The 144,179-nt window shown below is 42.3% G+C and overlaps 1 protein-coding gene across 7 annotated transcripts; it reads right to left on the reverse strand.

The window, feature by feature from the left end:
• Positions 1-18,547: 18,547 nt before the first annotated feature.
• On the reverse strand, positions 18,548-113,642 carry usp7 (ubiquitin specific peptidase 7 (herpes virus-associated)). 7 transcript variants are annotated; one of them, XM_055651737.1, is made up of 33 exons: positions 113,019-113,642; positions 89,225-89,562; positions 80,412-80,516; positions 68,116-68,314; positions 66,532-66,670; positions 63,257-63,345; positions 62,855-62,963; positions 61,666-61,796; positions 60,075-60,129; positions 54,167-54,247; positions 53,990-54,080; positions 53,828-53,910; positions 53,085-53,194; positions 51,515-51,671; positions 49,878-50,022; positions 49,152-49,282; positions 48,223-48,357; positions 47,680-47,781; positions 45,380-45,485; positions 41,047-41,139; positions 40,902-40,969; positions 40,308-40,408; positions 34,608-34,761; positions 28,646-28,713; positions 28,076-28,184; positions 26,507-26,584; positions 25,399-25,499; positions 24,705-24,804; positions 24,488-24,607; positions 24,258-24,329; positions 23,833-23,923; positions 23,592-23,627; positions 18,548-19,258 (listed from the first exon to the last, which is right to left on the reverse strand). In XM_055651737.1, the coding sequence occupies exons 2-33, from the start codon at positions 89,529-89,531 to the stop codon at positions 19,152-19,154; spliced, it is 3,573 nt and encodes a 1,190-aa protein (XP_055507712.1). In that variant the 5' UTR covers positions 89,532-89,562; positions 113,019-113,642; the 3' UTR covers positions 18,548-19,151. The 7 variants fall into 7 exon arrangements, with proteins under 7 accessions (XP_055507712.1, XP_055507714.1, XP_055507713.1 ...); XM_055651739.1 differs by lacking the exon at positions 113,019-113,642 and adding an exon at positions 91,103-92,078 and having other exon boundaries at positions 28,076-28,178; XM_055651738.1 differs by lacking the exon at positions 113,019-113,642 and adding an exon at positions 91,103-92,077 and having other exon boundaries at positions 23,592-23,624.
• Between the last annotated feature and the right edge of the window lie 30,537 nt (positions 113,643-144,179).

The raw sequence follows: 144,179 nt of genomic DNA on the forward strand, positions 1-144,179 counted from the left end.
GCAGTCAGGATCAAGCCCAGGTCTCCGCCGCTGATCTGTCACACGTTTGTCTCCATTTCACCTCTAGCCTGTCACTTAGTCCACCCATCTCCTTTAGACCCCATTTGTCACCCCTTTATCTCCTTTTCACCTCCAGTCTTTGTCCAACCACCAGCCAATCAACCCCCTCGACCCTCACCTATCACTTAAGACAGGCATTAAGTGCTGGAGCACCTCAGTGGGTCAGGCAGCATCTCTGGAGAAAAAGGATTGATGTTTCGGGTCTGGATCCTTCTTCAGTCTGAAGAACTGAAGAAGGTCTGAAGAAGGGTCTTGACCCGAAACATCACCCATCCTTTTTCTCCAGAGAAACCCCATGACCCGCTGAGTTACTCCAGCACTTTGTGTCTATCTTCAATATAAACCAGCATCGGGAGTTCCTTGTTTCTACATGAAATGATGTTCTACCAGCATCTACAGTTCTATACTCTTCCACCAATCACTTGCTTGGCTTTGTCCCGCCCCCAACACACTTTTCCAGCTTTCTCTCCTTCTCTTATCAGTCTGATGAAGGTTCCTGAGCCAAAGTGTCACCTTAGATGCTGCCTGACCCACTGAGTTCCTCCCACATTATTTTTTGCAAATGATGTCCCGACTCTTGCATTCAATTCCTTGGGCAACGGAGCCAAGTGTGCCATGTGCCTTCAGTACCAATACACGTGTTGCTACTTTCAGGGAACCATGTTCTTGTAACCATAGGTCTCTCTGTCAACAACACTGCCCAAGGCTCTGCTATTGACTGCGTTGTCTATCTTCTGTCCTGGTTTAGCTTCACAAAATATCTGTCTTCACACTTGTCAGCGTTGAATGCTAACTGCTGTTCCTCTGCTCACTTACGCCGTTGATCAAGATGCTGCTGTAATCATGGCCTCACTTCTTCCGAAGATGGGTCTCCACCCGAAAAGTCACCCATTCCTCCTCTACAGAGATGCTGCCTGACCCGCTGAGTTACACCAGCATGTTGTGTCTATCTTCTGTGTCAACCAGTGTCTGCAGTTCCCTCCTACATCCAGTACCTCTTCACAGCTCCACTGTACCTCCGACTGTGACAGTGACTGTCTCCGGAGACTGAAGTTGAGTAATATACATGATCGTTATTCATCATAAGCATGTTCTGTCATCTCTATTTCTCCCATAGTGACACAACAATACATCAAAGATTTATACAGTCAAACAATAACAATAACTACAGTTTCAAAGCTATTATTACCTATTTAACATTTACATTTTTAGCATTGATGGACAACTATGCAGAATGACTACTTACATAGGAGCACAACTCAAATGACAAAACACTTTTGTATATTCAAATACCGGTGGCTGGGCTGAGGGTTTTATGCCCAGACATCCAAAAGGATCTGAGGAAGGGTCCCGACGTGAAACGTCAACCATCCATGTTCTCCTTTGGTAGGTGTGGAAAAGTTGGGGTTTGTATCAAGGACTTGCACAAGCTCACTCCAGTTCAGTGGCCAAAAGTTAACAGGAAATTTACGAATGCAACTTTGACAAAGTGGGACATGCCCCAAAGGGAGAAAGCAAACTTGGAGAAAAATTCCCAAAAAGAAGCAGAGGAAAACTTCAAAGGTAGAGCAGCATGGTGGCGCAATGGTAGAGCTGCTGCCTTACAGCGCTGGAGACCCGGGTTCGATCCTGACTACGGGTGCTGTCTGTGGGGAGCTTGTGCGCTCGCTTCCCGTGACCGCGTGGGTTTTCTCCGGGTGCTCCAGATTCCTCCCACACTCAAAAGATGTGCAGGTTTGTAGGTTAATTGGTTTCTGTTAATTGCCCCTAGTGCGTACCATTCCAAAGGGGGACAACACAGGACTGGTGTAAGCGGGCGATTTTCAGGCGGCACGGACTCCGTGGGCCGAGGAGCCTATTTCTACCTTGTATCACTAAACAGAGATATTTAAATATATAGAAGTTACACAGGATGCACTGGAATTTTGAAATGAGTTCCCATGACGTTGTGCATGACTAATGTTGAGAGAAATGATGGAATAATTACAAAGCAGAATATAATGGCAGAGTTCAGCATCACTTTTAAATCCCGCGATTAGATTAGAACCTTAAAATCACTTCCTGCTGACTCGCAGGGAAACAAATGTTGCATTTTGATTGAAACCTGCAAAGTTGGGGGTTGTGCTCTCTGGAACGTGAACAGAGCAATTATAACCAAAAGAGCTGCATAAAATACAGGGTACCAGTTCACATGTAATTGGTGCTGTCCCTGACATGATTCAGTACAATGGCCACACTCCACAATAAACTGCACACCATTCTTTGATGTACATATACATATACATTATACTTTAGACTTTGATGGTCTGGGCATCATTGCAGTGCCATACTGACACATTCATCTGTGATTGACTGCAAACGGCCAACAAACTGAATAAAACCACATCTGAAGAAGGGTCTCGACTCGAAACGTCACCCATTCCTTCTCTCCGGAGATGCTGCCTCTCCCGCTGAGTTACTCCAGATTTTTCTGTCTATCTTCGGTTTAAACCAGCATCTGCAATTCCTTCAGACACACCACATCAAATGTTTTAGTTTTAGTTTTAATTTGAGTTTAGTTTATTGTCACGTGTACCGAGGAACAGTGAAAAGCTTTTGTTGCGTGCCAACCAGTCAGCGGAAAGACAATACATGATTACAATCGAGCCATTCACTCACAGTAAATTGTCTGTTGTGTGCAGGGGAGCGGGGGAGTTGATGAGAATGCGATGAGAATGAACATTGAGTTCATGTGGGCTGAGTGTAAATGGATGTTGAATGGTTGGTAGAGAAACTGACTGGATGAATGGGTGGAGCTGTTACTGGAAGCCGGGAATCTCAACATTCTTTAGACTTTGAACATTAGACTTTAGAGATACAGCACGGAAACTGGCCCTTCGGCCCACCGAGTCTGCACTGACCACCAACTCGATGTTGCGGCAGATCAGCTTCAACTCCCAATCGAGCAGAAACCCTTTATACTGAACTGGATTTAGAACCAGATTTATGGCCTGATCTTCATGTAGATACATTCGAGACACTATCTCGTCATGTAATCTCATCTTCCATTCCAGCACCTTTGCCTTCTAGAAGCAAGCATATCTTGGTTATTGGTCTTATTAAACTGTTTTTAGTTTAAAGTTGTACCGTGTGCACCAAACCCTTAACATCAGGCATGATACCCAGTATATAGTCCAAAACACAAAAGTCCAAAGTTTTGATAGCATGAAACTTCTTCCTCCGTGTCCAATCAACTCATGAATGTGTTGTAACAGTAAAGTTGAAGTGTGAAAATCCTTCGAGAGAATAACAGGATTTTTAGCAATAACATACATCGTTAGGTTTTGTTTAATTTCCGGATCATTAGCAGAGATTTCAAATTCCAGCTCAAGCTTTGGCCATTCTCTATCTGGCTTACAGAGAGACTCCAGTTCATTGGTCCATCTCTTATTGCTTAAGAAGTGGTCTATTGTCAGTTCTCTAGAAGCTTCATCTGCAGGATTTTCTTTTGTGTTAACATATTTCAATTGTGAAACATTAGTACAGCTCCCAATGGTCTTTGCATTGGCAGATTGTCTCTGTCCAAATCCAACTCTCTGGTTTCTTTGGCTCTATCATCTGATGGAATGCTTTCCAATACAACACGATTGTTGCTGATCCACTTGGAAAGTGTGAATCCTCCCTTATTGCAGAGAGAAGTCAGATGTATACCAGTACCGTATATCAGCACTACCCTACACAATAGGGACCATTTTCCTTTTTACAGAAGTTAATTAACCTGCAAACTTGTACATCATTGGAATGTGGGAGGAAACCGGAGCAGCCGGAGAAAACCCACGCGGTCACTGGGGGAACGTACAAACGTACACAGTGTCCGTAGTAGGGATCAAACCTTGGTCTCAAGGCAGCAACTCTACCGCTGCTTCTCTCCTCCATTCAACCCCAACTGGCCCACCAAGCCAATGCTGATGTCCGTCCCTGCCCGGTGATTGGTGCCACACAGGGCAGTTCCCTTGCAACATCCCCACCCTCGCGGGAAGTCGCCAGGCTTTGTTTCCTTTTAGCCCGTCTTTAGACGTTAGACAAACAGTGCAGAATCATGCCCTTCAGCGCGGCGACTCTGTGCTGACCAGCCATCATCCCGTACACTAGTACTATCCTACACCCTGGGACAAGTTGCAACCTTACCAAAGTCAATTAGCCTACAAACCTGGATATTTTTGGAGTGTGGGAGGAAACCGGAGCACCCGGAGAAAACCCACGTGGTCACTGGGAATACGTACAAACTCCATACAGACAGCACACGCAGTCAGGATTGAACCCTGGTCTCGGGCGCTGTAGGGGAGCAGAGCTACTGTTGTGCCACTGTGCTGCCGACATTCCTTCAATCTGCTAACTTTAGTTCTCCAGAGACGAGGCAGTGCGCCTGCAACAGTGAGTAACCACAAACAAAGCTGCAGCACATTCTCCGTGGCTTGTCTTGGAACTGAGGCTGTTTACCAGTTAATCAAATCTAAAATGCAGATCAACACTGTCATTACCCGATACCCAGTGTCGCCAAACATCAGCTGTGTCATCTGTCAATAACCCTCTCCATGAAAGTTGTGAATTCAAGTTATTTTGAATTGAAAGATGATGTGTGAGGCAAGTTTTTTTACAGTGGGGGTGGTGGGTTCCTGGAATGAGTTGCCAGGGGTGATGGTGGAGGACGTAGATATGATAGTGGCGTTTAGAGGCTTTTTAGATTGACACATGGATATGCAGGGAATGGAGCAGTATGGATCATGAGGAGCAAGGTGTCACAGCGGTAGAGTTGCTGCCATACCCAAATATACCGTACATTTGTACCAAGCCAATTAACCTACAAACCTGCACGTCTTTGGAGTGAAGGAGAAAACCGGAGATCCTGGAGAAAACCCACGCAGGTCATGGGAGAACATACAAACTCTGTACAGACAGCACCCGTAGTCAGGGATCGAACACGGGCCTCTGGCGCTGTAAGGCAGAAACTGCGCCACCATGCCACATTCTATGGTAATGGTTTGGAATAATGTGTAAAGCCAGCAAATTCCTACACTCTTTGTCTATTCTTTTAATTTAATGTGCAGGAAGGTGTCGCGGCTCATTGGATGGAACTCTTTGTCTAGACCAGAACGTTTGTGAATTTAAAATCCTCTCCAAAGTCCCATCTAAAGCTATGTGGGGAAGGAATTCAACCTAAGGCCAGGCTACCACGGGATACTACCTATCAAGAGGAAGTAGTTGAGGTATGTACAATAACAACAATTAAAAGATTAATTGGATGGCTACATAGATAGGAAAGGTCTTGACCAAACATGGGTAAATGGGACTAGTTGAGATAGGGCATCTTGGTTGGCATGGATGAGTAGGGCCATAAGACCTGCTTCCATGCTGTATGACCTTCTGGCACTGAAGGGGTTTGCCCTGTAGAACGGATTCTCAAATGCTTGATGGTTTTATTGTTCACTGAGGCAACATGAGCGTCATAGGTGGGGTGGTGGAGGGAGGAGAGGAACGTTGCCGCCAGGACACCGGGCCTTTAAGGCCAAGGTAAGACTGCACTTTGTGGTATGTTGAAACATTGTTGGCGCCAGAAACGCGGCGACTCTATATGTTCTGTCTCCGTGAAGTCTACTATTACATTGCAATCAATGTACTTTTGTACTTACAGTGTCTATGATTGTGCTTATCTATAGTATGATTACACTGGACTGTAAACAAAACAAAGATTTTCACTGCGCCTAGGTACATGGGTACATGTGGCAATAATGTATCATCATCATCGTATGTAGGATGTTGGACCTTTATCTTGGTGTAAGGATTCAGTTATTTACAACAGCCGAAACACAACAGATGTACAACAGATTGATGATACGACAATGTTACTAAAGGCATGCACTGATTGTATTGTTTATCCTGTATATATTTTTTATGTATGACGATTTTTGATGTTATGAAAGGTTTATTTTTGATGTCAAATAAAACAAACACGTATCCCTTGTGTCCTGCATCTCAGTAGTGCTGTGTTCTGGATGTGACATTGAATTGCAAGACTTCAGTTCTTTCAGCTGAATGTCCAATAACTTTTGGTACAACTCAAGGAAGGGAGTATTGTCCAACATATCTCTCCCCCCCCCCACTATATTAAATTAAAACAGATTATCGTGACATGATTACATTGTTATTTGTGAAAACGTGCTGTGCCCTCAGTCTGAAGAAGGGTCTCAACCCTGAAACGTCACATTCTTTTTTTCCAGAGATGTTGACTGACTCGCTGAGTTACTCCAGCATTTTGTGTCTATCTTACTATGCACAAGTTGGCTGCTGTGTATCTTGCATTGTAACAGTGAACACACATTATGCAATACTTCTGGAGAAAATGGATAGGTGACGTTTCAGGTCAGGATGAAGAAGGACCCTGACCTGAAACGTCACCTATCCATTTTCCCCAGAGATGTTGTCTGATCCATTGAGTTACTCCAGCATTTTGTGTCTGTCTTTTGGAAACCAGCATCTGCAGTTTATTTTTGTTATAACATGCTTTATTGGATAGAAAGTGCACAGGATCCTCAAAGGGTGAAAACTACAGGAGGTGAGTAGGTAGACTGGAGGAGGAAAGGAAGCGCCGGCCAGCTGACGATCAGAACCACCTCAAGCCCATGCAACTCTCTGTGCCACCAAGGCTTCCTGTTATTTTCCTCTTGGCCATTTGGGTCATGCATATTGTGGAGACAAAACACAGGAGAAAATGTAGTTAGTATTATTAATGCCAACATGAATGACACAGGCAACTGGCTCAAATAACATATAGGCCCTAGAGTTTGTCAAACTGACAGATTACCAGAAATCAGAAACTACACATGTTTCAGATTATGCCAATTTTCACATTGAATGAATGCATGAATGTGGAATGCAAAAATCCATCACGGGTTTATTTCTGCTTGTAAATCAGAAAAGTAATGTACGGATGTCAGGTAGAGAGGTGTTTTATTACAACAAGGTGCAAAAGAAAACACTACTTATTAATACCTATTTATTAACCCAGTGATGCTTATTACATTTCTTCACCGATTGTCATACTCTGCACTGCATCAGAAGCTATTAATTCCAGGGCTTTCATGGGATTTAGAACAAAGGCTTGCTATATATAAAGTTTTAAAAAAACAGTAGGAGTAGGAAGAATGTCACGTTAAGAAAGGGTTTTCTAATCTTAGACTGAAATAACAGTTTTATTTTGAGCTGACTTTATATTGGGATAGAGAGGCCAAGTTTCCTCATAACATGTGCAGGAAGGAACACCTAAGATAGAGATAAAGTGCTGGAGTATTTCTCAGTCTCAGATGCATATAGTCCAGGCAGCATCTTTGGAGAACATGGACAGGCGACATTTCGGATCAAAACCCTTTGTCAGAAGGACAGTGTCTGAGGAAGGGTTCGGACCTGAAACATCATCTGCTCCTTTTCTCCAGAGATGGTGCCTGACCCATTGAGTTTGTGTTTTTCTCCTAACATAATGCCTTCCCAAGCCATGACTCATGTTATTTCAAGGTTTAAGGCAGCAGGGTGATGTTAGAACCTGCCCATTACTCATCTAGGTCACCTACAGATAGAAACACATCCTTGTTGGTCTTGTCTAAGATCAAGTGTCTCAGGATCCTCCCTGTACAGTCATCCCTCGTTATAATGGATCATAGGGACGGGAATGGTGTCCGTTATTGCCGATTGTTCACTATAACTGAGTTAGAGAATATCATTGTATAAGCAGGCTGGGATTGTTTTTTCAATGCTGTGGCTTTCGAGAGACTTTGGGTGCTTGTGTAATATATTTGTACTGTTTCAGAAGACGTTTAATGAGATGCAAAATAAACCAAGCTCTTAATTAGCAAAGTCACTCATTTGAGATTTGATATTATGATGGGATGCGGGGGAGACTATGCATAATTTTGCTTAAAACATTTGCGGTCTCTCGAGTCCTTTTGGAGAGATCATTATCTAGAGGTTGCAAACAGCACTACATGAATGCAAGTTTTTCATTTTGAATGCAAAGATTTTTCTGCATGTAGATGATTTGCTTCTCTGCATGTGTTTGCCCAATTACAAACACTTAAAACAATGCACGGACTGAAACATTGAGGTGCTGTTGTGTAAGGGAGATCACTCCAGTCTTTACGCTTCACTAATTGACGGTTTGACTAAACTGCATTTGCTAATTCCTCTCTGTAAATTCGTGTAACCATGGTTACGTTCTCCTTTTGCACGATAAATGATGCAATAATCTAACGACATTCTGGACATTCTTAAAAATATGCAAAGATTACAATAAATCAAATAAATAATCACACTTTCAATGAAGATAGCCTCTAATTGTGAGAAGGCAGTGGAGCTGGCACGCATTTCAGGAGAGACAAAAGCTACATTCAGAAAGTCGAGACATTCACAACAGTCAGAACCAGAGGCTGTGGGAAAATCTAAAAGAGCAATGGTGTGGCATGCTGTAACTGAATTGAATAAAACCAGTTCAGTGAACACGAAATAGGAAGGAACTGCAGATGCTGGTTTACACCGAAGATGGACACAGAAGGCTGGAGTAACTCAGCGGGACAGGCAGCGTCTCTGGAGAGAAGGAATGGGTGACGTTTTGGGTCGAGACCCTTCCTCAGACAGAGTCAGGGGAGAGGGAGACTAGAGACATGGAAAGGTAAGGTGTGAAAAAAAACAGATCAAAGCAGCCGATGGTCAAGGAAGTGTAGAATGGTTCAGTGTTGACTGAGGGGAAAGTGACAAGGATAGATATAATCAGTAAAATTAATCAGGAGGACAGTGAAACTAGTCAGAGAACTAGGGTGGGGGAGGGACAGAGAGAGAAGGGAAAGCAAGGGTTATTTGAAATTAGAGTATTCAATATTCACACAGTTGGGTTGTAAGCTGCCCAAGTGAAATATACACCCATGACCACAACATGAAGAAGGAACTATATTCTGTAACATTCTTAACCTTGGGTTGTCACCAAAGGTGTTACAGCCAACTCAGGATGCCAGTCACTGTTCCAATTTAGAGAGCACAGCAGACAATTTAGAGAGCACAGCAAAACCCCAGAGAAAGCAATGTGATCATATTTCCCCTGATCGGGTAATGCTGGTTGACCTGTAATGTCACCCATTCCTTCTCTCTAGAGCTGTTGCCTGAGTTACTCCAGTAATTTGAGTCTGTCTTCAATGCTGGTTGAAAGTTCGCTTTGGTCAGGACTCAAATAGCGATTCTAATCTTTGAAATGGCAGTACTCAAGCACTTACTCCCACCTGAAAGAGTCTCAGTTTAAGTAATTGAGGCAAAAGTCTCAATTGAAAGCAAAATATACGCATTTGCGAGGTCATTTTCAGAATTTTTAATCCCCAAAAAACACTTACAATAAATGGACCACTTTGCAGAACATGCCACTGCTGCAATGGAGAAATTGAGATCATCAATTTCCACACAGCTAGCAAATGTTGAGAAATGCATTAAATACCAGAAATACTCCCCAAAGTGCTGGAGTATCTCAGCAGGTCAGGCAGCATCCCCGGAGAACATGAATAGGTGATGTTTTGGGTCAGGGCCCTTCTTCAGACTGGGGATGGTCGACCCTCATGCTGTATCTACCAGATGGCAGACACGTCCCGCAAAAATACACAACGCCCTCAATACAGAATCCTTCCGCCCAGATACAGTCTTATACCCGAGTTAAATGAAATAGAGGCTCCGAGCAAACAGCATACACACAGGAATAAGCAATACAATAACAAGAGTGCAAAACAGCAGAATGGTGCAAAGTCTGTGGAATAGAACTTAAATCAACAATTGGTTTGGAAGGAAGGGCAGATGTTTGGTTTATTTTGCATCTATTTAGCACCTTACATGTCACAAGAATAGACATATCTTGTGTCTATACCGAAGATAGATACAAAAGTACTGGAGTAACCCAGTGGGTCAGGCAGCATTTCTGGAGAGAAGGAATAGGTGACATTTTGGATTGGAACCCTTCTTCAGATATGGTTCAGACCGGCTGTCTGAAGAAGGGTTCTGACCCTATTCCTTCTCTCCAGAGATGCTGCCTGGCCCACTGAGTTATTCCCGCACTTTGTGTCTAACCTTAACGAACAGCTCCTTGACTCAGAGGCAAGAGCTCTACTCACAATCAGTGGCTGACACTTGAACTAATTGTAACTGATTTATGCTGGTGTTCACATCAGTATGCTTTCAGTACTCTTTTATTGCTCATTGCTAACTGCTCTGACGTGCCACGTTCTTGATCCATCATGGTCACAGCCATTAAGATATTCCCATTGTATAGTTTAGCAGGGAGTTGCAGTGACAATGAAGGAATAACATAATTCCAAGATGATATGATAGAACTTTATTTATCCCAGCAGGGAAATTGGTCTGCCAACAATTATAAAACACAAGAAGATACATGAAGCATGAAATTAAAGCGACAAGTGGAATGTCCAAGATTTGGGACCTGCAAAGATTGGGGGGGGGGGGGGGGGGGGGGGGGTTGACCAGTGTGTCATGGAGGGGATGAGCTGCATTGTCCAAGATGCTCTGTAGTTTGAGGAGCATCCTCCCCTCCAAGACTTCTGCCTGAAGAAGGGTTCTGACCAGAAATGTCACCTATTCCCTTTCTCGAGATGCTGCCTGACCCGCTGTGTCCAGCATTTTGTGTCTGTCCCTCTTATAGAAACTTACAAAATTCTTAAGGGGTTGGACAGGCTAGATGCAGGAAGATTATTCCCGATGTTGGGGAAGTCCAGAACTGGGGGTCACAGTTTAAGGATAAGAGGGAAGTCTTTTAGGACCGAGATGAGAAAATCATTTGTTACACAGAGAGTGGTGAATCTGTGGAATTCTCTGCCACAGAAGGTAGTTGAGGCCAGTTCATTGGCTATATTTAAGAGGGAGTTAGATGTGGCCCTTGTGGCTAAAGGGATCAGGGGGTATGGAGAGAAGGCAGGGATGGGGTACTGAGTTGGATAATCAGCCATGATCACATCGAATGGCGGTGCAGGCTTGAAGGGCCGAATGGCTTACTCCTGCACCTAATTTCTATGTTTCTAAGTTTCTATTTCTGTTGTTGAACATGAATGTTAATTGAGAAAGTTGCTGAAGAGGTCTGGGTTTAGCAGACATCTCTTGCAGTCTTCAATAAGCAGGACCAGACAATCCAAAATTTTTCCTCATGTAACATTCAGCAGGTGGTCTCCAAGTGAACAGACTTGTATCCAAGGCGCAGGGAAAAGCACTTGCTCACATTTCAAGGTGAAAAAATACATGGATGAATGAATGACAATTGCACCATCAAGTGGCCAAAAGCTGCATTTATATGAGCAACTTCCAAATTCATTGCTCCCTTTGAAAGTATCATGCTTGCTGATTTAGGAGGACACTTAAAAGTCAACTATACTGGGGAGGGAACACATATTGGACTGAAATAAAGTCTATTCCATTTACCTCACAGAAAACTGTAGCCTGTCCCCACACCCTGTCTCAAGGAAGTGAATGGAGCAGAGAGTTCAGCATGGTCTCTGCTACGTTGGAAAAAAACACAAACACAAAGGGAGACAGCTGTGGAGCACACTCTCATTTATTGGCAGCGACCATCCTGTGCTTCCTCTTGCCCATTACTAGTGTTCTCCATTCCACTCCCGCACTGACGTATCTGAATCCTTGCACTGTTCCAACAAGGCCCTATTTAAACCACTGGAACTTCCATCTGGGCACGATACAATATAACTTTATTTATCCCAAGAGGGAAATTGATCTGCCAACAATCATAAAACACAAACTACATGAAACATGAAATTAAAGTGACGAGTGGAAAGGCTTGTTGGATGTGAAAAGATCTGGGGGGGGGGGGGGGGGGGGGGGGGGGGGGGGGGGGGGGGGGGGGGGGGTATCAGTCGGATGACAAAAGGGGGAGAAGTTGTAACATTTGATAGCCACAAGGAAGAAGGATCTCCTGTGGGGTTCTGTCCTGCATCTTGGTGGAACCAGTCTGTAGTTGAAGGTACTCCTCAGGTTGACCAGTGTCATGGAGGGGGTGAGCCGTATTGTCCAGGATGCTCCGCAGTTTGAGGAGCATCCTCCCCTCCATGAACCTCCCATCAATCCAACTCTGCCCCCAGGACAGAGCCAGCCTTCCTCATGAGTTTGTTGATCCTATTGGTATCCGCAGCCTTCGCCCTGCTGCCCCAGCAAATGGCAGCAAAGATGGCACAGGCTACCACCGATTGGTAGAACATCTGCAGCATCTTACTGCAGACATTGAAGGAGCGGAGCCTTCTTAAAAAGTACAGCCGGCTCTGTCCCGTCTTGTACAGGGCCTCGGCGAGGTGGTACACTCCAAGGTATTTGTACTACCTGTTAAACTGCACATCCACACCATTGACGGAGGCAGGGGACAGGAGTATCCCTCTCCTCCTATAGTCCACCACTAACTCCTTAGTCTTGTTGGTGTTGAGCTGCAGGTGATTCAGCCCACACCACTCAACAAAGTCGTCGACTACCCCTCTGTATTCAGCTTCCCTTCCCTCACTAATGCAGCCCACAATTGCAGTCATCTGAAAACTTCTGCAGGTGGCAGGAGGCAGTTATATCTGAACTCCGAGGTGTAGATAGTAAACAGGAAGGGAGAGAGGATCGGCCCCTGTGGGTCCCGTATTGCTCACCACCATGTCCGAGACACGGTTCTGTAGCCTGACATATTGTGGTCGTCCAGTCAAGTAGTTGGTGGTTCAGAACATCAATGGAGCATCCACCCCGCGTCTTGGTCGGTTTGCTCCCTTACAGTGCAGGCGGATCATGTTAAAAAGCACTGGAGAAGTAAAAAAAACGTGACTCTTACAAAGCTTCCCAGCATATCCATGTAAGCATAGGACCGATGGAGCATGCGCATGATGGCGTTCTCAACCCCCATCTTTGTATGGTAAACAAACTGTAGGTGGTCCAGTTAGGCACATCACCTCCCTTCCATTGACTCCATTTACACCTCGTACTGCTTCACCAAGGCCACCAGCATAATCAAGGAAGAGTTGCACCCCAGTCATTCCCTCTCCCATCAGGCAAGAGGTACAAAAGTGTGAAAACGCACAACTCCAGGTTCAGGGAGTTTTTTCCCCAGTTATTGTTAGGCAGCAACTAGAGGAATCCTGACTATCTACCACATTGCAGACTTGGACTCTACTTGACTTTATTTTGCACAAAACGTTAAATCAGTTTTATTCATCACATACAAGTGCATTGAAAGTCCACACCACACCCACTCCGGGAAAGACCGCTCCAATCCATGGTGTTAGGCCGCGAGGGAGGCGACATGGAAAAAGTTGCCTCTCCGTAGAGGCGACTGAAAGCAGTCCCCCCCCCCCACCACCCCCCTCACACAAGACAATAAAACAAACATTTAGACGCACAAAAAAAAAGTAGAAATAATGGACACGCTGCTGGGAGGGCAGCTGTCTTGCAGCACCCCCACCGACATTATTGCCATTATCATGTATCTGCACACTGTAGATGGCTCGATTGTAATCATGTCTTGTCTTCCTGCCGATTGGTTAACGCTCAAAGGTTTTTCAAAGTAACTCAGTACTTGTGCCGTTAAACTAAACTCATTACTGCCTTCTCAACCCCTTTGCCAATACTGGGAAACGGTCTACAACCTGAAATGGTGACTCTATTTATCTTTCCACAGAAACTGCATGGCCCAGCGTTTCCAGCATTGCGGTTATATGAAGACAATGGCTTTTGTGCTTTCTTTTCATGTATTATACATTTTAAATGTTTATTGCATGGTGTCCCCGGAATCTCACCACCTCTCAGACTCCCATCTGCTATCTGCACTTGCTCTTAGTCAAAACACACAATATCTGCTCAAAAAGGCAACTCTCCACATCCTAACCTCCATCAACTTCACTTCTTCCCTTCATTCAACCCAATGACCCCTGTAAATCTTCCGCTTCTTCTTGCGTATGGCGTGCACAGCCTAAAGTTGTAGGACAACTTGTTCTATTTGATTGTGCACACCGGGTTGATTGCATTCGTCGAAACAGGGCGGGCCACGTGAAGGTAGCAATCTTCCACCCCACCCATGTAAATCTTATGAGCCACTTTGAAAAACTTCCCCCGCATTTCCAGCCTTCCATTTCCCAACACTTCATGAATGTGCTGTTACTTCATCTTGCGCCTGAGGCAGCAGAGGTTATGTAATGCCCTCCAGGCGCTGTAGCCAGTTCAAGGTTACTGGAGAAACTCAGCGGGTCGAGGACTATGGAGCGTGAGGTCTTTCGGGCCGAAACCCTGTATCGGGGGGGGGGGGGGGGGGGGGGGGGAGGAGTAGCGAGAAGGCTGGGGGATGGGAGGAGACAGCAGGAGCAAGGGAGACCAGTTCAATGTGCTGTTGTCGAGGACCGTGAGGTCTACCCCTGTATCGCAGCAGTCGAAAATGACGTGCTGCGCTGTTTGCTGGTCTGCTCCACACACAGGCTGCATGTTGGCGTAAAACCTGCCGATCCCCTGTACGGAGCCAGTTCAGGGCGACCCACTCTTTGCGGGGTAGGTCAGAGCGGGGTGGGGCTGTGGTGTTCGGTGCAACAGTGAATTGCGGAGGTCACAAAGTCCGTTCCCAGCTGGTACTCCATGCTCCTAGTGTTGAAACTGGAGCCACAGAGGGTTGCTGCGTGACAGGAAAAGGGGCGACGAGATGACAGGCGATGAGGTCCCAGTTGCTGAGAATCCAGGGCGAGGTGGTGTATAAAGGATGGTTGGCATCCGATGGGGCCTTGCACACCAGCATACGAGTGAAGAACAGATCTCTCATTCAAGATACTTGTACCCTCATTTTCAAAGGGTCAGCAAAGTACGTGGTAAGTGATTCTGACTAGATTTCTCAATGTCAGGCTGGTTTTGCGCTTCACTTCATCTCAACTGCTACAGACGATTCAATGACAGGGATAGGATCACTCACCCTTTTGTTACAAGAGATTTTATTCAGTCTTTACCTAACCTGTGTTGCACTGCATATTTGACGTGCTTTCTCCCGCGCATTGGGAAAACCAAGGCATGATATTTGACCATCACACAAACTGTTCATGACCCATGGACTTCATGCTCAGATTGCACAAGACTGAGTGATAGATATATATTTATTTTACTTCTTCTCCAGAACAGAGATTAATGAGGAAAGTGCAAACATTGAGCAATTCAAGTTCAACCCAAGTTCAATCCTGATGTCTGCACATTCTCATGTGACCATTTAGGCCATTTATCTGTGCCCTCTCTTCCTTCCCACCTAAACCCGTGTCCATCGAAAGCACTGACAATTTTGCTGCCCATCCCCTCAATTCATCCAGTTGAATTTTAACCAAGTTGCTCTCAATGTTTAGTTTAAAATATATGTTCAACACCTTCATTTTTGGTAACACCCCTATGTGTAGCACTTTGCTGGATTTCTGCCAAAAATCCAAATGGATGACACACCTTTGTTGCTTCAAAATACTCATGACTGGTCAAAACACAATTTGCCTTTAACCGAAATATTTCATTGAGGCACATTTTTCTCAAGTGCTTTTTCCTAATGGCTTCTAAAACCTTCTGTACATGCTATTCAACTGCCTTACTTTACCTGGTACTTCATGTCCCTTCCACCTCATTTGATTCTGTCATTTTTAAATATGCTGTCAATTGACACTCTGCCAGCTCAAGGCAGGGCAGAAGAACCAAACAATAATCAAAATAGAGCAACTTCCCTCAAAAAAAGAGAATAATCCAATGTATGTCACCATACACAAATGATGTGGGGGGAGAATTTTATTCATTTAGCTTAACGGTGGTAGGAGCTATTTTATGCCTGACCAATAACCAACCTGAAGATTTCAATAGCTCCAAGGCCAAGAAGGCCATTGCCCTTTTAATGAGTGAAACCAATGAATATGCACAAGTGCATTGAACAATATATTTCATTTTTCACATGCTTCTTCTGTTCATTTCTGTTCTTGCTTTCGATATTACCATTCCAGGAAAATATACGACTTGGGGAAACCATAAAATGGAAGATTTTTCTTGCTAATATGAATGTTGCCAGTATGATTGATCACTGGGAAGAACTAATTAACCATGCCATATAAATGTCAAAACCTTTGAAAAATTGCAGTTGATAAGTACACACCAGCCAAGCATAGCAAACCTTTATCTAATGCCATTAACTAAATTTACCATTGTCCTCATGGGTAGACAAAACAAAATTGCAAAAAATCTGATAATCAAAAAGCTACGAAGGAGAAAAATTCAAGAATTTTAAATGATGCACAGCGTTTAAAGTCAGATAATAACTACAGCAGCTGAAGGAAATGCACCCGACTGACCATAACACCACAGTAGTCGTTGAACTTACCAAACATGATTTTAGTATCTTTACCTCTTCCCCACGAAAGGTCTATTTTAATTGAAATCACATGCCTTGCATGCAGATGGTAGAAATCTGACACATCTTCCACCCCATGTGAAAAGCCATTTCACTGCATTAGTATTGTTAAAGGTGAAGAACCATAATTTTTCCAAGCCAAGAATGTCATCCACATATTTTACTTTAAAAAAAAAACTAAGCTTGGTATTCTGTATTTAAAAAAAAGATCAGGATGGCATATCACATCTTGAGAAAATAACCGTAGACACAAGAGCTGGAGTAACTCAGCAGGGCTGACATCTTTGGAGAGAAGGAATAGGTGACATGTCTCTAGAAATGCTGTCAGGCCTGCTGAGTTATTCCAGCTTTTTGTGTCTCTCTTCAGTTTAAACCAGCATCTATAGTTTCTTCCTACACATCTTGAGAAAACTACCCGCAGTTAAGCACTGCACAAATAGTTACAGGAGTCTTTACCTTCTTCAAATATTGTTGATCTCCAAAACTATTTTTGAGGTTTGTTAAACCATACTGTTCTCCGTTGTAATTTGTTGCAATTGTAACATTTGGATACAGAACAATGAGAAATAATAAATGATTCATTGGAAAAAGTAGACATTGCCATTCACCTGAACTGGCAACCAAAATTCGACTGCAAAAAGATGCAACAATTTATTTCTGCAACAAATTAAAAAATGAACGCTTGAAGAAAATAACGGAGATAAATAGAACAAAGTCCACCAGTTAAGGGTCAGCAATCATTAAAGTTTAGCAGGTAATCACAGGAAACACTTGAAAATAGAAATACAGTTTAAACAGTCTGAAGAAGGGTTTCGGCCCGAAACGTTGCCTATTTCCTTCGCTCCATAGATGCTGCTGCACCCGCTGAGTTTCTCCAGCTTTTTTGTGTAACCTACAGTTTAAATATGTCTGAAGAAGGGTCTCGACCCGAAACGTCGCCAATTCCTTCTCGCCATAGATGCTGCCTCACCCGCTGAGTTTCTCCAGCATTTTTTGTCTATCTTCGATTTTTCCAGCATCTGCAGTTCTTTCTTAAATATTAAATATATAAACATTATTTAATACCCAAGGAATAACCCAAGTATTCTAAGAAAGAAAATACTGCTCGAGTCCATTTGATCTAAATCTATTTTTATAATATTCAGCATTACATAAAAATCTGCAAATCTCTCAGAACATATTTTTGCAGGTTAAATGCATAACCAAAAAAAACCAAAACAAAATAATCTTAGTTTGATGCAAAAAGCAAATGCAACACATTTTTTTATAGAAAGTTTTATTCAACATACAACATTTTCCAGCAAAAAAGCAATATACAGGAAAAGATTTCATACACTGCTACATGAATTAAAAAGATAGGAGGGAAGAGAAATTAAATTGTGAATTGCAGATTCTATTTTACTGCACTCAACTAGACACGCTGCTGCAATTAGCTTAAAAATGAACCCAATCTGAAATAAAACTACACGCAATGAATATCAACATCAGTGACTTTACCTGCAGACTCCATGGGAATTTTATCCTTAGAGTGTTAAATTGTACGTTCATCATTAAATATACAATTTTTTTTTGTATTTTTAAAATTTTTTACAAAGTCAACAGCTTACTACTTACGTTATTGAGCATGCCCTCTGTGCTAAAGGCTGTTTCTGTCATGTTATAATTTTTCACATCTCACCATGACAAAATAGAACACATTCAGATTTTTCAACTTTGCCCTTTCCAGCCACCATTGTTTTAAAACCGTTTCCCACAGGCAGCACAGTAAACCCACCTTCTCCACTCAAGTCACCATTAGGAAGCACCAATGGCCATAGCATCAAAGTAAAACAAGCATAGCCAGATCTACAAACTCGCACCAGGCAGGATACAATGAGTACTGATTTATTATTATTATTATTGCCAAGGTGTTCTACAAAGAGTATGGTATGAGAACAAAAAAAAACCCAGGTCATGTTTAAAAATAAAATCAAAGACCACATTCAGCCTGGAGAAAAATAATTTCTCCTTAATATTAAGTGCCAACAACGTGCTAGATGTAGTACAGACACCATTTATTAATGCTGTGAAACGAGGCGGTGTACAAATTCACAAAAAATCTGAATTCATCCAAACTACCTAAATAAAGAAAACTATCCATATGACTGTAAACATGAACATGCTGACTGCTTCAAGTGTTTGTGAAGTTTCACAATATCTAGAATTAGCAGCCAGGCAGAGATGTGAATCCTATGCCATCTGCTGTGGGTTATTCTAAAGGCATGAAACCATTTAGCAAATGACTAGCTGTTTTCTTACTACTCAGCTCCTTTACTATGCTGCCATATTCCTGCCTTTTCATCTTTAAACCAAGAACTCGCATCCAACTGCATTGCTCTTTGTAAAGGGCAAATCCACTTCCTCTCTCCATCTGGAAAATAGGCCGTCAATTGGTACAGGGAAGCCAAACCGAACAGCCTAAACAAAATAAAATTAGCATCAGCAGCAAATCCTGTCGCTGAAAACTTTTGACAAGGTGCATGTGTACCAAAGTTCGATTTTTTTTTACTGTTGTTGGATAGGTGCACACACTGTCTTTTTGATTCGTCAACTTTTTTTTTCTTTTCAAGACACACAATTCTGACTAGGTCAGGTATTGGTGTCAGTTGTGGATCTTGATCGCCTTTTCCAGGTATGCATAGCGACTTCTCTTTGGAGCTTTATTGAAGTGATCAAGTCCCAACCATGGCCTTGGTTGAGACATATTACCTGGAACAAGAAAATAAATTGATAGTCCTTTCACATTAATGTATATGCAAATCAAAGTTAAGCAGTCAACATATATCAGGAATAAATTGCAGCCTTTTTAGTAGCTATTGCCATCACTTACTATAATTAGGACTGCTAAAAAATGTTAAATATAATTTCATGCACAAAACAAGAAAGCTGGAGAGCATCACACACTTGTTAACACACTGTAAGGATGTTTAAGCCATTCTTAATCTGTAATAGGTATAACTTTTCATACTTTAAACTAACGTATTTATATTTTCTTTAATGCAGGTTCCATTATTATGGACAAAAGCGCGTATAAAGAGAACTGCTCAGTTGCATTCCTTCTGTTCACACATAACTCACACAAGCTCTTAAAACGTCCAACTTAACACACAAACGTAACTGTCTCTTTCCACAATTCTGTCTGACTTATTTCAGATTTGCAGCATATGTAATGTTTTTGATTTTCATTCTGGAATCAAGGAAACTTGATCAGAAACATTGGATAGCAAAGGCATCTTTCTGAAATCGAAAAGAACCATCAACCCAATATCAGACCAGTCTGAGGAAGGGTCTCGACCCAAAATGTCACCCATTCCTTCTCGACAGAGATGCTGCCTGCGCCGCTGAGTTACTCCAGCTTTTTGTGTCTATCTCCAATATAAGACATTATGTCGTCTGGCAAAATGCACAGAAACAATTAATACTTTAATAAAACCTGTGTTGTAAAATGTATTCTCAGGATTTTGGTATCACCTCAGGACCTTGACATCACCAGCAAGGGCCAGGATTGGTTACTCAAGGCTGCGATGAGAAACCTTCCTGAACCACTGAAGGATTCCTATTGTGCTATTAGAGAACTGAGCACGACAAGCAATTTTGGCAAATTAAAACTACGAGTTAAGACAATTTATGACTATGACTGCACAGCGAGGTGTGAGGAGCCCCGTGTGTAACCCTGCATAGCTTAACATGAAAAGCAATTAGTGAGTAATTAGTAGCTCAGCTAACACTACTATGTTAAGCATATCTGGTTTTAAAATGAAAGGCACCATAGTGAAAATAAAACTAATAATAGACAAAATGTCACATTTGATGAGACACACTGGGTACACTTGACAAGCCTATTTGTAGAAATCTGGTATTCTTTCACACTGAATTTTTTTGGATTGGATAAATATTAAAAATGCAAATTTTTTTAGACATGAAAAGCTGATATTTCTCCCCAATTCAGAAAACCAAAGGTAGCTAAGCTAATTAGCACTCCAAAGTTTCTCTACGCATGTGGAGTTTCCCCATATTACACCAACTGGCACCTGAGCGGTTTAGACTCAGTGTATGGGCAAATAAGATGCTATACACTAGTTCAATGAATAGCTTGGTTTGAAGACTCTAAAATGAAAGAGAAAAAGCACTGTAAAACAACTGTTTGATCAAAGCACATTATGAAATGTCCTCTTTCCCTTGAACATGAATAAATGTCATGCATACTTGTTTGAAACCATTGATCAGTCTTGAGGCCCTTGACAGATCGATGCGTTTTGCAATGGTGATAGGGCTCCAAAAGCAATGCTGTGGGTTGATTAGAACACTGCACTAGAATGTGCCATTTTATACATTGGGCTAATGATTCACCATTTTATTTGAGTAATTAGTGATTGTCTCAATGACTGCACAAAATCTACTTGTGTACAACAGGCCTCCATTTTTCCGTATTAATAGGGAACACATTCTAGCGTTTTAAAATTTGAATAATCCTTTCCAGTCAGAACATATATCTCCCTGAAGCAACATAAATTTCACATCTCCTGGCACGTCGACCTGCACTGTCCTCCATCCAAACGTACATCTCAAGCAACCTTTCCTTTCAAACACTCCACTGGTCAAAGATCGCTCCTAGGACATTGCAGTTAAAATTGGGAGCCATTAAATACATTTGGATCAGAGCTAGATTTTAGAAAGAACATCATCGAGGAAGTTAGAGCCTCGAGGGAATTTGTACATAACTGCTCCTGAAGCAACTGGCCTGATCTTGAATTGTTATCCAGTTTTAGATTGGTATGTATTTGTTGTGGTTTTGAAAATGTTTATCCCCAACTGAGCCTCCCATGGTGCTGAAAAATAAACGATCTTCACCACACGGCAGCTTCAAGAGAAATGCTGGGAGTAGCATCAACCACAAACATGGCCCTTTCCCTCATGTCTACACTTCCTTACAATACAAGAGAACATTTATGCCCTTTCAGTTTACGCCATTCAGAGAAATCCTATTCCACCACTAAACTTTTTCACTATGATCTAATATCTCCACCATCTCATCAACATCCCATCATATTCCACCCCACTGTGATATTTCACCCCGGGGATAAATTTAAAGTGACCAATTAATATAAAAACCCACGCATTCTGAGATTTAGGTGGAAACAGGATCATCTGAAGAAAACCCATGTAGTCACAGGCAGAATGTGAACATACTGCACAGACAGCACTAGAGGTCCAGATGACCGTGGCAACTCAAACTGTGAGGCAGCAGCTCTTTTAGCTGGGCCACTGTGTCGTGTACAAAAACCTCTAGCAATTAGGGAATTGTGAAGCACCTTTCTTAATTTGATCTGCCTCATTTTACATCTGCTTCACAGAACAGGCCCTTTTGGCCCACAATGTCTGCATTGAACACGATGCCAACCTAAATTAATCTCTTCTGCCTGCACATGATGCATATCCATATGCCTATCTAAAAGCCTCAACATTCCACGATGATATGCAAGCAACAAACTTAACCAACAGGCCCAAACTCAAGTGTAGGTGGATATCAAATGAGGTGCGTCAACGCCTTCACCAAATCATGCTCTCTACAGTGCAGCATCGCATCAGGCTACCAAAGTGAAGGTTAGATTTTCATTATTTACTTTGTTCAATAACCAATTCATGTCCTCCTGCGTGGGCCTTTACAAAAGCCTTCCTGAAATCCAAGTACATCTCCCAGGTACCTGGTCTTCTTTTCTCATCACACCCTCAAAGTACAAATGATTAATCAAACACAATTCTCCCTTGGTGTAGATTCTTTTGAGGGGTTCCATTATTAGATCCTTTTTGCAAGTGCAAAGTACAGAGCTGTACTTAGCCTTTCAGCCCTCCTCCAGACTGCAGCCTTGGTTGATGTAATAATCAAGGGAAACCAGTTAAAATGACACTTGGAACTAATCCCAGTGTAAAATATAAAATGGTACATTTAACTGCTTGTAGTGCAACTTTCTACAATGCTTTTAAACCAGTTAGCCTATTTACACTTGGGTTGTAATTTTCTCAAATTATTCAAAGTAATGGATTTCAGAAAATATGGAAATATTGTATACAACCCACTGTGTGTACTCTTCCCATGTTTAAGCACAAAAATGTTTAAAAATATAAAGTATTACTTTTCCCTTCCTTGCTTGCCATCTGAGAACTCATGTAGTTGCGTGATGATCCTTTTGAATTGCCAGATCCAAAGTAGTAATGGATGCACTGGAGAGTCCCCCCCCCCCCGGACATTTCCTTGAAATTAATGTTCAACTTCACAAAGATGTTGCCTGGAATGGAATGTTTTACTAATGAGGACAAGAATGGCTGGGCTTGTTTTCCCTGCAGCAGAGATGGCCGAGTAGGTCTGAGGGAAGAGATCTGTTGGATGTTTACAAAATAGATAGGTGGATAGTGAAAAACGTTACTATGTAACAGCGAGGCATTAAACCAGAGAGCGGTGGTTTAAGGCAAGGAGCAAGAGAGTTTGTGGGGTTCTGATGAAATATGTTTCACCCAGAGGGTGGTTGCATTCGGAAATGAGATGGAGACAGGTAATTTCACATTTATAAGGGTACCTGGACACAGACTTGAATTGCCACGGCATAAAAGGCTGAGGCATAAAAGAGGGGTGCCTGAGGTGCTGGCTTTGTTTCCGTGCTGCAAGACTCAAGTACAAAGATCCTTCTTGTCCACTTTACCTTGGTTCCTTAAATGCAGGAATCTCAATTAACCAAATATCTTCCATAATCAACCCTTGCCTAGCCAGCTCATCCTCAAACCCAAACCGCTCAAAAACCTCTGAGCATTTAGTCACAAAAATATTCTTCAAATTAATTTGGATTTTATTATGCCATATAAATGGCCTCCAGTGAGAAAAATCCAAACCCTCACATCCCAGTTTGGGATTTCATCCAAAAACAGAACAGCACCTCGCAATTTTGTTGTTACTTTCAATGTTCAGATTCTTATGCAAATAGTTGGGTCACATGTACTTATATAAAAATAAAACTTTTCATCTATCTTCAGTTTCACAATAGCTTACCCGTTAACTGAAGAGAATCTGGAACAGGCCAGTCTTCTGTAAAAAAAGTCATGTATATAAAACTCCCACAAAAGATAACCCTGACTTCTGTCTAGAAATATTTCAAACATATGCAGAGAAATCAATTATTACCAAGGTTATTTTCATAAAAATTCTCGAATCAATTTAGTTGCATTTTTAGGCATTTCAACCAACTCGATTCATGACAAACAAATATGTTATATGTTGTACAGCTACTCACTGGGCTGTGGTTCAAAATCCTTCAGGTTGATTTCATATTCATCCTCATTAATGTACTGGTGCCGGCCCATCATCACAATTGCAAACTTGAACTTAAAAAGAGATTTGGGTTTTAATACAAAGTCATGATATACAAGATTATAAATTGCCAACAATTTATACAGGCGCCTCGTGTCTTACGCAGGGGTTAAGTTCCTAAAAAGTCGTGCTTTAGTCAAAAGTTTGTAAATTAAACATATGTATTTAAACTAGTGTAAATTTTGGTGTGAAAGATTAAAAAAGCTTGTAAAGTAGGTTTGGGTATTAATTAAACAAGTGCTTTATTTCAAGAACGCATAAATCTAACCTGCTTAAAATGCGAGGCGCCGTATGTGCCTTTTCATCTTGATCTAAGAAATAGTCTGCCACAAACTTGAAGGCACTTACCTTTTCAAATTCCTTCTCTTGGACTTCCAGCATTGCTTGAATTCGTTTCATAATCTCCACGAATGGTTCGCTCTAAAACGTGCAACATGCGACATCTTAACCTCATACCAGAAATATTGTTCAAAATAAAAGTTTCTCAAACATTTACATAATATTTCACATGAAAATCTTTTGTACATAGTGATATTGCACAGATACAAGCCAAATATTTTCTACATTAGGCAGCCTACCTGGCATATTCGCAACAAAAATGGAATTCCAAAAGTGCCAAAAACCTCTTTATGAAAGTGTGCCACTGGGATCAGTAATTCATTTTCTTTGTCAAGATCAACCTGATCTAGTGGAACCTCCTGTAAAATGTTCAAATCAATATACCAATTGGAAATGTGTTTTTTTAATAAATACGTATATTATAGTATGACAATTTAACTTAATTAGATGATGTACCTCTATTCTGAAAGTTCGACTTGTTGCTGGAGATAAACATTCTAACAGCTCATCTTCTTGATGGACTCCAATTATTTTGTAGCTTACAATTTCCAATAGCCTTAAGTAAAAGCATAAATGTGTATAAATGATCTTTACTTAAATTTAATGCAGAGTATTTCAGGATTCTGCATTGACTGCTCAGAAGCCCTGCATGATCCATTCACTTGGACCAACCAGGAATTCAAAATAGCTTGCTCCGCATTATTTGTTTGGTGTGTCTTTTGTTTTACAGAAACATCAGGCCATGCATGATTGCCACTCTTAGAATCAATGACGATTGTCCAGCAATATAAAGCACTTGAAAATTTACACAATGATAAACAAACCAATTTGTACATCTTCTAGTGAATCCAAGCATTACTTTCAATTGATAAACCTGTTAACTAAAAGCAATGTACAGCCACTTAGTGCTCTTCAAACTGTATGGATATTGCCCGGTGTGCCAGAAGGTCATAGGTTATACTACTAAAACGTGTGGGAAGGTTATACCATTATTTTAAAAAGTTAAGAGCTAGAAGATTTTTGGTTGGTAACACGTCAAACTACAGATTTGGTGATTATGGATTCAGAAAAATGTCTTCTAAGATAACATATTAGTGAACCATACCACTCACGTGCATTACTAAGGAATCGATCACTGTACAATTCTTACCTTAGTTTATTTGATCCTTTATCTGACAATTCTACATCTTTCTTACATTCTTCCAATAAGTCACGAACACAACCATGCTTATCAGGATATAGTGTTATCTCCTGTAACAAAGTCAAAATAATGATAAATTAAGGGATTGAATCTTCTATGTACAATTGGTCATCAAAGCATGCATGATTCACCCTGCTGCCAGCATTATTCCATTGTCTGCACTTTTGCTGCTCTCTGGACTTGACTGTACTGATAGGTTATTGCTCGTCACACCCAACCACACGTGACAGTTCCCAGTTTTTTCCCCAGTGCTTTCATATCATTTACATAGTTGTAAACGGATTAAGAATTAACAAGTTAAAAATATTAAAACTTTGATTGAGAACAGATTAAATGATAGAAACAATATTAATAATCAATTATTCTTCCCCAATTTGCACTTCTGCACTAGCATTCAGAACCATAAATACTCCATAGTTATACCTCCAATGATCACAGATCATTTGACCATGGCAAATGCTTGACAAAATGTGTCTATTTTACAATTGATAGATCAAGTATGCGTTTATCAAAGGAAAGTCCCATTGTAAACAACGCAGCCCCAACTGTAACCACATTGGATTTTTCGGCGATAAGGTTCCTTGAAAGTGGCAACATAGATAGATAGGCTCGGCACATTGGCCTTCATCAGAGTATTGTACCAAAGGGCCTGTTTCCATATTGTATGACTGACTCTATGACACAGCGATAAGGCAGGAAAGTGAGGTTTATTCAGAAGTTCAATCTTATAGAGAAGATGGGCTGCATGATCATCTCCTGCTCCCATTCCATGTGATGCAAAATGTTGTCAAATTCTATGATGTTATCAATGGACAATTGTGTTGATTTTCCTTTCTTAAAAAAATCTTAGTTCATATAAGGAGCTTTTGACTACCATATGTAGCAGCTTCCTAAATGTGTACTAACTGGGAGAATAGTGTTTATGCTCAAAATCAAAGATTAGTTCACATCCTGAGCAACATTATTTTTAGAATATTTCACCTCAAATTGTACTAAGGTTAGAACATAGAACTATGTCTAGTAAATCTTAAGCGTAGCCCTGAAGGCGTATATTCACCTCTTCCCTATAACTGCTGTTCAGCCATATGCACTTGAAACTTCGTCTGTTTTCAAAGTCTGTGATCTTCATTTTCAGCTAAAAGATCAAGAAACACGATTTTATTGCAGTACCAATACAATATGAAACATGAAACTATGTGATCAAAGTTTTCACTGTAGCTAAAACTCAAATGGAGTCAAATTTGTTTTTGTAAAAGGTACCCATCAGCACCAGAAAATACAGATTACCAAATTGATGAGATTTGAACTATTACATATTGCAGCCACTTAAAACTTAAAAGCAGCAATGGTATTCACTTTAAGAAAACTATGACTGACTTTAAACCTCTTTCTTTTTCAGTTTTTAAAACCCCGTTTTCCATTCTTCTCTACATCAAAACCAACTCTAGAATCCATCCCATTAAAGACTCTTTTTGGCAGGAAGACAAAGAAAACTGGAAGGCATAATTCAAAGAGAAGATCTGGAGTATATGTGCATTGTTTTTGGAAAACTTCAGTGCAGGTTGACAAAGTGGTTCTTGGGGCTTATGGCTCGGATGCCCTCATAAATAAAAACTTAAAGGACAAATGACAGGTACTTATAAAACCCTTGTCAGCCGTGAACTAGGGTAATAGTTCCAGTTCTGGCAAGGCTAATAATACATGGAGAAATAATATGCAAAGGTTATAAAAAGGGCACCGAAGAGATTAAATTGATTCTGGGAATAACTGGTTTTAGTCATTTGGCTTGAATAACATGTTGGGTTATTCTCCTTAGAACGCACCTTGTGAAGAGAATTGAGAGACATTGTAAATCATGAGGTGTGAACAGCAGGAACTAATTCCATTGGCAGATTCAAGAACAATGGAGCAAACAAGAGCAATTAACGCAAGAACCACAAGGTCACCAAAGTTTTAAGAAATTAAAACAATGGTAGAAGGGGCTTGTTGCAGTGCTGAGTAATAGAGGAGACAGGTTCAATTATAGTGTCAAAAGTAAACTGAACAAGTATCTGAAAGAAGAATGAATGTGCGGTGGAAAGCAAGAGAGGGGTAGACACAAAATGCTGGAATAACTCAGCGGGATAGGCAGCATCTCTGGACAGAAGGAATGGGTGATGTTTCGGCTTGAGTTGAGAATTGCGAATCTCCAGATAGTGGAAGGGGCTGGATTACTTTTGTAAAGGATCTCAATGGACTTGACAGGTCAAATAGCATTGGTGCTATACCCGCCTGTCAAAACAGTTTATCAGGTTACAACTTCTACCTGGCTTTCAAAATATAACATTGAGTTCTTAGCATTTCCAAGTCACAAATCAAAATCCAAAATAACTTTTTACAAAAACAAATTGTAGAATAGTTTCAAATTATTTAAATTTTAGCGATTAAATAGTTCTAAACTGGCGGCACCAATTAAAAGTATGACAATGCTACTAATCATTACAACTTGGCAATACTGAACCAGAACAATGACAGGTTACCATGAGGAGCAATTAGAGCCGATTTGAAAATTCTAAACACATATTTAACATGGGTTTACCCAAGTCTTTTAAATATGTTACATAGCTCACATACAAAAAAAGCTTACTTGCTGATAATATAGTTTCTTTGGTTGCCTTGGCTTGAAGAACTGCAGCAGATCTCTAAGTGTGCCTTCATAATTATGTCGAAGAGGATTACCAGGCCCATCCCTGTAACTTTAACAATCAAATTCATTAATCTCTGGAAATCCGATCAAGAGCCCCACACCAATGAATTCGTTATTTCAAAATATATATAGCAGAACAATTAAAAAAATAAACTGACTTGCTGTGAATTGCATTGATTAAAAAGGCAAAGGACAAATCAACCATTACTTTTGGTCTGCATATTCAATTCACTACTGATTTCACTGTCACCACCCACCACTGTCTCTCATCTTCAGTGAGAGATTACTTCACAATTAGTAAACTTGCCCTTAATTAAATAGGTATGCTCTATAAGCAATTCACAATGACGTTTGTCAAGACTGCATTGGAAACCATGTTCCTGGGCATCTTACCACACTTACAGAAGTAACTGAAATTACTTGAAGGATTCACTGTTATTTCTAGAAATTAGGAGGAAATATGCACTTGTGCATGAGAGGAATTTCAATAATGGGATTACGTAGTCTTACCCTTGAGACTTGAAGAACTGAAGCAACATTGGGTCAGTGTTTAGTCGCTGAGCAACTGTCTTGGCAACCTACCAAAAATAAATCAAATTTAAAACCCGGTATAAATAGCAATTTGCTAATAAAGGATCCTTACGACAGCATTTATAATGCGATGAAAACACATATGGAATTACGCACTAAACAGAATAAATTTACAGTGCCCTCCATAATGTTTGGGACAAAGACCTATCATTTATTTATTTGCCTCTGCACTCCATAATTTGAGATTTGTAATAGAAAAAAGTCACATGTGGTTAAAGTGCATATTGTCAGATTTTAATAAAGGCCATTTTTATACATTTTGGTTTCACCGTGTAGAAATTACAGAAGTGTTTCTACATAGTCCCCCCCATTTCATGCACCATAATGTTTGGGACACTGCAATGTCATGTAAATGAGAGTAGTCAAGTTTAGTATTTTGTTGCATATCCTTTGCATGCAATGATTGTTTGAAGTCTGCGATTCATGGACACCACCAGTTGCTGGGTGTCTTCTCTGGTGATGCTCTGCCAGGCCTGTATTGCAGCCATCTTTCGCTTATGCTCGTTTTGAGGGCTAGTCCCCTTCAGTTTTCTCTTCAGCATATAAAAGGCATGCTCAGTTGGGTTCAGATCAGGTGATTGACTTAGCCACTCAAGATTTGACAATTTTTTAGCTTTGAGAAACTCCTTTGTTGCTATAGCAGTATGTTTGGGATCATTGTCTTGCTGCAGAATGAACCGCCGGGCAATGAGTTTTGAGGCATTTGTTTGAACTTGTGGAGATAGGATGTGTCTATACACTTCAGAATTCATTATGCTGCTAGCCATCAGCAGTTGTATCAAAATGAAGATAAGTGAGCCAGTACCTTCAGCAGCTATACATGCCCAGGCCATAACACCCCACCATCGTGTTTCATAGATGAGATGGTATGCTTTGGATCTTGGGCAGTTTAAGTTCCATTTATTCTCATGCACCCTTGGTACAGTGAGATTTGAATTACCATATAGCCATACAAATTATAAGAACACAATACACAATAGGATTTAACATGAACATCACCCACAGCAGAATCAACATTTCCCACTGTGAGTGAAGGCAATAAAGTTCAGTCAGCTTCCTCTTTGTTTGCCCGTGGTCAGGGCATTTGAGCTTTCCGCCGTGGGCCCGATGTTCAGAAGGATGATCGGAACTCCGACGTCGGAACGGAAGAACACTCTGTGTCTTGGAGTTTCCGAATCGGCCACTTCTTGCCAGAGACCGCGGCTCCCGAAGTCCACAGGCCGAACTGGGCAGAGCTTCAACGCTGGCGACCCCCGGCAAAGGATCTTAGGATTCTGCGGTGTTAGTCAGCGCTGCCCGCAGCTGGAAGCTCTGCAAACCACAGTTCCACGATGTTAAAGCAGCAGGCCCAACACTCCAGAGCTCCAACACAGCAATCGGCACAGTAAGGCATCGGTCTGCTCCACGATGTTAATTCAGTGCTGCGCGGCTGCTGAAGTTCTGGCCGGCCTCCGGTAGGGAAAGCCACGCAAATCCAGATGGTAGGCCACGAGGGTGGGGGGTCGAGGATGTGACTCGGAGAAAGGGCACATCCTCGACCAGGAAGTGACTGGGAAACGGTTTCCCCTCTTCCCACCCCCCACATAAAAGACTAAAGGGTCTGTCCCACTTTCCTGAGTTACTCATGAATTCTCCCGAGATTTCCCCTTGATTCAAACTCGGAGAATGTCTGTAGCGAGTCCGTAGATATATCGTACCGTAGATATATCGTTATGCCAGCTGTAGGTACTCGGGGCATCAGGTAATTGGGACGTTTTTTCCAGCATGATAAAAAAAGTCCATGAGTAAAAAGATAGTGGGAGTAGGAGTTCATAGATCACAAAAATCTTGATGTTTTAAGGTCCTTTCAACTCGGCAATAGTACTCGGGGAAAGTGGGACAGGCCCTTAAGAAAACATACACATTAAGTACTTCTTGGCAAACTGTAACCTGGTCCTCCTATTTTTGTGGCTAACCAGTGTTTTTCATCTTGCAATGTAGCCGTGTATTGCACAATGCAGTGCATTTCTGTTCATGAAGTCTTCTGTGGACAGGGGTCATTGACAAATCCACACCCGACTCCTGAAGAGTGTTTCTGATCTGGTGTTTGGGTTTTTTTCCTTATTATAGAGATAATTCTTCTGTCATTAGCTGTGGAGGTCTTCCTTGGCCTGCCAGTCCCTTTGCGATGAGTAAGCTAACCAGTGCTCTCTTTCTTCTTAATGATGTTCCAAACAGATGATTTTGGTAAGCCTAAGGTTTGGCTGATGTCTCGGTCTCATAATGGCTCATTTGACTTTCATTGGCACAACTTTGGTCCTCATGTTGATAAACAGCAATAAAAGTTTCCAAAGGTGATGGAAAGACTAGGTGCTGTGAACTGCCTTATATCTGCATTCAGGAGGCAATTAAAACACACCTGAGCAATTACAAATGCCTGTGAAGTCATGTGTCCCAAACATTATGGTGCCCTGAAATGGGGGGGGGGGGGGGGAACTATATATAAACACAGCTGTAATTTCTACATGGCGAAACCAAAATGTATAAAAATGGCCTTAAATAAAATCTTTAACCACATGTGATTTTTTTTTCATATTACAAATCTCAAATTGTGGAATACAGAGGCAAATAAATAAATGATGGGTCTTTGTCCCAAACATTATAGAGGGCACTGTATGTTCTGAGATCTATTTGCAGTAAAACTTCTATTACCATCATAAACATTTATTTAGGAATCTTGACTTGAGATACACATCTTAATAGGAGAACTAACAATGTTTTAAAAAGAGAAATGTAATCGATTCTCTCTAATTATTATTTCACTGCTGCAATTAAGACTTGAAAACAATTCACACGATATTTAGACAATTTGGAGTAAGAACTTCACTTAGGAGCATCCAGTACAAAGCCTGTATTTTTAATTCACCCAATGATATCATGCATTCAGTTTCTTTAGCTTCATTACTGAAAATGCTAAATTAAAAATGGCAAGTCCTATTTTGATCCATAATGTGATACCCATTGTGACAGTCACCAAGCCTCATTCCTCAGTCATCAGCTTCACCCATCTCCCAGTTCAGTGAGACCGAATGAGAGTTTACAACCCAGATAAACCTGCTGCACTTCTTTTAATAATTTATTCAATTTTTATTCCTTAGAACTTAAAATGACGGGAAAGCCAATTTTAATTACCTATTCCACTCACCTCAAGGTGGTAGTGATGCTCAGCCGGTGAAGGCACACCCACAATATTTTGCATAGTGAGATTCAGGATTTATACTGAGCAAAAGGGTGAATCAGCAATACATTTCCAGATCAGAATGGAGTGTGACTTGGAAGGGAATCTGCAGAGTGGTAATGTGCCCTAAACCCCATTTGTCTTGGCAAATGAAGCCACAATTTTGGGAAGTGCAATCCAAATAGCTCAAATACTGTAGAGCATTTTGTAGATCGTACACCTTGTAGCCACTTCATGGGTGACAGAGGCAATACTCATTTGGTGTGTTAAATGCGAACCACCTCTCCGAATAGCATCAAGCCTCTTCAGTGTTGTTTGTCACTCCATTCAGGCAACAGAGAGTAGAGTATCCCTCTCCCCAAACTTACATCTGGTAAATGACGAAGGCTTTCAGATGACAGATGAGTCACTTCCACAGGCCTCTAACTTGCTCTTGTAGCCAGTTTTATTTGATTAGCTCACTTTATTTTCTGTTAAATGTGATCCCAGGACATTGATGGCAGGCAATTTTAATGCTCCTGAACAGCAAGGCTGGGAAGTTAGAATTTTTTTGTTGGAGATAGTCATACCTGCCACCTTTATGCTTATCAACCTGAGAATTTGAACATTTTGCAATCGGCCGCCAATATCCCCACTTCTGACCTTCTTGTGGACGGAAACCCCATGTCAAGTAGAAGATGGGTGTGCCTGGAATACTCCCCCATCTTTCGTAATGTACAGGAGCTCATCAGGTTATGAGCGCCTGACTGTACAGAATTTACATTCAAGTGTTTTGGAAATTAATGGTATGTTAGCTTTCATAGCAAAAGGATTTGAGTATAGGAGCAGGGAGGTTCTACTGCAGTTGTACAGGGTCTTGGTGAGACCACACCTGGAGTATTGCGTACAGTTTTGGTCTCCAAATCTGAGGAGGGTCGTTATTGCCATAGAGGGAGTGCAGAGAAGGTTCACCAGACTGATTCCTGGGATGTCAGGACTGTCTTATGAAGAAAGACTGGAGAGACTTGGTTTATACTCTCTAGAATTTAGGAGATTGAGAGGGGATCTTATAGAAACTTACAAAATTCTTAAGGGGTTGGACGGGCTAGATGCAGGAAGATTGTTCCCGATGTTGGGGAAGTCCAGGACAAGGGGTCACAGTTTAAGGATAAGGGGGAAATCCTTTAAAACCGAGATGAGAAAAACATTTTTCACACAGAGAGTGGTGAATCTCTGGAACTCTCTACCACAGAGGGTAGTTGAGGCCAGTTCATTGGCTATATTTAAGAGGGAGTTAGATGTGGCCCTTGTGGCTAAGGGGATCAGGGGGTATGGAGAGAAGGCAGGTATGGGATACTGAGTTGGATGATCAGCCATGATCATATTGAATGGCGGTACAGGCTCGAAGGGCCGAATGGCCTACTTCTGCACCTAATTTCTATGTTTCTATAAAGCAGGTTCGCTGGCTGCCCCTGGGCACCTTCTGTTGCTGCATTTCCACTTCCACACATAATTCTTCCATGAAATCTCATGGGATATTTTGTCCATGTTAAAAGGAAATACACAAATGCAAGCTTTCAAGTAAAAGCATTATTATGAACTCAAAGGTCAGTTTTTTGACCCTGATAATAGACTTGATGAGATGTAAAGGCAACTACCAAGCCAAGAGATAACTGAAACTCCACAAAGTATATCATGTACAAACTGCATACACTACACGCATCGCTTGTTCACTACGCCATCCCTTGAGCCTCACATCCGACATGTCATTAAAACCTCCTTCTTTCATCTCCGCAACATTGCCAAACTCAGACCCGCTCTCACACCTCCTGCTGCTGAAAGACTCATCCATGCCTTCATCTCCTCCCGACTGGACTATTGCAACTCACTTCTCCTTGGCATCAGCTCCACCTACATCAACCGACTCCAACTGGTCCAGAACGCAGCCGCCCGACTCATCACCCACACCAAATCCTGGCATCACATCACTCCAGTCCTCAAACAACTTCACTGGCTTCCCATCTCCCACCGGATCACCTACAAAATCCTGATCCTCACCTACAAAGCCCTCCACCATCTGGCCCCCTCATATCTCACTGACCTCCTCTCTCCACTACCAACCCTCACGGCCCCTCAGATCCACATCAGCCGGTCTCCTCTCCATCCACAAGTCCAACCTCTGCAGTTTTGGGGACAGAGCCTTCTCCAGGGCAGCTCCCAGGCTCTGGAACTCCCTCCCCCAACTGATCCGCAATTCCGTGTCCCTCACCATCTTCCAGTCCCGCCTCAAGACCCATCTCTTCACCTCTACCTATCCTTAGCCCCACGTCCCCCTCCCTTTTCATCTGTGCACTAATTGCCTCATATTGCCTTTTGAATTGTATTCTGTCTTTACTTTGTGTACTAGTCATGTCTCTACTATTTATTTCATTCCCCTTACATGTTTTCCCTCTACCTGCTAAATTTTTGTAAGGTGTCCTTGAGACTCTTGAAAGGCGCCCATAAATAAAATGTATTATTATCATTATTATTGCAAAATCTCCAATTCTTACCTGTAGATTGCTTATTAATTGGATGGTGTACTTGCTATGTTGGGTCGACATAGCCAAATTGATATTATTTGAGCCTACATTTACGACACCTATTGTTAACATCTCAAGTGAACAAATGTTAAAATTTTCATACCTGAATGTAGTTCATTCTATTAGATAGAGTGACCACAAAGCCCGGGTCATTAGGAATAGTCTTATCACAAAAGATGACATCAACCCGGTGGTAGAGATCCCGAAAATAATCTTTTGCTGTTGGTAACTCACTGGAGTCATTTTCTGGGTCATCCCTGAAAACCAGTCAAAATATTGCAATGACTTTAGATGGCCAAACAATTCTTCCAAACATGTACAAATTGTTCTGGTATAACACGATGGCTGCATTCCTAAGAAACATCGTGTTGTAGAAACTTTGCATTAGAAAAACAAGTTTCAATGGGGAAAAGGGGACTAGATACCAGAGAATTAAGATCACAATAACAAATGTTTCCTCAACATTTTCAAAAATGAAGGTCTTTTCACTTGCATAAAGTTTATCTTTGTTACTGCAAGATACAAATACTTAAGACATGTTACATTGCTTCATAAGGTATCAATGGACAAGTGTAAATATAAGCAAATGCTCGTCAACTTCAATAGCCACATGCAGTGAAATGGAGTCTTCTTAAAAGACAATGGTGCTTGATTACTGTGCGGAGGTTATCGAAAAACATTTCTTCCCCCTCCAGCAAAACCTTTTTGGCTCAAGACATCTTTTATTCTGCTCGTCAATTTTCAAAGTAGCTTTTGAATAGTTCATTGAACCTAATTAAAATTGTGTTATAAACAACTGGTGGCCTAGGTAATACAAATAATGTGCCAGAGTTCTTCCATCACGTTACATGCAATTTGTAGTTTGAATGGACCCGTTATAGCAGAACTACTTGTACTCTACACCTTCCCAAATCCAGGATTGTGGCTTGCCATGCAGTTAAAGTTTACTCCATGATATATTAGGTTAACAAGTAGTGGATGTTCAATTAGGCTTCACAGCTTTAATGCTCTGTTTGAGGAATGGGGGGGGGGGGGGGGGGGGGGATGATGATGATTTACAATGTGCATGCTCGCCCCATATCCTACCCAATGGTGTATTCTGAGACAGTAATGAGGTTAATTTCCGGGATGGCGGGACTGTCATATGTTGATAGAATGGAGCGGCTGGGCTTGTATAATCTGGAATTTAGAAGGATGAGAGGTGATCTCATTGAAACATAAGATTAAGGGATTTGACACGTTAGAGGCAGGAAAAATGTTCCCGATGTTGGGGGAGTCCAGAACCAGATGCCACTGTTTAAGAATAGGGGTCAAGTCATTTAGAACGGAGATGAGGAAACACTTTTTCACACAGAAGGTTGTGAATCTGTTGAATTATCTGTCTCAGAAGGCAGTGGAGGCCAATTCTCTGGATGCTTTCAAGAGAGTTAGATCTTAATGACAGCGGAGTCAGGGGATATGGGGAGAAGGCAGGAACGGGGTAATGATTGTGGATGCTCGGCCATGAACACATTGAATGGCGGTGCTGGCTCGAAGGGCCGAATGGCCTATTCCTGCACCTAGGAATAAACAGGTAGGTTGGGAATCAGGGAGTAGAGCAGACAGGAGCTGAAAGACTAAAAAAGCCATAAGATAATTTAGAAGTGAAATTAATGATGAAAATTATACTACAAGAGAAGAGAGCTATCCCACAAAGGGAGATAGGTTTCTTCCCTAAAGAAACTTCCCTATACAAATAACCTCTGGGTTCAGTTAAGGGTAGGAGTGACAACAGGACAATTCTGTTCACTGTTTATTTATTCCCACTGGAAAATGTTGGGGGACACACACACACACACACGACTCGTGCAGGGCAGTTCACTGGAGATGCACCACTGCCTGATGGCAAACAATCAATCACCACAATAAACATCTGGAACTCCAACAGATAACAAAACAAGCTTAAAAGATGAAATGCAAATATAGAAAAAAAGCACACCGAGCCAAGATTTTCAATAAACATTGTGAACGCTGATGGAATCACATGGAAATAACTATATACTTTAAAAATGAGGGACATAATAATAGATAAAAGGCTTAATTTCTGGAAGAAATTATCTAAAGAACCTCTAAACCCAATCCAATGTCCTCTAGCATCCATGTTCCCAGCTCATAATTAGTTAAAGTGCAATATCTTACAACCATGCAATATTTTAATGGAAGGATCCAATATTACACGTCTCATTGTTGTTTTAAGCCATTTCAAATTAAAACAATGAAGTTTCTGAACATGAAGCTTCTGCCATACCGTTAGGCTTACAGAAAACAGTGATGGAATGTGTGCAACATCCAAATATACATCAATAACACAATTGTTGAACACTTGATTTGTTATATTTTTTGGCTTTCCAACATTGAATAGTACCTCTTGCCAATCATAAGCATAAACATGCAAAGGCTAGGCAATTTCATTACCCAATGTGGAAGCAAGCTGTGGTCTGGAGCTTGTCATAAATGAGCAGTAACTCACACTGGTGTTTTGTGCGTCTGCAGGACAGATTACATTTTGTGCTGGGGTAGCAAATTTTGATACCTACAAAATACTGCAAAAATAAGGTGGAATGTGCTTTGAGCCACCAAATTGGAAATAAATCCAATAATTACAAGTATCCAGTGTCACTGATTACAGTTGTGTTTTCATTTTCTTGAGAGCTAAAGAGAAAATGAAACTGTAGGTAGCATCACTGCAGACTTTAACTTAGAACATTTACAGTGCCCTCCAAAATGTTTGGGACCAAGACCCATCATTTATTTATTTGCCTCTGTACTCCACAATTTGAAATTTGTAATAGAAAAAAAAAAATCAAATGTGGTTAAAGTGCACATTGTCAGATTTTAATGAAGGCCATTTTCTTGCATTTTGGTTTCACCATGTAGAAATTACAAGTGTGTACACATAATCTCCTCATTTCAGGACACCATAATGTTTGAGACACATGGCTTCACAGGTCTTTGTAATTACTCATGTGTATTTAATTGCCTCCTTCATGCAAGTATAAGATACCTCAGCACCTAGTCTTTCCTCCAGTCTTTCCATCACCTTTGCAAACTTTTATTGCTGTTTATCAACATGACGACCAAAAGTTGTGCTAATGAAAGTCAAAAAAGCCATTATGAGACTGAGAAACAAGAATAAAACTGTTCGAGACATCAGCCAAACCTTAGGCTTACCAAAATCAACTATTTGGAACATCATTGGAGAGCACTGGTGAGCTTACTAATCGCAAAGGGACTGGCAGGCCAAGGAAGACCTTCACAGCTGTTGACAGAGGAATTCTCTCTATAATAAAGACAAATCCCCAAACACCTGTCCGACAGATCAGAAACACTCTTCAGGGGTTGATTTGTCAATGACCACTGTCCGCAGAAGATTTCATGAACAGAAATACAGATGTTACACTGCAAGATGCAAACCACTGGTTAGCTGCAAAAATAGGATGGCCAGGTTACAGTTTGCAAGTACTTAAAAGTGCAACCACAGTTCTGGAAAAAAGTCTTGTGGACAGATGAGACGAAGATTAACTTACATCAGAGTGATGGCAAGAGCAAAGTATGGAGGAGAGAAGGAACTGCCCAAGATCTGTGAAACACAGAGGTGGGGGTGTTATGGCCTGGGCATGTATTGCTGCTGAAGGTACTGGCTCACTTATCTTCATTGATGATACAACTGCTGACGTTAGTAGTATAATGAATTCTGAAGTGTATAGACACATCCTATCTGCTCAAGTTCAAACAAATGCCCCAAAACTCTGTTTGGCCGTTCATTCTACAGCAAGACAATGATCCCAAACATACTGCTAAAGCAACAAAGGAGTTTTTCAAAGCTTAAAAAATAGTCAATTCTTGAGTGACCAAGTCAATCACCTGATCTGAAACCAATTGAGCATGACTTGTATATGCTGAAGAGAAAACTGAAGGGGAATAGCCCCCAAAACAAGCATAAGCTAAAGATGGCTGCAATACAGGCCTGGCAGAGCATCACCAGAGAAGGCACCCAGCAACTGGTGAAGTCCATGAATCGCAGACAGCAAGCAGTCATTGCATGCAATGGATATGCAACAGAATTCTGAACATGACTACTTTCATTTACATGACACTGCTGTGTCCCAAACATTTTGGTGCCCTGAAATGGGAGGCCTATGTATGAACACTGCTGTAATTTCTATATGGTGAAATTAAAATGCATAAAAATGGACTTTATTAAAATCTGACAATGTGCACTTTTAACCACATATGATTTTTTTTCCTATTACAAATCTCAAATTGTGGAGTACAGAGGCAAATAAATAACAGGTCTTTGTCCCAAACATTATGGAGGGCACTAAGTTTTGATGAAATGCAGCATTCCATTGCAGTGCGATACAAAAATACTTGCCTGAGCTCAAATCACAGATCCCAAAGGACTATGGCTGCAAGTGAAAGAAGCCCAGAGCTTTAGAACTCTGGAGGCAAACTATAAGGTGGTTATTAATGCATTAGGGTGGTACACCAGTGAGTGACAGCTCCAGATAAATTGATCCTGACCCTAGGTTGCACATTCTCCCAAGACATGTGCTTTTCCCCCAGGGTGATCAGATTTCTTTCCACGGGACAAAGATATGCATGTTGGCTGCTGTAAAATGTTCTTGGGAGGGCAGATGAACCTATGCACAGGGAGTTGAAAAGATCACACAATGAGATAAACTGGGTTTGTGTAGATAGTCAAAGGGCCTGTTTGTGTGCAGTACGACTAGGTCTTAAACCTTAGAAATCAAGCACATGGCTTGAAGAATGAGAAATCACTGCCAGAACTACCTTAAAAACAAAATATCAGCCTTCTTCTTGGCTCAAATCTACATTACCTGCCAAAAATGGGACAACCATGGTTGCACTTCTATTAGCTTCAAGAGTTATGGATTAAGGAGGGGGAGACAAAAAGCTCAGGATTCCCATTCTCTATATAATTCACTAGCTCCTTCTGGAAAACACTTCAATATGGATTTTGACAGAAAATCGCACATAGACAAGATGCTTCCCAATGGTTAACTTGTATGAATAGTTGGCATTTGAATGTTATGCTGTAATAACAGCTTGTTGCCAGCTGTTGCATCTACCCCATGAAATGACACGTTCTACACAGTAAAAGAAATGTAAAGTGCACAATCAATGTTTTTACAAAGCAAAACTGCTTTGATATCCAACAACTGGGTGAAATGTGTTAATATAACTGAATGGTAGAGCAGACTTGAGAAGTAGTTTGGCTTGCGCCAGCTGGAACATGTTTTTTTTTAATGCAAGGAAACTTTTTTGCATTAAAATTTTAAGAATTTAAGGATTAAGGATTTTAGGATTTAAAAAAAAATTAGTTTCATGCAGGTAATTAAGAATGGTTTAATGTCGGATATATTATGGGCAATTTGGATAGTAGGATTTCAACTCTCATCCAGAGATAAGCTTAGAGTTCCATCATATTACTAGTTTTCTAAGGATAAAGAGCCATTGAAGTATGATCGTCTTAATGTGACATTTGGTCCAAGTTTTTACACCGCAAGACCAACTTTAAAATTGGTCGTGAAATTTGTTCTGCGAATTTCTATAGTATTGTAAATAATAGTTTCACAGAGTTGGTGCCTTTCCTCTATGTTTTTAATTATAACCATGGCTCTCCCAATAAATATTTTATTTAGGATTTCACCACCTGTTCCCCCACATAAATTTAAGGGCGTATCAGACTAAAACTTAATCTGACGAGTTAAACCATAATTTGTTCTGAAACATTACTTACTTCTGAAATACTATAATATCGCCATCCATGAGTTCATCAAGTGCTTTATCAAGAGACACTTCATAGTCTTGAATTCTTTCAGTTAAATTGGGTTTAACTTCCTAAAGTAAAGACAGTTTTACAATTCAATGACAATAATTTAAAAAAATACTGTAACGATTTATAATGACAATCATTTATCTGCTGTTACATTGTAAAAGTCACATTTTTCAACAAACAGCTAGACACAAGGATAAAAATATGTAACCCAATTTTTCAAAAGATCTATACTTTAAATTAATTTCATTGCCTCGATGGAAACACTAAAACTCATTTTTTTTTGTTCTGAAATGGAAAAATGTAAATTTTGTTTTATTAAACAATTGTAAATTTATATAGCTTGGATCTGTACATTTTCATTCTCCCCTCATTCAATGGGTGGAAATGACAGGTTGTGAAAACGAAATAAAATGGCAGGATCATTGCGGTTTGAAACATTTTTCTTTTTCCCCATTTACAAATCCTGAATTGAACAATATTTGAAGTCGCATTCTTATGGCAAGGTTATACTTTAATCACAGCATATTGAACAAATAGACATTGTGTTTATCATACCTCATAGAGGATAAGGTTAGTTCCTTGCAGAAACCCTGCTCTCTCACACATGATCGGCAATAAATCACCTGCACAAAATAATGTAACTGTTATCATTTGAAGCACAGTTCAAAGTTAATATCTGCAACAATAATTCTTAACTTACGGATTTTACACGATATAGGGGTGTAGATATGTCCACAGTAATTCAAACTCCGAGCTTTGGGATCATACATCTTCAAAAACAACATCACATCATCTGAAGAAATAGAAACGGCTGTTATCTACAGTATCGTTAGCATGAAAACATGATACACAATGAGATGAAAAGTTATAGCCAAGTGACCCCCCCCCCCCCCTCCCCCGCTCCTATCTCAACTGGCTACTTGGACCCAAAAATCTGGAGTAACTCAGCGGGTCAGACGACACCTCTGGAGAAAAGGAATAGGTGGCACTTTGGGTCAAGAACACTCTTCAGTCTGAGGAAGGGTCTCGACCCGAAATGTCACCTACAGTGATTTGAGATTTGTAATAGAAAAAAAATCATATGGTTAAAGCCAGAGCTGCCCAGATTTGTCTGAGCATTTCAGTATTCTATTACCTGAAAATCAGTATTTTGCTGAGAAAATCAGTATTTAAGCGGTACCATTTTGCTGAAAACATTTTATCTTTTATGTGCAGTCATACCCATGTAAGAGTACAAGAATGCAGAACTTTGCTACCAATTGACATGTCTTCTACGCACCGTACTTGGCAGTGCATTCAGTGCCGGCTTTTTGCATACTGCTGTTTGAACAGCTGTTTCCTGCTTTTAGCACCAGATGATGTAGAAGCCATTTGGGAAGCCTTTCTCTCCCTCCCGCTCTTCCTTCCTCCCTCCCCCTTATTCCCTCATTCCCTCTCTCTCCCTCCCTTCTCCATCCTCCCTCTCTCCACCCCTTGAGCCCACCCACCGTTCTGTAAAATCAAGGCCAATCGTAAAGTAACTGTAATCCCACTGTTAACCTTAGGCCCCAGTCCCACTTTCACGACCTCTGCCGAGTTGGCCCTTGACTCATACACGCAGCATGGTCGCCGCAAGGTCGTAGGAGGTCGAAGGTAGGTCGTAGCAGGTCGCGGTGCTAGTCGTAGGTAATCGTGGCATCAAGTAGGCTGCGGCACTTTTTCTAGCCAGATAAAAAATGTCCACGAGTAAAAAAAAAGGTCGGTATGGAAAAAATCGATACTTTTTACTCGTAGGTGTGTCGTGATGCTAGGCGTAGGTAGGTGGTCGGAGGCAGTCGAAGGTAATAGCTCCGGGGTGAAAAATAGGTCAGTAGACAAAAAGGGCTATTTAAACAGCAGAACGTCACCTCAGGCATTCCAAGGCATATTCATTCATAGCTGGAGAGTTTTTTGGAGAGGAGACTTGAGTTTTAGAAATCGCACCAAAAAGGCAGAAGCGCAGGGGGAGGGCACAACCCTCAAAAAAGCCGGCCATACAGGTGTTGCCCACCCAAGAGGAGGAGTGGCAGGAGGTGATGCCACAGGAGGTGATAGTGCAGGAGGAGGTAGAGCTGCATGAGAGACCCCTGGAGGAGGAGACCTGGGTGGTAGTATATGTCCCCACCACCACCCCATCCTTCACTGCCTCATTTGAAGGCAGCAAAGTGGACCTTTCTCCTGTGTCTGACAGCATCAGAGGCAGATGCCCCATTGGTGGTGGGGGAGGGCTGGAGGAATGTTATGCCCTACACCTTCACCAGGCAGCAGAAGGGGGGGACTTTGAGGAATGGTTCCAGCAGAATGCCATCTGTACGAAAAGGGAAATGAGGGGTACAGGGACAAGAATGGCATGCTTGCCATCCCCTGCCCCACGTGTGCTTAAAGTTACATCTCTTCCAGTCATCTGGTGTACTGGGACAGTCCATCACATCATCTCCATTCACCCATTGAGACCTCTTCTTGCACTTCCACTTTCACCCTTGCTCTTCCCCTTCTGCCTTTCTTAAAAGGCTGCTAAAGCAAAAGGGCTACTGCAAACAGCAGTAAAACGTACATGGCCGAAGCCAGTCTTCAACATAGTTGAAGGAGGTCGAGGAGGTCTTCTTCATAGTCGTGGGAGGTCTTCAAAATAGTCGCAGGAGGTCGTAGACATACTTGTGGAAGGTTGTAGAAGGTCGTACACATAGCCGTGGAAGATCGTAGGAGGCCATAGGTTACCGCGACCTTGATTTTTTTTGGGTATTTTACGGTCGTGAAAGTGGGACAGGCCCTTTATACCACGATCCAGAATTCTACCACAGCCTGAAAAATAATCAAAGGCTCAACTTCCACTGAGAAATAGATTTCCAAAGACTCATTGTTATACGAGGATTTTCCTGAAGTCTGTGACCCATGGCGCAGTGGCCATAGTGCTATGTTTAAAGCCCATAGCGCTCCAGCCGGTAGCCCGATATTTAGAAGCCACAACGGTTTGTTTAAATTCCCACTCGTTAAACTGACAGCGTTCTATTTAAACCTGGAGCGGGACAGGCAGCGACTCTGGAGAGAGGGAATGGGTAACGTTTCTGGTTGAGACCCTTCTTCAGACTGAAGTGAACTCCGTATTTAAAATTCGTATTTAACACAAAATCATACATCAGCATTCTAATCACATTTCCCTACAAAATACGGAAAATCCGTACTACTTGGCAGCTCCGCCCCCCCCACCCATTTCAGGGCACCATAATGTTAGGGACACAACATTGTCATGTCGATGAAAGTAGTAGTCATGTTTAGTATTTGTTGCATATCCTTTGCATGCTTGAAATCTGCAATTCATGGACATCACCAGTTGCTGGGTATCTTCTCTGGTGATTCTCTACCAGGCCTGTATTGCAGCCATATTTCATTTATGCTTGTTTTGAGGGCTAGTCCCCTTCAGTTTTCCCTTCAGCAAATAAAAGGAATGCTCAATTGGGTTCAGATTGGGTGATTGACTTGGCCACTCAAGAATTTACCATTTTTTAAGCTTTGAAAAACTCCTTTGTTGCTTTAGCAGTATGTTTGGGATCATTGTCTTGCTGTAGAATGAACCGCCGGCCAACAAGTTTTGAGGCATTTGTATGAACGAGCAGATAGGATGTGTCTATACACTTCAGTATTCATTATGCTGCTACCATCAGCAGTTGTATCACCAATGAAGATAAGTGAGCCAGTACCTTCAGCAGCCATACATGCCCAGCCCATAACACCCCCACCACCGTGTTTCACAGATGAGGTGGCATGCTTTGGATCTTGGGCTGTTCCTTCTCTCCTCCATACTTGCTCTTGCCATCACTCTGATATAAGTCAATCTTCTTCTCATCTGTCCACAAGACCTTTTTCCAGAACTGTGGTTGCTCTTTTAAGTACTTTTTGGCAAACTGTAACCTGGCCATCCTATTTTTGTTGCTAAGCAATGGTTTGCATCTTGCAGTGTAGCCTCTGTATTTCTGTTCATGAAGTCTTCTGCGAACAGAGGTCATTGACAAATCCACACCTGAAGAGTGTTACTGATCTGTCGGACAGGTGTTTGGGGATTTTTCTTTATTATAGAGAGAATTCTTCTCATCAGCTGTGGAGGTCTTCCTTGGCCTGCCAGTCGGTTTGCGATTAGTAAGCTCACCAGTGCTCTCTTTCTTCTTATTGATATCCAAACAGTTTAAAAGTTTTATTCTTGTTTCTCAGTCGCACAATGGCTTATTTGACTTTCATTGACACAACTTTGGTCCTCATGTTGAGAAATAGCAATAAAAGTTTCCAAAGGTGATGGAAAGACTGGAGGAAAGACTAGGTGCTAAGAGCTCTCTTATTCCTGCATTAAGTAGGCAATTAAACACACCTGAGAAATTACAAACATCTGTGAAGCCATGTGTCCCAAACATTATGGTGCCCCAAAATGTGTGTGTGTGGGCGGGGGGGCTATGTATAAACACAGCTGTAATTTCTACATGATGAAACCAAAATGTACAAAAATACTCTTTAATAAAATCTGACAATGTACACTTTAACCACATGTATTTTTTTTCTATTACAAATCTCAAATTGTGGAGTAGGGGCAAATAAATAAATGATGGGTCTTTGTCCCAAACATTATGTAGGGTACTGTATTCCTTTTCTCCAGAGATACTGTCCGACCCGCCAAGTTACCAGCTTTTGGGTCTATTTTTGATTTAAACCACGATTTGCAGTTCCTCCCTACTCATATGGCTATACGTTCATACTTCATAAGTGATCACAAATTAATATTAATAACAGGAAATAAATGGCAGACAGATAAACATTTGAAGTCGAAGGTTACAGGCACAGAAAGGGACCAGAGGCCAGCATGGATCATGTTGATTGTGATTGTTTATTGTTTAAGGGGCCCGGTAGCCTACAACTTGTGTCATTTCCTCCCATTTCCTAAGAGTTCATCTTGAATCAAGCATGACAGAACTAAAATGTAAACGCAATCCATAATCACAATAGATAAGGGCATAGTAATGTGAACTTACGATCTTTATCAAATTTGGGCAACGTTGCTCCGCTGGCAGCTAATTCTGGATCTACAGTCTCTAGAAATATTGTCCATGGGTTGTCATTATCACTCAATTCAATCATCTGAGGGGAAAAAAATGCTTGTTACTGCATATTTAATTCACGTTTCATTGACATATTAATATAAACATTTTTTCCCCATACTGGAAATGGTTTAAAATCAAATATATCTGCATGTCATATATAATGTGATAGTACCTGCCGCAATGACCTCCTCCAGCATCTCGTTCAATATACCCATCGCTCTGTGTAAAAATGTTACCATCCAGGTTCCTATTAAATCTTTCCTGCTTCACCTTAAACACTCTTGATTCCTACTCTGGATTCACAAAAGACTCTGCATTTAACCTAGCTATTCATCTCATGATCTTATACACCTCTCTAAGATCACCCCTCATTGTCCTGCACTCCAAGGAATAAAGTCTAGTCTGCTCAACCTCTCCATATAGCACAGGGCCCCAAGTCCTGGCAACATCCTCATAAATCTTCTACCCTTTCCAGTTTAACAGTATCTTTCTTATAACAAGATGACCAAAACTGAACATAATACGCCAAAAGTGGCTTCACCAATGTCTTGTACAACTGCAGCATGACCTCCCACCAATGTCTTGTACAACTGCAGCATGGCACCTCCCAACTTCTATACTCAATACTCTGACTGAAGGTCAACCTTCTTCATCACCCTATCTACCTGTGACATGGTTTGACTACCCAAAATGCAACACCTCACATAAATAAGTTAACAAAGGGGATTATTTGTAGGTTAGTTTCCTAAAATGGGATAATTCAATGTTCATGCTGTTAAGGGCCTGTCCCACTGACGCGACTTTACTGCGAGTGCCTTCGACCTTCAAGCTCGAGGGCACTCGCCTGGAAAACCTCGAGCTGGATCAACCGTATGCAATGAAACCGCGAGCCTGATCGACCGACCGCACACTCACATCACAAAGGTGGGGGCCAGGGAAAGCGGGGGAGCACGGTCTGAAATTCACACACTGTGATGAACAAGAAGGTAAAAGACGGCTGCACAGTGTACGGTAAGTCCTTTAGAGAGTGCGGGGGGGGGGGGGGGGAAGGGGGGGGAAAAAAAGGAGTGGAGACACTTTTAAGAAGCCAGATTTATAATAAAGTTATCGGGCATTTTACATTACCAGTCGGTTTTCCTTGGTCCTGAAAACTCCAATGAGCCAATTAAAATGCCTGGTCAGCAAAGGAGATTGCCTACAGCTGCCCTCAACGGCCTGTAACTACATAGTGACCCCACTCCACTGCACTACGAGTTCAAAAGAACCATGCAGCCCAATTTTTACTTGTGGAAAATTTTTCAACATGCTGAAAAAATTTCCTCGACCAAACTGAGGCCGCGAGTATGCGGGAACTTCCCTCGAGCATGAAGGAGAGTTCCAGTGACCTCATAGGACCTCCATGTCGACCATGCTGCAAGTTTGAGTCAAGGGCAATCTCTTCTAAACTCGCAGAATAGGTCACCGCAGTGGGACTGCCCCTTTAGGTTTCAAGCTACCCAAGCGGAATATGAGGTGGTGTTCCTCCAGGCCAGAAAGGTGAGTATGGCGGCCACATCAGGAACACCATAAGCAGTAGATGATATTGGAGGATGCATAGGGACAGTTTTTACATTTTCTACAGTTGCACAGGAAAATACCCAGAGATGGGTTAGTTTAGGTGGGAAGAGAAGAGTTGCAGAGGGAGTGGTCAATGCAGAATGTGGAATGGGGTGAAGTTGGGACGATGAGACTGGTGGTTAAATCACACTGAAGGTGGTGCAAACATTGGAGAAGAAAGGGTTGCATAAGGAGGCTGCTGGGTGAAAGGCAAGGACCAGATGTGGTCTTTCCTTGTTCTGACCAGGGGAACCGAGAGCAGAACTACAGAATATAGGTGCGGGTAAGGTTACCATCTATGAGTGGGGGAGGAGCGTGGGGGGGGAGAACCACATTTACTGAAGAAAGAGGTCATCTCAGATGTCCTAGAATGGAAAGTCTCAATTTTGAGGCAATTGCAGCGCAGGCACATAAATTGGGAGTAGAGGATAGCGTCTGTGCCAGAGGCAGAGTTGGAGGAAGTATAGTCCAGGTAACGTGGAAGTCAGTAGTTTTGGAGCAGGTCAGTCGATAGTCTGTCACTTGCGATGGAGACACAGAAAGGAGAGACAATATCGAAATGAATTTGATGAAATCAACGAGGTCTGCCTGGGTGCATGGATATACCATAATGGCTGTTGAAAACATACACTTACGGTTTTGTTGCTATCTGCTTCATAGTCCAACATTGCTGGTCTCTTCGTTCCATTACTCCGGGCCTGCATTGGCCATAACCTTATCTGTTCCTGCGGATATCCCTAAATCATAAAAAGTTAGTCACTGGATGAAAGTCTTGATCAATAGTTTACAAAGCATAAGCGTTTTGATAAGAATTAGACAATTAAACAAAGTAATCAATATTCATAAAAATAAAAGGTACACAAAAATGCTGGAGAAACTCAGCGGGTGCAGCAGCATCTATGGAGCGAAGGAAATAGGCGACGTTTCGGGCCAAAACCCTTCTTCAGACTGATGGGGGGTGGGGGGGGGGGGGGGGGGGGGGGGGGGGGGAGAGAAGGAAGGAAAAAGGGGAGGAGGAGCCCGAGGGCGGGGGATGGGAGGAGACAGCTCGAGGGTTAAGGAAGGGGAGGAGACAGCAAGGGCTAGCAAAACTGGGAAAATTCAACGTTCATTATTTCATAAAAATAATTCTGATTTAAATTAGTAGTATCAAACACATTTCTTATTAAAATATTCACCATTGTTTGTGACAAATTCTGAACGAATTCTGCAAGTGTGGAGTTTTTGAGGACTTTGAACACTGTGTATTTCACTTTTTCTTCATCGTACATATCATTACCCTGATGGCCACAGAACTGGTCTTCTGTTACTATCTGAAATCAAACACAGGAATTTGTTATTTTGGATATAGACACATTTACATTTTCTCAGCTACGTCCTTTCTTTAAATTTGAAACATGTTTTTAATGAAATGAAATTGGATGCAGGATTGTTTAAAAGATGCTGGGCAGGAAACAAAAATTAAGCCCCGTTTCATGTCATGTTTGTCTGTTATGCACAGATAAGGAGGACAGATTACAAGCAGGCATCAGAGCAGGCACAAGCCAAGAACAAGCAAAAGCAAATAAGCCTGCTAATTTTTAGCTCATGGAAATCTGGATAAAATAAATCTGGAAAAGTTAATTTAGAAATAGTGGTTTCAAAGCTCATCTGGTAAATTACTGAAAGGCTGAGCATCCCAACCTTCAGTCGCAAGAAATCTTAATAAAAAGCATGAAACTGTGGCATAGGTGGTTTTAAACACAACTGGTGAGTACAATGGTCACTGGAGACAGTGGACAGTTTCACACCTCTAGTTTTCTCACAACTAGAGGGGTTGAGCAGCCTTCACAGGAAACTTGTCCGAGCAGGCACGGAATGAACAATTACTTTAAAAATAAAACCACATTATTTGTCTGAAAAATGTATCTAATGCCAAAATGTTGAAATAATTTTTTGAAGCACAACAAAAACAGCAACAAATAATCTAGCTGACATTTAATCCACTTTGCATCCATTCAACTTTTAGGTTTAATGGTTAGTTACTTTACGTTCGGAGACAAATTCCTTGCACTTTAAATAGAGTGTTTGTTAGGATCTGTGAGTGGATCGATGACTGCAATAGTACCTGCACTTGCATGTAGAGGTGTGCCTCTTGCCTTTCCTTTCTCTTCTGAGCCTCCACTCTCTTCTCCTCTTGAAGACGCTCGACCAGTTGCTGCGGAATGTTGTGGTCTGTGACTGCTAGCAAAACCTCACCTTTGAACACAATTTTGAACATCTGTGTTCACATACATTATCCAAAACCTACCAAAGACTAAATTGGGCTAACTATTTAAAATACAAATGATTAAAAACCATTGTCCTTTGAAAGTGCTTTACAGCCAGCAGCTACCTTCAAATGTATTTGTTAATTTTGCTAATTTTTGCAAGCAAGTGAATTGAAGTAATTTCAGTGGCAACTTAATATCAAATTGCATGTAAATATCAACATTGGAAGTGATTTGTTACTAATGCAAATAGTAACATGAATTAGTTATACCTGCGTTGAGTCTCTAAATAAATAAACCAATGATGGTCATTTTATTTGTCAATTGGGCAGTTATTCCATATGATCATTAGCAGTCCATAGAGTTTGTGGACTGCTAATAAGTGGACTGTCCGAAACTCTACAATACCACTGTAGATTGTGCAATTATTTTTTAAAATCAGGTCAATTCACTGCACATAGTCAAGAACTTTATGTATGCATCTGGGAATAGATGGCTAAAATCCTGTGGCAAACGTGTACCATTAAAGATATACTAAATAGGCAGGTCCACAAACACATTCTAGAGCAGTTGATTTTGCTTACTTAGTTTTGATTCCCTGATGTACACCAACATGTAGGCATTGGTGCAGTGTCGGACAGATAAATCATCGTCATGACCCCCGTAGTTGTGATCAATTGCTTCTTCTTTTGTACACCTTGATACAACATCGTCATCGAATTTACACCACTTGAAAGACAATTAAATACTGCATTTTAGCACTCGACCTGTTATAGCCTTCATGAAAAGCTTAACAAAGCTAATTATTCCTTATAGTTAAACTGAAATGCTCTAATGTAACTGTTGAAATCCAGAAATAAAAACAAAATGAAAATATTCTGCTGGTCAGTTAGCATTTGTGGAGAGAAACAGATCCATTTCAAATTTATGACATTTCCCTGGAGAAGAATGCAAGCCTAAAGTGAAAACAACGTAAAGAGAAAGATTGTGTTTTGGAACTCAAACACTGTACAGGGAAGCAATGTACTCCAGATTCTGGAAGCTTCAAATAAATAGCCGGAAATCTCAACAGACCTGGCAGGAACTACAGTGAACACAGTTAATGTTTTAGGTGGATGACGCATCATCAGAGCTAGCGCGATCTGAAGAAAAACGGGAAAGACTTGTTAATCTTTTACTACTCTTCTCTCTCTCCCTCCCTGCCTGAAACGAGTGCAAGGCTTCCTTGTCAACACACGATCATCCAATTTCCAATAACTTAAATGATACGCAGCCGCAAGCATCATCCCTCGGCTTTTCAGCATTTCAAATGGTCCTTTCTCTTCAGAATGCTCCGACTCATTCCATTAATGTCCACTCCCCTTCTCAGAGAAACTTATGTTGCAATTGGAGATGTAGTGCTCTCTCTTTTGCCTCTTTCCTTACCACCATGAAAATGAAGCCGGGATTCATTTGTACTTTGACTGCATTCAAGGCTCATGTGCTCATGTCCTTCTGCAGTCACTGCTTTCTCTAGTCTACCTGCCCCTCCACCTATTTTTGTATGTTCAGTGCAAGAGAGTGAATCTAAGATTAAATTTTAGAGCACAGAGACAAAGAAATAAATAATGGGTCTTTGTCCCAAACATTATGGAGGGCACTGTATATAAGTATATAATTAAGGCATAGATAGGGCGGTCAGTCAGAACCTTTTTCCCCAGGGTGGGAAAATCAAACACTGGAGGGCACAGCTATAAGGTGAGAGGGGGAATGTTTTATGGAGATGTGCAGGGCGAGTTTAAAAAAAAAAAACATAAAGTGGCAGGGGGCTGGAACGTATTGCCGCGGTGGTGGTGGAGGCACACGGAAGTGCAGCGAAAGGATTGATTTAACTTGGCATGTTTAGCATGAACATTGAGGGCCAAAGGGAGCGTTCATGCGCTACACTGTTCTGTTTACTGAGATGCTTTGTTTTTAACTTTAAAATTCATCCCCAAGGAAACAAACTTAATTTTAAGCTGCTGTAGCAAATCTATTACACCGATCAATCATTGTCCCACCCAGCAATGTAGGAAAAAAAGTGTCCACAGTAATTGAGAAACTAAAGTAGTTTCAGATTAGTTATCAAACTGCAGTCAATCGTGATAAATAAAATTGGTTCTTTAAAATACCAATGAAAACTTGTTAATGATTACATTGGTGTTTGGATCATGCAAGCTGCTGCACTTGTTTATATACTCACTTTACCATCTCCCTTAGGGTTGAGGTAGACTACATAATGTCCACCATGATTATCTCCACTGTGCACCAGCACTGCATGTAATATGTAATTAGCACAATCCTTGGAGTCACGTTTCTGAAGGAATTCATCCAGGGGCAAGTGCTCAGGAAATTCAAATCTACAAAATGAAAAAATCGTTGATGAATGAAAACTGCTCATTTTTAGAGCTCAGCAAAGTCTGGTTCAATCCTGACCTGTGATATCTGTGTGGAGTTTGTACGTGCTTCTTTTGGGAGCTCTGGTTTACTCCTATTCCCAAATATGTCACCAAATTATCTTGCCAGTTCTTCAGTTTAATTGGGTCTATACAATAGCACTATGGGAATCTTCACCAGGACAGCTAAAGGACTGTTCTAAAGGCATTGTACCAGCACAGTCTCAACATAAATTAGACATGGGCAATGGACACTGGCCTCTCCAGATCCCTAAAATGGATTTTTAACTTTACCTCCAGATCAAATACGGCCCATTTGTTGTCACTTAAAAATAACCCACTGCTTTGTAGTCTAAAATTGAACTGTGAATAAATAAATGGGTCTTCATTGGACTTTGTTGCTATTCAGAAATAGACACTGCTTTTCACAGCCCTGCGATGCAAGCAGACTTAATTTTTATTATTTCGGCAACAACTTGCAATAACTCAGCATTTGATGAATTTTACCATTGTTGATCAATTTAACTAATGTACAATTCCCCAGGATCATTGTTATTCTACTTTATTCATTTCTGTGCAGATTCTTTTGTGACCTCAGACTGACGTGCCTGACTTTTCTTATGTGAAAAGATGGAAGCAACAGGGGTTATTGTCCCACACCTATCACACAGCATTTGTGGTTCTACAAGGCCCTGATATGCAATCTTCATGACGACAAGTTTGGACATTGGAGAGAAAATCCACCTATTTTGTCATTGGGTTACAGTAGAGATCCTCCAAAGGAGTTAATTTGCAAACTAAACTTGGAAACTGTAGGCAGCAATATGAACATGCATTTAAGAAGCCAAAAACTAATTGTGAGTTTGAAACAATTTTCTATGCAAGTATCAAAATCAATTCACACAGAGAGGTGAATCTCTGGAACTCTCTGCCACAGAGGGTAGTTGAGGCCAGTTCATTGGCTATATTTAAGAGGGAGTTAGATGTAGCCCTTGTGGCTAAGGGGATCAGGGGGTATGGAGAGAAGGCAGGTATGGGATACTGAGATGGATGATCAGCCATGATCATATTGAAGGGCCGAAGGGCCGAATGGCCTACTCCTGCACCTAATTTCTATGTTTCTACGTTAATACATAATTTTTCATCATAAATAATACGGCACTACCCAGCAACAAAATATTAAGAACAGATCAAAATTTAAAAAAGCACGCCACTGTACCTCAGTACACGTGACCATAAACTAAACCATCGTGTTGCCAGAAAGATGTACAAAATGTCAATTAAGAACTAGAATTCATGTTTGAACCCTTGTTAAAAGACTACCTGTTCAATTTAAATTTCCAATGCTAAGATAAGCTTGCCAAAAAGTTAGCTTACCTGTCATTTATCTTGATATTTTGATCAGTCTGTGGGTCATACATGAAACGCATAAGCTGAAGATGCAACACTGGTGGAAAGGTAAGAAACTTCACACCTTTTTCTGCATCCTGTGGAGAGTAGATTGATATTAACATATACACATACACACACACACACACAAGATCAAAATGTCCTTCGCCACAGGACCAGAGTGAGGTCTCAGGTGCACAACAGGAAGGCTTTACTGGACATAGGTTGGACCCAAGTGACAATTTCACCAGATGTAGCCGAGAACTGACGTTTTAACAATTTTACAAACCGGAAAAATAACCTATTGCAAGTTTTGGATGATCATGCAAAGTAGGTGCAGTTATTTAAACTAACTACTGGAAAAGATTTACAACAGCAAAACTGCAGTCAGAGGTTACTGGAAACAGGGACCAAACACATTTATGAATTTGCCTTGATTAGTACAGATAAGGTCATAGTCGCACCATGTTTAAAATTCGGTTCTTGTTTTATTTCGAATGAAAATTGGAAAAGCAAACTTCTGCAATTGAATGTCACAATTTTAATGCAAGATCAGACTGAAAACTGGAAATACCTGTCAAAATGTATGCGCTGAATAGTTTTAAAGTTTTTAACGCAACTGAAAGCGTCTAAAATAATTTGTGTGAGCAAACCATATAAAAAAAGATAAGCCATTGCTATGTTCAATTAAATGACTCATGTTTCCTTAGTGTACAGGGCTAGAAACATACCTGTAAACCATGTTCGCCAGCATCATATTTGTTATCCCCATCCAGCAGTTCCACTGCCACATAATCTTTGAAAGATTCAAATACTGTGAAACAAAAGCAAGGGGCTATTAATTTGTTGTACTAAAATAAACGTTTAAATATACAAATCAAAGCTGTACTCACTGTTTTTCTTTCCCTTTATACTGAGTTGAATATCATAGTAATCTTCTATTCTCTCAGATCGATACTCCACGTGCTTGCATTGAATATATGACTTGAAAAATTGAAATAAAGATGCTCAGAAATGTGAAAATAAATAACAAATCATCTGCTCTACTAGAGTAATTTAACACTACTTACCACCATTTTCCCTCTGAATAATTTTGGAATAGTTCCCTCTACGCAGGTACTTTTCATTTTATTCTCCACATTATCAAGTAGCTGAAAAACAATTGAAGATTCTATCAGATTTTTTTATTTTTTTTGCAGTCAGAAGTTCTTTCACAAACTAAAAATGCATTACCCAGGACAAATTTCGCAGATCTCCACTGCCTGTATGTCGGGCCACCAGCCATGTCCCTTTGATTCTTTAGTTATAATGATTAATAATTTGTGGAAGTATCCAATGATTTATGGTGTCATTTCACAGGATATACGATGCAAGTTGAATCAAGAGCTAAAATTGGCACGTCGTAAAGGTAATGCTACGATTGTTATGGGAGATTTCAATATGCAGGCAGACTGGGAAAATCAAGTCGGTACAGGACCCCAAGAAAGGGAGTTTGTGGAGTGCCTCGATGATGGAGTCTTAGAGCAGCTTGTACTGGAGCCTACCAGTGAGAAGGCAATTCTGGATTTAATGTTGTGTAATGAACCAGATTTGATAAGGGAACTTGAGGTTAAGGAGCTATTAGGAGGTAGTGACCATAATATAAGTTCTGATCTACAATTTGAGAGGGAGAAGGGTAAATCATAGGTGTTACATTGCAGTTGAACAAGGGGGACTATGGAGCCATGAGGGAGGACCTGGCCAAAGTTGACTGGAAAGATACTCTAGCATGGATAATAGTGGAACAACAATGGCAGGTATTTCTGGGAACAACACAGAAGGTGTAGGATCAGTTCCTTCCAAGGAGGAAGAAAAATTCCAAGGGGAGTAAGGGGTGACCGTGGCTGACAAGGGAAGTCAGGGACAGTTTTAAAATAAAAGTACAACATAGCAAAGATGAGCAGGAAGCCAGAGGATTTGGTGACATTTAAAGAGCAACAGAAAACAACTAAAAAAGCAATACGGAGAGAAAATATGAGGTACGAAGGTAAGCTAGCCAAAAATATAAAGGGGGATAGTAAAAGCTTTTTTAGGTATGTGAAGAGGAAAAAATAGTTAAGACCAAAGTTGGACCTTTGAAGACTAAAAAGGGTGAATTTATTAGAGGGAACAAGAAAATGGCAGGTGAGTTGAACAGGTACTTTCGATCTGTCTTCACTAAGGAGGACACAAACAATCTTCCTGACGTACTAGTGGCCAGAGGATCTGGGATGATGGAGGAACTGAAGGAAATCCGCATTAGGCAGGAAATGGTGTTGGGTAGACTGATGGGACTGAAGGCTGATAAATCCCCAGGGCCTGATGGTCTGCATCCCAGAGTACTTAAGGAAGGGGCTCTAGAAATTGTGGATGCATTGGCAATAAATTTCCAATGTTCTATAGATTTAGGATCAATTCCTGTGGATTGGAGGGTAGCTAATGTTATCTCACTTTTTAAGAGAGAAAACAGGGAATTATAGACCAGTTTGTCTGACACCGGTGATGGGGAAGATGCTGGAGTCAATCATAAAAGATGAAATAGCAGCACATTTGGATAGCAGTAACAGGATCGGTCCAAGTCAGCATCGATTTACGAAGGGGAAAACATGCTTGGCTAATCTTCAAGAATTTTTTTGAGGATGCAACTAGGCAAATGTACACGGGAGAGTCAGTGGATGGAGTGTAACTGGACTTTCAGAAAGCATTTGATAAGGTCCCACATATGAGATTAGTGGGCAAAATTAGGGCACATGGTACTGGGGGTAGAGTGCTGACATGGATAGAAAATTGGTTGGCAGACAGGAAACAAAGAGTAGGGATTAACGGATCCCTTTCAGAATGGCAGGCAGTGACTAGTGGGGTACCGCAAGATTTGGTGCTGGGACAGCAGCTATTTACAATATATATTGATGATTTAGATGAAGGGATTACAAGTAACATTAGCAAATTTGCAGATGACACAAAGCTGGGTAGCAGTGTGAACTGTGAGAAGGATGCTATGAGAATGCAGGGTGGCTTGGACAGGTTGGGTGAGCGGGCAGACGCATGGCAGATGAAGTTTAATGTGGATAAATGTGGATAATGTGAATAATGTGAATTTAAGCGGTTGGACAGGCTAGATACAGGAATATATTTCCCAATGTTGGGAAAGTCCAGAACAAGGGATCACAGTTTAAGGATAAGGGGAAAATCTTTTAGGACCGAGATGAGAAAAACATTTTTCACACAGAGAGTGGTGAATCTCTGAAATTCTCTGCCACAGAAGGTAGTTGAGGCCAGGTTACACAAAAAAGCTGGAGAAACTCAGCGGGTGCAGCAGCATCTATGGAGCGAAGGAAATAGGCAACGTTTCGGGCCGAAACCCTTCTTCAGACAGGGTAGCTAATGTTATCTCACTTTTTAAGATTAAGGTTTTTAAGGTTTTAAGATTAAGGTAGTTGAGGCCAGTTCATTGGTTATATTTAAGAGGGAGTTAGATGTGGCCCTTGTGGCTAAAGAGATCAGGGGGTATGGAGAGAAGGCAGGTACAGGAAATTGAGTTGAATGATCAGCCATGATCATATTGAATGGTTGTGCAGCCTCGAAGGGCCGAATGGCCTACTCCTGCACCTATTTTCTATGTTTCTAAATGCGAGATGGAGAGGGCGGTGGAGGCCGGTTCTCTGGATGCTTTCAAGGGAGAGCTATACTGGGCTCTTAAGGATAACGGAGTCAGGGGGTATGGGGAGATGGCAGGAACGGGGTACTGATTGGGGATGATCAGCCATGATCACACTGAATGGCGGTGTGGGCTCAAAGGGCCGAATGACCTACTCCTGCATCTATTGTCTATTGAAGTTATCCACTTTGGTAGCAAAAACAGGAAGGAAGATTATCTATATGCAGTCAAGTTGGGAAAAGGGGAAGTACAATGGGATCTGGGGGTCCTTGTTCATCAGTCAATTAAAGCAAGCATGCAGGTACAGCAGGCAGTGTAGAAAGCAAATGGCATGTTGGCCTTCATAACGAGTCGAGTATAGGAGCAAAGAGATCCTTCTGCAGTTGTACATGCCCCTAGTGAGACAACACCTGGAGTATTGTGTGCAGTTTTGGTCTCCAAATTTGAGGAAGGACATTCTTGTTATTGAGGGAGTGCAGCGTAGGTTCACAAGGTTAATTCCCGGGATGGCGGGACTGTCATATGCTGAGAGAATGGTTCGGCTGGGCTTGTATTCTCTGGAATTTAGATGGTTGAGAGGGGATCTTATTTAAACATATAAGATTAAGGGTTTGCACACGCTAGAGGCAGGAAACACGTTCCGATGTTGGGGGAGTCCAGAACCAGGGGCCACAGTTTAAGAATAAGGGGTAAGCCACTTAGAACGGAGATGAGGAAACACTTTTTCCACAGAGAGTTGTTAGTCTGTGGAATTCTCTGCCTCAGAGGGCGGAGGAGGCCGGTTCGCTGGATACTTTCATGAGAGAGCTAGATAGGGCTCTTGAAGATAGCAGAGGCAGGAGATATGGGGAGAAGGCAGGAAAAGGGTACTGATTGGGGATGATCAGCCATGATCACATTGAACGGCAGTGCTGGCTTGAAGGGCCAAATCATGGACCTATTGTCTATTGAGTGACTGTTTATAACAGCAATGAAAGAGTTCAACTTGGAATGATTAAGGATATTTTGCTTATTGTTCGTCATAATGCATTTCGTTGTCTCTGTACTGTACACTGTCAATGACAATTAAAATTGAATCTGGGATACAGAACTTTACTGCCTATTTCATATATCCAAGTCAGCAGGGTTTTGAAAACAAAAGCTGCTCAAGCTATAATTAATGTTACAGTATCCTGCATTTTCCAACAGCAGTTACTAGAAAGCAACCCAGACATGTGCTGATCATGGACAGCTTGTGTATAAAATTTGTTGTTTCATTATTCAAGTTTTTATTATTTGCCGAGATCCTGCTGCTCCCTAGTAGAATATTTCATACCCGCTTCCAATAGAGAGATATATAAACCTTACAGAGGTAATAGTCTGCACCAACACTCAATATAAGATAGGAGTAATTCATGTTGTAGTTGCTGCTATCACATATCCAAGATGTAATTTGAACATCCTAAATGTTAACCTTGATTGCCAGTTTCTTTATACATACTTGCAGAATTATTACAAAGTTACAAGCTCCAAGTTAGGAGTTTTAAAACTTTTAAAGCCCAAAACTTTTTTTGTAATGGATAAAAGTTATAAAACTAATAGGCGTGAAAACAGCAAAAATTGCAATATAAAAAGCATCAACAGACCAGGAAATACAAAAGATTTAACTTGGCACGCAGATACAGAATTAGCAAGTCTAATGTAATGATAGCCTATAATCACCAAGTATTCCACCAACATTTTTTTAAAAAGGGAACTTTTGATAACAACATCACAGGGCACACCTGAAGTTCTGTGAAACTTTTTAGCCTTCATATTTAAGGAAAGACGCATTTGCAATGGAAGCAATGCAGTTCGGTTTCACAGGTTTAATTCCTAAGACAACGGGCTGACATGTGACAATTGAGCAGGTTGGGTCCGTACCCCGGAGTTATCGTTAAAAACATAAAAGATTCTTAGAAGGATTCATATTCGGGATACCAAAATGTTTTTATAATAGTTACTTAGAAATAGAAGCCAGTTTCGGAATAATGGGCCTGTCCCACTTAGGCGATTTTTCAGCACACTGCCGGCGACTGTCAAGTTGCTGGCAGTCGCCTGAAAAACCGGAAATTGGAACGGCGACTATCAGAGTGGAACACACACACACACAAACACATCGCATCCTTCACCAGCCCGTGTGAAATTTTTAGACAGCTCTCCCCCCTCTTGCCCAGTCTCAAAAATTCACAGTGCAAAGCCAAGGTGATACAGACACACACCGCGATGAACAGGAAGACTGGCACTGTATAAAGACAGCTAAAGCACAGTGTACGGCAAGTCCTTTAAAAGAGGGAGGGAGAAGGAGTGGGGACAACATTTAAGAAGCCAGAGATACACGGCTGTGTAGCTCGGCGGGCATTTAACATTACCGGTCGGTTATCCTTACTTACCTTTTTTTCCCCAATGAGCCAATGAAATTCACCGTTCAGCACCGGCTCCAAGCTACGAGGACCTCCGACCTCCTGGCAACCCATTAGGACCTCCTGTCGACCCACCTACGGCTCGAGAATTCTCGTTACACTCCATGGCGGCTTTATTCCAGTCGCCGCTAATTTTTCAACATGTTGAAAAATTCACAGCGACCATAATGAGTACGTAACTAGTTCCCAGAATTCCGGGAACTACTCACGACCACGAAGGCGACTCCCCGGCAACCACCCACGAACATGCGGCGACCGTATCGTCTCCTGCAGTCGCCTAAGTGGACAGGTCCATAAGCGGTCACTTGTTTAAGATGGAGGAGCAGACATTTCGTCAGAGGGCGGTGACTCTTAAAATCATTATCTCAGCTGTGGAGTCAGTGAATATATTCATGGTGGAGACAGACATTTGAACTACCAGGGAATCAAGGGCATGGAGAGAATGCAGGAAAGCAGTATTGAGGTCAACATTGGACTAGCAGTAGATGGACACAAAATTCTGGAGTAACTCAGCAGGACATGTAGCACCTCTGGAGAGTAGGAATGGATGATGTTTCAGGTCGAGACCCTTCTTCAGACAGTTATTCCAGCATTTTGCGTCTATCTTTGGTGTAAACCAGCATCTGCTGCTCCTTCCTACACATTGGACCAGCAGGGGAGGTGCAAGTATTTATTGCTGCATATATCTTTCTTCCATTCCACAATTGAGGCCAAGTTTAAAATTAAACATACAAAAATACCTTGCATTTAAATTTTAAGACTCAATTCTTGGAAAGTTGTTATTGAACAATAGAATTAAATGATTAATACATCTGCATGCACCAAATGCAAATAATGAATTTATACAGTGAAATAACTTACCACCCTGCAGAGTTCCTGGACGTCATGTTGCATAAAACTGTCTAGTGTTTCCCAGCTAGGAGAAAATTCATTTATTTAGAACATCACCACATTTGAGCAGTAATAATACAATTTTCTAAGGAGAACTATAATTTCATTAATGTGCACAAATTTTCCAAAAGGCCTATTCAAGCTGGGAAACCTCAGTACGATGTTTTAGAACATAGCATAAAATGGGCAATATTTTTGAGAATAGGAGCACCTTCCACTTGCAAATAGTCACATCACAATAGTCACCATATTATTCACTCTTAATCATCTTGGAAAAGTCACAAAACACGCTAAGCTGCATTTTAAACTACTTGTTATTGTATTACAATTACATAACCAATACACCACCTAGAACCTATCAGAATGTTCTCTGTGTGGTGTGGCTGCGCCTAACGGCAGCTGCTCAACTGCAGTCCGTTGTCTTTTTTTAATTTTTGTCTCGTTAAATGTATGTTTTGACTCTAGTTTTTATTATTTTCTTAGCTGTGTAAATGTGGGGGGGGGACGGACAGTTTATTCTCTTCCCTGTATGGGGACCAGACTTTTTCCCTGTCGGGTCTCCGGTGTCGTTGGGCCTAACATCGTGGAGCCGGATCCAACCTGAGGGCTCCAGTCGCGGAGCCTGTGGACTGTGGTGGCGCGCGGCTGCGACCCGACTTCGGAGCTTCGGAGGCTCCGGCCGCAGGCCTGGTGGATGGTAACATCGGGAGCTCACAGGTCCCCGGTGGGAGACCGCTTTTCGAAGCTCACGCAACGGCAACCTCTCCCGCCGGAATCGCGGGGTTAAATGACTTGGAGCGGGGCCTGACATCGCCCGGCGCGGCTTAACGGCCGCGGGACTTACCATCGCACGCCGGGGGTTTAACATCGGGAGCCCCAGTCGCCTCGACGCTGCAGTTGGACTGCTGGACCGCGGGAGAAGAACAAAGGGAAGAGATAAGACTTTTGCCTTCTATCACAGTGATGTGTTGGAGATTCACTTTGATGGATGTTTATGTAAATTGTGTTAAGTGTGGGTCTTTTTTTTTGTAATGTTAAGACTGTAGGAAATGCAATTTAGTTCAAACCTAGCTGTTTGAATGACAATAAAGGGTATTCTATTCGATTCTATCAGAAAATGTTATGATGCTATTTGTTCGAGGACTGGGAGTACACTCAGAATATCATAACAGTTGAAGAGTAAAATGACATGCAGCACAGAATAAACAATAATGCAATGAGAACCTTTAAGAAAATGGAAGTCGGCACAGTGGCGCAGCGGTAGAGTTGCTGCCTTACAGGTGCTGTTCGTACAGAGTTTGTACTTTCTTCCCGTGACCGCGAGGGTTTTCTCCAAGATCCTCGGTTTCCTCCCACACTCCAAAAGACGTACAGCTTTGTTGGTTAATTGGCTTTGTATCAATGTAAAATTCTCCCTAGTGTGTGTAGGATAGTGTTAATGTGCGGGATGGCTGGTCGGTGCGGACTCGGTAGCCCGAAGGGCCCGTTTCCACGCTGTATCTCTAAACTAAGCTAATTATGAAAACATTTTTCCCTCATGGAAGTACAAGTTTTCACTTACCCAAAAGACTTTGTCAGTTTCTTGGTTCCAACAGGTTTATCACTGTGTTGCAACTCATAGAACACCCTTTGCAATGCTAAAGGAACACTCTTGGATGAATCATCCCCATCTGTTGGCATCATATAGACAGCCTATGATAACAAAACAAATTAAATATTATGGGAACTGGTATGACAGAAAACATTCATCACGGCAGAAAGCATCTTTAAGTTCAGTGTGTGACAGGTAATGACAAAAATAATCTCAGTGAATTCCAAATAATGGAAAGTGTTGCATGTCCAACCTGCAAACGGCCACACTGTTGCATAATTTGCACTGATGTGTCCTATTTACCCAAAGGGCAAGCACCCAAGCAGTGAAGATCAGCCTGTGCATGACACCAAACCATGAATGCAATCATGCAGTCCTCAGAAGTGACCCTGAGCTTCAAGTTGGCTGCCACTTTATTCATAACGTGAACCTAACTACCATGTTAATGTATTTGGCTTCACCGAACTATTTGCCGTCCCTCACAGATGTTGCCTGACCTGTTGAGTCTTTTCAGTATTTTTAATATTTATTTCTCTTTTCTAATAGCTGCAATTTTATTTTGATTTTCTATGTAATCTGTGCATCATAGGGAATAACCGAAGTAGTTATTATATGCCCACTGGACAAACGGAAGGACTTGCAAGAGACAAAAGGACAAGGCAAAAAGCCTTGGGCCTCTGACTGGGCATCCGTGTGACAGATGCCCACCTAAAGTGATCCTCCTTAGCATCTCGAGACATCATCTTAGTCAAGCAACAACCTATCCTTTATAAATATTCCCTTAGTTTCCTTATTTCATCAGTGAGAAGAGTTGTCTAATTTTACAGTTGCTCAACATCATGCTAAGCTTGGAACTCGTTGAGATGCAAGTGAGGCCCCGGCTGAAGACCCACCAAAATGATGCAACAAAATAACACACCGCAGCACTTGTGTTACAACCATGACAACAACAAATAATTGCTTCATTTTTTTTAGAAAAGCAACTGATGCCCAAATGCTAATTCAAACATTTTGCTAAAATATATTTTATATACTAAGTTTTTACTGCGATATCCTCTTCACAACGTAACTAAATTCGAGAAAAATTACAACCGCTGTGAGTCATGGAATCCTTCAAATAATTTATCTCAAAGCGTCACTACAGTGATGATCACATTACCTTTCTCAAGTGATTCGTAAAGAACAATGTCTGCAATAAGCTATTCATGTAACAAGTTGCTCCTTGGTTCTTCAGTCCTACATAACCTGTATGCTTCTTAGAATCCCACCTGGAAGGACATATGTAAAAAAACATTCATAATTTGTCACCTCCCAATGATATATGCAAGCAAAAACATGCAGAAAAACAGCAGGTTCAAAATGTCATGACTGTTCCCCGCAGGAGGCTCAAAGACATCGTTATGCAAGTTTTCCCATTTTACCTGCCAGATTTCATAATACATGAAAAGTGATTTAATGCTACTTTTTGCACGATGTGCTTAATCATTAATGATTTATGCAAATCTCTCTCCATTAATCAATTTCTAAAATACCCAAAATGTAATCCAAATACAATACTTACGCAACACCATGTGGTGCGTCAGCCTGAACAAAGACTTCAAAAGTAACCTTGTCATCTTCTATGAAACCTTTTTCGGCATCAGTTGCTTCCTAAAGAGATTTTAAATAGATTCTAATTAAGCATTCAATCGTAAATTTCATTCCGATGCTTTTTCAACAAAAAAGTGAAACTCGTGTTCCAAACAAAGGGACTAGAATTCGGGAATATACTAGGCACTGACAACAAAACCATGCAAATGACCCAATATTAATTTGGAAATCTCTGTTCTCTATTCCCCATTTTAACAAGTTTTGGGGAAGGTCTTGTTTAAAATCAATGGGTATGTTTTTTAACATTCAATGATTCAATAGACAATAGGTGCAAGAGTAGGCCATTCGGCCCTTCGAGCCAGCACTGCCATTCAATGGAATCATGGCTGATCATCAACAATCAGTACCCCGTTCCTGCCTTGTCCCCATAACCCCTGACTCCGCTATCTTTAAGAGCCCTCACCAGCTCTGTCTAGCTCTCTTGAAAGTTTCCCGAGAACCGGCCTCCACCGCCCCGAGGCAGAAAATTCCACAGACTCACAACTTTGCATGAAAAAAGTGTTCCCTCATCTCCATTCTAAATGGCTTACCCCTTATTCTTAAACTGTGGCCCCTGGTTCTGGACTCCCCCAACATTGGGCACATGTTTCCTGCCTCTAGCATGTCCAAACCCTTAATAATCTTATGTTTCAATAAGATCTCCTCTCATCCTTCTAAATTCCAGAGTATACAAGCTCAGCCGCTCCATTCTCTCAGCATATGACAGTAACACCATTCCAGGAATTAACCATGTGAACACCATCAATAGCAGGAATGTCCTTCCTCAAATTTGGACACTAAAACTGCACACAATACTCCAGGTGTGGTCTTACTAGGGCCCTGTACAACTGCAGAAGGACATCTTTGCTCCTATTCTCAACCCCTCTTGTTATGAAGGCCAACATGCCATTCGCTTTCTTCACTGCCTGCTGTACCTGCATGCTTACTTTCATTGACTGATGAACAAGGACCCCCAAGGACCCTCCCGTTGTACTTCCCCTTTTTCCAACTTGACACCATTTAAATAATCTGCCTTCCTGTTTTTGCTACCAAAGTGGATAACCTCACATTTATCCACATTAAACTGCATCTGCCATGCATCTGCCCACTCACCCAACCTGTCCAAGTCACACTGCATTCTCATAGCATCCTATGAGAACTCACAACTCACCCAAACTATAATAGTGTTTTCAGGAAAATATCAAAAATATTTCAGCAACACCAAACCTCAGGGGACAACCAAAAATAATGTAGACACATGTTTACCACAAGAATTAGGCTCAATTGAAGACCAAAAATAACAGTACAACAGTACTGTTTATTTATAATAGTGCGATTTAAAAAGGAAAGTGAAACAGGAAGTTTCCAAAATCAGTTCATTTTTAAGTTACACTTGTATGTGGAGTTATGCCTCCAGGACTCTGTATACAAGAGTGAGCAAAATAATGCAAGTAAATAATTGTTTCCTAAAATATAACAATTCAAAAAATGAAAAAATTGAAACATACCTGGGGTCAGAAAATAAGACACCAAACTAACAGAAAAGTTAGCCATAAAATTCTTTCTGCATTACAAGCTTCATTATAAGCAAATTAGAACTTGAAATTGTACAAATTGCAAAGTAATCAGAAACAGAAAAAAAATAATATTCAGAGAGAAAAATCAAAGCTTCCCAAACAATGCCTATAGTACAGCAAATATTCATGAAGATTGAGAAACTGCGATGAAGGCAAAGAAACAGAATCAGACAATGAAAATTAAGTGATATATAGCAGTAAAATCTAAATTCTTAATTATTTTACACTTTAATAGCAAAGTATTGCTTTTAATTGGATTTCAAGCAGTGATGATTATCTAAAAATCAATGAGGAAGGCTGGTACATTTTACCTGTTTAGGACAGTGCTATTTTGTGGATTTGCGGGTTTATGCCAAGAAACAACCGTGAAGATTTCAGTAGCCACCATTCTACTGAAGGAACCACGGCAACTCTACCGTGGATTTGCATGTGCACGCCACAAGTTTTAAAACTGGTGTCAATAACTTTCAGCTTATTAACACATGCTATCGCTTCCTTCTCCAGCAAAATTTGCAGAGATCAGTGAATCGGCAAGAACTTCATACCTTTGCAATGGAAATACATCAAAGATATTATGCTAAGCTGATTGCTGAGCTTTTGAGGTTTTTAATGGCTAAGCCTCAACTACCACTCAATTACAACTCTGGTACCAAGTTTGGATCATGATTCCATCAAATTTTGAAATTTCATACCTGTTTAAATTGAAAAAATCAGTTTATGATATTTCAATTTCTACCTTAATCTCGAGTGCATGTTCCAATCTTTATTTCGGCTCTGTAAAACGTTTAAAAAGTTGGTTAAAAACTGCACTTGTAACTTCTTGATTTACTCTGAGAATTCTTCAGTTTGACTGGCCGCTGAACCTGCTTCATGGCATCACTATCGCTGAACACTCGAAATCCTCAAAAGCTGGCGCTTGACAGCGACAAACATTGTGACGGGTAAATCCACACCAGTCTGCTAGTCGGCAGCTTTCGAGGTCAGCAGCAAGCGGGGTTGCTTCGCCACTGACCACAAAATCAGGCCAATGTTGAATTATCCTTTCTTGTATATTGTCAAGGGATATCAAATTTGATGCTGAGCTGTAACCTCATTTGGCAAGCCTCCTGTGCAATCAGGGACTGTCCATGTTTCGATCATGTTGTATTGACAAAAATAGATGTTTTGGCTATTCGACCACAGTCACCACAGGCACTGAATCCAACTATGTAATCCTGTTGACAAGTCCTTTTTTAGCTGCTTGGCAAAAGAATAGCAGGTAATGAACCAGGGTTCCAGATGGCTCAGTTGGAAAGGATCAAAGACCTCACTCCAGTAAGACCATGACAGGTACCTGGAAACATGGGCAAACCCTGGATTAGATAGGAAGTTTGCCAAATGAGTTTCAGATTAGCAGCAAATTTAAGATTATGACAACATTCAAGAATTCAGTATTGTGGGTTGATGGAAACATGCCTTGTACCACTGCAGCAGTTTTACACTAAATGTTTAGTCAGATCCCTGTATTACCTCTCACTTTCCTGTAACAACTTTGAAATAGAGAAGTGAAGACTAATTTCAAATATGCAGTTTGATTTGGATTACACTTCAATAACGTTGGCTGTAGAAGAATTAAATTTGCAGCACTTACACTCCAAGTCATAAAATTAGAGAAACCCCAGTCATTTTCTTTGTGAAAAAAAAGATGACTAATCCTCCGACTGAAGGACTTCTCTTCATCTTTGTAGTTAATTATCTTCAAAACAGCTTGTGCATGACAGGACCATGATCTATTGAAGGGAACATAAATGCATTTTAACTGAACACAACGCACCTCGCTGAAGGATAGAAATATCAAACATCATGCCATTATCCAGTTGCATAGCAAAATGCGAAAACAATTTTTTTAATTAAGTAGAGGCAAAATAAGATGAAGAGGCCAAATGAATTTCACTAATTCCAGAACTGGTGCACAGCATCACCTGTTTATACCATCTACAAGAACTACTGCAGCCACATGCCAGTACTCCTTAGAGAGCACCTCCCATACCCACGACCACTGCCAACTTGAATGACAAAGGCATGGGAACACCACCATCAGGAAGTTGCCCACTAAGTCACCTCAAGAACACCTTTAATTGGAAATACATCGCCATATCCTAGAAGTCTCACCCAAACAGCATGATGGGTTTACCAACATATCAACGACTGCAGCAGTTTAAGATAGAAATTCACCACCACCTCATGAACGGCAATTAGCGATGGGCAATTAAACACAAGTTTAACCTTTGACGCCCACATTGAATACAGGAAGAAAAAAGCAATTGTTCAAATCATATAAAATGGGACAAATTTACTAGTCTGCAGCTAGGATCATGACTTTCAGATAAAAGAAGTTTGTCCTTTGAGCAGGAATTTCTAAATTTTCACAAAAGGGGCTTAATTTCTCTGTAATATCCGAGCATGCCGCCATTTACAAGTCACTTAATGGGACAGAAATTACGTAGGGTTTAGAGCTACTTAGAATTGGTCATTTGCTGCACCCATCCAAAAATTATCCAAACACAAGATACAGATAACCTTGAGGCAGTGTGAAAACGTGGCATTACTTAATGATTCTCCTTCAGTAGCACCTGTGATGCTTTCAACGTCGATTTAGAAGATATACCAATTCACATTAAATCACTTAAAGAAATGAAGATTTTGATGCATTGTATTCAAGTGCTGCCTGTGCTGAGTGTGCACCTTTTTCCTTTGGCCACGTGGGTTTCCTATGGTTGCTCTGGCCTCTTCCAAAATCACCAAAATGTGCAGATTTGAAGGTTAATTATCCTCTAAATTGGCCCTGGTGTATAGGGGATGCAAAAGTGGGATAAACAGAACTAGCGTGAATGGATGATTGATAGTCAGTGTGGGCTGAAGGACCCATTTCCATGCTGTATCTCTAAGCTAAACAATTTAAATTCAGATAACCCATATAGTTTCGTAGAGGACAACAGAATGTGTTTTTTCCGGCCACATATCACAATATCTTCAACAGCTAATGCTGTTCTCAAATTGAGACAATTCTTAATTTGTTGAAAGGCTAATGCATTTATTTTCTTAATTTGTTCAAAGGAATACATGTCTTCATGGCTATAGAGCTCTGTGCTTAGTTTGTACCGTTTACTATTTCTTCAGATGGGTTGATTTTTAAATAAGCCAAGCACAAAGAGAACATTAAAATGTTACTTACGTAGAATCAGACTCAGCGTTGCATTGCAGGAAAAATCCGACACTCTTTTGATGAGGGCGATCAGGATGGAAGCGAGGCATTACCATAATTTTCCATGGCAGATTTCGCACAAAACAAGGAGGACTCAACACGGATTCACTGAGCCTACTAAACCGCTCGCCAGTGAAACGAAATGTAGCCTCTGAGCGCCAACTGGTATCTGTCAAAAATGAAGAGGAACTGTTTTAAAATTGTTGCATTGTTAACTGATAACTAATTCTTTGGTTTCCAAGGCGTTAGCACAAATCCAAGTTGATTAGTTGAAAAAAACAAATTAAAATGTTTCTTGTTTCCACGATAAGCATATGGTTCATAATAATTTTCATCAATAAGGCAATTCTTCACGAAAGCACATTCATGTTTGCCCTTTTCAAGTAAAACCAAACACTAATATGAGAAAGTTGTGTTGATTACAGCATACAGATCAGTTTACCTAAACAATTTTTGCTCTTGGGGAATAAAAGCAAGATAGATTTCTTCATATTTGAAGCAGTAGCATTATGAAGAACTACTTAATGTAAGCAAAGCTTGCTTAAGAACCAAACATTCACAAATACAGCCACAATACAGGTTGTATATAACAACAATGCGCAATTAATCATAAAATAATGACAAGTGACTAACTTTATTATCACTTTAAAAAGAACCACCAGCTTGGAACAGCAGGAGGCAGCTTACATCATTTTTTCACATTCCACTTATTGCAAGTACAACTATCTTCTTTCTTTGAAATATTCCCGGAGAGCACCTTTCCTTGTTCAAATATAATACGGGGAGGTGGTGTTGGAAAGAGGAATCATATCCCACTGTTTGTAAAGCTTATATCAATGATTTTTTTAATTACAAATCTCAAACTGTGGAGTACAGAGGCAAATAAATAAATGATGGGTCTTTGTCCCAAACATTATGGAGTGCACTATATATAGGACAAAACAGAAAAGACAAGGCCACAGTTATTATGACACAACAACAAAACAAATCATAGTACTTTTGTCCCCACAATGGTAGTATGTCACATACACAAAAATAAATCTATACAGATACATTCCTTTGATGGAATGTGTGCTGACATGAATGCAAAATTTATTTTTAAATATGAATTGGCACCAGAGTAACATAGGAAGGCAGAGATTAGCATCACTAAGTCTCAAATGAAGAACAGGCAGGGAGAGCTTAAAGAATATGGTGAAACAAATGGGCTGAACAGAATATATTTCATCATAAGGGGTAGTGCAGGTAAAGCAGATGAACTTAGAGCTTTGATAAGTGGCTGGATTCACGATGCTGTGGCTATTATGGAGACTTGGTCAAGATTGACAGTTCATGATTCCACAGTTTCAATATTTCAGATGTGAAAGGTGGGAGTTGTTATTCTTATCAGGGAAAATGTAACAGGAGCAATTGGGGGGGGGGGGGGGGGGGTAATAAATTAGGGACAATGCACATTACAACATTATTAGACAGGGGCAAGAGGGAGTGAATTGGAAGCAGTTATTGGGCAAGTCCATACCCAAACATGCAGAAGTCATTTTAAAGCCAGCTGATCAGAGTTCAGGCCCAGCATGTTCTATCAAGGAGAAAGGTAGCACCATTGGATGACCAAAGTTGTTATTAATTTGGTTAAACAGAAAAAAAACATATGTAATATTTAGGAAGATATTAGACTGGGTCTTTAATAAATATAATGCAAGCAAAAAACTCAAGCAAGTAATGAAAGGCCAGGAAATGTCACTGGCGAGTTGGATTAAAGAAAATCCCAAGGCTTTTATATAAAAACAAGAGGATAATCAAGGGGAGGGTTGAACCGCTCAAGGATAAAGAAAGGAATTTATGTTTGAAGTCAGAAGATGTAGTTGAGATACTAAATGCATACTTTGCACCTGTAATTCATGGAGTAGAAGGACATGGACAGTGAAATTAATGTGGGGGAATTTCATTATGTTAGTATTCAAGTTTGTAATCAAGAAGGTGGAGATGTTGAGGCTCATGAATACGATTGGAGCGGATAAATCCCCAAGATCTGATGAATCTATCCCAAGTTATTGATAGAAGAGGCACCTTGACAAAAATCATTTTATCTTTTTTGCCACAGTCAAGGTGTGGGGAGTAGTCAACGTTCTTTTATTTAGCAAGGGAAGTAGAGATAATCCAGGGAACAATAGGCCCGTGAGCATCACATCACTGGTTGGGAAGCTATTGAAGACGACTCTCGGGAATAGGATGTGCTCACATTGAGAAGAGAATGGGCCACTTAGTGACAGTCAGCTTGGCTTTGTCCATAGGTGGTCATGTCTTATGAACTTGATTGAGTTTGAGGAGGTGAAGAAGGTAATTGATGAGACTAGGGAAGTGGGTGTTGTCTACATAGATTTGACAAAGGCATTTGACAAAGTCCATCATGGTAGACTGACCCAGAAGATTAAAATGGAAGTGATCTACTGCAACTTGGTCATTTGGATTCAGAACTGGCTTAATCATAGAAGACAGAGGGTTGTGATGGAAGCGCGTTATTCTAGCTGAATGTCTGTGAACAGAAGAGTTCCAAAGGGACCAACCGATACTGAAACGTCAGTTGTTTGTGCAAACTACTTAGACACAAATATTGGTTAGTAAGTTTGCAGACCTCACAAAAATTGGTGAATATGGATAGCGTGGAAGGCTGTCAAATAATACGGCGGGATACAGATTAGGTACAGAAATAAGCAGAGAAATGGCAACTGGACATTAATCTGAGCAAGTATGATATGTTCCACTTTGGGAGGTCGAGTTCAAGGGTAAAGTATATAGTTAATGGTAAACCCAGCAATGCTAAATTCTTCCTCCAAGGACATTGCTAGTAATTCTCACAAAATGTTAAGAAAGCAACAAACTAATGAATGCAAGAGAAAAAAAAAACCCAAGAAAAGACTGATGGAGAAATTGAAACTTTAAATGGCGAGCCAATAAACCTCCAGGGCCTGATAATTTTCAATTGCAGTGTATCAGAGGTAGCTGAGGATATATAAATAAATTGGTTATCATTTTCCAGAATTGTACACTATGAAATAGCTTCTGCAGATTGACAGGTGGGGAATGGAACGCCATAATTCAAAAACAGGAAACAGACATGTTATGGGCCTGTCCCACTTAGGCGATATTTCAGTGGACTACCGCCGACTGTCAAGTTGCCAGCAGTCGCCTGAAAAACCGGGAAACTGGAACGGCGACTGTCAGAGTGGAACACACACACACACACACACACACACCAACACATACATCGCTTCCTTCACCAGCTCGTGTGAAATTTTTAGACAGCGTTCCCCCCACTTGCGCAGTCTCAAAAATTCACACGGTGCAAAGCCAAGGTGATACAAACACACACCGCAATGAACAGGAAGGTCTGCGCTGTAAAATGACGGCTAAAGCACAGTGTATGGTAAGTTCTTTAAAAGGGGGGGGGGGGGGGGGGGGGGGGGAGAAGACGGAGAGAGTGGGGTCAAACTTTTAAGAAGCCAGAGAGACACAGCTGTGAAGCTCGGCGGACATTAACATTACCGGTCGGTTATCCTTGGTTCTGAAAACTGCTGCTTACCTTTTTCCCCCCCCAATGAGCCAATGAAATTCACCAGTCAGCACCGGCTACAACCTACAAGAACCTGAAACCTCCTGGCGACCCACCTACGGCTCCAGAATTCTCGGTACTCTCCATGGCGGCTTCATTCTAGTCGCCGTTAATTTTTCAACGTTGAAAAATTCACTGCGACCAGAATGAAGCGGCGACTAGTTCCCAGAATGCGGGAACTCCTCACAACCATGAAGGCGACTCCCCGGCAATCACCCACAAACATGTGGCGACCGCATAGTCTCCTGCAGTCGCCTAAAAAGGAGATAACAAGATACAGAAAATATTACCAGGATTAGACAAAGTTAGCATTGATTACTGCCAAGCAAATAGCATTTGACAAAACTATTGCAGGTTTTTGAAGACGTTAGTTAATAGAATAGGTAAGGAAGTCACAATGCATGCATTGTATACAGATTTTCAGAAATCCTATGTATCCTACGAGTTATTATGCAAAATTAAAGTATATGGAATCGAGATAATGGATTGGATTTAAAGTTGGATGTTTGGCAGAAATTTGAAGATTAATTTTGTTGTCAAGTTGGTAAGCAGAACTATTGGGATAGTGTCCAGTCCCTGGGCCATACGTATATAGAAAATGATTCAATGAGAGAAATATATTCATGTTTTCCAACAGCATTAAAGTCAGTGCGATTAGGTACGATGAGGAGGATGCAGACTTCAAGGTGACTGACAGATTGAGCAAGGGGCAAATTCACGGCAGAAACAACATATGACATCAGCCACTTCAGTTGGAAAAAGATACATATTACTTTAATGGTATGTGTAGAAAAAAGCTTTTATGCATTTTGAAAGAGCAATCTTCAGAAGCAATGTGCAGGTGCAGTCTGAAAGGTCTCAACAAAAACATTCTTGCTCTCAGTACTTGGTCATCTGTCTGTCTCCCTTCACAAATGCTGTCTGGCCCGCTGAGTACCACCAGCACTTGTTTTATTCAGGTGCTGCAAGCAGTTAAGTGGCAAATGGTATTTTGGCATTTAAGACAATGCTAGTACAGAGAGCAAGAATGTTTTGCTATTATTAAACAAGAAATTGATTAGTGCACTCCTGGAGCATTATACATAGTTTTGGACTCTTGACACAAAGAGGAATATACATTATATGCTATACATACTCCTTGAGTTAGTGGATTGTTGTATGCCTGGGGGAGGGGGATAAAACCAGTTACACAGTGTTAGTTTTCATTTGAGTTTAGTGCAATGAGAAGGTTTCAGTTTATTTGGCCTGAGATATAGTGAAAAGCTTTGTTTTGCATGCTCCAAATCAGACAATACTCTATATGAATACAATCAAGCCAAATACATGTACAATAGGTAGAGAAAAGGGGACACAGAGTGCAGAATAGTTCTCAGCATTGCAGCACATCAGCAAGTCCAAGCACAGGCTTGGCGATCATTTTGCTGAACACCTCCACTCAGTCTGCCTTAACCTACCTGATCTCCTGGTTGCTCGGCACTATAACTGCCCCTCCCATTCCCAAACTGACCTTTCTGTTCTGGACCTTCTCTATTGTCAGTGAGGCTCAGCACAAATTGGAGGAACAGCACCTCATATTTTGCTTGGGTAGCTTACACCCCAGCGGTATGAACATTGACCTATCTAACTCCAAATAGCCCTTGTTTTCCCGCTCCCTTGACATCAGTCTGAAGAAGGGGCCCGACCTGAAATGTCACCCATTCCTTCTCTCCAGAGATGCTACCTGTCCCGCTGAGTTACTCCAGCATTTTGTTTCTACCTTTGATTTAAACCAGCATCTGTAGTTCTTTCCTACACATTGCAGCACATAAGTTCCATAAACAATTTTCATAATCAAAATTTAAAACTCTGCACAGAAGGAAGGGCCATAGATCAGTTTGTGTAGGAAAGAACTGCAGATGCTGGTTTAAATCTAAGGTAGATACAAAATGCTGGATCAACTCAGCAGTCAGTCCTAGTTATTCAGTTTGAAGAAGGGTCTCGACCCAAAACATCACCCGTTCCTTCTCTTCAGAGATGCTGCCTGTCCAGAGTTGCTCCAGCATTTTGTGTCCACCATAGATCAGAATATCGGACACAAGCACGATGGAAGGCCGCAGAGCCCAAGTTGCAGAACAGTTTTACGGAGATGGATACATTTCAACCTAAAAGCAATAAAAGTTATGGAGAGGGGGCAAGAAAATTATATTGAAACAGATTATCATCTTTGTATGCAATGAATGGTGGAAAAGGCATCAATTTCCTAATCTGGCTCCTTTTTCTGTTTCTTGAGAGGTATTCACAACAACCACCTTTTGTAGCACCAGTGTTTTGTGTACTCATTGCCTATGTTAGAGCTATAAATGTACAAACACCAAATTACAGCGCACAGTAATAAAGGTCTTACAGCTTCCACTAACGTTAAAGTCTGCATTTCTTAGCTACCACAGCACATTTGCACAACTAAACCAATGTTTACGGATCAACAACTATATCCATTCACTGAAGTAGTTCACATGGAAATTCTAATCCTTGATTAAGTATTAAAAAATAAAAACCATACATAAATTCCTCCCAGTTCAAAGCTTGTCACAACCTATATCAAAGAGAAGGTTGCTCACTTTAATAGCATCATAATTTCTCCAAAGAGCCTTCCACAGACACACTCTTAAGTACTAATCTTCACCAATCCAGTTAACTGGAATATTGAAAATTGCATGCATCACTTGCAGGTAGTTGTAACAACAGATGAGTTAAAACAAATTGTTCAATAGAAGACGGTGGGTGGATGATGTCTGCGTGGAAGGTCCTCCTTCAGAGAAATGGGAGTTGTTCCTACAATGTTGCCCATGTTTTAAAAAAGAACCACTTTCAATGGATGATGAATACACAGAGTGCACTTCGCTCTCTTGCCTAAACAGGAAATATGTTTGATAACATAAAATGCCATAGAAGTTCATACATTCAACATTGAAATTTCTAAAATGTTATTTACAAACCAGGTTATTTGGATTTCTAAAATGAGCTAATTTGGGGAGGAGGGTATGGGGGAATGGTTCAGAGATTCATGAGATTATACCAGGAGAACTTGCTTGCATTTGGCCCATCTCCCTCTGCACCTATCCTATCAACGTACCTGCCCAAATGTAACCCCCTCCCCCACACTTACCAGCCAATTATCTGCATCTCTCTTGCCTAAATACCTTTGAAAGGTGATTCCTCCCCAAGACCACGACTTGGGTCAGAAAGACAAAATTAATATTTTCCTTGCCCCACGGCAAGATCATTTTAATTTTAATTTAGAATGAGTTTTCAACCAAAGTCAACATGTGCAAAGATTTAAAAAATAAAGCATCAGATCATCATGATAATTTTAATTGTCTTCCTCTAAAGTCCATAGTTAATGGTGATTGCGCTACCTCGGTTTGGAACAAATGTTACTTGGTTTTCTTCATAAAAATCACTCTTTCCGGCTTTAACATCAAACATTGCAACTAAAATGGCTCTCCCAGATTTACATTCAGCAGCGTGACTCCTGATTTGTACCAGCAAGAAAAAACTTGTAATATTGAGCTAGATTTTCCAATTTTTTGACTATAAATTAAGTCACTTTTAAACAGCTCCAACATACAAATAATGTTTCCAAATGGTTGGGATGGTTCAAGCAATGTGGAGCCACCGGGTACTATGTCTGCCTTAGATCCATCCATAAGGGAAGGGTGAGCAATCACAAACAAGAGAATTGTAGAACGGTTCCAATCATTATCAGAATATACACAGAAATAACATGAGGCAAAGCAGGTACAAGAACATTTTGATTCTTGTTCCTCACAATTAATATCACCATGGGCCTAGTGATAGTTTCCTATTTTGTTTTAGACTTCCACTATTTCTAATGCTTTGATTCTGGGTCACTGCAAATACATTATCGCTTGTATAATTTTAGTTTCTTGCAACATTTAGCTGATCGAAGGCAGTCAGGCACAAGGATCAACCATCCAGAGAAAGGATGTCCTACCATCTTTTTCCTCACAATTTCACTGAGACTAAACATTTATTCTACAAGTAAAAAAAAATATCAATTTCTCATGTCAATTGTACTTCAAAGTGAAACCAAAATTAATTCAGCTTTTTAAAGTGCAGTAGTACTGCTAAATCAGAGCCATTTACGGGAAGGAATCTGGCAGTTTAATGTAGTTGTTAAAAAAAAAAAATCCTGGTTCAGGCACAAATCATCCCAGAGACGGCACCACCATTTCAGAGAGGGTTCCTGGTTCTAATATATGTTTTTATATTCCAAGAAAGGTGCTGACGGAACTACTTGCTCACCTTGCTCTGAATAAGGCAATTCATTTGGCAGTATTTGTACACATGGGTTTTAGGGCGAATGGCAACAGTAAACCCTGCACAAAATACACCCAATCTCCAACAAAACTGATCCGTTTTGAAGGCAGTACAGTTGAAAGATGAGAGATTAGGTATTCAGCAATGAGCACCTCAGCCCAACTTTCCGACTCTCAAGGCAGAAGCAGCCGGAAGTCCAACAATACAATTCACTAATTAAGAATTGCAACTAAACTCAAGCAAAACATTGTGCTCATCTGCCATCTCCCATAGCCTTAATGATCAACTCCAAATGGAACACTAAAAGAGAATATCTAAATGCTGGCCAAAGACTTCAATGCTGCAATCATTTTAATGGAACCAGGAGTGCACAGCAATTGGTCAACTCCCAGAACAATCTGAGATTTGAGACTAATTTTTAAGGAGGCTTCATGAGTCACTAAGAGCTCTAGCTATTACTCATCACTTAACATAATACATCACCCCTAACATATTCTCCATTTCAACTCAATTCTGTCTGAAGTGAATTTGCACTCAGCAAAACTGGAATTTTAAGTTAGCCTGTACTGTAATTGGCAGCATTAGAAACACAGAAAATAGCCATTTCATTCAACATTCCTGTAGGTTGGTTCCGCCTGAACACACTCAAAACATGGATTTGGCAAACAATCCACTATGTTCAACTTTTTATTTAAAGCTTACCTTCATTCCAGTGCTCATAGCTTGAATTTACAAAGTATGAGCTCAGGCAAAACAAGATATGTCCTTTAGATCACTGACACTTCCCAAATTACTTTTACGGATCTAGTGCAAGTTAAAACATCCATGCACATAAATAAAACAAAATCAGTATTAAAATCAAAATGAAAAATATAAAAGGGTATATCAACACTCAAATGGTAGCGCCATGGCAAGTTTCCTAATGAGGGCATTCCAATTCCTTTGTCCCCTACAATTCATGACTCGTTCCATTTTTTTGTGCACAAGTTGAATGAATGAGGAAGAACTGAGAAATCTCTCAAAACATGCTCCAAGTAGGGAAGAAAATTCCTTGTGACCAGGATTTTTTAAAATCAGAGAGCACCTACCCCATGGGGAGGCATCTTGCTAGAGCTGTGTGCAATTCTCAATCTTCCGTTTAGTTGTGCAGGCTTATATAACCCATAAGTGTTTACTTGTAGAATACTTGATCTGAAGGAGAATACATGTAATAAATCTGGTCCTTAAGAAAAATTTGGCAAAATATTAACCAAAAGCATTGTCGATCAGATGTATGCCCAAAATGTCAGTTTAATTTTTATAGCTTCACAATAGGGTATCACAGCATCCAAAATCATTGCAATTAGTACCGCACAGCTACAAATAAGCATACAATGCCTTCTATTGCCAGCTGCAAACTGTTTTAAAGTCCTGTTTAAAAATGCATTTTGATGGCAATTCTTTGAGCTTTTGTCAGTGTCTTAAAATGTTCCTACATCAAAAATCTAGTTTTGCACCTACAAAATTCAAAGATCAACTTCAAATGTTAAAAAACACCACTCTGCCTACAATTTTTCCCATGTTTAGGGAAAACTTTACAGCTATGTGTCTACAATGCTCCATCTTTAGTGTTACACTAGTCAGCTAAATAAACAAATGAATTTGAAAAAACCCTGAAACGCACAAAAAGCTGAAGTTCTAGGTTACACACATTGCAACAAATGATATCAAACACCTAATAAATTGGTAGATCGGTAACTACAAATTTGCACCATTTATTGAAACTAGTTTTGGATAATTTTAATTGCAACTCATTTTCCACCGTCGTGTGGGATGATGAGGATTGTGAAAAGAGATGAGCAAAGAGGAAGAACTAAAATAAAAAAGACAAATGAAAATCTCAATTCAAAGAAACAAGCAAAAGCAGACCATTTGGTCCTTCAAGTCTGTTCCACCATTCTCTTAGCCATTTCAATCCTTTCTAATTAATGATCTTGCCTCAAATTCTACATGGTCACCATACTTTGGTTAAAGAAACGTTGCCTGATCTCAATCCTAAGGGGCTTACCGCATATCCTTAGGCTGTGATCACAATTGTGAAGTTCCCTACCTTTGGAACAATCGAGTTGGTCTTTGCTGCATACCTTCCATACCAAGAACATCCATTCTCAGATGAGGACCAGAACTGCACACAATACTCAAAGTATAAGAGGCCTAGATAAGGGAAACAATCAGAATCTTTTATCCCCATGACTGAAATGTCAAATACTTGGGGGCATAAGTTTAAGGTGAGAGGGAGAAAGAAAAAAAAGGAAATGTGTGTGGTAAGATTTTTTAAAACAGAATTACAAATGGTTGATGTGGATGCAGATAAAATGGTGGCACTTATAATACCACGAGATAGCTACCCAAACATGCAGGAAATGAAGTATTCCTGTGGTGCCAATCTGATATTTCTACCGCCTTCGACGTGATCCCATCACATTTTTCTGTCTCCAACGTTTTTCAGACTCCTCCCCTGCAACTCCTAAGTTCACTCCTTCCTTCCTACCTAACCCAACCCCTGTCCAAATACTTTCCCCAGCAACCACAGATAATGTAACATCTGTTCCCAGATTACTGCACACACCTCCATTGGACTCCACCATCCTTTCCAAACGAGTCAGAGGCTATCCTGCACCACTTATAACCTTGTTTATTGCATTCAGTTCTGCCAATGTAGCCTTCTCCACCATCAGCAAGACCAAGCGAAGACTAGGCAACCGTTATATTCAGCTTTATTCAGCAAAGCCTGGTGTTTGCCTTTTTTAACTGCACTTTTCATACCAACAGTTCTGTCCTCTCCCTCTTCCACTGCCAGAGAGAGACCACGTGTGAACTGAAAGAACAGTACCACATCTACCGCTTGGGAAGCCTACAACCCAACCACATGAACACTGAATTTGAGTTTCAGGTAAACCCCTCATCCCTCTTTCTTTTCCACTATTTGTCTTGCACCCATCCTCTTGTCTCCTGTCCTTCCCCCACCCACCTTTCGCCCACCTCCCCCATTGCTCAGTTTGTGATCTCCTCGTTTTGTTCATCGTCCACCTCCCTCTCAGGTCCTCCATTTTACTTTTCTTCCCCTTTTTCTTCCCCTTAACTGCCTCCTTCCAACTTTACATTTCACTTCTCTTCCTTACCTGGCACCCTTTTATCTCCACCTTACCTCTCACTTTTGTTATTATCTCCCTTTGCCCATCACCCCATCTCATTTGTCAGAATTTGCCCCATCCCTTCCCTCACGTCTTCACCAGTTTTCTCCCCCCTACTCCATCGGTTAAAAAAAAAGTCCAGACACCAAATATAATTTGTCCATTTCCTTCCACAGACATGTGTAGGAAGGAACTACAGATGCTGGTTTACACTGTAGACCGAAGAAGGGGTTCAACCCAAAAGTCACCCATTCCTTCTATCCAGAAATGCTGTCTACCCTGCTGAATTCCTCCAGCATTTTGCGTCATCCATCCACAGACCTGCCGAGTTCCTCCAGCACTTATAACTTTTGTTTCCAGTGCTGTACTGATCAATATCCTTTGTGGTCTCAATTGTAGTCCGATGTTGCAAGAGGACTTAAGTGCAGTTGTACCATTGAAGGCCACATTCCATTTATCTTTTGAACCATCTGATGCAAAGCATGTTTACTTTCGTCAACTGGGCTACAAGAACACCCAGGTCTCATTGCACCTTCTCCCATCCCACTCTATTGCTGGTTGGATAACAACATGCCTTCCTGTTTTCAACTAAAGTGGATGACCTCATGTCTCCACATTGTACTGTAAATGTCATGTGGTTCCCCACTTACTCCACAAACCCAAATCACACTGGAGCCTGTCCAATTCCTCCCCCACCCATGCTCATACTCCCATCCAATTTTACATCAAGTGTTAGTACAGCGAATTAAAGTCAAATGGCAAAAGATCGCAGTAAGCCGAGAATAATCAACAATTTGAGGACAGCATTACATTATGGATCATATTTGAGGGAGATGTCGGCAAGGTGCACAGGAGAATGAAAAAAGCAAGATGGAATCTTTAATCAGCTACACAAACATCCGGTCCCGTACTGGGCACAAATGATTTAATTGCAGTTGTCATCATTATCCTGAAAAGCAAAAAATAACACGGCAAATAACTAATTTTAAAACCTTGCATCAATATATTGTTTGCATTACACCAGAATAAAGTTCTACAAACGTTGTTCAAATGTTGTCTGTGTGCCAGTAGAGATTTCAGTGAAAACACTCACATTTCAAGTGAAATCGATCCCTAGCTTTATTAGTTTCTGATTTTAAAACTATGAAGAAACAAAGCATTACCATCTTCCATGTCTTCTTCTGTATTGTTGCGCCCATCTGCCATTGCTACGTTACCATTGATGACTGGGTTAGGGGTAATTCGTGGAGGATCATCTGCATCCCCAGCTAAAAAAAGATATGAAATATATTATTGTTTAAGAATCCATAAATATGTCTGTTTACATTATTCTATCTATTATATTATGAATTCTATCAGACCTACAATACTTATCCATGCTTGTCATTTACCAGGATATTTAATGGGTGTACTGGACAATTCCAATGACACAGTCGCACTTTACAGACACTCAAAACCAACATAGAAGACAATAGAAAAATCAAATGATGGGCAAATCAAAAAATTGCGTTTATTTAGCACTATTTTAAAATAAGTCAATTTGTAAAATAAGGAAGATGATTAATTTCATACAAGGAGAAATAAAACAAGCAGCCAATCAGTAAAAGCATTACTGCGTGGCTTTCTCGTGCAAGGTCTTCCACATATAGACAGTAAATATAGGAATGCAGTTTGTTATCTGAACGACAATGGTTTGGACAATAGATTGGGAATATGGAAGGCGCATTGGGTGAACTTGTAGACCATACTGATTGAATCCTTTATCCAAATTATATAGTTGAGTGCAAAAATGGCTGTGCAATTGTCGGGGGACAAGTAATGGAAGATGGATGGCAGCAAATTTTTTGGAATGGCTACTATACAAGATGCTTCCACTAATCCATGTCAGGAAGTTAATTTATCTAAATTCTTGTTAGCTATAGGGATCTCGTTAGCAGACTTAAAACTCCCATCTTCAGAATTTATTGGCACACACATAGTGAAATAGCATTGCCCTCTTCTGCAACACAAAAAGAAAACTGGCAGGTTTCAGAAATATTCAGGTCTGGAAGCATCTGTGGGCAGGGAGGCAGTTCAAAGACTCTTTGGAAAACAACCATTAGCTTTCTCCTTCCACTGAAGCTCCCCAACCGTTAGAATCCACCCAGTGCTGGTTACATTTCCACTTTGAACTGCAACGTCTCTTCCCCCCAACCCCACCCTTCATTTTTTTCTTCAACCATACTTTATTCCAACAGTAACACCAACCTTCAGATAGGAAAAAAAATTGAGCAGTAACAACCAGCTCACTCTCAAAGTACGAACTAAAGGTTGCAGTGAGTGGAAACTACAATCACCAACAAATGTAAAGAAACAAGAATACACCATTGGACTGCAAGATTCTAGACTAATGCTTTCTTTAATATATACAAAGGGACAAAAATAAATCAAAGAAAGTAAACTATATATAAACATGCAAGTTATTTAATTATTACCTCACATAGCACCGAAATGATTCAAAAGCACTATATTTTTCAGCCAGAGTCCAAGCATTGAATTCAAAATTCCTTGATTCTTGGCAGTTACTCTCCACAAAACATTTGGTCATTGCTTCTGCCTAAAATAATCACCATGGTTCGCGACAGAAAGGCAGCCCTGTGGCTCTCTCTATTTTGGAATCCAGTGCTCTGTGGCAAGAGGAACTTGGAGACGGAGAACCTACTTTAATGGTTTAACAGCTGATACTCAGATATTTAAAAGTTTGACATTAAAGGATTCAAAATATTAAACAATGAGGAAATAGAAGTGTTCAAACCAACTTAACTTATGGGCCTGTCCCACTTCGGCGATTTTTCAGGCGACTGTTAAGTTGCCGGCAATCGCCTGAAAAATCGGCAACTGCAACGGTGATTATGCAGGCGGGGACAGGGCTGGGGGAAGAGCAGTCTAAAACATTCACACGGTGCAAAACCAAGGTGAAACAGACACACGCCGAGATGAACAGGAAGGTTGGTGCTGTAAAAAGACGGCTAAAGCACAGTGTATGGCAAGTCCTTTAAAAGAGTGGTGGAGTAGGAGTGGAGACAACTTTAAAGAAGCCAGAGGAGATAAACGGCTGTGAAGCTCGATATCCTTGGTTCTGAAAACTACTGCTTACGTTTTTTTTTTTTCCCCAATGAGCCAATCAGCACCAGCTACAACCTACGAGAACCTTTGACCTCCTGGGAACCCATTAGGACCTCCTGGCGACCCACCTACGGCACGAGGATTCTCGCTACTCTCCATGGCGGCTTCATTCTAGTCGGCACTAATTTTTCAACATGTTGAAAAATTTGCGGCAACCATAATGAGGCCGTGATTAGTTCCCAGAATGCAGGAACTACCCACGATCATGAAGGCGACTCGGCTGCAACCACCCGCAAACATGTGGCAACTGCATAGTCTCCTGCAGTTGCCTAAAAAGTCACCTAAGTGGGACAGGCCCATTACCATGATCGTTAAAGAAAATAGCAGCATGTCAAATCCTACTTTAGGTCAAAAGATTACTTTTTTTCAAACCTGTCATGGAATCCTGGAGTTGTTTCACAATGCACATCTCAACATTACTCACTTTTCAACAGCGAAGTGACAACAATCAGAACTGCCTGCAACAGTTAATTGATTTTGGCCTAATAGCTAGAGTCTCATATTTTACTTGGGTAGCTTACAACCAACATTGAATGTTCCAACTTCAGTTAACCTCCAACTAACTGTAACCCTTCCCCTCTGCCTCACCTGTACTCCAACCTATTTCTCCACCCCTCCTCTCTCTCCCCCCCCCCCCCCTAACTTCACAATCCACAGGCCTTCAATTATGTCTCACACCTACTTTTATCTCTAGCCTTCGTTCCAACCCATTTACCTATCAAAAACCCTTCTCACCTGTGTCCACCTATTACCTCCCATGATTTGTCCCTCTCTTAGCGTCGTCGTCCCCCTGTCCCCCTCCCTACAATCACATAAACGTCATTCATTCACATTCTGCATAGATGTTGCCCGATCTGGTTAGTTACTCCAGCCCAAGGACCTCGGTAGGGCATGCACGTTAAGCAACAGCCCATCTTGTGGCAGTCAGATAAGAACAGTCAAAGTAGTGACTCCAGAGTCACTCTGGGCATTAGACGCGAATGACCATTTGGTGCGTTCCTGAGCTCTTCAGCTTTCCACTGTACCTCGGCACATGTGATAATAAACTAAATTGAACACTGCTTGAAGGGGATATGGGATGAATATCCATCACCGAAGGAAGAAAGAGCAGATAAAGCCTTCCCCTATGGTTTCTTCCTCAGTAACATCTGTGAGGAATTAACACAATGCGAAATGGATTGGATTCTGAAAACTTAAAATAATAATTTCATCAGCAGCCAAATTCTATTCAATCAGTATCTCTAACCTCATGACACATTACAACCAACCAAAGAACAGAGCAGGTTTGAGAGAACACTAACAGAAATCTAAGGTACTGTCAGGTTTGTAGCCAATCAACAATAGAAGCTACTTGATAAAGTGGGAAGTTTCAACACAATTCTTGATAAAAAAACATCCATTCCTGTTAATGACTATTGATGTTCCTGTCAATAACTATCAATCCCATCAATGAAATACTTAAAGGTACCAATAACAGTCTTGTCAAGTGTAATTTACTCACTAATATACATAGAGATACTTAGATTAGGATTAATATATCTGGGCTGCAGACCTTACTAGTCCTGATTCACAATTAGAATGCGAGAGAGTTGAGAAAATAACTACTGGCCTTGTCACATTTAATCAAATTACGTCATGATCATAAACCAATACCTCGGGATGGTGACTATGGTTGTTGGAGACTAATCATCTCAGCACGTACAGAACTAGAGATGACCTTCCCTGAAGGCAAGAATTGGGAGTGTTGATCTTATTTTCAAAGTATCAGATATTTAAAAAAAAAAAAAAAGCTGTCTTTTTGTCTGAGAAATGACTTCCTCAATGGAATGGTGCCTGGAACTTGCATTCAATATTAGAACTATTAAAGCATACACCATTTGTACCTGAAAATGCGAGTGGGGGTGGGTGAAGCTCACAAATCACATCAGGGGTGTGATTTAATATTTTCCAATTGCCCAGATTAGTGCCACTACACAACAGCTTTATAACATACGAGGCAAAGCAACACAGGCATAATTAGGCCTTAGTGTACATAGTCTATAAAATCTACCACAGAAACTCACCAGGGCATCTAAAACAGAATCGGTCATAATTTTTGCCTCCGCAATCTTTGAAGGACAAAGGCAGGAGAGCATGGAGAACATCTGCAAGTTTGATTCCATTACACAAAATTTTGGTCCCAAATAATGAAAATGCCCAAGTAATACTGGCAGTACCTCCAAGAGGGCTGCAGCACATCATGGTGCTTTCAGGAGCAATTAAAAACAAAGTGACCCCCTTACCAGTAAAGTTCATAACCAACATGGAAAAATTCTGTATTCAATATTTTAATATTCAAAAGACTACCACTCAGCTCTTCAGCCTACTTTGCCATTTAGTATTGTGGTTGTTCTGGTTTAGATTTAGTTTTAGAGATACAGCATGGAAACAGGACCTTCTGCCCACCAAGTTCCCGAATAACCACACATTCACACCAGTTCCAAGTTATCCCAGTTACACATCCTGCACACTAGGGGCAAATGACAATAGCCAACAGGTGCAGGAGAAGGACTTTCGGCCCTTCGAGCCAACACCGCCATTCAATGTGATCATGGCTGACCATCCCCAATCAGTACCCCGATCCTACCTTCTCCCTTTATATCCCCTGACTCCGCTATCTTCAAGAGCCCTATCTAGCTCTCCACCATCCTCTACCACCCTCTGAGGCAGAGAATTCCACAGACTCGCAACAGTGTGCAAAAGTGTTTCCTCGCCTCTGTTCTAAATGGCTTACCCCTCATTCTTAAACTGTGGCCCCAGGTTCTGGACTCCCCCAACATCGGGAACATGTTTCCTGCCTCTTGAGTCTCCAAACCCTTAATAATCTTATATGTTTCAATAAGATTCCCTCTCATCCTTCTAAATTCCAGAGTGTACAAGGCCAGCCACTCCATTCTCTCAGCATATGACAGTCCCGCCATCCCGGGAATTAACCTTGTAAACCTATGCTGCACTCCCTCAATAGCAAGAATGTCCTTCCTCAAATTAGGGGACTAAAACTGCACACAATACTCCAGGTGTGGTCTCACTGGGGCCTTGTACAACTGCAGAAGGACCTTTTTGCTCTTATACTCAACTCCTCGTTATGAAGGTCAACATGTCATTATGAGCGAATTAATCCCTGAAATGCAAGAGGAAACCGGAGTAGTCTGTGCAGTCACAGGGAGAATGTGCAAACTCCAAAGTCACCACCCGCAGTCACGATTGAACCCAGTTCTCTGTAGCTGTGAAGCAGCAACTCAACCACTGCACCACTGTGCGGTTCTGACCGTAACCTCAACAGTATCTTCCCAACAACCAGGGGAGGAAATCGCTTTTAAAACATGGGGAGGGGAAAGAAGGAAAAATCAAACAAAAAAACACAATGAGAGGTGACATCCAGGGGTCGGGAACCCACGGCCCATATCCGGCCCATAACCCGAAATCAGCCGGCTGCCAGGTGTATCTTTTTTTTTTTTTTAACCAGTTTTCACAACCTGGGAACTGCAGCCAGTCCCGAGGCACGCAGGCGAACTGGGCGCTACAGCCAGACCTGGGGCAAGCGAGCAGACCTGGGCGCTACAGCCAGGCCTGCCAGCTGACCTGGGCGCTGCAGCCAGACCCGAGACAGGCGAGCCGACCTTGGAACTGCAGCCAGTCCTGGGCTGCCAGATTCTAGGAGCTATCGGTCTCCAAATGGAATAGACCTTGAGGGCTCCAGTCGCAGAGCCTGTGGACTTACTATCACGGAGCCGGCTGACTTCGGAGGGAGACTTCAGCCCCCCCCCCCCCCCCCCAGGATTTCTGCCCATGCTAACAACTCATAAGGTTTCACCCCTTGCTTAAAGGTTTTCCAAATATTCTTAAAGCAGCGATAGACAGAATCAGCTATTAACCGTAACAGAATTAACCTTAAGAGATGTTCCAAAGATTCTCAGGAAAAATAATCTCATCCAAGTTAAAAGGGCACCAACATATTTTTAACCAATGACCCCCAGATCCCGATGCTACTATGGAGGCAAGGTCCTATCTATATACATCTTGTCAAGACACCTCTGGAGCTCATGTTGTTTTAAAGAGATTGCCTTTCGCCAGCAAACAAGCCTAACCTCTCTTACTAGGCACCGAACCTATTCGGGCTGTTATCTAGTTTATCCTCTGAACTGTTCCCAATGCATTAACATCCTTTCATCAACGTGATCAATGCAACTCCAGGTGTGGCATTACCAATGCCAAATATGGTACAGTACTTCATTTGTCACATGTACCAAGGTGCAGTGAAATTCATTGTTGTACAGTTCAGTAAGTATCATTGATATCTGAAGAAGGTTCTCGACCCAAAACTTCACCCATTCTCTCTCCAGAGATGCTGCCTGTCCGGCTGTGTTACTCCAGCTTTTTGTGTCTATCTTCGGTTTAAACCAGAATCTGCAGTTCCTTCCTACACTAAGTACATATCACTATACATAAGCACTTAGATACATGTTAAACTATCTCAGATATAGCACAAGTGTACAGCAGTAGTACACTGAGACAGTATACAAAGTCGCCAATTTTGCGTGCCTTTTTCAAGTCCCAATTGTTAAAAGTGCCTGGTTTGTGACCTGCCCTTGAAGGCCCATTCTCCTGGCATGGTTGCAGCACCAAAAATCCCAACTTCTATATTCAATTTTCCCCACAATGAACAGTAACATTTGTCAAGACATGGCATGTTTAACAGCATGAGTTTGCACTGATGCTAGCATGCCACTACAACAATTTAAAATTATTGTTTCAATATATTGTGTACCACACTTTATGGCAACATTTGTACGTAAAGAATCAGAGCCTTCAGAACCCCCCACAAATTGAATGGAATTACCTGCAAGTTTAGGAGAAAAGAATAAGAGAGCATCCAAAACCAGTAGTGTTTAGGGAAGCATTGAATTTGGGTCAGGTAATTGGCTTAACGGTCGATATTTGGTTTGGAAAAAAAAAACGTGACATTAACTTATTTTCCAAGTTGATAGACTACAAAATGTTTAGTCTCCATCATAGATTCAGGGTGGGGTGGGAGATTGCAACCTTCACGCATTTCGACGAATGCAATCAACCTGGTGTGCATAATCAAATAAGATCAAATAGAACAAGTTGTCCTACAACTTTAGGCTGTGCACGCCATACGCAAGAAGAAGATAAGAGTCAGGATAATACCGCGTGGAAACAGGCCCTTCGGCCCAACTTGCCCACACTGGCCAACATGTCTCAACTACACTAGCCCCACCTGCCCGCATTTGGTACAAATCCTTCCAAGTCCGTCCTTAACACTTGTCTGTTTCTTTAACGTTGGGATAGTCCCAACCTCAATTACATCCTCTGGCAGCTTGTTCCATACATCCACCACCCTTTGTGTGAAAAGGTTACCCCTCAGATTCCTATTAAATCTTTTCCCCTTCACCTTAAACCTATGTTTTCTGGCCCTCAATTCACCTACTCTGGGCAAGCGACTCTACGCATCTACCAGATCTATTCCACTCATGAATTTATACACCTCAATAAAATCATCCCTCATCCTCATACGCTGCAAGGAACAGGATCAGCGCAGACCCTCTAACAATGGCAACATCCTCGTAAATCTTCTGTGTACTCTTTCCAGCTTGACAATATCTTTTCAAGCTGGAAAGAGCACATGTTAAATGTTATATTCTAGAGTTGTACTTAAGCCTGCTGGAGTTGCTAATGCAAGTCCAATTGGGAAAATTATTTTAATTGGGAACAAATCTAGTCCATCAACTTATTTTAACTGAAATATTCCAATCCAATCAATATCCTGATAGGTTTTCTACAAATATCTTGAGGGCAATCGCAACCTTTCTATGGAGTGGCTATCAGAACTACTCAAAATACCAGACTAATGTTTTATACATGTAGGGAAGAACTGCAGGTGTTGGTTTAAACTGAAGACAGACACAAAAGGCTGGAGTTAACTCAGCGGGCCAGGCAGCATCTCTGGAGAGAAGGAATAGTATCCAAGGAACCCAACCTTTTGAGTCTAATACTTTAAATATTTGTAAAATGCTCTTCAATTTTATGTCATTACGGAGGAAGCCATGTATTTTATGTTTTCTACAGCACCGTAGCCACATGTATATTAAAAAACCTAAGGGGAATGTAAAACACCCAAAACCTTGATGCAAGAACCTACTGCTGTCTAGGATACAAATAGCAGTAGCTTTTCATCTCCACAATATGACTGGTCATTACTCTGGCCTCTAAAATGTCTGCATTGAGTTAATTCAACAGTCATACTTATGAACTCGGGATCTATTTTACACTCCAAAAGTTTTGAAAATTTGGTTCTAGATTCATGAACAGAAACATAGAGTTCATAGTGTTAGAGGTGATATTTTAATCCACACTCTTGTGCTGTCACCCAATTGTGTCTGCTCTTAGTTTAAAATAAACCAAAATCAGTACCCAACGAAAGGAGAGGATGTTTTGGTGAAGATAGGAAAACAAAGTAATAACAAGCGAGACCTTGCTCTGATAAAATGCAAAAGGATTTGCTTTTGTGGTCCCTTAAAAACACTTTCAATTATTTTGTCTTTAATTTTATAGGATTAAAAACAAGGGAACTGTAATATTTTTATTATGGCATCATGCATTTTTCAACTGAGTAAAAAAAAGCAACAAAAAAAAGCATTGGTTCAATGTATCCGTACATATTCATTGAACAATTACAACTGCAATCCATGATCAAGATCCTTGTATTTATCAATAGATCCAGAACACAGGAACCAAAAAGAATTGTGACCTGCTTTATCTGTATTCTCTTCAAGCTGCTTCCTGGAGCATTGACTCGGACTCGTAGACGAAAGCATGTTTCTTCTAGATTTCTGAATTCCAGGACTGACACAGAAGTGAATCAAATTTGGGCATTTTTGACAACAGGATGATTTTCCAACAGGTAAGATATCCACAAGTATTTTTGCTGAATGATGTACAAGCTCCCCAGTGCTGGAAAGTACACAATGAAAACAGGTTCTGGTAGCTACAAAGGATCTACAACATCCGGTATAAAATTCAAAACCAGGTGCTGACGTCAAATGGTTATGGTCCATCCAAGGAAAAGCCACAGCAGGCCACGAACATCTGGCAAACAGCAAAGGTAAAAAGTATTGGTAACTAAATTAGAGAAATTGAACAGTACAAACTAGAGAGGAATTGTTCCCGGATATTACAGCATCCCATTCAGCTAAAGGCACTAATTTGCATGGGTATGACTTAATTCCCCAATTTGGTAAACTCAACAAGGTTACTTAAAAACTGACTGAATTATTTATGTCAAGGAGATTCTTGCTTCTATTTCAAGTACTGATATTAACTTCATAATATAAAATCTTTAAGATCACAGCAGCAAATAAACTAGCCAATAAATTAACTTGTATGAAGCATACAGATTGAAACTCTAGTTTACTGATAATTTTGCAATTTATTGAAATCGGCATTTCAATTTAATAGGACAATACTGGTTCCGTTTCTGTACTATGCTGTCATTTTACACTTAGGTAATGGAGTGATGTTAAAGGAGCATCAGAAAAAAGGGCTAAAAATGTAACATGACCCTTACATCAGACTAGGAAGAAGCCTCCAAAGGGAAGTGTTCGCACAAATCTGGCACAGACAAAATTAAACTTTCAATTAGGCTTGCTGACCAGAACGTAGGATAAGAGAATAAGAGAACTGGGACACCATGTTAAATTTTTATAAAACATTGGTAAGGCCACATTCCAAGCATAATGCACAGTCTGGTTGCCAAACTACAAACCGGCTGTGATTATGTTAGAGGAGAGAGAAATTCATCAGCACATTGCACTTTACAGTCACAAGGAGAAACCTAAGGTACTGAATATGTTTCCCTTGGAGGTGATTGAAGGGCTCATACAGGTGGAAGTAGATAAAATTATGTGAACTGAAGGACGAGGTAGAAGTTTTTTTCCACCAGGGTGGGGGTGTCCAAGACAAGACACAGGTAGTTTCAGAGGGGATGGTGGGGAGGGGGGGTTACTTTCATATAGAGGCTGGTTGGACTCTATGCATTGTCTGAAGAGGCAGTTGAGATAGATACTATCATGGCATTCAAAAAATCTAGCCAGCTATGGACATAACACAGGTAAATGGGATTGTATAAATCAGTACCATATAGGACTGCAACACTATAATAATTTGGAGGCATACAATAAGTCAGTTGAGGGAGTAAGGTAAAAAAATTGGGTTATTCCACTTGAAATCTTCCAAGGCCTCAATCCAATGACTCAGCTAATCGATTAAAAAAAAAAAATCATAACCATTGTCGGATAATAAGAGCCTTTACAGACCCATTAGTTCTCAAAAACAAACTTGTCCTTTAACTTCTTTCGTTATGTAGTGAGGAAGGTATGCCTTAGTTTTGTTTTGCCTATCAATTAAACTCTGGAACTGGACAAATGTCAGTTCACTGCCAATCTTTGCTGCAATTTACATCTTTGGAAAGATATAGACAAAAAAAACCCAGCTGTATTATTCACCATTTGTGATTTTGACCATACCATAATGGCAGTTTAAACATCCTATTAGGTTGAAGAAAATATCACACCACAAAAAGTCAATCTCAACAAAACAGGTTCACATTTTATCACTTTTATTCACTCACTTTTCATTTTTTGTCCGGTACTTGCTGTTCCCCGGGTAAGAGCCTCACATCCAACAGCAGAGTGGAAATTTAAGTTCATTATTGTGAAATGAATTTAATCTACATTCCATAATTCACATTCTAAACTGTCTACGATGGAAACAGTTCTTTTCCACTGCACAAGGAACAGTTGAGTGCCTCAGTAATGTGCACGCTTAGTAATTAAAACAGCTGATTAAACCTTTTAACAATAATAAAAATAAACTCAGACATTTTTAAACTCAAAGTTATTACCCTCACATAACTCTCTAATCTAAAATAACAACTTTCTATGATGTCATAAAACAGCCTAACTGCCTTCGGCATTCAACAAATTCAAACATCATTAAATTCTATAATTTTTTTTAAACCTCATCCTACCAATGAATTGCCTAGTACAGAACAATTACAAGCTTACATACATTTTTAATAACTCAAGTGCAAATTAAATTTGTGTATTGCTACTCTAGTTCCATTAAGTAAAACGTAAATACATCCAGTTGGTCAGAACCCAGTTTAACTGCATGACTGGCCTCCAAGATTATGTGCTGCAAATGTGTTTTCACATCACAACAGTTGCAACATAGATCCATCTAGACAACTGCAGCAATAGTCACTTGGTTATATTTACATGCATGCTCACAGACACAAGATAGTACCATCATTGATCTGCCAATAACTACTTTTTGCACAATGTAGGGTGGGAGTAATCTCGATGATCCACAAGTCTGGCATGATTCTTCATGATAAGATATGCTGGATGTAAAATACTATCAATTATGCATTGTCAACGTTTGAAAGCAATGTTTGAAAAAAAGTGGCTTTCTGGAGATTAATCTGGGATTGCCGAGAGAAACAAGCTTTGAGCATGAAAGGGCAATCAAAATCTGTAGTCTTGAGAAGTAACCACCAAAGAGTCACAAAATATCAGGTCATGTTAAATATAAACAGTCATGCTATTAGAAAACCAAGTATTTATTTTGAACATTCTGCCTCAGTTTCAAGTTAACAAGAAAGTCATTTACAGGCAGCTCGGCCACAATGCATTTTTCCACAAATTGACTATAATGCTATTTCAATCGAGAACTAAAGAATCACTTAAGTTGTTTTGAAAATCGACAGGCTGAGAAAAATTAACTGTATTGTATTTAAACAGTATAGGGGACAAAAAACCCATTTCCATATAACTGCAATAATCAGACACCAATGACCCGACCTTATTGGCAAGTTTAGGAGTCTCTGCGCTCGCCACAAGCTCGCAACATGGTCGTAGGTGGTCTCTGGTGAGACTCCTTCATGGTCGAGAGTAGTTCCCGCATAGTGGTCACTACTCGGCGGTCTCAGTATGGTCGCGGGAAATTTTTCAACACGTTGAAAATTGGTCGGTATGGAGAAAATCGATACATTTGTAGTCGTAGGTTTAGTCGAAGTAGGTCGGCTATCGTAGGTAATTGAAGGTTGTAGAATAGTCGTAGATAGTGTTAATATATCGCCTTTGCTCGTTTCAATGGCTTGATAGTCGAAGCTAGTCTTCTACATAGTCGAAGGAGGTCTTCTACTTGGTCGTAGGTCTTCTACATAGTCAAAGGAGGTCATAGGAGGTCTTCTACATAGTCGAAGGGGGTTGTAGGAGGTCTTCTACATAATCGAAGGATGCCAATTTTTCGGTGATTCAATAAGACCACGACAGTCTCCTAAATTTGCCAATAAAGTCGCCATAGTGGGACAGGCCCTTTAGGAGCACAGCTGAAATTGACAACCAATCACTTCTCGCCATTTCTGCAATTATACTCTAAGTTATAACCATGGAGTCATACAGCATGGAAACAGCCCCTGCAGCTCAACTGGTCCATACTGCTAAATATGCTCCTCTAAGCTAGTCCCGTTTGCTCGCAATTGAACTATATCTCTTGAAAACATCCCTGTCCATGTGTCTGTTCAAAATGTCTCCTAAATACTGTTATTATGCCTGACTGAACAATATCTGGCAGCTTATTCCACATAACCATCACCCTGTTTGAAAATTTCACAACCCAGGAAAAAACGGCACTGTGCACTAACGAACATGGACAAAATAGGGTACAGCGTAAGCCATTATTGTCTACAGTGCCATTGAAAAGACTTATTTTTGAAAATCCTATGGAGGAGAATAACTTGCCTATTATGAATTTGAAAACACAAGCCCCCAATTACATAATTGTCTTTACAGTGCAATTTTCTATAACTCAATGCTTCTTAGGGACACAATTGCATTGTAGAAGTAATACCAGTATTTTGCATGATAATTCATCTTCCAATCACACTAATTTTTAAAAGACAGAATCTTCCTCTTGATATTGTAAAAAGCTCTTTTCCCAAAAAAATCAATTTCTACATTCAGATTAATAGACGCATTAAAATAGCAGGATACATCTACACAAGACATGCACATGGAGAGATTTTAAAGTGTGTGGACTTTTACTCGCTCGGACATCATAATCTAAGTGGTTTCTGCATTATGAGATGTAACTGTAAACTCTTGGTCGTGGAACAACATGGACAAAGCAAACAACAAACACAAAACCAAAGTTTTCTGAGTCACTGTCTGGTTTAGAGGTAACATGCATGCAAGAAAGGCAGTATGCTCAGCAAGATGGAAATCCAAAGAGGCTGGTTTCAAAAATGAAGGGTTCTAACCCAAAACACCACCCATCTATTTTCTTCAGAGATGCCGAGTTACTCCAACATTTTATGTCTATCTTTAGCATAAACCAGCAGATGCAGTTCGTTGTTATTACAAGGATGGTTTATTGCAATACTACTTCCTAGATTTAAAGCCAACTGCTAATAATTCAATTATCGCTATGCTAACATTTAAAGTAAAGTTCCAAAAATAATTGCTCAGTAATGTTTCATCTCTTATTTACATACCAAGATACCTTAACACAAATGTCAGCATATTTTCCTCATCAAAAAATATTGCCACTAAAGATTTTATAAATTACAAATAACCACTAAAGTAGTTTCTTCAGAAAGGTGCAAGACTCCATTTTTTGTCTGAACACAGCTTTGCCACCCAATTCAAAATGATGAAGTCGATACATAGTGATGTACAAACCTAGAAATGTACACACATGTCGAAAGGATCCTACTAAAATTACTACATCATACCATTAATTCAATGCAAAATCACTTTACAATTCACTTTCACAATATTCAAAGTAAGGAAAACTTAAATTACCCAATGTTGAAATTCAATGATAGAATTTGCGCTGAAAATAAATTACTATACTTTAACAAGAATTATTCATTCCAGCAATAACCTATTATAACCTGCGATACTGCATGGAACTGACCTATCAGAAAACAACGATTCACATTAAGTGCAATTTGTTAGGTGAATTTATGGCAGAATAGAACAAAATATGAAGTGACCACCCAAGGAAAACAAACTAATGAAAATGGAGTTGAGAAAAATGGAAGCATCAACATGAAAGGATTCAAGAATCATCACCAATCTCACCTGGTTCAAATCTAAAACAATGTTACGTTTCGAACACAATAACTTTTTGGAAAACCACTGATATCTGATATTTTACCTCAATAATACAAATAAGTAAAAAAACGTAGCTGAAACTAACTTCAATAGTTGGAGACTTATAATCTAACTAAAAATTCTATTAATTGCATTAGTGTAAAATAAAATTCTGCAATTTAGGATAAAGTCTGGTTAGTTAGGGTTTAGCAACAGGTGATAAGCACAATGCATTTCCATTTTGTAATCAGGAATGTGGGTGAAGTTCATCCAAATTCATTTCTGACAGACAAAAGCTAATTTAACTGCAGTTTTAGTATAAAAACAGTTACACAAGTAAGAGCTTTGTATTAAGGGATGATAATGTTATAAAATTCAAGCAAGCTGAGAAAAATGGTAAAAGATCACACCATTCAAAAAAATCAGATCAGAAAAAGGTGAGCTGCTTATGCTCCCTAAAGATATTAACGAAAGATTCCTAAAATTCAATCAAAATTTATATGCATCTAAAACTTCAGCCGAATCCACAAAGATCAAAAACTTTCTTGACAACTGTAAAGTTCCATCGCTCAATGAGGTGGAACGAGAAGACTTAGGAGCAGAGATTACAGTAAAAGATATTGAAGAGACTATCAAATCACTGAATAATGGGAAAACGCCAGGTCCAGATGGGTTCAGTAATGAATTCTATAAAAAATGTCATGAATTTATTTCCCCACGCTTTATATATACTTTATATATAAAGCCCTTTATATATACGCTTTCAAAGAGACGTTACCACAAACTTTAGCCGAATCAACCATTACATTGATACCCAAGAAATATAAAAATCTTGAAGAGCCAGGATCATACAGAACAATAGCGCTTTTAAATACAGATCAGAAAATATTAGCTAAGACTTTGGCAAGAAGACTAAGTTCGTACATTAGTAAACTAATAAACTCAGACCAAACTGGGTTTATACCCAAGCGACATTCGTTTTATAATTTGAAACGTCTGTTTAATATAATGTACTTACACAGAACGATAAATGAAGATTTACCAATTATTTCTTTAGACGCAGAAAAAGCATTTGATCAAGTAGAATTGGACTATCTCTTTACAGTACAGGTGCACAACCCTTTATCCGAAAGCCTTGGGACCAGACACTTCTCGGATTTCCGAATGGAAGATTTTTAGCGTAGATTAGGTAGGTAGGTTTGAAAAGTCTGGAGCGGCTGCCTCCTCCCCGGAGACCGGTGAATCATTGCTTAAATGTTAGTCAGTTAGTTTGGAGGGATTTTATATGGTGAAGGGGGGTGAAGGGGGAAAACTTTAATTCTTAGTTCCCTACCTGGTCGGAGAGGCGGGGAGCGGACAATGCCTTACCAGGTCGCCGTGCAGTAAGCTCCGGAGTGCTGGGCCGCTGACTCCCAACATCACGGAGCTGGGGCTGCGGGCGTCCGGCCACGGGCGGCGCTGGTTGTAGCTCTGACCCCGGCAACTCTACCCCTGGCAGCGTGGCGCTCCAAATCCAGCGCAGCCCGGGGGCGGAAGCCCGCAGCCCCAGCTCCGCGATGTTGGGAGTTGGTGGCCACCGCGCTCCGGAGCTTACGGCACGGCGACCCGGAAAGGCATTGCCTGCTCCCCGCCTCTCCGACCAGGTAGGGAACTAAGAATTAAAGGTTTCCCCTTCACTGCATAAAAGCCCTTCAAACTAACTAACTAACATTTGAGCAATGATTTACAATGATTCCCCAGTCTCCGGGGAGGAGGCAGCCGCTCCAGACTTTCCAAGCCGCCCGCTACCTACCTAATCTACACTAAAAATCTTCCATTCCGACATCCGAAAAAGTCCGAAATCCGAGAAGTGTCTGGTCCCAAGGCTTTCGGATAAAAGGTTGTGCGCCTGTATAACAATCCGACTGCCAGAATATTGACTAATCAAATTCTGTCACCTAAATTTCAATTATCCAGGGGTAATAGACAAGGATGTGCTCTTTCACCAATGCTATTTGCCCTTACCATAGAATCCTTAGCGGAAAGTATAACAGTACATCCGGGCATTCACGGTTATAATACTAAACATACCAATAACAAGATTGTTATATGCAGACGATGTACTTTTATATATTACCAACTCTCAAGTCAGTATCCCAAATATATTAAACCTTACTGAACAATTTGGTTACTTCTCAGGGTATAGAATAAACTGGAATAAAAGTGAAATTATGCCAATAAAAGCTCAAGACCCTTCACATCTCCTAAAATTTCCCTTTAGAATTGTCACTGAAAATTTTAAATACCTTGGAGTTTATTTGACTAGAAAATATACCTCTCTATTCCAAGCAACTTTTCCACCATTAATCACTAAATTAAATGCCCTTATTCAATTTTGGAAAACACTTCCTATTTCCCTTACAGGTAGAGTAAATGCTATAGGAATGATTTTCCTTCCACAACTCCTTTACCTACTTCAATCAATACCGATTTATCTCCCTAAAGGCTTTTTTGACTCTGTGATTACACATTTTATCTGGGATTATAAAACACATAGAATTCACAAACAACATTTATGTAAACCTAAAAAAAACCCAGTGGATTAGCACTCTCTAATTTTCTTTTCTACTACTGGGCAACTAATATTAAAAATGTAATTTACTGGATGGATGATACATGTCAACAAATAAACTGGTTAAAAATGGAGAGGGAAGATTGTTCGCCTTTTAATATAGGCGCAATTCTTCTTTCTCCAATACACCTGAATAAATCAATGTATGAGGAAAATCGGATAATTCATAGCACCCTACGAATTTGGAAACAGTTGAAATCAACTCTCAAATTGAGAAATTTCTCTCTCCTTTTACCAATCACCAACAATCCCTCGTTTAAACCGTCTACCTTAGATAAGGCATTTGCACAATGGAAAAACGCAGGAATCAAAACGCTGGGAGATATTTACGAGAAGGGGATCCTCCTCTCGTTTGAAGAATTACAGGAGAAATATCATTTGAAATCTAGTAATTTTTTTAGTTATCTTCAAATCCGAGACTATGTGAAAATACGCACACACACACGACTGTCATTCCATGGGCCCAGATATATTAGATGAATGCATGAATTCATGAAAGACGGATACAATACCCTTTTAACTGCATCTTCTGAAATGCTTAGGAGAGCATGAGAAGATGAATTGGGTTTATTAATTTCAAAGGATATTTGGGAGGAAAGCCTTTTATACATACATTATTGCTCTCTTAATGTTAGGCACTCCCTGATACAATATAAAATACTGCATCGACTCTATTACTCAAAGTCCAAATTGAACAAGATCTTCCCAAATGTCTCTCCTATTTGTGATAAATGTCTCCTCCAAGAAGCGACTACAACCCATTATTTTGCTTCCTGCACAAAGTTACAAAACTTCTGGAGGGGAATATTTGATACCTTTTCCAAAATACTTAAAATGAAATTGGACCCAGATACAAAACTGATCATATTAGGTATGCCAGAGGCCTGCTCTAAGCTAACGATATTTCAAAGAAGTTTCCTCAAATATGGCCTAATAATGGCGAAAAAATTAATACTTTGGAAACAGTCCCCACAGTGATGATGTGGATTACAGATATGTCCGAGACACTACATTTGGAAAACATTAGGCTTGTCCTGGCGGAAAAACCAGATCAATTTCTTAAGACATGGATGCCCTTTACTGAATTTTTACAACAGAATGGTGAAACACAAATTTAAATCTAAATCCGAACCTATGATGGTGAGGGGGAGGGAAGGTAAGGTATATCTCCATCTTTTCTTTTCTTATTTCCTTTTCTTTCCTCTGCACTGCTTTGATGGCTTTGGGGTCTTTTTCCTGTTCTTTTCTACTTTATTTCTTCATTCTTTCTTTTCTTCTTTCTTTGATTTCCTTTTTTCTTTTTTTAAATATATAGGTTATAAGGTTAAGAATGAAGCTGTCCAATAATTGTATAATTGTGATGCTGATCGTTTTATCCATGTACAATTGCTTCTAATAAAAAAAAAATGGAAAAAAAAAATGCGAGTAATAATGCTATATAGTCAGCTACTATATAGTCAGTTGATACTGACCAATTTAAAGTGTTAATGAACTGCATGCAAAACCAGATGTAGACACAAGGAAATGCTGGTTTACAAAAAAAGACAAAAAGCACTGGAATAACTCAGTGGGCCAAGCAAAGATGCAAAACCAGGTAACTCATTTTCCCACATCAACACAAAGATTGGTGTTTTTTCTCTATTTAAAAATTACAAACCCTCAGGCTGACTTTTTATTTTTAATAAATGCACCAATGCTCAACACTTGATGGCTAACCAAACTGAATATGCATCAGCGTTAGCACTAGCCCAAAATAAAAACAAAATCAGTCCCATGTTGGTTTTAGTTTGTCTCTGTTCAGATCAATCTCAATCTCAGAGTCCTAGTGAGACCACACCTGGAGTATTGTGTGCAATTTTGGTCCCCTAATTTGAGGAAGGACATTCTTGCTATTGAGGGAGTGCAGCGTAGGTTTACAAGGTTAATTCCTGGGGTGGCGGGACTGTCATATGCTGAGAGAATGGAGCAGCTGGGCTTGGAGTTTAGAAGGATGAGAGGTTATCCCATTGAAACATATAAGATTGTTAACGGCTTGGACATGCTAGAGGCAGGAAACATGTTCCCGATGTTGGGGGAGTCCAGAACCAGGGGCCACGGTTTAAGAATAAGGAATAAGCCATTTAGAACGGAGACGAGGAAACACTTTTTCTCACAGAGAGTGGTGAGTCTGTGGAATTCTCTGCCTCAGAGGGCGGTGGAGGCAGGTTCTCTGAATGCTTTCATGAGAGAGCGAGATAGGGCTCTTAAAAATAGCGGAGTCAGGGGATATGGGAAGAAGGCACGAACGGGATACTGATTGGGGATGACCAGCCATGATCACATTGAATGACAGTGCTGGCTCGAAGGGCCAAACTGCCTACTCCTGCACCTATTGTCTATTGTCATTCTCAAATTGATCTAATTTTCAATTGCCTTCATAATCAAGTTCAAGTTCAAATTTATTGTCATATGCACCAATTGGTACCGTGAAATTTGAGTTACCATACAGCCATACAAATAAAAATACAATACACAATAGAGTTTAACATAAACACCCACCACAGTGGAATCAACATTTCTCACTGTGATGGAAGGCAATAAAGTTCAGTCATCTTCCTCTTTGATCACCCGTGGTTGGGGCCGAGAACCCTCCGCAGTCGCCGCTACGGACTGCCTGATGTACAAGCCCTCTCGCCGGATTGATCGAAACTCCGGCGTCGGAACGGAACACACTCTGCGGCTAGGAGTTTCTAAATCGGTCGCTTCTTACTGGAGACAGTGGCTTCCGAAGTCCACAGGCAGAGCTGGACAGAGCTCCGCAGACCATAGTGTTAAAGTCAGCAGGCCCCGCGATCGAAGCTCCAACATGGGCGATCCTCGACAAGGATCCGCGATGGTAATTCCGTGCTGTGCCGCTGAAGCTCTGGGCCGATCTCCGGTCGGAAAGGCTGCGCCAATCCAGTTGGTAGGCCACGAGGGGTGGCGAAGATGCGACACGGAGAAAAGATGCATCTCCGTCCAGATAAGTGACTGAAAAACGGTCCTCCCTCCCAGGAAAACATTGACAGTTTTAACATCTTCAGGTCAGCATTGAAGGTGGGCTGAAGGGTCCATTTCTGTGATGTACACCTCTTAACTATGACAGTGTGGCAGTCCCACAACCGAGATCCTGCTGCACTAATCTATTGCAAAAGACAAATCTAGATCCGCTACTCTGCTGCTGCAGGCCCCAAGCCATCTAAGATCATGCTTCATTGCCTCTCGAATATCCTCAACCTTAATCCCGCCCAATTGGATATTTATTTTCAACTTGCTACATACTGCATACGGCCAGAAATGTCGGGAGTCAGACGGGAGCGGTGCCCCTAGGCCCACAGCCAGCGCAGAGAAGCAGCACTAAACCCAGCTCACTCTGCCTGTCCCTGTCTGGATCAAACTGTCTCTCTCGTACGCTCCCCACCACTCCCCTTATCCTGAGACACCTCCTCTCCATCCCGCACTGATCCCTATTCAGTCCTCACTGACATCCCCTGTGCTCCCCTCCTCATCCTGCTCTGATCTCCCTATCCACCACACATTGATTATCCTGCCACTCCCCATCAATCTTACACTGGTCCCCCCAATTGATCCTGTACTGACCCCCCCCCCCTTCCCATCCATCCTGCACTGTTCCTCCCCTTTATAGAAACATAGAAAATAGGTGCACGAGTAGTCCATTCGAGCCTGCACCGCCATTCGATATGATCATGGCTGATCATCCAACTCCGTATCCTATCCCTGCCTTCTCTCCATACCCGTGATCCCTTTAGCCACAAGGGCCACATCTAACTCCCTCTTAAATATGGCCAATGGACTGGCCTCAACTACCTTCTGTTGCAGAGAATTCCACAGATTCACCACTCTCCGTGTAAAAAATGATTTTCTCATCTCGGTCCCAAAAGACTTCCCTCTTAGCCATAAACTGTGACCCCTAGGTCTGGACTTCCCCAACATCGGGAATAATCTTCCTGCATCTAGTCTGTCCAACCCCTTAAGAATTTTAGGACTGCATCCAGCACTGCTCCCCCCCCCCCCCCCCCCATTCAACCCACTGTCATCCCCTCACAATTTTACCTACTCCAACCACCATGCACTAATTCCCCTGCCTCAATCCATCCAATCCACACCGATTGCCTTCTCAAGCCCCCCCCCCCCCCCCACCATCTATCCTTCCTGCACTGATTCACACACACACCCCCCCGCTCCCGACCCTATTGTGCTGGAAATGTCTTCAGCGCTAACATCGACTATGTTTGTTAACGGAATGCGATCAAATATGTTTTAATTCCTGATGTTATTATTTGTTTTAATCCACAAAGATGGATTAATTAAATTGTGAACGCATGAAACATTAAAACCGCAGTGTTCGATTGTCACTGTTACCGTTGACATGTTATTACAGAATTCATTTTGATGGCGAATCAATGCTCTTAATATGGATTATCAGTACTGTAGTTATTTATTGAACAACATTCACAACTATATGTTGGATTTATCCAGGTTTTACTTCTACAGTTAGTCATACACATCACAAATTTGGTCAGGAGTTATTTGAGTTGAAATTTTAGAGTTAATTCTGAAGTGGGAATGATGGAAAAAGCGTTTATCAACAAATGTTTTTTAAATTGTTGCTTACAAACTGGGTATCTTCATTGCTGTTCACAACACATAATCCAATCTGAATGTCCAGTAATGTGGCGTCTTGACACCTTTAAATATATTACCAAAAGAACATTTGCTGCATTTATGTCCTTTGGCCATCTCTTGTTAATTAGTGTAATGTTTAACCTGTCAGATGGGTATAATCAGTTTTAACAGCTATTACCATAAAATGCCTTTAGAAAATTCCTTGCAACCTGTATATTTTGTTGTGGATAAATTATGTGGGAAGCGAGAGTGTTTCTGTACCAATAGCAATAACAACCCATGCTATGGCTATGTCATGATTATTTTCAGTCCTTCACAGAAAACATGCTTGCATCAATCTGTAGTGTGCATGGTTAGGGAACGGGTGGAAGTGGAAAGATATAATAAAAATTGCATTAATTGCAATGTGTAAAAAGAGTTGAGATACTGTATTATAATTTTGCTGCATGTCATTGTGGTATATATCATGTCTTGATTGGTGAATTTGTTAGTTTGTGACTTTATTTGAAACAGAAATAATATGTGAATGCTTAATTGAGCATAATTCCGACGGGTAACTACGCACTTCGTCCGAGCACGTGTCATGCAAGCCATCTTAAATGACCACCTAAACTGTCATTTGACAAACTAAAAAGCTGCCAAGGTTGCCCGGCAGGCAACAGGGAAAGAAAGTTAAGCGAGAGCCCCGAGTTTCCCGAAGCAATATTCCACCACTCACCCGTTCCCCCAACGCAATATTCCAACATCACCCATAGCCCCCAACTGCGCATGGGTGGCTCATGTCCCCTTATTCACCCTCCCTCTTTTTAAACTTAAAAAAAAAATCAAATTGCACTTCCTGGCAGGCAAAAAAAAATCTAATTGCACTTGCTGCCAGGACTCAAGTGTCCTACGATTTATAACATTGTTGCAAGCATGGCCAGTTTGTGTAAATGAGAGCCCATTGTGACATCACAGCTGTAACTGCCACTGCAACCGTCAGTGGGGTTTTGTAAAGTTAAAAATGTGAATAAATTGTAAAATAACACCAATCTGACTGAAACTTGATAAAAAACACACAAAACAATTGTGAGTGAGGTGGTCCAAAAAATTGTAGCGCTATCATGTGCCGTTTTGGCGTGGTTCCGGGATCACGCACGCACCATCACAAACAAGATGAGAGTTTTAGTAATACTAGACCAAGTCGAACCCGTAGGACCCCGTTCCCCCAAAGCAATATTCCACCACTCACCCGTTCCCCCAACTCAACCGGTTTCGGCCACTCACCCGTTCCCCAACGCAATATTCCACCACTCACCCATTGCACTCAACTACGCAGGCGAGGCTCATTTCCCCTCATCTCCAACACTCCCTTCCCCCTTTCACCACTCCCGCCCTGACCTCACCCTACCCTCATTCACTCCCTCCCTCACCCCTCTGTGTGCCCCCCCCCTCTCTCTCTCTCTGTGCCCCCCTCTCTCTCTGTGCCTGGAGGGGGACACACGGTGGGAGAGGAGGAGAAGAGGGGAGATGAGGAGGGGGAGGAAAGGAGGAGGGGGGGGGGGGCGGAGGAGGGGGGGGGGGGGGGGGAGGAGGAGGGGGAGGGGGAGGGGGAGGGGGGGGGGGGGAGGGGGGTGAGGGGAGGGGGGGGGGGGGGGGGGGGGGGGGAGGGAGGGGAACGAGGAGGGGAGGGGGGGGGAGGAGGGGAGAGGGGGGGGGGGGGGAGGAGGGGAGGAGGGGGGGGGGGGGAAGGAGGAGGAGGGGGGGGGAAGGAGGAGGAGGGGGGGGAAAGGAGGAGATGGGGGGAAAGGAGGAGATGGGGGGGGAAGGGGAAAGGAGTGGAGAGGAGGGGGGGAGGAAGGAGGATGAGGGGGGGGAGAAGGAGGCGGAGGGGGGGGAGAGGAGGGGGGGGGAGGAAGGAGGAGGGAGGGGGGAAAGGAGGAGGGAGGGGGGGAGGGGAGGAGGGGGGGGGGGAGGAGGAGGGGGAGGAGGGTGAGGGGGAGGAAAGGGGGGGGGAGGGGGGGAGGAGGAGGAGGAGGAGGGGAGGAGGAGGGAGGGGAGGAGGGGAGGAGGAGGGGGAGGGGGGGAGGGGGGAGGAGGAGGGGGGGGGAAAGGGAGGAGGAGGGGGGGAAAGGGGAGGAGGAGGGGGGGAAAGGGAGGAGGAGGGGGGGAAAGGAGGAGGAGGAGGAGGGAAAGGAGGAGGAGGGGGGGAAAGGAGGAGGAGGAGGGGGGGAAAGGGGGGAGGAGGGGGGAGAAGGAGGAGGGGGGGGGGAAGGAGGAGGATGGGGGGAAGGGAGGAGGAGGGGGAAGGGGAGGAGGAGGGAGAGGGGGGGGAGGAGGAGGAGGAGGGGGGGAGAAGGAGGGGGAAGGAGGAGGAGGGGGGGGGGGGGGAGGGGGAGGAGGAGGAGGGGGGGGGGAAAGGAGGAGATGGGGGGGAGGGAGGAGGAGGAGGAGGGGGGGGGGAGGAGGAGGAGAGGGAGGGGAGAGGAGGAGGAGGGGGGAGAGGAGGAGGAGGGGAGGAGAGGGAGGGAGGAGGGGGGAAAAGGAGGGGGGGAGGGGGGGAAAGGAGGAGGGGGGGGGAAAGGAGGAGGGGGGAAAGGAGGAGGGGGGGGGGGAGGAAGGAGGAGGGGGGAAAGGAGGAGGGGGGAAAGGAGGGGGGGGGGGAAAGGAGGAGGGGGGAAAGGAGGAGGGGGGAAAGGGAGGAGGGGGGAAAGGAGGAGGGGGGGGGGAGGAGGAGGAGGGGGGGAAGGAGGAGGGGGGAAAGGAGGAGGGGGAAAGGAGGAGGGGGGAGGAGGAGGGGGGGGGGAAAGGAGGAGATGGGGGGGGATAGGAGGAGGAGGAGGGGGGGGAGAGGAGGAGGAGGGGGGAGAGAAGGAGGAGGGGGGGGAGAAGGAGGAGGGGGGGGGAGAGAAGGAGGAGGGGGAGGGGGAGAGGAGGAGGAGGGGGGAGAGGAGGAGGAGGGGGGAGAGGAGTGGGCTGCAGGGCCCCATTGCGATGCGGGCGGCGAACAAATGACTGTGAGAGGGGGGAGAAGAGAGGGAGGGGGGGGAGGGAGGAGAAGGGGTGGGAGGGAGAGAGGGGGGGCACAGAGGCAGCGGGGCACAGAGGCAGGGGAGTTAGCTGCCTTCTGGAGCTGGGGTTTCCGGGTGTCCGCTGCCTTTGGAGCTGGGTTTTCCAATTTGCTGCTGCTGCGAGCGAGCGGCCCTCCTGCTGCGACGGTCAAAAGCAGGAGGCCCGGACGATCGTGGCTTCCGCAAGGGGAGGCCCACCCACGTGACAGACGATCATGCGGGTGAGACGGAGATGAGGTCGTCCCGGCCAGAGTTTTGTTCAGATTGATGTTATATTTTCGGCCAGAGTTCGGCAGGTGGGAAAAGGCGTCACGAGTCCCTGCGATCGACGGAGGAATCGCAGGTCTCCATAGATGGCCTTTCCCAGAGGGAGCAACGGCCGCCACGGCCACCTTCCCACTGCGCAAATAATTTTACAACCAAAATCATTATAAAAGCCAATTGGCAAGAAAAAGTGGTCCCTTGTAGTGGTCTTGGCTTGATGTCTTATCCAAATGACTGCAGTTTCAAATACACAGGATTCCACTGACTAATGCAAATTGGCATTCCAGTGCAACATGTCCTCTGATTATGATAATAATAATAATAATAATATTTATTTATATAGCACTTTTCAACAAAACCAGTATTTGAACCAAAGTGTTTTACAGAGATTGATTAAATTAATTGAACAGATCAATGCAATAAATCCATACAAATCAAAAAAGAGAAAAAAGAGAAAAAGAAAAAAGACACAGAAACAGTACACTATAGAAATCAACATGAAACGTCCCCCCACAGCAGAATTCACTGTGAGGGAAGGCACCAAAAATATCCAGTTCTCCCCCTCATAGTCCACCCGATGTTGTGGCCTATATCTGGCCTCCTCAGCCAACCCGATGTCTTCAGGCCCTCTTGCCGTGAAGCTGGACCATCGGCGTCGGTGAACATCCATCAGCGGCCTGGACTGAAGCGGCCGCTTCCCCCCCCGAAGACTGCAACGACTAAAGTTCACAGGCCGCGCCGGCCGAACCCCCGACTCTGGCGATCTCGGATCCCAGGCTCCGCGGTGCCGTCGACGGTCACAGTGCCCTGGAGATTACCGCAAGGCGACCCGGTAAGGCATCGCCCGCTCCTTGTAGATGTCCCAGCATCTACACCGCCGTCGAAGCTGCAGTCCCCGCAGGAAACGCCGCTCAGCGCTGCTCCAGTACGACTAGGCCGCACAGAGAGGACGAAGATGCGGTTCGGAGAAAAACCGCATCTCCGACCAGGTAGGACTGGGGTTAAAAATAATTTCCCCCTTCCCCTCCCCCACCCACCACATAAAAGAAGACCTCCAATAAACACCTGATATGAACAGGACTAAAAATAAAAATAAATAAGGGTGAAAGGACGGACAGCAGGAGGAGCGGCCATACACAACGGCGCATCACCCCCGCTGTCCGCCATCTTGAATGATAGTTTAAAAGGGTAACCCAAGAAACTGAGAAAGATGTTCTGAGCAACAACCACCAAGAAAATGAGATCAGCAAACAGATTGATCAGAGTAGGTCTGTATTCTGCAATTAATTTCCCTTTGTAGCTAATGTTGCTGCAGTCTTATTTCCCCAGGGTTGTGGAACCAGGAACTAGAAGGCGTTGGTATAAGGTGAGGAGATTTAATAGGACCCAAGGTGCAACTTTTTCCACACAGATCATAGTGGGTATATCGAATGAGCTGCCACAGAAAGTAGTTGAGGCAGGCATTATGAACCATGTAAAAGAGTTTGAGCTTAGTTGGGGCATCTTGCTCAACATGGACAAGATGAGCCAAAGGGCTGGTTTCAATGTTGTTTAAGACTGTGGATAAATGTGAGGTTATCCAGTTTAGTGGCAAAAACAGGAAAGCAGACTATTATCTAAATGGTGGCTGATTAGGAAAAGGGGAGATGCAGCGAGACCTGGGTGTCATGGTATACCAGTCATTGAAAGTAGGCATGCAGGTGCAGCAGGCAGTGAAGAAAGCAAATGGTATGTTAGCTTTCATAGCAAAAGGATTTGAGTATAGGAGCAGGGAGGTTCTACTGCAGTTGTACAGGGTCTTGGTGAGACCACACCTGGAGTATTGCGTACAGTTTTGGTCTCCAAATCTGAGGAAGGACATTATTGCCATAGAGGGAGTGCAGAGAAGGTTCACCAGACTGATTCCTGGGATGTCAGGACTGTCCTATGAAGAAAGACTGGATAGGCTTGGTTTATACTCTCTAGAATTTAGGAGATTGAGAGGGGAAACTTACAAAATTCTTAAGGGGTTGGACAGGCTAGATGCAGGAAGATTGTTCCCAATGTTGGGGAAGTCCAGGACAAGGGGTCACAGCTTAAGGATAAGGGGGAAATCCTTTAAAAGCAAGATGAGAAAAACTTTTTTCACACAGAGAGTGGTGAATCTCTGGAACTCTCTGCCACAGAGGGTAGTTGAGGCCAGTTCATTGGCTATATTTAAGAGGGAGTTAGATGTGGCCCTAATTTCTATGTTTCACAAGGCTTGACAGAGTGGATGGAGGAAGGATATTTCCCATGGTTGAAGTATTAAAACAAGGAGCAGTCAAAGAGATAGCCTTTTCAGGAAAATTGTTTTTTCCAGAGGGCCAAGGAGTGTTAGAGATATAGTTTATTCAAAAGTTTCTTAATATTAAGAAAATTAAATGATGCAAAAGCCAGAAGATAAACCATGATGTCAATGAAACACGCAACAAGCTCATGCTCTTGTTTTTTTTAACAATAGAACTTTATCACAATATGGAAATTGATTCAAGAGGGAAATTGATCAATTGACCAAATAGGTTGATTTAATAAATGTGCATGCATTCATCAGAAGTACAATAATATGACTGCATTTATATTTTAAGTATCGAGTCTAAACAACATGGACGGACCTAATTTACTGCTTTAAATAAATACTAACTCAGAAGTTTAGGATATCTTAAAAAACATTTCCATATTATTATTATTATATACTTTCATGCATTAACTGCCATTGGACACAAATATTATCAGTTGGAGAAGAACATGATCGCAATGAAATCTGACTAGGAAAGAGTAACCAACTGAATTACAACTTTCCGTTTCACTTTGCATTAAACTTAATGTTTTGGTCGAGTACACCGAAGCAATTATTTCTTCATTGGCCCTACAATGGGCCTTCATCTCAAAAAAGATTGGAATTAGTGCAAAACAATCAGCTAGTGTTTATTAACATTAGCCGTCTACCACCCCTCAAATATTTTAATTCTGTCATGTTTGCATATTCACCTTCTATGCATCAATATTACACAATCATCAGATGCCAGCCTATTGTTGAGTGCCATGCATTAACTACAAAACCAAATTAATAAAATTGCATGTGCAATTCCCTAAATCACAATGGCAATTTCTTAATCTAAAGAGGGAGAAAAGGATGTGCCAGTGAAATCAACATCTGACTGGACAACTCAAAAGTATTCAGAGCCGAGGTTACAAGTACTTGAACACATCAACGATTCAACCAAGGAATGATATACAATATAATAAAAAATCTTAAACTATAAACATTAAGCAGAAGGCTGAAATACAATACATAAATAGTTCATTAAAATATAAAGCTACAATGCAAACCTTCACATATACATAACAAAAACAAGCATCTATCAGGTGCAGGAGAATCATTGTTATTTCCCCTTTACAAAGCCGAAATAAGAATAGACTGTATGACATCAAATCCCCCAAGATAATAAACATGGGATCTTCCTGCTCAATGTTACTCAGGATTACATTAAATCATGCATATGTCATCGAGAACATCAAGAGCTACAACTAGAAAATTCAATGTCATTTGAGAATCGTCAAGGCCATAATAGACAATTAGATTAGTTTGTCATGCACACTAGGGTGCAATGAAATCCCCAGTTTGCATGAAGCTCACAGAAAACAGAATACATGCTAATGATATATATACTATAAAATGCAAAACAGCAGTTTGGTGCAAAGATTGTTACGCAATCTGTAGTGGTGCAATAACGGACCAAATTAATGAGATAGAATTAAGAGCAAGAGTATGTGGCAGCAGTGGTAAAGAACCTGTTGTTAAATGTGGACGTCTGGATTTTCAGGTGGTCGAAGTGAGAAAAGGGAGGGCTGGCTGAAAACATAAACATATTAGTTGAACTTCAGCACCTTTAGTTCTATTAATTTCTAGATTTTGAAGGGGGAAAGGATAGCAGGTAAAAAAATTTCCAATGAAATTTTAATCTCATAATACAAATGCCTTTGGTTTGACTCCATACACTTTCAACACCAAGAATGGAATATTTGTCTTTGAAATTAAGGCTACTTTCAACCATTTCCAATGGTTGAAGTATATCCATGTAGCTAAAACGTTTAAAAAAAATTAAACAGATAACTAGTACAGAAACACGAATACTGTATTGATTAAAAACACACTATTTCCCCCTTATACAGCAATAATATGGTATGATGGTATTTTCTCCCCAATGCCTCCGTGCCACCCATGTCATATTCAAACCTACACATGCAACTGCAAGCCATTAATACAATTCCAAGAGTCATCTGTGGTTCAGTGGTACAACTCTCAACACAAACAGATGGTCACGGCTTCAAATCCCACTCCAGGGACACAAATACATCCTGAACTGACATTCCAATATGAAACCAGCAACTTCTATAAAGTAGCACCTATGAGGAGGTATAAACAAAATTCACCTTCTCTCTTCCCACAAGAGAAAGATCTCCCTCCATTATTCAAAACAACCAGAATGCATCCCTCAACCAAGATCAAGAACAGCAGAATATCTAAGTTACTGTCGCTAATGCTTCTGGAACGTCAATGTAAATTGGTTGCCTTTTTTCTCATTACAAAGTTAACTACACTCCAACTAAATTCATTTGGGCTAAAACTATTTTGTTGAAAATTGCAAGAGATGCTATTTAAGTGATGACAGTATCAAATTTCGAAGAGTCCATTAACCACAACATTTATTACATCCTTACTTCAGCCATATTGCTTGAATGTAAACAAAACTGTTCACATACAATTGACCGATGTTCACATTATCAAAGGTGCTCAAGTCAAAGCTCCAAATTAATGATTACACAATTAGCAAAAAATATCTTAATATAAAATTGTACACAAGTAGATGTGGACAATTTACACCAGTATTCATGCGAAAATTGTATTTTCACTTTTAACAATGGGTGGATTTTAAATATTTATGAGTAACAAATAACAGACTAACTGAAGGGTCTACTGATGTTTTCCCAACACCTTTTTTGAAAAATGTTCTAATATATTAGCTGCACTAATAATTACAATCTGCAAATGAAAAAAATAGCTATATTTAACTGGAATAGAAATGAGTTGTTAGATTCTGTTGCAGGGCTGTTACCAACATGGACATGCAGTGCCCTCCATAATGTTTGGGACAAAGACCCGTCATTTATTTATTTGCCTCTGTACTCCACAATATGAGATTTGTGATAGAAAAAATCACATGGGGTTAAAGTAGACATTGTCAGATTTTAATAAAGGCCATTTTTATACATTTTGGTTTCACCATGTAGAAATTACAGCAGTGTTTGTACATAGTATACAGCCCCATTTCAGGGCAACATAATGTTTGGGACAGCAATGTCATGTAAATGAAAGTAGTCATGTTTAGTATTTTGTTGCATTTCCTTTTCATGCAATGACTACTTGAAGTTCATGAACATCACCAGTTGCAGGGTGTCTTCTCTGATGATGCCCTGCCAGGCCTGTATTGCAGTCATCTTTAGCCTATGCTCATTTTGGGCGCTAGTCCCCTTCAGTTTTCTCTTCAGCATATAAAAGGCATGCTCAATTGGGTTCGCCAGCCATTGAGTTTGTTTGAACTTGAGCAGATAGGGTGTGCCTATACACTTCAGAATTCATTATGCTACTACCATCAGCAGTTGTATCATCAATGAAGATAAGTGAGCCAGCACCTTCAGCAGCCATACATGCCCAGGCCATAACACCCCCACCACTGTGTTTTAAAGCTGAGATGGTATGCTTTGGATTTTGGGCCGTTCCTTCTCTCCTCCATACTTTGCTCTTGCCATCACTCTGATATAAGTTAATCTTCGTCTCATCTGGCCACAAGACTTTTTTCCAGTCTTTTAAGTACTTCTTGGCAAACTGCAACCAGGCCATCCTATTTTTGCAGCTAACCAGCAGTTTGCATCTAGCCTCTGTATTTATGATCATGAAGTTTTCTGCAGACAGTGGTCATTGACAAATCCACACTTGACTCCTGAAGAGTGTTTCTGATCTGTCTGACAAATCTTTGGGGATTTTTCTTTATTATAGAGAGAATTCTTGTCATCAGCTGTGGAGGTCTTCCTTGGCCTGCCAGTCCCTTTGCGATTTGTAAGCTCACCAGTGCTCTTTCTTCTTAACGATGTTCCAAACAGTTGATTTTGGTAAGTCCAAGGGTTGGCTGATGTCTCTAACCGTTTTATTCTTATTTCTCAGTCACATAATGGCTTCTTTGCCTTTCATTGGCGCAACTTTGGTCCCCATGTTGATAAACAGCAATAAAAGTTTCCAAAAGCATTCGCGTTTGCTCGCTGAATTTCATCAAAAGTAAGTTAATAATGCCTTACTTTTGATGAAATTCAGCGAACAAACGCGATAATTCCCGATATTTTGGATCTTTAAATCTCCACAGCAAATGTCGGCTGTTCACTTCCGCTGTTTTCTACCTTCAGTTCCCTCTTGTAATTACCTTACTTTCTATCTTTTTTTTTGCCTGTAAATTTAGGTCGCTGTGCTTCACGGCCACCCCGACTAGCACAGAAACTTTCAGCTCAAATATCGGCCGTTTTCCATGTTTTTAACGGGTGGGAAAGTGCGTGTTTCCCCATTCACTAACATGTACCGAACTGACATATGGCCTCCAGTTAAAATTTTCGGTCACGTGAGGGGGGATCTACACTCATTTGACCTTTGGTGAAATCACCCTATAAACATAGCTGTAATTTCTACATGGTGAAACCAAAATGTATAGAAACACCCTCTAATAAAATCTGACAATGTGCACTTTAACCACATGTGATTTTTTTTCTATTACAAATCTCAAATTATGGAGTACAGAGGCAAATAAATAAATGATGGGTCTTTGTCCCAAACATTATGGAGGGCACTGTAGTGGGCACAATGGTCTACTGCACTGCAGCAATCCAAGTGCTGAAAACCTCGAACAAACATTAACTTCCAATCAAAACACAAGCCATAATTTGCACTGTCTACATCTCATTACCAATCATGTTATGCACACTATGAAAATAGAAAGATGTGAATAAAGGGTCAGAATAGTTTTTGATAAGTGTCTGGGCAAGGGCAAAGGATTCACTCTCAAATTTTGCATTTGTAAGACATTGTACAATCTGTACAATTTGAAGAACAGTGGCCAATACCAAATTACCAAGGTAGTGTATGAATCAATGTTACTTGCAGGACACACTGTTCAGAAGTTATATTATATCTGATTTATAGAATTGACAAATCCCCATATTGACATTAAATTTCAAAAACTTTTAATGAACATAAAGTTACACGTTGGGTGTTAGGAGCATTTATGTCAAAAAGTAATTGAAAATAGCAACATTAACACATCCACCGAACTTTGTTGTAAAGTGTAATGAGTTCCCAGTTTACAAAAAAAGATATTGATGGCAGATGAAACAAGCCAAGCTAGCATGAGATAGCAAATACTGCGGAGATCTGGAAGTCATTGACTCATCAGCCCTGAATCCCAACCACGGGCCTTGTTTGCTGCGTTTGAGACACACGCTTAAATGAAAACAGGCGGCCGGTTATTTAAAGCTCGGTGAGGAAATAATTTGGGATTTGGCACACAGAGGCGAGGCCTGGGGCCTACTCGTGGTGGCCAGTGGAGGAGGGGGAGGGGGACAGAGATAACATTAACTCGGGGACAGAGAGGGAGAGATAATCTTGTTACTGGAGGAAGAGGGGTTTAAGTGGGGAGGGGGAAGGTAGAGAGCAAGGAACCCTGCGCTTACCTTCCATCTCCATCTCCTCGGGTTCGCTGAGATGCTGCTCATTCTGCTCGGACTTAGTGCAGTGGTTCATGGTGTCGGCGCCGGCCTCCGCCTCGGGCCCCCTCGCCTCGGGGTAGGACGTGAGCGACGGCTCCCTGGTGGCAGGAACGGAAACCCGGACGTATTTGCTCGCGATTCGCCCAATCTCGCCCCGGATTTGCGCGCTCGAAGCTTCCCCCCTCCCCGTTCGTCACGGCAAAGGGGGGAACTCGCCTCGGCCTGCACCCGAAGAGATGGGGGGGGAGAGCCAACGCCTCCCGAGAGGAGGGTGAGGGAGGGAGGAGGGCTAGGGAGGGAGGGTAGGGGAAGGGGAGAGGGGGGGGGGGGGGGAAGAGAGCGGGAGTTGAGGATCAAAATTAGCGGCTTTTTATTCTGCCGCGAACGGAGAGAGGCAGGCGGACGGGCAGCTTCCAAAACAAAAAATATATAATCGTCGCCAATTTCGGGTTGGAGCGGTGGGTGGTTTGCGTTACAGTGGCAGCAAACAGCCCTACTAACGCCTTCTGTCCTGTCTCAGGCTGCGCCCCGCTCGCTAGGCCTCACCGCCGCCTCCTTCTTCTCCTCGACCCGATGCTCGCACCGTGCAGAAAATGGCGGCACGACGCAGATGTCACGTCCGCAATGCGCCTGCGCGGCCGGGCGGGCTTGAGGAGGGGACATTGCGCGTGCGCATGCACCCGGGATGGGAGGGGGAGAAGCGCGCATGCGCATGCACCCGGGATGGGAGGGGGAGAAGCGCGCATGCGCATGCATCCGGGATGGAAGGTGGAGCAGCGCGCATGTGCGGCTCGCCGGACAAGAGTAGGGGACAGTGCGCCTGCGCAGCCGGACTGGGCGGGGGAGCAGCTGGGTTTGAGGTGGGAGCAATGCGCATGCGTAACCGGCCGGGCTGGGAGAAGGGAGCAGTGCGCATGCGTATTCTGCCGGGCTGGAAGGAGGGAGCGATGCGCATGTGCAGCCGGCCGGCTTGGAGCAGGGCCTAGGCCGCATGTTATCCGCAAGATTCTGGCAACCAAAGATTGCTCTGCTCTATGATCTTTGCTGGCAACCGTGTGGAGTGTGCGCTCCTACACTGGGGGGTATGCAACTCAGCCAAAGTGTACCTAATGGAACATAAAAGAGGACAACACAAGAAAGTGTTTGTGCCGAGCATTCAGATTCAGATTCAACTTTAATTGTCATTGTCAGTGTACAGTACAGAGACAACGAAATGCAGTTAGCATCTCCCTGGAAGAGCGACATAGAATATGATTTCAATAAATAAATCTATTTACATGCATACAGTCATAGTGTTTTTCCTGTGGGAGGAGTGTCCGATTGGCAGTCACCGAGGTACGTTGTTTAGTAGTGAGTGACAGCCGCAGGGAAGAAGCTGTTCCTCGACCTGCTGGTCCGGCAATGGAGAGACCTGTAGCGCCTCCCGGATGATAGGAGGGTAAACAGTCCATGGTTGGGGTGAGAGCAGTCCTTGGCGATGCTGAGCGCCCTTCGCAGACAACACTTGCTTTGGACAGACTCAATGGAGGGGAGCGAGGAACCGGTGATGCGTTGGGCAATTTTCACCACCCTCTGCAGTGCTTTCCGGTTGGAGACAGAGCAGTTGCCATACCATACTGTGATGCAGTTGGTAAGGATGCTCTTGATGGTGCAGCGTTAGAAGTTCACCAGAATCTGAGGAGGCAGATGGACCTTCTTCAGTCTCCTCAGGAAGAAGAGACGCTGGTTAGCCTTCTTGACCAGAGTTGAGGTATTGTGGGTCCAAGAGAGGTCATCGGAGATGTTGACCCCCAGGAACCTGAAGCTAGAAACACGTTCCACCTCCGTCCCGTTAATGTGGATGGGGGTGTGCGTGCCGCCTCTGGACTTCCTGAAGTCTACAATGAGCTCCTTGGTCTTCTTGGAGTTAAGGGCCAGGTTGTTGTCAGCGCACCATGCTGCTAGGAGCTGGACCTCCTCCCTGTAGGCCGACTCATCGTTGTTGCTGATGAGGCCAATCACCGTTGTATCATCTGCATACTTGATGATGGTGTTAGTACCATGTACAGGAGTGCAGTCGTAGGTGAAGAGGGAGTAGAGGAGGGGGCTCAGCACACAGCCCTGTGGAACGCCGGTGTTCAGGATGAGGGTTGAAGAGGTGTGCTTGTCTAACCTAACAGACTGGGGTCTGTTGGTTAGAAAGTCCAGTATCCAGTTGCAGAGGGAGGGGTCGCTGCCCAGGTTACCGAGTTTGGTGATCAGTTTAGAGGGTATAATGGTGTTGAATGCTGAGCTGTAATCGATGAACAGCATTCTTACGTAAGTGTCTCTGTTGTCGAGGTGGGAGAGGGCGGAGTGAACTGCCGTTGAGATGGCATCCTCCGTACTCCTGTTCTTGCGGTAGGCAAACTGATAGGGATCCAATGTGGGGGGTAGGCAGCCTTTGAGGTGTGCCAGGACCAGCCTCTCGAAGCACTTGGTGATGATGGGAGTAAGTGCAACTGGGCGGAAGTCGTTAAGGCTTGCCGCAGTGGAGTGTTTTGGTACCGGCACGATGGAGGTGGTTTTAAGGCACGTGGGGACAACTGCTTGGGCAAGTGACAGGTTGAAGATGTCAGTCCAGACGTCTGTCAATGTGCAGCACAGGCCCTGAGGACGCACCCGGGGATGCCATCAGGGCCAGCAGCCTTACGTGCATTAGTCCTACTCAGTGCCACGTACACGTCGTAGGGGGTGAGTGTGAGGGGTTGGTGATCAGCAGGGAGCACAGCATTGATGGCTGTCTTTAGCATGAAGCCAAGCTAAACTAATCACTGCCGACACATGATCCACACTCATCAATTCTCTGCATATCCATTTGCTTTGTAAAAGCCACCATTGCATCTGTTACCATTGTATTTACCTCCACCCACCATCCAAAGGCTAGTTTAGTTTATTGTCACGTGTACCGAGGTACAGTGAAAAGTTGTCAAAGCATACAACAGGATGCAGAGAAATGATAGATGAAGTTTACTCCGAACAAATGTGCACTTTGGGAAACTATACAGTTGTATTTGCTTTCTGCTGAATGGTTAGCACGCAGCAAACGCTTATCTCTACCTCAGTACACGTGACAATAATCTGAACTGAACAGTTAATGGCAAGACCCTTGTGAAAGAAAGAACTGTAAATGCTGCTTTAAACCAAAGATGGACACAAAAAGCTTTAGTAACTCATCTCTGGAGAGAAGGAATGGGTGACGTTTTGGGTCAAGACCTTTCTTCACCCGAAACGTCACCCCTTCTTTCTCTTTAGAGATGCTGCCTGTCCTGCTGAATTACTCCAGCTTTTTGTGTCTATCAATGGAAAGACTCTTGGCAGCATTAATGCACAGAGTGATCTTGGGGTCCAGGTCCAAAGCTCCCTGAAAGTGGGAACAGAATAAATAGAGTGGTGAAGAAGGCATATGGAATGCTTACATTCACCAGTCAGGGTATTGAGTTTAAGAGTCAGGAAGACATGATGCAGCTTTGCAGGACTTTGGTTAGACTGCATTTGGAGTATTGTGTACAGTGTTACAGGAATGACGTGGAGGCTTTGGTGAGGGTGCAGAAGAGATTTACCAGAACGCTGCCTGGTTTACAGGTTGTAGTTATTGGGAGAGGTTGGGCAAACTTGGATTGTTTTTTCCGGAGATTGAGGGTGCGCCTGAGAGAATTATGGAAAATCCGAAGTCATACATAGGATAGAGAGTCAGACCCTTTTTCCCAGGGTTAGTACTTAATATTTATACACCTTCCTTCTTAGAGTTATAGAGTGATACAGTGTGGAAACAGGCCCTTCAGCCCAACTTGCCCACACCCCATGCCCCAGCTACAGTAGTCCCACCTGCCTGCATTTTGTCCATATCCCTCCATACTTGTCCTATCCATGTACCAAGTACACTCCCTCCCCCACCCAAGGAGTGCCAGTTATTTTTTTACAACAAACTTTTTATTTATTTCTCTTTTGCAGCATTCTGTCGAGCTGAGGGGCCTCGCAGTTAGAAATGCCGCATGTCATTGGTGGTGATTTTTTCCTCCCCCCAATAATGATGCAAAAAGCCCGAAGGTGCCAATTTATGTCAAATCAAGTCCAGTCACATATATTTCTATAGCACATTTAACAAACAACTCTTGTTGGCCAAAGTGCTTTACATTGGTGGAGGTACTAACGTTATACAACACATGTTCATAGATTAAGTATATACATAAATACATACATATAGCCCTCCCTCAGAGGACGTCAAGAAAGGCTTCAGAGTAAAGATGACTTTTAAGTCTCGACTTAAATGAGCAATTGGAGGGGGCAGTTCTGATGGGAAGAGGGATGCTGTTCAACAGTCTAGGAGGTGTGACCGCAAAGACGCGGTCGTCCCTGAGTTTATGCCTAGACCTCGGGATATTCAGTAACCCCAAGTCGGCCGATCTGAGGGACCTGGAGGTGGTGTGGTGGATAAGCAGACTTTTGATGTAGGTGGGGGCAAGCCCATTAAGGGCTTTGTAGACATAAAGGAGGATCTTGAAATTTATTCGGAACTGCACAGGGAGCCAGTGGAGAGAGGCCAGAATCGGGGTGATGTGGTCCCTTTTTTTGGGTGCCCGTCAGGAGTCTCGCTGCGGCGTTTTGGACCAGTTGCAGGCGGGACAGGGAAGATTGGCTGATGCCAGTGTAAAGGGAGTTGCCGTAATCTAGGCGGGAGGAGATAAATGTGTGGATGATCTTTTCGAGGTCATCAAACTGGAGGAATTGTTTTAGTTTAGCTATCGTCCGAAGCTGGAAGAAGCTAGCTTTTACCACGACATTGACTTGTTTGTTAAATTTCAATGCTGAGTCAAAAATCACGCCAAGGTTTTTGACGTGAGGTTTGAGTAATGGGGTAAGGCTTCCAAGGCTGCCTGCTATCATTTTGATTGAGTCCGAGGGGCCGAGAAGGATGACCTCAGACTTACTCTCGATTAGTTGGAGGAAGTTCTAGGCCATCCAACACTTTATATCCTCAAGTCAGTGTATAAGGTTAAGTAGATTTGATCGGTTTTTGGGCTTCAGGGGGAGATAGAGTTGTGGAAGCGTTAATCCCCGTAGCAGTACAAAATAAAAACATACCATTTACTGGAAATGAGAAAACAAAACAGAAATACTAAAAAAGATAAAAGATTTGATTCTAGACAATAAATATAAAAGAAAATCTGGAAATATCCAGTGTTTTAGTTTATTATTGGAGCCAGTGTGCTTTGTAACTTTGTCAGTGCCGTAGGTGGCCGCTATTTTTATACATTGGGTATGCAGCAAAGAATCTCACTGTGCCTAGTCACGTGAAAATAAACTATTCCATTCCTTCCATTCCATTATTCTTTAACTGACATTATTAAAGTAGAAATAAATCAGAGGATGATAGATCAAAACACAAAGCACTGCAGGGAACTCAGCATGTCAGGCAGCAACTGTGGGGGAATGAACAGGCGCATTTTGGGTCGGGATCCTTCTTCGTTTGGAGAATGGTAGGAATATCCAGCATGTCAGGCAGCATCTGTGGAGAGAGAAAACAAGAATTACCATTCTTAATTGATGCATTCTTATCAGAACTGGATCAACGACCTGAAACATTAACTTTTTTTACTCACCCTATGGATGCTACCTGGTAAATGAATATTTTTACTTCAACTTTACAGCTTCTGCAGTATATTTAAATTAGATCATTAAAAACAAACTGCCTGGCCATCGTGTTTGTGAGCTTGCTTTGTGTACATTTGCTGTTTCTTATAGAACCGTACAAAATTCTTAAGGAGTTGGACAGGCTAGATGCAGGAAGATTGTTTCCGATGTTGGGGAAGTCCAGAACAAGGGGTCACAGTTTAAGGATAAGGGGGAAATCTTTTAGGACCGAGATGAGGAAAACATTTTTCACACAGAGAGTGGTGAATCTCTGGAATTCTCTGCCACAGAAGGTAGTTGAGGCCAGTTTGTTGGCTATATTTAAGAGGGCGTTAGATGTGGCCCTTGTGGCTAAAGGGATCAGGGGGTATGGAGAGAAGGCAGGTACAGGATACTGAGTTGGATGATCAGCCATGATCATATTGAATGGCGGTGCAGGCTCGAAGGGCCGAATGGCCTACTCCTGCACCTATTTTCTATGTTTCTATGTTTCTATGCTGCTGTATTTCCAATTATTCATAAGTTACGAAACTTCAGTGGTACTTCTCAAGCTGTAAGCTGCAGCAAGGGTGAAAGGCACTGCATCAGCTACAAATCTTTTCTATTGTTGACATTTGTGGGAAAAAAAATCGATCCTGATCAAATTATAAAAGCAAACTACAGTGGGTAATGGAAAACTAAAACTAAAACTGCTCAGGATACAATGAGAAACATTTGTGTTTCTGGTCATTTTCAATACCCTCCAGGAACAACACATCGTATTCTGCTTAGGTAGCTTACATCCAAACAGTATGAACACTGAATTCTCCAATTTTAGGACTAGAGGAACAACGCCTCATATTCTGCTTGGGTAGGTTACAACCCAATGGTATGAAGATTAAATTCTCCAATTTTGCGTAACTACATAACCCTTTCCCTCTCCCTTCTTCCCCCACATAACACCCTCCCTCTTCCCCCCCCCCCCCTCGTGCCCCTCCTGCAGGCACCTATTTCTCCCCTTCCATCTACATTCCTCCTCTAGCTTCACAATTAGGAAACTCTTCAATCTTTTTGTCTCACATCATCTGTCTTTTCATTTCTGGCCTTTATTCAATCATCAAAAAAAACCCCCACCTCGCCTGTATCGACCTATTACCCATCAGGCTTTGTCTTGCCCCTCGTCCCTTCAAGCTTTGTTTTCCTCACCTCGAACCCTCAATTGGTCTGAAGAAGGGTCCCAACCTGTAATGTCACCTATCCATGTTCTCCAGAGATGCTGCCCCACAGGCTGAGTTACTCCACCACTTTGTGTATTCTTTGTAAATAAGTATCTGCAGTTCCTTGTTTTGGTACTGCAAGCTTTATCTTGAGTGTGACTTAAGTAATGCCACAGAAGAGAGCTGATTGATAAAGCATTTTAACATATTTCTGATCCGTAGAAATATGTGCATTATTTGTATATAAAATTACCATTTGAAGTTTCTCTACCCCTCTGCATAACCCTTAAGAACTGCAGTCTTTCATTATTTAATTTGCAATGCAGGTAACTTCACCATGTGTGTTTCACATAGGCAGGGATACCAGTACTTCAGCCTTCATTCAATAAAACTATTTTCTGAATGGATCACATATAAATTATGGCAAATGCCTATATGCATTTTTTAAACTAACTACAGGGCACCACTGATTATCCGGCAACTGGTGGTCCGGCACCTCCTTTAATCCGGGCAAATTTACGAGAGCGCACTTGAAATCCCCACTGGAACTCCCCCCAAACATGTGGCGCCTAGGCAGGGTGAGGCGACTGAATCTGCCCCCTGTGTTCGGGGCCTTGGAACTCCGGCTCCTGTAGCCGACTTCCATGGCTGACTTTGCAGGCCGATATCTTGGCTGCTCGGCAGACTGTTCCAGTTGCGTTGGACTCCTCTCGGAGGCTATCACCTCTGTTGCGTCAGCAAAACGGATAATCCAGAAAGGCTCTGGAACCAAGGGAGCTGGAAAATCGGTGGACCTGTAGTTAGAAGAATATGCACAATTAACAGCTCATCAACGTGGGAATCACAGATTGGCATCTTCAGTGTTCACTGTTAAACAGAAATCAAAACGTCAGCAGAAATAGGTAGAACAAGGCAAGGACACTTAAGTGAATCAACAATCTTTATAATTGATTTTTAAAAACTACTGACAATATATATCTTAAAGCCAAAATAACCTCAGTAAACTTATCACCAAGATTTATCTTGCTCTGAGCAAAATTATTCCCAGACAAGAGAGAAATCCAGATTCTTATGAGAATTTGTGTCGCTATGAATACTGCATTTTGAAACCACACGAACACAGTATGCAATGCTGCAATGATTCATTGTATACTGCTTGAAAAAAATCAATATTAATTATTTTTAATAACTAATCAAAAATATTCAGCGAAGAATTTGTGAATTGGGAAGAATTGTATAATGTGCCTGTCCCGCTTAGGCAATTTTTTCGACGACTGCCGGTGACTGGACCCCCCCCCTACAACAATGTCTACAACAATGTCTACTACCTAGTCGACGGCAAGCTACCGACAACCGGCAACCCATTAGGACGTCCACCTACGACAACCTACGTCCACCCTCGACAAGCTACGACAAGGTAAGACAATTCAGTCACCGGTACCTGTCGCCGGTTGGCGTAGATAGTCGGCAATGGAATTCACTGAAGTCAGCACCTGCGACAACCTATGTCATCCTGGTGACAACATACAACAGCCCCTGCGTCAGGAGAAATCAGGTTATGCTCATTGGCATCAAGCCGACTGTCGGCGAAAAGTTTTGTATATTTCAATGTCGCCTAAGTGGGACAGGGGCATAACTTTCAGAAAGCTGGCAGCAGCATGAAGTACTAAGTAGCCACTTTCTGGCCGGTGTCACTATATTTTATAATTATTTATTTAACACTGCGCTAGATTGAAGAAAATGCACAGAACAGAGGCAAAAGCTTTAGTGAGGTTGAATAAAGATCATAAACGATGGTTGTACTGTTTCCTGTGTTTCTCCAGATTTTTGTGTGGTTATCAACTTGTGCCTCAAGATGGATATAATCCAGATTGCAGTTGGGAGACCAGTTCTTTAGCCACTGGCTGGAAGTGTTTAGTTTAGTGTTGAAATACAGCGCGGAAATAGGCCCTTTGGCCCACCGAGTCCAACGACCCCCGTACACTAGCATAATCCTACACACTAGAGACAATTTACAATCGTTATCAAAGCCATTTAACCTACAAACCTGTATATCTTTGGAGTGTGGGAGGAAACCGGTGTACTCATGGAAAATCCACGCGTCCACAGGGAGAACGTACAAACGCCGCACATACTGCACCCGTAGTCAGGGTCGAACCTGGGTCTCTAGCACTATAAGGCAGCAACACTGCCACTGCGCTACCGTGCTGGTTGAGGAAGATCCTGGCAGTGATTTTTCCCTTTGGCAACAAGCACTCTACAACCACACCCACCCCTGCAGATCCACTTGTACTGCAGTTGGATTTGAACCCTTTCTTCAAGAGGGTCATTATTGCTGCGTTTCCTAAATCCCCAGGGATATCCTCCTATTCCTAGGTGCGGATAATAAGATTGTGGATTTGTAGACAAGGTTCTTACCTGCTAAGGTTTAGAACTTGAATGCGGTTTAGAGATACTGCATGGAAACAGGTGCCACTGTTTTTATTTCAGATTTCCGGTATCTGAAATTATTTATTCATGAGTCGTTTTTAGCCATTTATGCAATGAACAAAGAAGAATAAAATAAAGAATTGCAAAAAATGCTAACAGAAATTTTGCAAAATCTAGTGATCTATGGTTTGGGCATGGACATTGATATGTGAACATACTTTTAAGTGAGGACTCATTGGAAAACGAAGAAGAATGTTGCATGGGGAACTGCATCGGCAATGCAGCTCAATGCAAAGGGAAATGATAAATGGGAAAATCCATCAGACTATTAAACACAACTTCAAACAAACTCTGAACTATAACAGCCTATTGCAATTTATCTGTTTATTTATGTGAGTATATTTATATTCAATGGTATATGGACACACTGATCTGATCTGTATTTATGCCTACAATATTCTGTTGTGCTGCAGCAAACAAGAATTTCATTGTCCTATCTGGGACACATGACAATAAACTCTCTTGACCCTTGGCTCTATATCAAAGTGTAATAACAAGAAACTGCAGATGCTGGTTTGCCAAAGAAAGACACAAAATGCTGGAATATCTCAGTGTGTCAGGCAACATCTCTGTAAAACATGGATTGAGACTGAACAAGGATCCCGCTCCAAAACGTTTTGGCCGGGACCCTTTTTCAGTCTCAATCCATGTTCTCCAGAGATTCTATCGTGTAATATATTGAACTGCAGATGCTGTCTTATACCAAAGATAGACACAAAATGCTGGAGTAACAGCAGTTCAAGCAGCATCTCTGGAGAAAATAGATAGGCGATGTTTCAGGTCGCGACCTTTCTTCAGACTGATTGTAGGGTTGGGAGGGACTGCCTGACCTACTGAGTTACTCAAGCACTTTGTGTCTTTCTTTCAAAATATTTCAATATGATCTCTCATTAAAAATGTACTCAGTATTAATTTCCTCTCCCATAAGGGCAGCACAGTGATGCAGCAGTAAAGTTACAACGCCAGCGACCCGGGTTCAATCCTGACTACAAGTGTAGTTTGTGCATTTGTACGTTCTCCCAAAGACTGTATGGGTTTTCTCCGGGTGCTCGGTTTCCTCACACACTCCAAAGACGTACAGGTTTGTAGGTTAATTGACTGGTAAAATTGTAAATTGCCCCCAGCGTGTAGGATAGTGCTAGTGTACTGGGTGATCGCTGGTTGGCGTGGACTCGGTGGGCTGCGCTGCTCTCTGCGCTGTATCTCTGAGGTCCAAAGTCTAATTTAGAGCTTTGAGAGAGTACCATTTGTTGCTGGACTAACATCTAGAGTCCTGGATTTGGTATACAACCTTGAGTTCAAATACCACTCACTAATGGCTGCTGAAGAATTTAAATTCAAACATTTTAATAAATCAAAAATCTTACAAATGCTACTATCAGAAATGTTGATCATGGAAATTGCCATAATGTCTCATCTAATCCACTTGTGTCCTTCTGGGAAGGAAATCCATCAATGTTGAGGTCTGGTTATTGCTGACAACGCACAACAATTCTTGTCAACTCTCAAACGGATTAGCTGATGGGACGTTAGGAATGGGCATTCCATCTGCCCGGCTGCTAGGCTCACAACTAGTGAATGAATAACAAAACAAATAAAAGCAGTAACAAGAATGGTCACAGTTGAAGGAATGTGGACATTGGCTGATAATACAGCAAACATGGCATAATGTTGCCATGTAAATCAATCAAAGGTATGTAATTCGCAATTAAATAATGTTGCCCTTTTGTAAAACTTTGGGGAAATTACATCCCAAAATTCTTTTTGAGACAAACACTGGCCTCAGAGACATGGGTTCAATCTTGGGCACGGGTGCTGTCTGTGTGGAGGTTCTACGTTCTCCCTGTGATCGTGTGGATTTTCTCCGGATGCCCTGGTTTTCTCCCACACTCCAAACACATGCAGGTTTGTAGGCTAATTGGCTTCTGTAAAAATTGTAAATTGTCACTAGTGTGTAGGATAGTGGTGATCGATTGTCGGAGCGGACAGGGTGGGCCGAAGGGCCTGTTTCCATGCTGTATGTCTTAAGACTAAAGAAAAAGAGCTCAAAGAAAGTGATAAAGTTTGAAATGGACATTTTTATATTATTAAATTAGTTCATGGGATGCTGCAAAGTGAAACATCTTTCCTTGAATACACTATGATTAGAACAGTAATGTGGATGCAAACAATTCTGGGCCTGTGTCCTGCAAGCATCAGATTGATGGTATGTGACTTTTCTTGATAGGTTTAGGGCCTCCAACAATTAATACTTTTGGTGAGAAGAGATCCAGAGGATGCGTGAATGTGAAAAAGATTCAAGGAGCAGTAGGTGGGGAAGGTTGGCTTTATGGTTGGCCATAGCTATCTGCTAAAGTGCATGTCAGCATCAACTCCTGCACAAAATACAGGAGTATCCATCTCCATAGTTGATATCCCCCTTCTTGCGCAATATGAAAAACCTGTAAACTTCACATGAAGGAGTTTTCCACCAAAAAATGGTCCTGACTCAAAACGTCACCTGCCATTCCCTCCGCAGACGCTCCCTGATCCGCTAGGTTCCTCCAGCACCTAGTGTTTTGCTCACGATTCCAGCAACTCCAGTTCTCTGTATATCCCTGTATGCTGTTGGGAGGCATAGAACCACACAGCATTGGAATAGGCCATTCGGCCCAACTTGCCCATGCCTATGCAGATGTCTCACCTATGCAAGTGCCACCTGCCTGTATTTGACCCCTTTTCGTCTAAACCTTTACTATCCATGTACCCGTCCAAATGTCTTTTAAATGTGATGATGGTACCTGGCAGCTCCTTCTATATTCCCACTGTCCTCAGTGTGAATAAGTTGCCCTTCAGCTTCCTATTAAATCCTTCCCCTTTCACCTAAAACGTCTGTCCTTTGATTATTGATTCCCCTACTCTGGGTAAAAGACTGTGTATTCAATTCATGATCCAATACACCTCTATTAGATTACCTCTTAGCCTCCTGCACTCCAAGGAATAAAGTCCGAGCCTGACCAACCTTTCTCTATAGATCAGGCCCTCAAGTCCTGGCAACATCCTCGTAAATCTCCAGTAAACTGGCTCCCACCACATCTGGAGGGTTTGATGCACTTCATATGGGATGTACAATTCATTGACTCAAATGGATGGTCATAATACAATGTAATATCAATTTGGGTAAGTACATTTACTGTGGAATTTTGGAGGGGGAAGTAGAAGATTGTACTTTAATGATGTAAAAGGCATTCCCTAAGGTTTGATCGATTGCACGCGTTAATGCATCTGGATGGCATAGCTAGCAGCCAGAGGTTGTCTCGTGTTGCTCAGGGTAACCAGTGGAGCCTGTAAAATAGTCTGTGATTCAGAAATTATCTGGGGTTGAGGTGGTTGGAAGCTGGACATTCACTCCAACGAGTTGCTCTGGAATCTGAAAAATCTCACAATGATTTACACAGAAGAGAGTATGGGGTACTTTTACAACAGTAATTTTCTGTATGTAACCCAAAAAATGCCTCATATAGAGTTGTTGGGGCCAATTTAGTTGTCTAGTCTTGGAGACTGTGGAATGTCCACAAGCATTGGCCACAACTCGCCTTTTTTCAGGTTCAGCCAAGTTTCCATAATGTCAGTGAGCTGCTCTTGTGACTAATGCTTGGGTTTGAGAGCTAGTCCTTTAGGGAACAGGAAATTGCTAACTGCCGGCTGCATGCCAAGGAGCTCGAGAAAGTGCTTGAAGCATGAGATAATTGAGCCCAGCTTTCATTACTGGCAAAGAAGAATAATAGCATTCTTTTGGGAAAATAACCTACGAATGTTAGCGGAGTGCACAGGTTGGAGTGTGAGGTATGACCGCACAGGACTAAGGCCGAGGTGGCAGGTGGCACAGCGGTAGAGTTGCTGCCTTACAGCGCCAGTGACCCCGGTTTGATCCTGATCGAATTGGGGTACCCGGTGGGCGGCGCGACTCACGTCGCAGCAGCCTCTGCAGTCCGTCTGTCTTTTTATTATTTTCTGTCTCGTTTTAATGTAGTTTTTATTTTATTTGTTTTGACGGGGTATGTGTGTGGGGGTGGGGGGGAGGTGGGGAAACTTAAAAATCTTTCCCCTGCACGGGAGACCCGACCTTTTCTTTGTCGGGTCTCCGTTGTCGTTGGGGCTGCAACGTGGAGCGGCCTCCAGCAGGAACGACCTGGGGCTCCAGTCACGGAGCTGCGGACTTACGTACCATCACGAAGCTGGCCGGGTCCGGAGCGGGTGGAGCGGTGGTGGCGCGCTGCTGTGACCCGACCCCCGGAGATTCGGAGGCTCCAACCGCAGGTCTGGCAGACAGTAACACGGGGAGCCCGCGGGTCCCTGCTGGGAGACCGCTTTTCAGGGCTTCCGCAACGGCGACCTCTCCCGCCCGAGTTGCGGGGTTGAAGAGTACCTGGAGCTCTTACATCGCCCCACGCGGCTTGGAATGGCCGCGGGACTTTGCTAGCGCCTGCCGGGGGCTCCAACAACAAGACCCGGAGCGTTTGCATCACCCGGCGTGGCTTTAATGGCCGCGGGACAATTGCCATCGCCCGCCGGGGGCTTTGACTCTGACATCGGAGGGGAGTGCAGGGGAGAGATACGTTTTTTGCCTTCCATCACAGCGAGGAGGAGATGCGCTGTGATGGATGTCTGTGTAAATTGTGTTGTGTCTTGGGTCTTTTTCTTTTTGTATGTATGACAGCAGAAACAACATTTCATTTGGACCTCACGACCTCAACGAGGTTCAAATGACAAATAAATTGTATTGTATTGTATTGTATTGTATCTCGGGTGTTATCTCTACAGAGTTTGTATGTTCCCCGTGACCCTGTGGGTTTTCTCCGGGCGCTCCGGGTCCCCCCCACAATTTGCTTCTTTTAAATTGTAAATTGTCCCTAGTGTGTAGTGTAGTGCTAATATCGCTGATCGGTGTGGTCTCGGCGGGCTGAAGGGCCTATTACCATGCTGTATCCCTAAAGTCTAGTGTCACTGCCACTGGATGAAAAGAAGTAGATTGGCTTTTCTGTTATAGGGAAGAACAGAGGTACCAATAACTAATTATAAACGGGCCAAATCTTTTAATGTATCATCCATTGCTCAGATGCTATAACATTTTTCATCTGAATGTGCATTCAAATTTATAGGCTGGGATTTTACACTATTCCAGATTCCAATGCAACTCAGTTGGGATGGATGTTCAACCAACAACAATTCTATTCCGGTGGTTTTCTCATCACAGCCCATTTCGCCTACCCTTGTTTTGACAAAAATAAGATCAAGAAACGGACTGTTTAATGCTAGCATTTAGTTGTGGCAGTAAGAGAACAATTTTCTTGGAATAATGAGTTTGTAAAGCTGACATGCATGATACTTTGGCAGAATGTTAATGGAAGAAGCTCCATAACATGTCATTGCTGTGGACTCTCGAGTTCATCATGATCGCACTCACTAGCGTGTGTTCATGAGGAACTTTTCAATGTGATGCTGCTGTCGTATACCTAATCTGGCATGATAGATTTGAGGTAAAAGTTGGTACCCTTCCTCTTCCTTGTCTTCCACTAAACTATGCAAAGTTGGATTTCCATAAATGCCATCTAAAGATATGAAGCTGAAAAATAGCGCGCTCCCTTTTTCAAGCTCTCTCTCACTCATAGTACACTGCAAGAGCCAGGAAGTGAGCGGGTAAGATGATCTCTGACCCCTCTCACCCTGGCCACAAACTCTTTGAAACACTTCTCTCAGGGATGCGGCTCTGGACTATCTGAGCCGCTACAGCCAGACATAAAAACAGTTTTTTTCCACGAGCAGTAGCTCTACTCAACAGCCAAAAGTCTGCTCGCTTTTTTTTACTCTAGTACTTTATTTTCACATGTTTAAATAAAAATGTTTTATTTTTAATTGTCTACTGTATATCGTGTTTATATCCTTGCGAGTAAGCACCAAGGCAAATTGCTTGTATGTATACATACTTGACTAATGGGGATCCTGATAGAAGCCTCCTCGTGGAGATCACTCTGTGACGCATCGGGTGACCAATTCTGACAACATGTTGGACGACGACAGAAACTAACAGCGAGCTTTACGTCGCCTGACACACGAGCGAATGATACTTTGCTAATGATTTTTTTTTAAAACTCATTATTCATTCATTAGTATGGAACAGTTGCTGCAGTAGATCAGTGGAAACTGGTTCCAAATAGTGAAAAGCTGCATGTCCCATTACATGGATGTGGAGTCAATTAGTGGGTGGTTCAAGCTATGAGGTCATGAAATGAGTGACGTTCATCTTCAGTAAGCATTACAAACCCTTATGGAATAATCTAAATATATTATTTTCTGATGAATAATCAGAAGCTAGCTTAGAAGTCCCTTCTTATTTTAGGTAGAAGCTCCTGAACAGCCAAACCCTCACAGGAAATGGAAGATGAATAGTTAAAATAGACACAAAATGCTGGACTAACAGCGGGTCAGGCAGCTTCTTTGTTGAAAAGGATTAGGTGAAGTTTCGGGTCAGAACCCTTCTCCAGACTACCCTAAACCTCATCCATTTCTTTTCTCCAGAGATGCTGTCTGAATTGCTGAGTTATTCCATCATTTTGGTCTAACTTCAGTATAAACCAGCACACAGCAGTTCCTTCCTGCCATCAAACAACAGTTAGATTTGTTGAACTTACCACCCAATTTCATTGTTCATCACTTTTTTGGGAAAATAAGAGTGAGTAAAATGTTTAAGAAGGAACTACAGATGCTGGAAAATCGAAGGTAGACAAAAATGCTGGAGAAACTCAGCGGGTGAGGCAGCATCTATGGAGCGAAGGAAATAGGCAACGTTTCGGGTCGAAACCCTTCTTCAGAGTAAAATTACTTGTTTATATTTTACCAACAAATACAAAAATTGCAATCTCAGTGAAACTTCCAAAAGAATAAAATAATAATTTCCATTTCTATTCAAGACCAAAGGAGAGGATGATGACAATCTATTACAGCTAGCTGAGTGATGCTTTCTTATTTCTATCTTCTTTTTCTCAAGCATCATTCAACAGAAATGGATTAATGATTCTCTTAGGAAGGTATTGTAAAATATGTTGAGGAGATAATTGTTCAAAATATCATTGAATATCAGTTGAAACAAGAAACAAACAGATGCTGGTTAATACACAAAAGGATGCAAAATGCTGGAGTGACTCAGCAGGCTAAACAGCATCTTGAGGTGACGTTTTGAATTGAGACTCTTCTTCACCAAAATTATATAGTATCTTATTCAAAAACTACAAAGCGTGCCGAATACATGGTACAGGGCCAACTAGGCTGCTGCCATAAACCACACACTTAACAAAATAAGAAATACTTACTTGTTATGACATGTCAGGTCCAATGCTGACTTTTGAGTAGAGCAAATTCCATTTCTCTTATTCCTCCTCTCCTTGTTTCACTGCAGCCTGACAACCTATTCTTTCTCTCATGCCCATCAACTCCCCTTTGATTTGTTTACTCTAGCAATGGTGGCAATGAAGGAGACCCAGGATAGAAAGGACTTGGTCTCCTCCATTGCCAGAGTGAGACCACATGCAAATTGGAGGAGCAACACCTCATATTCCACTTGGGTAGCGCAAAACCTAATGGTATGAACAGTGTGAATTCTCCAATTTTTGGTAACTAGCCTACAAACAACCCCCTTCCCCCACCTCTCTCCATCTTCTGGCTTCACAATTCGCAACTCTTCTATCCTTTTCTCACACCTTCTGCTTTTCACCTCAAGCTTTGTCCATCCATCCTCCCCCCAGGTATTTCACCTGTCACCAGCCTTTGTCTTGCCTCACCTCTCTTCCAGTTTTGTCCCCCCGACTACAATCCATCTGAAGAAGGGTCCCAACCCGAAACATCACCTATCCATGTTCTCCAGAGATGCTGCCTGACCCGCTGAGTTGCTTCATCAATTTGTGTCTTGCTCTCCACAGTTGAAAGTCACAGATGAAAGATGACATCTATGCAAGTTCAACCATTTTTGAGTCGGTCAAAAGAGTTTTTAGTTTAGAGATACAGCGCGGTAGCAGGCCCTTCGGCCCATCGAGTCCACACCAACCAGCGATCCCCGCACATTAACACTACCCTACACACACTATACACACTAGGGACAATTTTACATTTATACCAAACCAATTAACCTACAAACCTTCACGTCTTTGGAGTGTGGGAGGAAACTGAAGATCTTGGAGAAATCTCACGCAGGTCACGTGGAGAACTTACAAACTCCGTGCAGTCAAGCACCCCTAGTCAGGATCGAGCCTGGATGTCTGACTCTGTAAGGTAGTTGCTCTACCGCTCTGCCACCATGTAATTTCTATGCTTATATCTCTGTGATGTGATTCAACCTACAAGCTACAAGTTCAAAGGCAATAATGTAACCAACTGAAACACTAAACCATTTGGCTAGGTCCGTTTCAGTGACGAACATTCCATTAAGAGCAGTAATCACTCAACACTGGCAAATCATAATATTCGTACAAACTGTTATAATACCCAGTACAAAAACATCTGTAGGCAATGTTTTAAATCAACATGGAGCCACAAGGAGCTGCAGATGCTGGTTTACAAAAAAAGACACAAAGTGCTGGAGTAACTCGGCGGGTCAGGCACATCTCTGGTGAAGATGGATACGTGATGTTTCAGGTCGAGATGCAACTACAGTCTAATTTTGGTGGCAGATGGTTGGACTAAGGCCAGATATGAAAAAACAAAACGTGTGAGATCACGATGGAAGAGGTGCGAATAGTACAGCCAGAGGAAGGAATACAGGTGGAAGGGAAGGGGAGAGAAGGGGGGTGGAGAAAGGTTGGGGGAAAGGTTGTTTGTCAGTTAGTTACCTAAAGCATTCCTCTTGGGTAGCTTACAACCTAATGGTATAAACATAGATTTTAAGTAACTGACCTACCAACACCTCGCTCAACTCCCTCACCCTTCCCTGTGCCCCGTCTGAATGAGCAGCCATTTCCCCCTTTCCCTTATGCTTTATAGACAGTAGACAATAGGTGCAGGAGTAGGCCCTTCGTACCAGCACCGCCATTCAATGTCATCATGGCTGATCATCCACAATCAGTGCCCCGTTCCGGCCTACTTCCCATATCCCATGAATCCGCTATCTTTAACAGCCCTATCTAACTCTCTCTTGAAAGTATCCAGAGAACCGGCCTCCACCGCCCTCCGAGGCAGAGAATTCCACAGACTCACAACTCTCTGCAAAAAAGTGTTTCCTCGTCTCCGTTATAAATGGCTTATCTCTTAATCTTAAACTGTGGCCCCTAGTTCTGGACTCCCCCAACATCGGGAACATGTTTCCTGCCTCTAGCGTGTTCAAACCCTTAATAATCTTATATGTTTCAATAAGATCCCTTTCATCCTTCTAAACTCCAGAGTCTTCAAGCCCAGCCACTCCATTCTCTCAGCATATGACAGTCCCACCATCCCGTTAATGAACCTTGTAAATCCATGTCCTTCCTCAAATTTGGAGACCAATACTGCACACAATACTCCAGGTGTGGTCTCACTAGGGCCCTATACAACTGCAGAAGGACCTATTTGCTCCTATACTCAACTCCTCTTGTTATGAAGGCCAACATGCCATTCGCTTTCTTCTCTGCCTGCTGTACCTGCATGCTTACTTTCATTGACTGATGAACAAGGACCCCCAGATCCCATTGTACTTCCCCTTTTCCCAACTACATCATTTAGATAATAATCTGCCTTCCTATTTTTGCAACCAAAGTGGATAACCTCATATTTATCCATATTAAACTGCATCTGCCCACTCACCCAACCTGTCCAAGTCACCCTGCATTCTCATAGCATCCTCCTCACAGTTCACACTGCCACCCAGGTTTGTGTCATCTGCAAATTTGCTAATGTTACTTTGAATCCCTTCATCCAAATCATTGATGTATATTGTAAATCGCTGCAGTCCCAGCACCGAGCCTTGCGGTACCCCACTAGTCACTGCCTGCCATTCTGAAAGGGGCCCATTAATCCCTAATCTTTGTTTCCTGTCTGCCAACCAATTTTCTATCCATGTCAGCACTATACCCCCAATACCATGTGCCCTAATTTTGCCCACTAATCTCCTATGTGGGACCTTATCAAATGGACTTCTAATTACAACCAGGTAATTGAGGAAACAGTTCTCCACAAGGGGGAAGTGAAGACATGAAGGTAATTCAACCTGAGTTCTGGGACACCTCCTTGAGATTGTCTACAGAGTGACATTGGCTGGGCTCCAGGAATAGGCCAATACCTTGTTTTTGCAGTCTCTGAATGCTACATGGAAAACAGGAAACTACCAATGAGAAAAACATAATTCCAAAATCTGAAATACAATTCACATAATATGCCTGTTATTAAAAATAATCAAATTTACACTGGCCCTAAAACTCGTGGTACATTCAGTGTTGTAATACTAGCCCTGAATATTTAAAAGACTCTTAGCTGAAGAACATCAGGAATATTAATACGTGGCTTATTCTTTTAAAATCTATGTTTGCCAGAATCCACAAAGAAAATCAAACTGAAATTCATGTCATTAGAATATTTGAAGCATTGTACCTGGTGTCTTAATGCAATCCTTATCACTTCAGGTTCAGAATGTGTTAAAATCTTCATGACCGACCCAAGTAATCTGAAGAAGGGTCTGAAGAAGGGTCTCGACCTGAAACGTCACCTAGTCATTTCATCCGGAGATGCTGCTTGACCTGCTGAGTTGCTCCAGCATTTTGTGCCTATCTTCGGTGTAAACCAGCATCTGCAGTTTCTTCCCACACATACCATGTAATACAATCCTTTCCTCCGCAGCAGATCCTTTGGCCCTCTTGTACTCCATCACTTTATATTAGGGCGAGATTTACTCTATTCAAACATGGTGCAAGCTGGAAAATGAAAGAAGTGCAGTGAAGGGATTTGCAGGAAGCGGTTTCAATGCCACCCATTTAAGTAAAACAGCAATGATAGAAACAAAACGATCATTTCTACTCCCGATGGGCCGTAACAGTGACAGAGTGATGCCTCAAAACACGTTCAACTGAATTTCTCAGCCTGCTGATATTTGTTCTGAGCTTCGAAGTAAGAAAATAAATAAAAATACGAATGATACTGGATAAATAACTGTAAAATGGAAAAGTAATGCATGAGTTAATGTCATCTCGGTATTGTATGTCCATGGCAGTAACTATTATCAACTACACTTAAGTCAGATATATATTTTCACCGGGTATATGCTTCATATAGAACTGTTCAAGGTTGTCAACCAACAAGATGTAACAGAATTGATTTTGCTGCTCTGGAGAGCATGTTGAATAGTTGCCTTTCTGTCTTTGTTATGTCGTTCTGTTAAGAATTATTTCCTTTCTGGTATTGAGATTTGAAAAAAGATTAAGGTATAATTCGCAGAGGAGTGCAGCTGACAAAGCACAATTTTCAGACACAGGAACCTAAAGGAATATCTCAGCAGCATCTTATCACATTCGAACATACCTCAGCAAGATAAATCTTGACCCAAACTTCAGCTGAATTGTGCCTCTTGTTTAGATGTCAGAAATGCTGATTTGTGCCCATTCTGCCCACTGCTCACACATACCTGGTGGGTGAGCCACACTGATGAATGGGGTCAAATGTGACAGAAGTCTATAAATGGCGAGCAATTGCCTGAGCAAATGTGTCAGATACTAGTTTATACTGAAGATAGACACAAAATGCTGGAGTAACTCAGCTGCTCAGGCCGCATCTCTGGAGAAAAGGAATAGGTGACGTTTCAGGTCGGAATCCTTCTTCAAACTGAAAGATAGAGATGGCCGGAACAAATGGCTCAGTTTTGTTTGTCAATGCGTGTTCTGATGAATCTCGCCACCATTCTAAAATATAGCTGTTGGAGGGTGTAAAGCAAGAGGGTGTAAAGAGGAGAAGATGGAAAGATCAACATCTAGAAATGTATTTCTGATAAATTGTACTAAACATATTATATAGTGGCATCAATGCCTTGTACTCTGTCACTGAAATCCACCACATTGATTTTAATAAATATTAGAGAAACATCACACTATGGCACAACCTTTTTTAGTTTATTCCCATTTATTAGGTAGCGATTTTTCTTTGGCGATGAGTGCTCGAGGGATGTGAGACTATTAGCCAACCATTACGTTCATGTGTTCTTTTCTGTTCTGTTGACTTCATTATTCATCTGGTAAATGTTGGTCCTTGAAAGGAACTGGGCAATTATTAATGAGAAAAAGAAAAAAACAGCCGTGATTCCAAATAATCATTTTCGATCAGTCTTCAAGGTAAGAGATTCTAAAAATAAAGGATACAGATTGGCAATCAGTAACTAGTGGGGTGCTTCAGGAATCAGCGCTGGGACTGCAACCATTTTACAATCAATGCTAATGACTTGCAGAGACTGTGTGATTGCAGCCAGATTTCCAGAAGATACAAAGTCAGTTGGGTTAGCAAATCGGGAGGAGATGGCTTGCAAAGGGATTTACTCATCCTCCCCAGATTAAGCAGGGTCCATGCCTGAGAACTGTTCATAACCGGAACTGGTTGCAAGTTCAAAATGTGTCTGTCTAGCAATTTATTGAAATAAAAACTTAGGCCAACGAAAATGTTTAACTTAACCTTTCAGATATTGCTACGAAGTGCAGCAGCCGGCAAATCCAAACCACTGCTCACCTATACACTCAGTCATGTGTAGGGGCTGCACATAATGCAGGTGTTTGTAACATGGAGAGGGCTTGTCTATGTGAGCAGGCAACAAGGTAGGAGATGGAGTATAGTGCAAAAAAAAAAAAAATGCAGGAAGAGCGAGGCAGAGTTAATGTTAACAGATGTAAAAATAGCCATTTGAACTTGCTCTGCCATTCACTAAGATCAGGAAACCCCACCCAATTTTTTGCATATAATCCATGATTCTTTTAATGCTCAGAAATCTTTCAGTCTCAGGCTTGAATCTGTGGAATTCATTGCCACAGACGGCTGTGGAGGCCGTCATTTGGGTATTTTTAAGGTGGATTGACAGATTCTTGATCAGTGAGGGTGTCAAGGGTTATGCGAAGAAGGCAGGATATATTGTTCAGAGGGAAAGATAAATCAGTCATGAGTGAACGGCAGAGTAGACTTGATGGGTCGAATGGGCTAATTCTGCTCCTATGACATAAAATTATGAATATAAAGCAGATGTATACATAGTTTGTATAGGAAAGAACTGCAGATGCTGGTTTAAATTGAAGGTAGACACAAAATGCTGGAGTAACTCAGCGGGACAGGCAGCATCTCTGGCGAGAGGGAATGGGTTACATTTCGGGTCGAGACCCTTCTTCAGACTGATGTCAGGGGAGTGGGCGGGACAGAGAGAGAATGTAGTCGGAGACAGTAAGACTGGAGGGAGAACTAGGAAGGGGGAGGGGATGGAGAGAGAGGGAAAGCAAGGTCTATTTGAAGTTAGGGAAGTCAATGTTCATACCGCTGGGGTGTAAGCTACCCAAAAGAAAAATGAGGTGCTGTTCCTCCAATTTGTGCTGGGCCTCACTCTGACAATGGAGGAGGCCCAGGACAGAAAGGTCAGATTGGGAATGGGAGGGGGAGTTAAAGTGCTGAGCAACCAGGAGATCAGGTAGGTTAAGGCGGACTGAGCGGAGGTGTTCAGCGGAACGATCGCCGAGCCTGTGCTTGGTCTCGCCGATGTACAGAAGTTGGCAGCTGGAACAGCGTATACAGTAGATGAGGGTGGAGGAAGTGCAAGTGAACCTCTGCCTCACCTGAAAAGACTGTCGGGGTCCTTGGATGGAGTCGAGGGGGGAGATAAAGGGACAGGTATTGCATCTCCTGCGGTTGCAGGGGAAAGTACCCGCGGAGGGGGTGTTTTGGGTGGGAAAGGACGAGTTGACCGGGGAGTTGCGGAGGGAACGGTCTCTGCAGAAAGCAGAAAGGGGTGGAGACGGGAAGATGTGGCCAGTAGTGGGATCCCGCTGGAGGTGGCGAAAAATGTTGGAGGATTATATGCTCTACGCGACGGCTGATGGGGTGGAAGGTGAGGACAAGGGGGACTCGGTCCTTGTTGCGAATGGGGGGATGGGGAGCAAGAAGCAGGATATCGAGGAGACCCTAGTGAGAGGCTCATCTATAATGGAAGAGGGGAACCCCCGTTTCCTAAAGAATGAGGACATCTCTGATTATCTAGTATGGAAAACCTCATCCTGGGCGCAGATGCAGCGTAGACGGAGGAATTGGGAGTAGAGGATAGTCTTTACAGGAAGCAGGGTGGGAAGAAGTGTAGTCTAGATAGCCGTGGGAGACAGTAGGTTTGTAGTAGGTGTTGGTCGATAGTCTGTCTCCTGTGATGGATACGGTGAGATCCAGAAACGGTAGGGAGATGTTGGAGATGGTCCAAGTGAATTTGAGTGCAGGATGGAAATTAGTCGTAAAGTTGATGAAGTAAATAAGTTCTGCATGGGTGCAGGAGGCAGCACCGATGCAGTCGTCAATGCAACGGACGTTGAGTTCGGGGATGGGGCCAGTGTAGTCCTGGAACAGTCATTGTTCGACATGCCCTATGAATAGGCCCATGCGCGTGCCCAGAACTATGTCTTGGATTTGGAAGAAGTGGGAGGAGTTGAACGAGCAGTTGTTGAGGGTAACGATCAGCTCTGCTAGGTAAAGGAGAGTATTGGTAGATGGAAATTGGTTGGTTCTGTGGTCGAGGACCTGAAACTCGTTGAGGTGGGAGCAGAGGGGAACAAAGGTGAGGCCTCTGCTGAGGACAGGCCCTTCCGTAACAGAAAGGGGGTGGTCAGAGGGGATGGTGAACACACGGCAAGGGTGGGGGTCGGGATCGTTGGAAGGCAGGTGAGTAGATGGAGGCCGAGGCGATGTCTGGCGGGGAGATGGTGTGTGTTCGGAGAGGTGGGGGGCATGAGGACTATTGTGCGTGTGGGGTGTGGCTGGGGCCACCTGGTTAAAAGGGGAAGGGGAAGACCCAGTGGAACCCCCACTGACGTTCCCTGTGGGGGGGGGGGGGGGGGGGGGGGGGGTAGTAGGACCCAGCAGTCAGACCACGTGTTGTTGTAGTCTGTGGAGGCTGTGGGCCTAGTGCTGAGCCTGGGACTCAGGTAAGGCAACGGCTGGTGGGCGAGGGTCGGCGGAGTCGCTGGTGGAGGCCGGCGGGGGATTGTATCCAGAATTCACAACTTTCAATGTAAGAAGATTTTCTCCATCTCAAGTAAAAGGTTAACCCCTTATTCTGAGATGATATCCCCTGATGTGAAGTCTTTAGTCTGAGGCAACAGCATTATAACACATACCTTGTTAATTCTCTTCAGAATTTTATATATCTAGCCCAATGCCACAATTGGTGGTGATTGCCACAATTAGTGCATTTACTGAGTTTCTTCTCAAGGGCTAGAAAGAGATATCTTTGTTGTCGAGGGTTCAATATCTTTCCATGCCCGAAGAGCTCTAACCTTACTGAATTACTTGGTGCTAACTAAGCTGCCAAATGTAGTCTGACAAAATGCCATTTATACATTTCCAGTATTGCAGATGACCCATGACTCATGCTCGACATCATCATTGAATCCTCAGTCCCAGCTACTGTATGTATATCCCATCAGCTGGCAGGCAGCACATTTGCAAAGCAGCAACTGGAAGCTTGTCCAAACATCACAGGACGATAGATCATGATTTCAGACACTAATGTTGTCATGTGCTAAAGAGAGAACGGCACAAATATTTAAAAAAAAAAGAAAAAGTGAAGAAGCAAAGACATGAATGTGTTCGGTAATTCTTTCAAGGCATCGCTGAACAGGCTCCATCAGCCGAATGGAGCAGTCACTGCCTGTGGCTGAAGAGAAAAGATGCTGTCACGATCAGCCACGTGACCATCTAGAGGCTAACCATAAGACACACCCAGGTCTGATCTCCCTGCGGTGGGCCTGCCTCGACTGAGGGTGTCAGATGTGTCTGATTGGTAGCAAAATCACCTAGTGGTCATCCCCATGAATACCAAATGTCAATTGTAGTGAAAAATCTTAGGGATTGTAACATCCAGTCTTACTAATCAATCTGTCGACATGCAGCACGTTAGGATTGGGTTGGGTGCATATTCTGCTTAAATATTCAGTTGTGGGTCAGGTTAAGTCGTGCTCAGCTGTTTTATCCAGGTCAAGATGACAGGCTTGCCTCTGTCCTCTCTACTTGATCAATAGCATGGCAAGTCTTTCATTGTACTTTTGTGGGGCTGTATCCCTGATCAGGTCAGGTCGCAAAAATTATAAGGGCTTGAGTTTAGACTAGGTTTAAATTGACTGGGTTGGACTTTATATCTGAGTGGACATCCAGCCAAAGTCTGGGACTATAACTGGAATTGGTAAAGGTCCAAACCAGTGGAGTTTCTGGGCAATAGCAAGCAATGCCAATACCAATATCAAATGGAACAATTATTTGTGACATTCCAAGCATTACCTACTACTTGAGTATGAAAATAATGAAACATTTTTGTTTCCACTGTTTCAGCAAATACTTTGAGTGAAAGTTGATGCAGTCCAAGGGGAAGAACAATTGAATATCTTTGCGTTTCTCTCTTTTTACTATAATGATGACACCAATTGAAACACTATTTTGATATTCTTTGACTGTTGCAATTAATTTTATTGGAACTGGCAAGGTTATCTGACATGATGATGATCTTCAAAATCTGTTAAACCTCTAACATGAGGGATGTAACATTTATGAATTGAATTTAAGGCCCGAATTTAGCCTACCAGTCAGATCAGAGTGGGTTGGTGTCCAAAAAGCCATAGATTCATACAGCATGGAATCAGACCCTTCAACCCAACTAGTTCATGTCAACCAAGATGTCCACTCTAAGCTAGTCCCATTTGCCTGCATTTAGTTCGTAGCTCTAAACCTTTCTTATCCATGGACTTGTCCAGATAAATGCTGTTTATAAGGTGCGTGAAAAGCAGAAAGGCCCATTGAAAAGGCTTTTTTTTCCTCTCACCCTTTGGCCAGCAGCTCAGATGTCAAAATATTATGGGTACGGGTGCTACATGAGGGCAGGCTTGAGTTCAAGTGGGTTCCATATTCTCCTTTGGGCCCAAGGCTGCAAGCATTGTATAGTAACTAGCAGGTTCACTGCAGATGCATCTCATTGATGTGGTTTTATACACATGCACATTGACCTCTCTCAGTGATCTGTATCTGTCAGACACCTTCACATCTTTTGAAAGCAGGTCTCATCACTCGGTGGGGAGTTGTTTGAATTACAGTGGAATCACGGTTGCCTTTCTTATTGGGCTCAGTGCCAACGATGCTTAGTTTCTGAGCGTAAAGGTTTTATGGATTACTCCAGCTGCTTGTGGTGTTCAACTGAGCCCATAGGAAACTATACAGCCTGTCATCATAGTACAGAAACTGCAATTGCCCTCCTAAAAATAAAATATAGAATGGTTATGACCTAGATGAGGTCATGCAGCCCATCACGTCTGTGCTGCACCTCTACCTGAACCACTCTTTATTGCTGTACCTTTCTCCATAGCCTCGTAAAATCTCTATAATTCCTACGGTCCTCATAATGAAACGTTACTGTTCCTCAGTGGCAATCTTTTAGTGATGGTTCGCTCTCGGATGGCCGACGATACAAGTCCACTAATAATAGAAACATAGAAACATAGAAAATAGGTGCAGGAGGCGGCCATTCGGCCCTTCGAGCCAGCACCTCCATTCATTGTGATCATAGCTGATCGTCCCCAATCAATAACCCGTGCCTGCCTTCTCCCCATATCTTGTCCGGCAACTGTTGGTCCGGCACCTCCTTTAATCTGGACAAATGACAAGAGCGCTCTTGAAATCTTCCCCTGAAAATGTGGAGCCTCGGCCGGGTGAGGTGGCTGATCTTGACCTCATCGGGATTTCTGTGCCGATGGGGCCCGATGAGGTCCACTTTGCATCCTGCGGCCAGGGCTCTGGAACTCCAGCCCGGTCGAAGCCGGCAGATCCGTTCCCACAGCCGACTTGCATGACCAATCGCCGGGTCGCGTTTGCCCCCTGCAGCCGGGTCTCTGGAACCCCAGCCTGGCTGGCAGATCCCTTCCCACTGCCGACTTCCGCAGCTGACTTTACGGGCCGGTAACTTGGCCTCCTGAGGCCGTGACCTCTGTTGGTCCGGCAAAATGGATGATCCAGCAAGGCTCTGCAACCAAAGGTGGCTGAAAATCGGTAGTGGATCTGTACTTACAAACACACCAGCAAACTGTTGCTAACGATGTTGTAACTTGGCGGGGGATCTCCAACACTGCACCTTCAGACATAAATCATGAGTACTGTCTGAAGAAGGGCCCCGACTTGAAACGTCGTCTGTCCATTGCCTCCACAGATGCTGCCTGACCCACCGAGCTCCTTTGGGTTTTTTTTGCTGAAGATTACAGCATCTACAGTCTCTTGCATATCTATGAGTTCATCTTTTATCAATTTTTGTTTTGTGTTATATACTTCTGGCTTAATGTTGGAGCAAGGTTTTATACAAGCAATATCTTTGATGCCAGGTCCGAATTGTTAATCTCCCTAAATAATGCTACAATGCAAGGTGTTAGGCTCACAGCAGTGATAACGTTCTTTATTAATGGAAAGCCTCGCAAATAGAAGCCAAGTATTCATCAAAGTTAATCACAACACTTGAAAATAGAAGTTGGAAATACATAGATTCCTGAACATTAACTCCTTCTGTTGTAATAATAGAATCTGTGGCATAAGCATAAACATAGAAACATAGAAACTAGGTGCAGGAGTAGGCCATTCGGCCCTTCGAGCCTGCACCGCCATTCAATATGATCATGGCTGATCATCCAACTCAGTATCCCGTACCTGCCTTCTCTCCATACCCCCTGATCCCCTTAGCCACAAGGGCCACATCTAACTCCCTCTTAAATATAGCCAATGAACTGGCCTCAACTACCTCTGTGGCAGAGAGTTCCAGAGATTCACCACTCTCTGTGTGAAAAAAGTTCTTCTCATCTCGGTTTTAAAGGATTTCCCCCTTATCCTTAAGCTGTGACCCCTTGTCCTGGACTTCCCCAACATCGGGAACATGTAACTGGAACTGTAACTCTGGTCCCCATAAGGATTAAGGATTTTCTTCTTCTATCGAGGAAAACTCTCATTATCTGGTCCCTTGGCCAGTATCCTTGCCATTGATTGTTCCATTGGCATGTGCTTGGCGTCTCCAGTCATCAAGCCCTTGTCTGAGCTCTCGTGTGTGTGTGGCAGGTTATCTTGACTGAGAGCTTGTTGACCAAGTTATTACACAAAGATCAGGGAGGCTGGTGTTTATCTCAGTCACATCTGATTCCTCCTTTGGAACTAATGGACTAAATCTAGCTGGATTTTGGCAACCACTTGAAGTCAATGCCAGTAGTCACCATCTGTTTCCACTGAGCTGGACAGGATCAAGCGGACTGCCCTACACCTGGGCATTCGACAAAGAAATGGAGCAAAGCCTCAGAAATGAACAGGATTCAGAGAGAGTGATGCTTTAATGGTGAGTCGGCTTCAGCCAAAGAGAGCCTCTCAGTAAGTAGGCCACAATTGAGAAAGGCTTCACCGCCAACTAGCATTCAGGCAGAGCTGGGACTGAACTGTATGCAGCCCTGGACCAGACAGAGGGCTCAGAGGAGAGGAGATCTCAGCCTCAGTAACTTGCTCTCAGCTGGAGCCAGCCTCCACAACGTGGATATCCTTACATTCGTCAGGTGAAATATAGGCCAGATATTCAGTATCTACTATATTTTCACCCTCAATCTCATTGGTACCTCTTTATGTCCTTTTTACAGCTCACGTTCCTCTGACTCCCCACAAGCATCGTGTCATCTACAAACTTGCTGCTCACAATTCATCCACTGCTGCTGGCAAACTTTTAAGAATCCAAAAACACAAAGTGTTGAAGTAACAGATTTTGATACAGAGATTGGTGAGTGCCTGGAGCACACTGCCGGGGGCTGCCGTTGAAGCAGATACTACATCCTATCAAAGACTATCACCATCCGATCACTAACTAGAGAGCGGTCCTGAGCTACCATCTACCTCATTAGAGACCCTCGGACTATCTTTACTCAGACTTTATCTTGCACTAAATGTCATTCCCTTCAACCTTTATATGTATACTGTGGAGGGTTCCATTGTAATCATGTATAGTCTTTTCGCTGCCTCTATACCACGCAACAAAAGCTTTTCACTGTACCTCGGTACACGTGACAATAAACTACTAAACTAAACTAAACTAAACTAAACTACACTAGCACCAAAATGTGCTGACATGTGTGCACTGCCTAGGTCGTATGCAAAACAAACCAGATCATTGTACTTAGAACAAAAGAACCAAGACGCACACCAACACAATTTACACAAACATCCATCACAGTGAATCTCCTCCTCATTGTGATGGAAGGCAAAGTCTTGTCTCTCCCCCAGCGGGCACTAGCAAGTCCGCGGCCATTTAAAGCCGGGCCGGGCGATGTAAGGCCCTGATCCGGGTCTTGATGTTGGAGCCCCCGGTGGGCGCTAGCAAGTCCCGCAGCTCTTTAAGCCGTGCCGGGCGATGTAAGGCCCCGCTACAGGTCACTTTCAACCCCGCAATTCGGGCGGGAGAAGTCGCCGTTGCCGGTGCCCCGCAAAGCGGTCTCCCACCGGGGACCCGCGAGCTCCCGGTGTCACCATCCACCGGACTCGGGTCGCAGCCGCGCGCCACTGCAGCTCTCCATGCTCCGAAGCTGGCCAGCTCCACGATGGTAGGTCCGCAGCTCCGTGACTTGAGCCCCCAGGTCGTTCCGGTTGGAGGCCGCTCCACGTTGCTAGGCCCCAACGTCAGGGAAAAGGTCGGGTCCCCGTGCAGGGAAGAGATTTAAAAGTTTCCCCCAACCGCCCCCCGCCCCCCACACATACACATTTAAAAGCCCACTACAAACTATACCCTCAACGGGACAAAAAAAAAAAAAAAAAAAAGTCAGACAGACTGCAGAGGCCGCAAATGCAGATTGTATTGTATTGTATTGTATATCTTTATTGTCATTTCCTGAGTATTCGCATACCCAGAGGAAACAAAAAAACGTTGCTCAACCAGTGTCCATTCAGTTTGCATTAAAAAATAAATAGAAATGAAAATAAAAAATACATGTCATGAACAAATTTAACACTCTACTAAACATTCAACAGCCGTTCCGACCGGCAGCGGCACAACAGTGGCTCTGCTGCAGTGTGGGGGTTTGTGCGCGATACTTGGCAGGGGGCAAAGTCCATTTAACAGTCTTATAGCCTGTGGGAAGAAGCTGAGGAGCATCCTGCTGGTTTTGCAGCTAATGCTCCTGTACCTCTTCCCAGATGGGAGGATGGAGAAAATGTCATGCGATGGGTGGTAAGGGTCTTTGATGATGGAGATGGCTCTGTTGATACATCTCTTCCTGTATATGTCCAGCAGGAAGGGGAGTGGAGCACCAATAATCCTGCTTGCGGTCTTCACTATCCTGTCCAGTTGGTGCCGTTCGTACGCCTTGCAGCTCCCGAACCAGGAAGTGATGCCGTATGTCAGTGTGCTCTCGACAGTCCCCCTATAAAAAGTCCGTAGGTGTGTGGTGGGGAGGCCTGCTTTACATAGTCTTCGGAGAGGGTGAAGTCGCTGCTGGGCTCTCTTGACCAGAGCTGTGGTGTTGGCCGTGGACGTCTGGTCATCAGACAGATGTAGTCCTAAGAACTTCATGCTGCTGACCCT

This window comes from Leucoraja erinacea, chromosome 20 (genome assembly GCF_028641065.1).
Source record: "Leucoraja erinacea ecotype New England chromosome 20, Leri_hhj_1, whole genome shotgun sequence".
NCBI classification, from domain to species: domain Eukaryota; kingdom Metazoa; phylum Chordata; class Chondrichthyes; order Rajiformes; family Rajidae; genus Leucoraja; species Leucoraja erinaceus.

What these genes read in the sequence shown, in the direction of transcription:
- usp7 (XM_055651737.1), bottom strand. Translation starts at nt 89,531, where the DNA reads ATGGACCATAACCATTTGACGTCAGCACCTGGTTTTGAATTTTATACC. An exon ending in AAGCAGATAGCAACAAAACC is followed by an intron (nt 45,486 to 47,679) that starts GTAAGTGTATGT and finishes TTTTCCCCTCAG; the next exon opens with ATGATTGAATTGAGTGATAA. An exon ending in GCCCAAATTTGATAAAGATC is followed by an intron (nt 41,140 to 45,379) that starts GTAAGTTCACAT and finishes CTATTTCTTCAG; the next exon opens with ATGATGTGATGTTGTTTTTG.